We start from the raw sequence: 144179 nt of genomic DNA, 5'->3' as shown, positions 1-144179 counted from the left end.
AACAAACTATTTTCCCATAATGATTTCAAAACACTTAAGTTTGTTTTAATCAGAATGGTTTTCCGGAAAATAAGTTTAGTTGTTTTTACCTTTTGTAAACATGGGGCAAAATCATCACATTGTTTACCAAGTTCATAAATGATAGTTAACTCAAGTTCAATTTAATGACCTTGGTTTAACCACTTGTAAGATCAACTGGTTCTTATTCTGAACCAATTACAACAACCACAAACATACAATCACTTGTAAGTTTAGCAATTTAAGCTCTTCAAACCTGTTTTTCAACCAATTACCATCTGTTGGTTGAATTTTCAAGGTGCCGATTCCTACTCCTCGCTTACAAACCTGGGAGTTCCGGCAAGTCCTGCAACTTCTCAAACACAGATTTAGAAAGATGCCGATTCATGATCCACAATACCATCTTGGGATCTCCGGCAAGTCCTGCAAAAACCTCAAACACAGATTTAGAAAGATGCCGATTCATGATCCACAATACCATCTTGGGATCTCCGGCAAGTCAGGTTTTCATTCTTGAAAAAATATATCCACCCAAGCCTGACCTTCCTTGGGTGTAACCTCATCGTTCTCCTCGTTCCTTTCAACCGACTTGTAAACCCATCCTTTGGACGCATAAAAATCTTTAATGCTCTGGGCCTTACCACTGACCATTTTTCCAAAGATGCGTTTTACATTTCCGTTAAAAGTTTTTGCAACATCAATTTTCCTTTTGTCAGAATAAAACTGATTTGAAATTTCAACTTTTCCGATTTTAGATTTGTAATTTTTAGCACTTAGTGGCGGAAAATTCACATCGTCCACTTTCGGAACTTTCTTTTCAACCTTTTTCTCAACACGTGGCTCCTCTGATTTTATGGAATCAGATTCATCACCAGAACAATTACCTGAACCTTTCACAACCCATTTCTGATTTGGCACATTTTCTTTCCTTTTTGAAGCACTCTTTGAACATTCTCCTTTTTCGAAAGTCGAATTCTCAAAGCCTGTGAACTTCCGGGTTGACAATTCAGTCTTTTCAACAACTTTTTCTTTCATTTTTCTTGAGACTTCTTGTTTTGGTCGAAATGTCTTTGGACAATCTTTCGCAACATGACCCACAGCTTTACACTGAAAACAAGATCTTTTTTCAATCTTCTTCGGATCTTCCTTCTTCTTCATGTCCTCTTGCTTCTTAGAAAGGAATTCTTGATTCGTTTGATTTCTGAAAGATTTTTCTTTTTCAGCTTCTGTAGTTTTTCCTGCAACAAACATTGTTTTTGGTTTATAAACTTTTTCATTTTTATAGTTTTTCTGTGGAACAAAACCAAGACCTTTCTTTTTGTAATTACGATTATGGTTTGGTTTCTTTTGGAAACTATAACCACAATTGTAACCCATTTTCTTGTTGATTCTTTGTTGATCTCTTGAAGTGTATTGTTTAGGTTTTCCATTAAGATTAAAATCTTTTATTTCAGAAATATTAATATTTATTATTTTGAAAACCTTTTGAATCATTTCAAGTCTGACACTTCTTATTGGAAAACTTTCATCTGATATAATTTGTCAGAACCTTTCAAAGTATATGCCACTTTGACTGATTCATCATTCAAATTAGATTTTGAAAGTAAAAATTCTTTATCATAAACCCGTTTGTCCTTTTTGACTGTTGGCTTTGACGCACTGGACCCAGACTTTGACTCGGGTTTAGACTTCGGTTTTGATTCCTCATTGTCATCTGTGTCTAACACTTGATCGACCATACTTTTTATCAACTTTGACTAATGATCAGTGTCTGATGACGTATATGTGACATCAATACTTTCTGGTAAGTTATCCGACGACCCAGACTCCCATTTCAAATTGATCGCTTTATTGACTCTTTCTGAATTTGGATTTCGAGGTGAATATCCATTTTCGACCGGGGGCGGACATCTGTTATAGGATACACTCGGTTTCTTACCAGAAGTCTTCAATATTTCTTCATCTTTTGTCACGGATTTTTCTTCTTCAAATATCTTCACTTCTTCAAACGTCTTCAAATCTTTCACCACTGGATAAATCATGTCAACAACAAAAGTAGAACATGAGTAACTGTCTAATAATTTCTTAACTTTCTCAGTTTCTATCTTTTGTGTTGCCAACTCAAGCTCGAGATCTGCACATTTCTTTATGTTATAGTTTGCCGTATCAAGCTGTCTCAGATAAGCTATCTTCAAAGTATTCATCGCTTCAGCTTGTTCACCATCAGAATCAGTATATTTGTTGATTTCTCTGTTCATAGTATCATATGATTCTTTCAACTTGTGAATATTGTGCAACAACTCATTGTTCTGCTTAATCAGTGAATCACAATTCATGCACTTTTCTTGGACCAAGACCGGTTCAGCATCCACTTTAATCTCGAATTCAGGAACCTCTTTGACTGTCCTACTTGAATTTAAAAATTGAGCTCTTCTCAATTTCTCAGCTTTTGCTTCTTCCTTCAATCTCTCTTCCTCTTCTTCTTCCTCTCTGATCTTTCTTCGTCTCTCTTCAGCAGCTTCCATGACTTTCCTGCATCTTTCTGCACATTTTAGATCATAAGCATTAGCAAAGAAAGCATGAGAAGTATTTTTGGCCATAAAGTCTTGATCTGTACAGAAATCATCCCAAGTAAATCCTTCAGCCAACTTCTCGTCATTTTGTTCAGCTAAACACACTTTGCTTTCTTTCGGAAGATACTTTTCCCAGGTAAAATTATCATATTTTCCCTGACTAACAACACATGCCTTTTTATCAACCACATCTCTCCCATGCGCCGTTTGTGCCTGATGCTGCTGTGCTGGTTGAGTGATTTGATGATAGATGGCCTTCTTGTGATAATCATTGTTTCCGAAAGGATTCTGGGCACCGGTAGCTTCACGGTTTTTGCATTCTCTCTTGAAATGCCCCTTTTCCCTGCAACGAAAACATGTAACATTGGATTTATCAAAACCCAAAGCTGAAACGTTCGCATCACGAAAATCATCACGGCCGGTAATTTGTTTAAACTTCTCAGCGCGTCTCATCACACTCGCCATACACCATTTTATATCCATCAATTCCATTTCTTCAGCATCAATTTGATCGTAATCCTCTTTCGTGAGCATTGGATTTCCGATCTTACCTGCAACAAAAAAATTATAAGACTCTAAAATCATCCCTAGCAAAGACATTTGATTTTTAGCAATCTCTTCAGTGTAGTCTTGATCATTTTCAAGGCTTAATACAATGTTACACTGAAGTTTTCTACCGTTCTTTGTTACAGAGATGTTAGGATCGAAAGATGAAAATCTTGTGATGTTGCTTGATCTTTGAGATGCCGTCTTCTCAGAAGAATCTTTAACACTGTAAGCAGTTTCGATCTTAGGAGAGAACTTTGTTGAATCAGTAGCACCATGCTTGTAGTACAGACTGATATCCTGTTCTCCATCGTAGTTCTTCATCCTAGCGATCTTTCTCTGCTCCATCTCTTGGGCTTCCAAATGCTTGATAAAATCTCCCAAAGTCATAGCTCTGTAATCTTTTCTGTTAGATCTTAGCATCATCAGAAATGTTCCCCATGTTTCGTGTGGAAGCGCATCTGCAAGTTTTTCAATTAATTCGTCAGTTTCTTTCTTAATACCAAGTTTTGTCATATTTCTCACCAAGTTACAATATCTATCGATAATCTGCTTGGTGTTTTCAGACTTTAAACCACGAAACAAATCGAATTCTTTCTTCATGAGAGATTTTTTATTCTTAAGCATATCATCACTTCCAATAAACTTTGCTTCCAACTCTTTCCAAATTGAATACGCAGTTCCATCGTGTTGAAGCAGAATCAGAATATCCTCTTTTATAGCTTGTTGAAGCAGACTCACCATGAGTTTCTCATCCAGATAATTCTTTTTATCATCTGGACTCATTTCTCGAAGTGTTTGTTGCACACCATTCTTAACTGGTCTAACATATTGCTCTTCAGTGTGTTCCCACGCATCAAGATGATAAGCTTCAACCCAATTTCCGAAACGTTCCGACCACACGTTATAATCGTCTATATCCATGAGTTTTGGTGGTTTCTGAGACGTTCCGGTTTCGTTTTCAATCAAAGCATTCTGAGTAATTGAGACCGGGGTTGCAAAAGCGTTATAAAATTCAGAATCCATTGTTCAAATTGTTCACAAATTCTCAACAATTTCCTAGCTTTAGCAATCAAATAAGCGGATCAGACACTGTCCGTTCGAGCGATCTAGACAAATTTCACTAAGAGCGGTCCAAAATTCTGTCAAATGAGCTCTCCAAAGATAGTCGTTCGGGCGGACCAACAGATGTTCATTCGGGCGGTTCACAAGTGTTAGTTCGAGCGGTTCACAAGTGTTAGTTCGTTCGAGCGGTTCAACCGAGTACGAATGAGCGGTCCAAACTAAGATTTCAAGCGATCCAAACCCAAAATTTGATCCTTGGAGCGGTCCAGACACGTAATTTGGAGCGGTCCAGATGCTGATGTCACTTTTTGCGCGAATCTGTATGAGCGAACCACCTAAAATCTTGGTTTCTACGTCGATTTTAGATCTGAAAACTTCAAGGGTTTGTTAATTCAAGATTCCGAGTGCACTGTGTGATTTTGAGTCGTTTTTACCGTGAAAAATTTTGAAAAAATGAAGAAAGTGTAGAAAATCAGAAGAATTGCAGCTAAAAAGGCAAGAACTCCTCCTCCTGAGCTCTGATACCACTTGTAGGATCGTTCGTTGACCTGTTTGAGTCGTTCAGAGAAGTTCGTATCCGAATTAAGAGGCGGAAACTAATAATTCGGTGCTATTCAAGCTGTATTCACTTTAATCCTGCTGTTTTATTGATATCGAACAGTATTACACGATCAGACAGCACTTCGGCAGAGTACCGGAACAAAACACCATCAACTTCTTGTTATGGATCGCCCCTAAGACCTATATATAGACTTTCTGGTCCGCTCATACGACATGTACGTATGAGCGGTCCACCATCATGACATAAAAGCGGTCCAACCACATGTCTCTATAAGCGATCCAGATCACTACTGACACATAAGCGGTCCTAGACTAGTAACATATAAGCGATCCTATACAAATCATCTAGTTCTAGATTTCCGTGCCATTTCCGATCAGTTTCAACTTCAAGACTCGATGTAAGACGTAGTCAGCAGACGTAGATGCACTAACAATGATAGTACATCAGTAGACAATCATAGTACGCTAAAGAAATGGAATGTTTTATTGTGATAAATGGTCTCACTGATGATATGCCAGTAGATTTTTACACGCTTAGTAGATTGTTTCCGAGATATAAACCTAAATATCAAATACTTTACTTATTTCGTGGGGAACATCTCTCGGATATATAGGTAACCCCTGAAATCTTGTTTGAAGGGCTTTCTATTTCTGATATACTAGGTCTTTGTGCGTGGTGATATCTGGGGTATTATATCAGGACTTCTGATTTTGCGGAAGCAATAGCCTAGTCCTCGTATAATGCTTTGCAAAAGCTTTAATCTTTAAAGCCAGCCCTCTGCTAAAAAATTGAGAAATATCGAAAGATATGTATCAATGGCAGTTGAAGAAAAGATCCCCAAACGGGACACACCTGAAATTCGATCCGTCATCTCTTTGCTGAACGGAAGTTCTGACCTGAGCTCCCACGGTTTCGCATTACCCGTTTACAGATATCATTAGTGTACATTCACCTGTAAGACTGAATATAGAAGTCTGGATACGGGAGTATATTCTGAGGTGGGACATGCGAATAAGTTTAAGTCCTTAATACACTAAATCCGTATCTCGAAACAGTTGAACTTTGTGTGAAAATTTAAGTGGATCAGTATACTGACAATCTAAGTGAATCGTTTAGAACTAAAAGTGTTTAAAGCTCAACGGTACGAGTGATTTGTTATAAACTGATATGATCCTCTGACACGAACTCAAACAAAAATATAGTCTGTAAATATGTTTGTAAATATTTCTTTACTGCTTTATGTTTCAGAAAATCCAAGAAGATTTTGATTTCTGCATTATTTTCGACAACAGATGTCTGAGTGCTGAGTTTCAAAATCTGAGTATGTTGATTGTGTTTCTGAAAATAAAACACGTTCATTAATTTGAAACTTGAGGTTTAAAAAAAAAATCAAAAATAAAAAAAAGTTTGTAATTTCTCCAAGGTCATTAAATTGGACTTGGATGATTAACTGTGAGGGTTTTGAATGTTTAGATTGTTAAAATCTTTTGTAATAGAGCCAGTGTTTGATCTTGGTTGCTAAAACTGACAAATCCATATAGTTTGCTGATAGGGGAATGGTTTAGAGTGTTTGATTTGAAAACATTGTATTTATAGATGTTTGAGGATTGCAGGTATTCCAGATTACGATCCCAACAGCCGAGTCTAAGGGGGAGTCTGAAGACAAGCTCAAAGTAAGGGGGGAGCTTGTAGACCGGAAAGCTAGGTGTCGAACCCTAAAAGCACGGAAGCTTGACGAAAGGGGGAGCCCGAAGAATTGAAGAAAGATTGATAGGATGCTTACAGTGTTAGACAATTTGGAAAGAGCCAAAAGACTGATCAAGACTCAAGATGTGCCATGCAAAAGATTAGACACTGAAGACTTCGTCAACATCCAAGGGGGAGTCTGTTAGTGCACTATGTCTGTTGACTTCGTTTTGTATCATGTCATGTAATAGAATAGATAGATCAGGGCTCGTAGAACGAGAAAACAGGATGTCACACCCCGATTTCCACGTGTATCACCGGCGGGCCCGGTGGGGGATTACCGTGACGTAGTTGGCAACAATATAGTCAAACCACACAATTATATAAATGCACAGCGGAAGCTTAAAGATAAATATATACTTCAACCTCTGGTTGTAGTATCAAAAGTATTACAGAAGTCGAATGTATCCACAACGGATCAAAATAATAATAAAATATTGTTCAATCAGATACGGCATCGAGTTTGCGAGACTATTCGTGATGCTTAGGAAGCTATTACCAGCCAATTTCGTATAGTACCTGCACTCAATCTTTTGGGGAAAAATACGTCAGTTTACACTGGTAAATACGTTCAACTGACACATTTAAAAATGTTTATTAAAATTGATTTGAATGCACAAGGCACAAATTCTTTTATAACTTGGGAAAATTATTAAAATCTTGTGAACGTATTACATGTTCTTTTATGCGTTCAGTAGCCCGGATCGTGCCGGGTTAGAGTTTACTAGACACACCACATTGCGTAAAACCGTAGTATAAAAACCAATGGCTACGTCTTTTAATTAAGTGTCGACAATATATACCGGGTGTACGCCTACACCGGGATGTCGAGGTCGTGGCCATTTCGTAAAATGATGCCAAGGATATCCGGGACAACGGTCATTAACCCCCCAAAGTCTTTTAAGAAACAAAACTGTTTAAATGAGCCGATCACATTACACAAATTAACCACCTCAGCGATGGAAGATATGATGCTCAATCAAGCGGTATTATTATACCGTATCCCAAGCCCGTATAGGGGAAATAAGTTAAAAGTATTTACATTTGCAAGTATATTCCTTAATTTGATTAAATCACCGATAGCTTTTACTGGGGCTCCTAATCTGGAACGAAGGTTTTAATTAACCTCTTAGAATCCTAACGGGTCTTATATTGGCCGTAGCCTAGACCGGTTGGTTCCGAAATGTGAATACGGTTTAATCGCACGAAAAGGCGAAAACCGAGAACGGAGTGTGACTATGACCCAACAAGTTCAGAGACTCGTTTTATATGGGTTTAAGGTTCACACTCTGGATTTTGGGGTTCAAATAATATAATTTGACCCGTATCGGCTAATTTATGAAAACTAGTTCCACAAGCCGAACCGTGCGCGCAATAGGCGAAACGGTTAACCATGAGAGTCCTACGCTTATTTCCTAAGTCAATATGCCTTAAAGAGGTTGTGGTATCAGTAGGATACCTTCCGTGATGCCCGTAACGAGTTTTAGTTAACATATCGCCCCGAAGGGGTCTTTCGGTCATTTTAAAGACTTTTAAAGAGCTTTTCGAGTTCTACAGGAAATCTGAGTTTCCCGAACAGTTCATAAAGTCTAAAATACTTTATTTATTATTTAAAATTAGTAGCAACTGAAATCGGGTCAAAAGACCTTCTAGAACTCAAGTTTTGGTCGAAAGGGCATATTCGGTATTTACCGAACCGTAGCCATAACCGCAGGTTATGAGCAAGGTAAAAATTATTAAAAATCTTTAAAATTCCAAAAATATTATTTTATAACAGTGGGTAAAAGTTTTGGTGACGAAATCTTGGTTTAGATAGGCGTTATGCTAATTGCGCCGTTTATTACAAAAGTTTCTTATAAATGCGCTATTTAGCATAACTATCATTCTAGACCTCGGATTGACGTGAAACTTTAAGGACATGCTTATAATTTAGTAAGCAAGGTTATGGTCCGTTCACGTGTCCGAAATACTCGTTTTATTTTAAAAAGGGCGTTACGGTCAACTTTTAGGCGATTAACGGAAACGCGTAAAGGACTCGGACAAACAATGAACCGGTCACAGAGGGTTATACTATCATGTAACCTGGTCCTAAGAGAGTCCTAAGGCATATCTATACCTCACTAAAACGGGTCAGAACTGAAGTCAAAACAAAAGTCAAACTTTTGCGACATTCGGCTCCGAACCGGGTTAATATAGCAAATGGTCGATTCAAACGAGCGTAAACAAGTTTATATACTTAATATCATGTTTTATGAGTGCCAAAACAGGTTTCATAGCATATACATTACAGATCATGTACAAAATGGCAAAATAGCTTTCTGTTGACTTTTTAAGTGCACGTTTGACTCGACATTTAACATAGTTAGAGTGGTGATCAGAGGGAACCCTTTTAGGGGTTTATTACCCACATAAATACCAACTCATAACTACTTTTGATCCGACAATTCACTGGACCATTTGTGAATTATCGCTATGACAACCGTTAGTTACGACGGTTTGGTTTATAAGCTAAATCTAGTGAAAAACAAGACCACAATGGATTTGAACGACTTACAGAAGTTGAGTCTTGCTTAGAGAACAGAGAAGAATGCTTGAGAGCTTTAGAAGTGATCAGTTGAGTGTGTTTGAGTTGTGTGATAGTTATGAAGCAAACATGACTATTTATAGTGAAACAAGGCACCCAAGATCATCCCACAACACCCTACAACTGATCATGGATGATGGGCAGGTGTCCCATAGAGCTATGGGTCGAGTAGGGGGCGCCCATGCTTCATTAATTGATGGTTTGATCGTTCACAAGCTCAAAAGGCATAAGAATCCAAGTTTTCTGCATCTGGGCGTCCCACGCGGCCCGCATGGGAGTTTCCATGCATTTGTACGCGGGTCGCCTGAGATTCAAACTTCAGGCGCGTAAAGGAGGTGGCTCGCGGCCCGCCTCAACTTAGGCCAAAACATCACGCGGGTCGCGAGAGGCCTGTTTTTCAGGTTTTTAAAATCTTTTGTAATGATGAACAGAATCTGGTAATTAATAACGAAATCTTTCGTAATTATTAACCTGACCTTTCGGGTTTGAAGGGGTAACCTTGCGGTTTGGCCCTCGGTTAATTACAACTAAGGACCTCGTGTTATTTACCCGCGTTGTTAAGTCCCCGGTTAGTTTATTAATTATTCAGAAAGCCTTAGCTTTCATTGTTGACGCTTTTAACCCTTCTCATACGAATTTGATCATAACTTTCTCGTTTTAAAACGGAACTTCACGGGATTTATACAGTATGTTCTAGTGAGCGTATAATACTGTTACAAAGCCTCGGGAGCGTTAGAGGGTCACTCAGAGGTATAATTAAACATGTTGACACAGTTAACCCCTGTAGCTTGTAATCTCTCACTTTCTTCCGCGTTTCGCTTCCGTACGATCCATGATTTATTCGTTTGAAGGTACAAGCACCACTTAGGGTTACCATACAGTATATTTACCCTTGCTTGACATCTATAACCCTCGAATTTACATACATTCAAGGTTTGTCAAAATTAGTCCTTTATTTAATATCAATGCCACGTGTAATCAAATGACACGTGTTAACACATCATTGGACAAAAATTCGAGGTGTTACATCCTCACCCCCTTAAAATAAATCTCGACCCGAGATTTACTCAAATAAATAGGGGTACTTTTCTTTCATTGTGGCTTCGACTTCCCACGTATATTCGGGACCTCTACGAGCATCCCATTTGACCTTTACAATCGGTACGTGCTTTCTTCGAAGCTTCTTCACCTGTCGATCTTCAATCGACAAAGGTTTTTCTACAAACTTTAAGCTCTCATCTATATGCACATCTGTGTGTGGAATCACCAATGATTCATCGGCGAAGCACTTTTTGAGATTGCAGATGTGGAACACATTGTGAATTCCATTGAGCTCTTCAGGCAAGTTCAACTTATAGGCAACTGACCCGACACGTTCAATGACCTCAAAAGGTCCTATGTACCTCGGACTCAGCTTGCCCTTCTTGCCGAAACGCATCACCCCCTTCCAGGGTGACACTTTAAGCAACACCTTTTCACCTACTTCGAAGTGAAAATCCTTACGCTTCGGATCAGCGTAACTTTTCTGCCTGTCTCTGGCAGCCTTGAGACGTTCCTGAATCTGGACAATCTTGTCCGTTGTCTGGAAAACTATCTCCGGCCCTGATAATTGGACCTCTCCCACTTCCGCCCAACAAACAGGCGATCTACATTTCCTACCGTATAATGCCTCGAAAGGCGCAGCCTTTATGCTGGTATGGTAGCTATTATTGTAGGAGAATTCAATTAGGGGTAGGTTGTTATCCCAGTTACCACCTAAATCTATAGCACACGTGCGTAGCATGTCCTCTAACGTTTGAATGGTACGCTCACTCTGACCGTCCGTCTGTGGATGGTAAGCCGTACTGAAGTTCAAACGCGTGCCCAAAGATTGCTGGAAACTCTTCCAGAAATGAGACGTGTATCTAGTATCCCTGTCGGAGATAATAGACACAGGTATGCCGTGTAAGGCTACAATCTTATCAACATAAAGTTGGGCTAACATATCGGAGCTATACGTCTCCTTGATGGGTAAGAAATGAGCCGATTTAGTCAGCCTATCGACTATGACCCATATTGTATCGTTTCCTTTCCTGGTTTTCGGTAACTTGGTTATGAAGTCCATAGTTACGCATTCCCACTTCCACTCGGGAAGTTCAGGCTGTTGTAGCAAGCCAGACGGCTTTTGGTGCTCGGCTTTGACTTGAGCACAAGTCAAGCACTTTGCTACATGGGCGGCTACAGACTTTTTCAAGCCTATCCACCAATAGTTTGCCTTTAAGTCTTGATACATTTTATCCGCTCCAGGATGGACAGAATATTTGGAATTATGGGCTTCCTGGAGGATAACATCTCGTAGTCCTCCATAAATCGGAACCCATATACGTCCGTTCAATCTAAGGATTCCATCCTTGCTAAGTGTTAACTGCTCCTCAGTCACTCCTAACTTTTCATTAGGATAATTAGCTTCCAACACAGCCTCTCACTGTGCAGCTAATATCCTTTCAATCAAATTGTTCTTGACTTCAATGCTCTTGGCATTGATTCGAATAGGTTTTACCCTTTCTTTCCTGCTCAAGGCATCAGCGACTACATTCGCTTTGCCGGGATGGTACCTGATCTCACAATCATAATCATTCAATGTTTCCATCCAACGGCGTTGCCTCATGTTCAACTCTTTCTGGTTGAACAGATGTTGAAGGCTTTTGTGATCAGAATAAATCACAAATTTAATACCATAGAGGTAACGCCTCCATAATTTCAGTGCAAATACAACGGCACCCAACTCCAAGTCATGGGTGGTGTAATTCTTTTCGTGCACCTTTAATTGTCGCGAAGCGTAGGCAATAACCTTGCCCTTCTGCATAAGCACACACCCCATGCCTGTGTGTGATGCATCGCAGTAAACTACGAATTCTTCTGTACCCTCAGGTAAGGTTAACACAGGTGCGTTGCTCAGCTTTTGCTTCAGGATTTCGAAGGATTCTTGCTGCTTTGGGCCCTAAATGAACTTTTCTTTCTTCTTGGTTAGGGAAGTCAAGGGCGCAGCAATCCTTGAAAAATTCTCAATAAATCTCCTGTAGTATCCTGCTAACCCCAGGAAACTACGAATTTCGGTAGGCGTCCTTGGCTCTTGCCAGTTCATGACTGCCTCCACCTTAGCGGGATCCACCTGGATACCACGCTCACTTACAACGTGACCCAAAAATTGAACCTCTCGTAGCCAAAATTCGCATTTAGAGAATTTGGCATAGAGTTTCTCACGCTGTAGCAATTCGAGAATACAACGGAGGTGTTTCTCGTGGTCAGCTTGGTTCTTTGAATATATGAGGATATCGTCGATGAAGACTATGACAAATTTGTCCAAGTACGGCTTACAGACGCGATTCATGAGATCCATGAACGCAGCCGGTGCATTTGTGAGCCCAAAAGGCATCACTAGGAACTCATAATGGCCGTAGCGAGTCCTAAATGCTGTCTTATGCACATCTTCATCTCTGACCTTTAGCTGATGATAGCCCGACCTTAAGTCGATCTTCGAGAAGTAGCTCGCTCCTTGCAGCTGATCGAACAGATCGTCGATCCTTGGTAAAGGATATCTATTCTTGATGGTAACTTTATTCAGCTCACGGTAATCGATGCACAACCGCATCGATCCGTCCTTTTTCTTTACAAATAGGACAGGTGCTCCCCAGGGAGACGAACTAGGTCTAATAAAACCTTTTGCCAACAGTTCATCCAACTGGGTCCTTAGTTCCTTCATTTCAGTAGGAGCTAGCCTGTAAGGTGCTCTAGCTATAGGAGCTGCTCCTGGTATGATATCTATTCTGAATTCCACTTGTCTATCTGGTGGTAAACCAGGTAGTTCTTCGGGGAAAACCTCAGAATATTCAGAAATAACGGGAAGATCCTCTATCTTTGGCTTGGGCTCTTCAATTATCACTTGAGCCATGTAAATGACACAGCCTCTCTTCAAACATCTAGAAGCTTTGAGCATAGATACGTCCTCGGGTAATCCATACTGCGTGTCTCCTCGAATGGTAAGCGATTCACCACTCGGAGTCTTTAGCACAATATTCCTTCTGTTGCAAATGATTTGGGCCTGATTACGGGATAACCAGTCCATGCCTAGAACAATGTCGAAACCCGCTAGTTTGAAGGGAAGTAGAGATAGAGGAAAAGAATGGTTCTTAATGGACATTTCACATCCCTCTAGAATAGTGGAGACGGTTTCTATCGTGCCATCTGCTAACTCTACCTCGTATTTCACATCTAGGGTTTTGATAGGCATATTTAATAATTGGCAAAACTTTTGGTCTACAAAGGATTTATCGGCGCCTGAATCGAAAAGTACTCTTGCAAATATATTATTTACGAGAAAAGTACCTGTAAGCACATTGTCGTTCAGCACAGCCTCCTTTGCATCCATGCGGAAGACTCTCGCATTTGTCTTTTTGGTCTCCTCCGCCTTCCTGGCATTCTTAGGGCAGTTGCTCTTGATATGCCCCTTTTCATTGCAACCGTAGCAGGTTGCGTCCTTGATTTTCTTACAATCTACAGTCTTATGATCCTTGGATTTGCATAGTCCACATGAAAAAGTCTTTGGCTGAGACTGTGAATTCGACCCAAACCTACATTTCCCAGAGTGGGGTTTTTTGCAGATTTTGCAATTGGGTCTTTCACCAGTTTGCCCATCTTTCTTCGTCTCCGACCCTCTTTTGCCATCACCGTTTCCACGGTGCTTCTTTCCTGACCTTCGTGAGGTATCATCCTCACGTTTCCTCTTCTCAGCCTCCTTGCTCCTTAGCGTCCTCAGACGGACAGCATCTAAAGTGAGAGACAAGGAGAGGTCAGTAACTGACCTGAAGGTCGTCGGCCGAGAGGCCTTCACGCTAGCCTTTATCGCAGGCTCCAAGCCCCCAATGAAACGGGCGATTCTTCTAGACTCTGGTGTCACAAGGTACGGAACCAGGCGAGACATCGTATTGAAGCTCGTCAAATAAGCCTGGCAGTCCAGGTTCGTCATCACCAGTGACACAAAGTCAGCCTCGATCTTCTCAACCTCATGCTGAGGGCAGTAGTTTTCCTTAATGAGAGCAATAAATTCCTCCCATGTCATCTTGTATAAAGCAGACTTACCTGATGCCTGCACCAACGCTCTCCACCATGCCAGGGCCTCGCCCTTAAATGACTGGGACACAAACTTCACCACATCCTTCTCCGCACACCCACTGATGTCCACAATAGTGTCCATCTCATCCAGCCAGGTGATACAATCAACAGCACCCTTCTCCCCTGTGAATTCCCGGGGCTTACAAGACACGAAGTACTTGTAGGTGCAACCCTTGGCACCGGACGCATCAGTATATTCTCGTTCACGACGAATACTATTCTCAGCGGACGAGTGGTTATCATCATCTTTCTTGGGTTTGGAGAGTGGTTTGGATTGTGACTTTGGTTTGGAGGGTGGTTTTGATACGGTTCTGCCTTGGGACTCAGTATATTGACGATCCAGAGCTGCCTGAACAGCGTTGTCAATCAGAGCCTTTAACTGTGCGCCTGTCAAATGCACTGGCGCATTGTCGTAGTCATCTTCATTTGTATGGCTATTCTCTCCATTGGGATCCGCCATTGTAACTTGAATCTGTTACAGAAGATAACAAAATTTTATTTAGAAGCTTATTATGGAATTGTCTTTTATGACAATTCGTTAACCATGGTAACAGAGACCATATTTGGTTAACTCATTACTCACTTAGTTTTAGGATTTGAATACATCCTATTTTAGCTATAACAATAATATTGGCGGTATAAAGCCTAATCACGAGGATGTTTTATAATATTAGCCGAGATTTCAGAGAATCAAAGGCATAGAGGTTTGAACCGTAGTTCTCTTACCCCTTTTTGGCAGGGAGTCATAGACCACCACTGTCTTTTGTCTTTATAAGACAATTATTACGGCCCATAGGCACTACACCACTAATGGGTGTTTTAATAAGGTTGGCCCGTAGGCACTACATCACTTAATGGATGTTTTAATAAGATTTGGCCCGTAGGCACTACATCACTAATGGATGTTTTAATAAGATTTGGCCCGTAGGCACTACATCACTAATGGATGTTTTAATAAGATTGGCCCGTAGGCACTACATCACCAATGGATGCTTTAATAAGTGATCATCTCTATTGATGATTTAACCCATGATTTATAAATCATTTAGTTGGGTCTTTTTAAAATCCTTTAAAGGATTATTGTATAAGAATGACGTGTGTGATTTTAACGAATCACATCTGCCATGAATGTCAACATGCTTGCAGTGGTTAATAGGGAATCTGAATCTTTTAATTTGGTCGTACCATTTTGGCCGGATCTTAAAAGACACCAGGCTAGGTTTCACTCGTAAGATTCTTTATTTAGGCAGATCAATTTAAAAGGAATGGTTTTGATTTATTTCATACATATTAAAACCAAATTCATAACATACATTCCATAATCTCAAATACAATTCACATATTGCCCTAAATGGGTCTTTCAAATAGTACATACCTCCATAGAGGTTTAAAATAAGTGACAAGTCCACGCAGGGACTAACATAAAATGAGTGTCCATGCAAGGACTAAAAGATAAGTCCACGTAGGGACTGAAATACGATAAGTGTCCACGCAGGGACTTATTTCAAAGTAGAGATTACATTAGTACAACTGTTTAAGGGCTAGTGGTCACGTTTCTTCTTTTTGCCCTTTAGTAGGTTCGCCAAGCCTTTGAGAAATCCTCGGTGGCTCTTCTTCTCTTCCTCGAACTCTCTCTCCACATGATCTAGTCGATGGAGTATCTCTTCCTGTTCAGGAGGAGAGAAACGTGGTTGTGGCGCTTGTTGCGGAACTGGAGGTCTGGGAGGTATTGGATACCCATGAGCTGAGTAGTCCGGTGCTCCCATGTTCCCATGAGCTCCGTCAGGGTAGCGTGCATTATATCTAGCCGACACCACATATGGGTCGCGCTCATAATTGTAGTTGTAATGTGCTTGTGACGGTTCGAACGGGTTGTAAGCCGTTGGACCCGTGTAAGCAGGTATGGGTTGGCCGTACCCAAATGGTGGCGAATTTGGTGCAGCTGGTGCGGAGTTCGCCTCCTGTATAGGACTTGAAGGTCCTTCTTCTTGTAGTGGCGGATAGTGGCTACTACTAGAGTGTCGAGGGGTGCTGAAGTGGATACCCCCTCCTCCTCGTGTGGACATACGAGCATTTGTCCTCCTACGCCTTGGCGGATCAGGCATTACTGGTTGCGCCGGTGGCGGAGGTGGTGGCGTAACTGCCACAAAGCGTGAATCCTCAGAGGGATCCTGTGGATGTCGCGGTTGTTGTGATGTCTGTTGAGGTGGTGTGTAGTACCACTCATGTCGGTCGAACAACGCTTGGAAACTATCTGGTCCCTGATAGGGTGTGCCATGGAAGGATGACCCATCAGAGACTTCTATCGGATGCGTGGGCGTACCACGAGCAGGTTCTGTTGGATCAGTATCTTCATCCATATGGTCTTCGGAGAAGTGATCTTGTGGCCCTAATGGAACAAAGCCTGAAGGTTCCTGTATGTAGTCAGCTGGATTAAACTGACCTATGAAGTATGGAGTAGGGTCGTCATAATTTCGGTGCGATACCGAACGTTGTAGAGGTATGAAGGAGGGTTGCGGGTTGTTGGGATCATTCTCTGAATTTGGCCCGAATGAGTGCCGGTATGATGGCGTCGAGCTGTGCAAGGTGGAATGCCTCGCAGGTTCGTAAAGGTCTCTTCGCCTCTGCGGTTCTTCACTCCTTGTAGTCGAAGGAGCTCGCGTACCAGAAGGTCCGGCTTCGTGATCGTGATGAGTAACGATCTCTCCTCTGCCTCTTCTTCCCCTTCCTCTTCCTCGGAATATCACTGGCGGCATGTTTCCTGCTTTATAAAACTTTAAATACCAATAATAAAAGAAAAAGACAAAATTGGAATAACAATTCGAATTTGTCCTAAGTTCTTGTCTAGACTCAAGTATGTGCAATTGTGTCACTGAGATTAAACACGTTAGGATAGTGTTTAATTCACTCAATGTTGGCTCTGATACCAACCTGTCACACCCCGATTTCCACGTGTATCACCGGCGGGCCCGGTGGGGGATTACCGTGACGTAGTTGGCAACAATATAGTCAAACCACACAATTATATAAATGCACAGCGGAAGCTTAAAGATAAATATATACTTCAACCTCTGGTTGTAATATCAAAAGTATTACAGAAGTCGAATGTATCCATAGCGGATCAAAATAATAATAAAATATTGTTCAATCAGATACGGCATCGAGTTTGCGAGACTATTCGTGATGCTTAGGAAGCTATTACCAGCCAATTTCGTATAGTACCTGCACTCAATCTTTTGGGGAAAAATACGTCAGTTTACACTGGTAAATACGTTCAACTGACACATTTAAAAATGTTTATTAAAATTGATTTGAATGCACAAGGCACAAATTCTTTTATAACTTGGGAAAATTATTAAAATCTTGTGAACGTATTACATGTTCTTTTATGCGTTCAGTAGCCCGGATCGTGCCGGGTTAGAGTTTAATAGACACACCACATTGCGTAAAACCGTAGTATAAAAACCAACGGCTACGTCTTTTAATTAAGTGTCGACAATATATACCGGGTGTACGCCTACACCGGGATGTCGAGGTCGTGGCCATTTCGTAAAATGATGCCAAGGATATCCGGGACAACGGTCATTAACCCCCCAAAGGCTTTTAAGAAACAAAACTGTTTAAATGAGCCGAACACATTACACAAATTAACCACCTCAGCGATGGAAGATATGATGCTCAATCAAGCGGTATTATTATACCGTATCCCAAGCCCGTATAGGGGAAATAAGTTAAAAGTATTTACCTTTGCAAGTATATTCCTTAATTTGATTAAATCACCGATAGCTTTTACTGGGGCTCCTAATCTGGAACGAAGGTTTTAATTAACCTCTTAGAATCCTAACGGGTCTTATATTGGTCGTAGCCTAGACCGGTTGGTTCCGAAATGTGAATACGGTTTAATCGCACGAAAAGGCGAAAACCGAGAACGGAGTGTGACTATGACCCAACAAGTTCAGAGACTCGTTTTATATGGGTTTAAGGTTCACACTCTGGATTTTGGGGTTCAAATAATATAATTTGACCCGTATCGGCTAATTTATGAAAACTAGTTCCACAAGCCGAACCGTGCGCGCAATAGGCGAAACGGTTAACCATGAGAGTCCTACGCTTATTTCCTAAGTCAATATGCCTTAAAGAGGTTGTGGTATCAGTAGGATACCTTCCATGATGCCCGTAACGAGTTTTAGTTAACATATCGCCCCGAAGGGGTCTTTCGGTCATTTTAAAGACTTTTAAAGAGCTTTTCGAGTTCTACAGGAAATCTGAGTTTCCCGAATAGTTTATAAAGTCTAAAATACTTTATTTATTATTTAAAATTAGTAGCAACTGTAATCGGGTCAAAAGACCTTGTAGAACTCAAGTTTTGGTCGAAAAGGGCATATTCGGTATTTACCGAACCGTAGCCATAACCGCAGGTTATGAGCAAGGTAAAAATTATTAAAAATCTTTAAAATTCCAAAAATATTATTTTATAACAGTGGGTAAAAGTTTTGGTGACGAAATCTTGGTTTAGATAGGCGTTATGCTAATTGCGCCGTTTATTACAAAAGTTTCTTATAAATGCGCTATTTAGCATAACTATCATTCTAGACCTCGGATTGACGTGAAACTTTAAGGACATGCTTATAATTTAGTAAGCAAGGTTATGGTCCGTTCACGTGTCCGAAATACTCGTTTTATTTTAAAAAGGGCGTTACGGTCAACTTTTAGGCGATTAACGGAAACGCGTAAAGGACTCGGACAAACAATGAACCGGTCACAGAGGGTTATACTATCATGTAACCTGGTCCTAAGAGAGTCCTAAGGCATATCTATACCTCACTAAAACGGGTCAGAACTGAAGTCAAAACAAAAGTCAAACTTTTGCGACATTCGGCTCCGAACCGGGTTAATATAGCAAATGGTCGATTCAAACGAGCGTAAACAAGTTTATATACTTAATATCATGTTTTATGAGTGCCAAAACAGGTTTCATAGCATATACATTACAGATCATGTACAAAATGGCAAAATAGCTTTCTGTTGACTTTTTAAGTGCACGTTTGACTCGACATTTAACATAGTTAGAGTGGTGATCAGAGGGAACCCTTTTAGGGGTTTATTACCCACATAAATACCAACTCATAACTACTTTTGATCCGACAATTCACTGGACCATTTGTGAATTATCGCTATGACAACCGTTAGTTACGACGGTTTGGTTTATAAGCTAAATCTAGTGAAAAACAAGACCACAATGGATTTGAACGACTTACAGAAGTTGAGTCTTGCTTAGAGAACAGAGAAGAATGCTTGAGAGCTTTAGAAGTGATCAGTTGAGTGTGTTTGAGTTGTGTGATAGTTATGAAGCAAACATGGCTATTTATAGTGAAACAAGGCACCCAAGATCATCCCACAACACCCTACAACTGATCATGGATGATGGGCAGGTGTCCCATAGAGCTATGGGTCGAGTAGGGGGCGCCCATGCTTCATTAATTGATGGTTTGATCGTTCACAAGCTCAAAAGGCATAAGAATCCAAGTTTTCTGCATCTGGGCGTCCCACGCGGCCCGCATGGGAGTTTCCATGCATTTGTACGCGGGTCGCCTGAGATTCAAACTTCAGGCGCGTAAAGGAGGTGGCTCGCGGCCCGCCTCAACTTAGGCCAAAACATCACGCGGGTCGCGAGAGGCCTGTTTTTCAGGTTTTTAAAATCTTTTGTAATGATGAACAGAATCTGGTAATTAATAACGAAATCTTTCGTAATTATTAACCTGACCTTTCGGGTTTGAAGGGGTAACCTTGCGGTTTGGCCCTCGGTTAATTACAACAAAGGACCTCGTGTTATTTACCCGCGTTGTTAAGTCCCCGGTTAGTTTATTAATTATTCAGAAAGCCTTAGCTTTCATTGTTGACGCTTTTAACCCTTCTCATACGAATTTGATCATAACTTTCTCGTTTTAAAACGGAACTTCACGGGATTTATACAGTATGTTCTAGTGAGCGTATAATACTGTTACAAAGCCTCGGGAGCGTTAGAGGGTCACTCAGAGGTATAATTAAACATGTTGACACAGTTAACCCTTGTAGCTTGTAATCTCTCACTTTCTTCCGCGTTTCGCTTCCGTACGATCCATGATTTATTCGTTTGAAGGTACAAGCACCATTTAGGGTTACCATACAGTATATTTACCCTTGCTTGACATCTATAACCCTCGAATTTACATACATTCAAGGTTTGTCAAAATTAGTCCTTTATTTAATATCAATGCCACGTGTAATCAAATGACACGTGTTAACACATCATTGGACAAAAATTCGAGGTGTTACACAGGATTTAGGAGATTAAGGGTAATTCCGCACGAAATTACCAGGATGGTAATTCCGCACGGAATAGGGTAATACCGTTTGAAGGGTAATTCCGCATGAAAGTCAACAAGTTAATTTCGTACGGAATTAGCTTTAGCTAATTCCGCATGAACCAAATTGTTAATTCCACACGGAATTACTTGCCTATATATACCCTTAATATCGTTTCATTTGGCACGGAATTAGGTTTTGTGTAACGAAGTGCTGCCAAATTGTGTCCAGGTGCTGTAAGACTATTAAATCAATAATAGTGACATATTAAAGAGTATCAAGCTGTTTCCACGTCTGTTTCACTGATTCCGCCTTTGATTCGGATCCAAAACTCTTCTGATTGGCTGTTTCGGGTCATATAACGATCCTACAAAAGCGCTACTTTAAATCATCGAAGTCTGCAGAAGTGTATGCATCGTATATGTATACATTCTATACATCAAAATTCCAAACTTTATGTATCTTTTAATACAAAAAAGGCAGGAAAAAACAAATTGAAGCTACTTATATATCTTATTAAGTAAAATCTTATCTTACAGCAGAAGCAGAGAGTTTCTTACGTTTAGTAGGAACAACTGTAGAACAATCATCATCATCTGCCCAAATCATTCATAATCATCATTTAGTCATAACCCAGATTAATTTCACTGTACATTTAATAATCTAGGAGGGAAAAATGTTTACATTTTATATAAACAAACATAACTTCATATAAAGTATAGATGTTCTTTATATTTAATTTAATACTATCAATATCCATATTAACATATTCTAAAACCATTCTGGCTCCACAAATGCTTCTACACTAGTCGCTCGAAGAAAACAGAGCTGAAATATATCAATAGTTTAAAATACAAATTATCAACATTATCAACAGTTTAAAAAAATCCACAAACCTAAAATAACCCGCAGATGATTGTATGAATTTCAAACAACTGTGATTAGGATGAAATATAAAGCGAGAATTAGAGTAGATCAGTTCAAATTTTAATATTCAAAATTACCAAAAAAAAACATACTTTCAACGATGTTGGAACAATGATGCTGGAACAATTATGTGAAGCACAAAGATCTGTAATCGGAGATTAACCGACTGAATATGAAAATCTTAAATAAAATATTAAATAAAATTTTATCTTACAGCGATCGCAGAGAGTTTCTTGCATTTAGTAGGAACAATTGTAGAACAATCATCATCATCATCTGCTCAAATCATTCACAATCATCATTTAGTCATAACTCAGATAAAAAAGCAATTACGAAAAATCAAAACCAAAAACAAACATAATTATATATTATATTACCATCATCAAGGCAAATGACATATCCCCAAAATTCGTTCTGAAAGTGGGTCAGAAAGAGCTTCAGTTTTATCTTTTCCTTTATGAACAAATGTCGAGTATTCAGAAGAGGGGATTTGAGGGAGAGACACATTGAAAGTGTGGTTTGAAAATACAAAAGCAGTGTGATATCCCACATCGGTTGTGAAGGGGAACAAAGACTTCCTTATAAGGGGTTGGATACCTTTACCTTCATGATGCGTTTTAAAAACTGTGAGGGGCGGGCGCTGAGGGCGTGCTGGCTGCCAAAGCGGACAATATCATGATGCGGTTACGCTGGGTTGTTACAGATGGTATCAGAGCCAGGGCCGGATCAGTGGTGCCAGGTCCCGCGAGGACGCTGGACCCCTTGGGGGGGGGTGGATTGTGATATCCCACATCGGTTGTGAAGGGGAACAAAGGTTTCCTTATAAGGGGCTGGATACCTTCACCATCATGACGCGTTTTAAAAATCGGGAGGGGCGGGCACTGAGGGAGTGCTGGCTGCCAAAGTGGACAATATCATGATGCGGTTACGCTGGGCTGTTACAAGCAGAGAACACGAGAGTGTAAATATGAAGAGGGAAATGAGAAAAAAAACCTTTATATAAGAAATGATTGACAGAAGTGAGTGAGTGACATGCATTAATTGCAAATTACGTATTACCAGGCATTTTGAATTTGAAATTACCGTCAACAAAACATCTGTTGATATATACGCATCCCTTGAACCTTCAACCTCTGCTGTCTTTAAAGTATAGATATGGGCAGAGATTTTGGATGCCAGAGTTTTATAGATTTTAAAGTGATTTTATGTATTAGGCTTTATGATGCAGTAATGACATAAGAAAAGCATTGTTGAACAGCCTCTCTGGCTGTCACATCAGCTTTTCTTAAGTCATCGGAATTTTTCCTTTTATAGAAAGTATAGATGGTGTCCACCTAATTATATTTATGTGGTACTTATAAATTTAATATACCGGATCTTCTAACTTTTTAAAAAAACATTGGGGTCCAGGGACCCCGACCCGTTCAACATGGGTCCCCCCCTGCTGGCCTCCATGCTTCTCTCAATCCCTCTCTTTTTACGGTTCTACCTCTCCCTCATTAATCGTGGATTTAGGTGTAATAGTAAGAGAAAAACTAAAATTGGGGTTTATGTATTATGAGAAAGTATAATGTACATTACAGCTTAACCTACAAAACGTACGCGACCAAATTACGCAAGTGCATTTGAAAATCACGCAAGTTATAAATGGAAACCTAATCACGCATGGAAGCAGTTTTTGTGCATTATTACGCATACATGTAGGTAATCACGCATGGTAATTTGTTCAATATATAATAACGCACGTTATAAACTTAATCACGCATGTTGTTAAGCCGTCGCGTATGTTATGTACGTTAAGCAGTTTTGTACGTTAAGCAGTTTTGTACGTTAACCTTTCTCTATGTATTATATCTCAACTGTGTTGCATAAGTTAGTTTTGTGGGTAAAGTGTAAAACGTCGGTGAATCTAGGCGTAATAGTTGGAGAGAAACAAAAATTGGGGTTTATGTATTATATCTCAAGTGTGTTGCATAAGTTGATTTGTGGGTAAAGTGTAAAACAAAATTCGTTTTGTGAGATAATGCGAAAATGAGAAACATCAATGGCGTTTTGAAGTTGTAATTACTAATTAGTATATAATCTAATTTGGTGTCAAAACAAAAGATAACAACTAATCTAAGCTAACCTCTAACAAAAGATTCTAATTTATGTTACGAGACATATTCTCTTTCAACCTCACAATTTTTACTATATTTTATTTTAATATATTAACATATATATTATTTAATCATTTATAATAGATATCACTTATTATAAATATAGAAATAATGTTTTCCTGATTTATATTAATGAATACCGAGATTTTTTATAAGTCAATTATTCAATATCGTATTTTACTTTTACGGTAATTGATATAATGTTAAATTCATATCTATAATGTTAATTCTAAGATTTAAAAGTCTCCTACGTAATCCTCCTCTAATAACTAGTTTACTACTAAATTTAATATGGTGCTTTGATTGTCTAAAAATGTATAACTTAAGAAAAACTCATTTAAAAAAAAGATAATTTGAATGGATGAGGCAAAGATCAAAGAATGTCCGGGTGTCTTGGAGCGATTAAAGAAGATTTAATATCTAAATGTAAAACTTGATTTGTTTTAGCATGAACCGTCCAATAATTTGACATTGTGTATTTTTCTTGGTGTAGTGGAGATCTTGGATGTAATCATGTCTCCGTAGCATCTTGCTATGCTGACTTGCTGGTGGAATGAATGAAAATAATGTTTTGTTGTTCAAAAAAAAAAAAGATAATTTGAAAACGACAATTATCTCTTGCTTTATCTTTCACAATGACAATAAATAAAATTCAACGTCAATCACTATCCAGAGTTGGTTTGTTTTTTATATAACCAGCTAGTATTTTGACTCGTCGCGCGTTGCAGCGCCGCCGAAAGTTAAAGTAACTCGAATTTATCTACTCGTTTCTGAACAAAATTTATGTCACAACACAGACTAACTGAAAACACACATAAAACTAAGCATGAAACGTATTATATTTGACCTGGCTCAAAAAAATTACGTCGAACATAAATCAACTTAGATTTGTACGCATGTAAAAAAATAGTATTTTTAAGTTAAAAAATGGTACCACGCGTTGCAACGACGTCAAAACGTAAACTAACTCGAATTTATATTTCCTACTCGTTTCCGTACAAATTTTTGTCAAAAAGTAAACCAACCGAAATTGAACATAAAAATAAGCACGTAAAACTCGAGAGGATTAAAATGACATTTTACAAAGTTTAATAATGTCGATGGGGTGGAAGTGTCAACGCTGAAAGCGGATGTACATAAAAAGAAAAAAAACACTGTATATAAAAATAAGCAAATCACTAAGGGACATTTTATGCGACGATAAAAGACCATGCTATGGCGATATACTCGAACGTTATGGAAAAAATATTGGTTTAGTTCCTTACAGCATCGACACTATACTACTGTACATATGGAAGGAAACATTATTTAAGTTAAGATGCTAAATATATCATTACCAAAGTTGATGGACCGTATGATAAATTTATTAAATATTAGCGGGTGTAAATGAAAATATATCCTAAAAAAAGAAAAAAAAAAAGATAACTTAGATTATGCTAATCGAAATTTTAAATTATGAAACTATAAGTTAATCAAAATTTTAAATTATGATTGTATAGATAAACGTGACCTTTTAAATTTTGAATATAAAAAAGAAACAAAAATATAAAACTTAATAAAAAAATTGGATTGTAGGAGGTATTGTCATGTGACATTAATTGAAGTTCTTTATTAGAATTTAGCTTAGATTAAATTAGATATTTTTTACATCTCTATACATTGATATAAATGGTAATCTTCGAGGAGCAAACCAAACTTATTTACAAAGAAGTTTTTAGTAAGAGTAAATTACAAGTTTTGTCCTTTATGTTTATATCAAATTTCAGGCGCTGTTCTTTAGGCCAAAACTTGACAGGCGGTGTCCTTTACGTTTCAAAATCTTGCACGTTTTGTCCTTTAGGCCAAACCCAGTTAGATTTTTTGGTTAAATCTGGTCATGTGCATTGCACATGAGGGCATTTTTGTCGTTTCACATTTCAATGGACTATTTTGTAAAAAAAAATTTATTCAGGGACTAACTTGTACAAAACTTAAAAATAAAAAATATATAAACTTCCTTTTTTCTCATTCAGATCTCAAACTTCTCTCTCCCCCCTCTCTCTCTCTCTCTCTCTCTCTCTCTCTCTCTCTCTCTCTCTCTCTCTCTAACAACAGTGGTGGAGGTGCTTGATGGTTGTTGTGGTGCTATTGCAGGTAGTGGTGGGTTAGGGGTAGTTGTGATGGCGGGTTAGGTGCGGTGGGTGAAGGGGTGGTTTTGTTGGTGGGTTAGGTGCGACGATGGGTGAAGGGGTGGTTTGTGGTGGTGGGGTAGGTTCGGCGATGGAGGTGATGTTATAGGCGATTGCAGGTGGTGGTGGTCGGAGACTCGATGCCGGAATTGTCTTTTTAGGGTTTTTGATATTTTTGTTTTTGGGGATGTTTGGGGGTTTTTGATTTGGTATTTGGGTTTGTTGAGAATGGTCAGGGGGTGAATATGATACAACTAGTAGTGAATGTTTGGTGATGGTGGTGGCGTCGTGGTTAGTTAAGGCAGAGGTGGCGCCGGAAATGTATAGGGGTAGTTGTGGTGTTGGGTAAGGTGCGACAATGGGTGAAGGTGTGGTTGATGGTGGTGGCTCAGGTTAGCCTGCTTATTTCTGTTTGCAATTCAGGTTCGTGTTAGCTCTCTTTTCCGTTATATGATTTGGTTCTTCATCTTTTGATGATACTTAATAATTCCGATTTGGTTCTTCATCTTTTGATAATACTTAATAATTCCGATTTGGTTCTTCATCTTTTGGGTGTCATGATTGTTATGTTGGGCGGTTTAAGGTGTGTTTGATGGTGGCGGTAGTGGTGGTGGTGGCGGTGGTGGTGGCGGTGGTGGAGGGTGGTGGTGATGGTGATGAAGGGTGGTGGTGATGGTGGTTAGTAATTTACTGTATATATAAATAATAATAATAATAATAATATTTTAAATTTTTTTGTTTTATTTTTAAATAATATTAAATAAATGGGGTAGAAAGACTAAAATGCCCCTGGGTGACCAGATTTAACTAAAAAATCTAACTGGGTTTGGCATAAAGGACAAAACGTGCAAGATTTTGAAACGTAAAGGACACCGCCTGTCAAGTTTTGGCCTAAAGGATAGCGTCTGAAATTTGATGTAAACATAAATGACAAAACTTGTAATTTACTCTTTTAGTAATTTGTATTTGTATTAGAAAACGAGTTGACGCAGCACGCGCGTTGCAGCGGATGTTGATTATGAATGTCTTTATTATCATTATATGAGATATTGATTAGAATGCTTTTAGTACATGTTGATACACACTTTTCTTCAATTTTGACATTGATACCGGTATGGTACCTATCTCATCCTTAATTACACATATGAATATATATCTGAAATTTGAATGCCAGCCAACGACATACCCCAGCCAAGCCCTGGTTAATTGAAGATAAGGGGGATATTTAAATGGAATTCCTTTATAAGATGTATGCCCATTCTTGTTTTCCAATAATATTGTTCACTGAGCAGAAAAAAAAAGATCCATGTTTATACGCAATTGTTAGCATGGGGAGGTTAGGTATTTGGAGAACAAATTATATATACTATAAAGGAATTCCATTATGTATACGGATTGAAAAAAAAATGTAATCACACATCAAGTTAATCGGCAAAGCAAAAAACAATAGACGGTGCACCATTATCAGGGTGTAGGGAGTGGTTAGACACTTGAAAGTGGTAAACTTCAAAATCAACCAATGAGAATGTGTCATGTCATTCAATGAAAAGTGTTTAAACTATGCACAAAAGTGAAGGCAATGGTTAGACACTTCATGAATTGGTAAACTATTTAAAAGAAAAAGGTATGATTGGTTGAGATGACATGGACCCCACCCCACACACCCCTTCTCTCTCCTACCCTCCCTCTCCCCGCATCGGCAACCCATCACCGCTTCTCCATCTTCACCGAGCGGCAAAGGAGGTTGGCGGCAGTGTGCCCTGAGCGGCAAAGTCACTTTGCCAAATCCCTTTGCCGCCCACTCTGTATGCCCTCATGTATCAAAATCTACCCTCTATTTATGATCTGAAGGATTTGCGAAACATGGATCTGATGGAAGATAATTCTTGAAACATACATATGTAATATTCATCTCCCGTGAAGCAAAATGTACAATCAAATCCGAATAGAACAATTCTAAATGCAGATATCTACTAATTAACAAAACCTAAGCGAAATTACACTAACTGAAAAGACAAAAGGATTTAAGAAGCCTTTTTTATACAAAAAAGACCTCAAAACGGATTTTAAGTTTCGAGTAAAAAATATAATTCTAATTTTGACTGAACGTGATTGTGTTTGAATACTATTTAAACACCTTTCTTTAGTTTTGAATTTTGGTCAAACTTTTGATTCACAAACGCATCATTCTATTTCTTCCTTGCCGGTTCTCTCCTCCAATCACTTTGTGATTTTTCTGCCGCCGGCCTCAAGCGAATGCTCAAACCTTTTGCAATCGGCGGTTCAAATTCTTCTTCATTCTTATTTCTTGTCGCTGGTCCCCTCTGCGATGTTTCCTATGCTTCTTCTCCGTTTGATTAACACCCGTTCGAATTCCGTTTCGCCTGTCTTCTTCATATTCGCAATTTATGCAATTCTTTAAATACAACAGAAAACACATGCCGATTTCAATAATAAATCATAGTCTGGTTCTTTTCCTTTTTCCGATTTGATCAGTAATCGAAATCACTCACTTCCTAATCATGTTATCCTTCTTGATTCGTTCTTGGTGGGTGACCTTTGCTCTAATACCAAATTGATGGCCCTTAAAAGGATCAATGAACACATAATAACCAAATCAAGAACAACATATAATCAATTGACACAAACTAATACGTAATATAATTTCTATATGAACGAAAATACAAATGATCCTACCGGCGTGTTTATACCTGCCTGAACCCAACCGATGAACCGTCATGTCTTCACCAAAGAACACGACGTGACATAAGTCTCAAGAACTTCAAATTCCGCAAGTTATCTCGGTAACGGTAGCCGTAATTGCTAATTTCGTCTGTCACGATCTAATTGTACAATCTTCCTCACTTTCGTCATCGGAATTCTGAGATTTTGTTTGTATATGTGGTTTTGAGATTTTATTTATATATTATTATTGGTTTAAGAAAGATGTTGGGTAATAGATGGGTATAGTTTGTTTGATCGGTAAGGGGTGCATGCCTTTTAATTTTTTAACCAAGGTGGCTTTTCATGCATATCTGATTTCCAATGCTTGGTAATAAATACCTGATGTGATGCGATGGTTCATGCATATGTGAATTCATGTGGCGGTTACAGGATTAAATGTGAGATGTATTACTTTTATAGTTGTTATATAAAACGTGGTATACCAACCGACGCAAGTACGCAATCATAAACAAATATGTACTACGACGTTTCGGAATGTAAGATTATTCGTAATTTGTTAGATAAATAAAATCAAACGGAAGCTTTTCAATGAAACATTGCGATGGTAGGTTAATAGGAAACCAATATGAAAAAGTATGTGTATACCATGTCACCCTAAGTTACTAATTGTATAAGAGGATAATTTGTAAATTGGAAATTTAACATTGATTTTATTTTTTATTAGGGAATATGTCACAGAATAGTAACCAAGTTTGAAAAGTGTTCTAATTAGGTCACTCGGATCGTTTTTGTCCCAATTAGATAATTTAACATTCAAATCAAGTCATGTCCTTTTTTCTATGTGTCAAGAAAAAAATGAAGAATAAGATGTTGGGATCGGATTCTTCTAATATATGAAATTATATTTATTAAAAATAAAAACATTTTAATTACATTAAAAATTAAAAAAACAAGTTACAATTCACGTCATCACTCAAAGTTAGCATCAAATAAAAGGGAAAAAAGAAACAAAAATCCACATCACCATGTTTACTTATGAAATGGATGAAAAGACCCTTAATTTTAATGAAAAATGAATATTGAGTGACCTGATTGGAACACTTTTGAAACTTGAGTGACCTAATTGGAACACTTTTAAAACTTTGTTACTATTCTACAAAGTTACCCCTTTTTATTATTACATGTAACGTAATATGTTTTATTTATTATAAATGTTTTTTTATTGCATCATATTTTTTTATCCAACCCTGTGTAGTATACGAATTTATAACCTAGTCTAAATAATCTAATCTAACTTATAATAAAAGACTCCAAATAATGATACATGTCATTCTCTCCTTCAACCTCATAAATTTATTTATAATTATTTAATAAATTTTTTTAATATTAATATTAATAACTAATATATAGATATCATTTATTTTTATCCTTATCTTTATCTACAATTAATAAATAACTTCAATTTTTCAATTTAGACCCTTTGTTTTTTTTTTTTTTACTTTTAATCTAAAGTTTTTCATCTTTTACAATTTAATCCCAACTCTTTTTATTTTCAATTTTGGTCCACCATACTTATCATCTTTCCCAAGTTTTTAGTTTACTTCTAAATTTTGTGAGTTAATGAATCGCAACGTGCGTGTGGGGTTCAACATTTTTTTCGTTTATTTTTTCCTGTTCGACTGGCCCGTCGCAGCACATCTATTTTTCTCCGTTTAACAAGTTCGACCAACGTGCGGGTCCTGGATTAACTTAGTTATTTTTTTCTATGTTTTACGTTTTGGTTTAATTTCTCTACAACTATCGTTCGTGATTCAAAGATTTCATGTCTGTTTTTCGCTCGGCGTTATTTTTTTCTTTTTTATTTAATTTGTTTTTACGAGCTTTTCCGATGTTGATGGTCGCTTACACTACTTGACACAATTTTACAACAACTGATACAACGCAAGGGCTTAATACTAGTAAATATAAAAGCTAAGGCTGGACGGTATGGTACCCGTCCTCAGCCCGTCTCCAGCCGGCGACGTTCGTCTCTCCACGCCCCCCCCCCCGTTCCGTCGATATCGTCGAGTTTCAGACGGTGGCGACGATCCTCCAGGTGAGCCCCCTTTGTTTCTTTGTTTGTTTGTTTGTGTTATTTGACTTGTACATTAGGCTTCGATACTTGTACATAGGGCATAGAAATTAAAAAAAAATAAAAAAAGTGGTGGGGTAGAACCATCCTCCCATACCCTCTAGTGACCATCTTTGGGAGGACTATGACGTGGCGCCTAAGTGACGGATGGTCCTCCAAAAATAGGATGTCACCATACCCAATAGCCTAACATACACACGACAGTAAATTGGAAATATTTATTAAAACCCACAATTAGGGGCTCTTTATTTTGTGAAGATAAAAATAGGTTAAGCGTAAAATAAGTTTTGGTTAACATGAGACTAAATGTCAAAGTATTTTTATATTTTCGTTCTTAATATATATATATATATATATATATATATATATATATATATTAATTCAATTCAAAACACGCTAATAGTACTTTTTCTTTTGTGATTTTTTTAATTTCTTCCTTTTTCGTGGTAGATTTTATGATTTTCAATTTTTGTAACAAACCTTGATTTTTTATAATTTACTACATATGATTTTCAATTTTTGTAACAAACTTTGATTTTTTATAATTTGCTACAAAGGTTAAACGAGTTTAGTTTTTTATTAGTTTTTCTTTTATGCTTTTTTTGGAATTGATCGTCGTTGAGTAAATACTTAGCATGTTGTTTGGTGGTCGCATTTGTTCCCTTGGGTTTTTTTACCTCTCGACTTTCTAATACGTGTCAGTATAAATTCGACTTCGTCTACGTTTTACGTCATGTAAGTCACTTGATGTTAGAAATTCGTGTTTTTATTTTAGGTTTTTTTTCGATTGGCCGTTATTCGGTTGCAACTTAGCACGGTTTTGCGCTCCATGTCTTGCAACAACACGATTTTACGCCCTCACTGTAATCCTGGCTTACATATAAAAAAGACCTATAAACCAATTTATTTTATGATATATAATCGTTAAGCAATTACAAACTACGAAGCTTTGATATCGATGATTACTTTCATACCCTTTGAACAATGGTATTTGCAAACGTAATAGTGAGTTTTAACATCCACAAGGTATTCAATGAGTTGACCCGTTACATCAACTGTGGTAGAAGCGGTGGTGTTGCATGCGTCCCACGCCTCCTTTGATGGTACTTCTGCGACGAAATGTTGTCCTTCTTTAAACACCCAAAAGAATGCATCGCCTTTGATGAATCTCTTTCCTTTTGTCCAATTCTCATAATGGTTGGGTTTTTGAGGCATAGACCACCCATTGGCACCACCGACTACGTAGCCGGTTGCAGCCAACGTTGTGGGAAAATGCATACATGCGACCACAATGGTCGTAACCACAGCAAAAGTTAGTCTCAAAGATGCCATATATGATCCTTGAGTTAAAGGTTTGTATGGTTGATTTGTACTTATAGATCGAGGGTAATAAGAAAGAAGTTTTGGTTTTCCAACTAGAATTTGTACCTAACTATTAGGAATCCTTCAACATTGAATCTAACTTTTCTGGCAGTGTGATGGAACCTCAAACTATGTATGTATACATACATATAATATAGGGAAAAGATATAAAGAAAACACACTTGAGTTGAGAAAACTTAGAAAATCTTTGTAAAACCCATATATAACAAACTTGAGAGATGTAGGTTCAACTCCCACTTGGTGCAGAGTGAGGCACACTGGTGGGCAATGATAGGAGACCCAGGGAAACCTTGGTTCGATCCTTGAGCCAAACGGGTTTTACCGGTAATTTGACCGTCGTGCCTATGGGCGGGTGAGTTACTGGGTTTTCCCCGAAATTGATGGTGGACTCAAGTTACTCTCAGAGTACTTCGTTTGGTTCAGTGAGTGTCCCGAAAATGCTCGAGATTGATTCTGTTGCCGTTAAAAAAATAAACTTCTTTTTTCTAAAAAATTTAGAGAATGTAACATACATTTTTTGTTACGTTTTGAGCCAAAAAAAAAAGCGCCGACTACTTTTAAAAAAAAACAAAATTCAATATTTGTATGTTATATGTAATTTTTTACCGATGTTACTTGTTACATAAAAATTTATACTTTGTTAAAAAAAAATAACTACTTGGCCTTTTTTTTAATTTTTTGGGCTCAAAATGTTCAAAAATATGTATCTTACATCCTCTAATTTTTTTAGAAAAATAAAAGTTTGTTACATAAGGTTTTTCGAAGATTTTTCAACTCAAGTGGGTTTTCTCTCTATACATACATACATACATACATACATACATACATACATACATACATACATACATACATACATACATACATACATACATACATACATACATACATACATACATACAATACATACATACATACATACATACATACATACATACATACATACATACATACATACATACATACATACATACATACATACATCCATACATACATCCATACATACATACATACATACATACAGTGACGGACCCAGGATTTTATTTCATTGGGGTCCATTTTCGGGTCGGTCCTCGTTCGGGTCGAGTTAAAGTGAGGTTTGAACTAGATTTAAAAAAAAATAAGAAAAATGGGCTTATCAAGGATTAAACCCATGACCTTTTGGTGGAAAATAGGAAGATTTACCACTACACCAGCTTTCTTTTTATTTTTATGGTTTCCACCTAATTGTATTTATCGGGTCCATATACAATTTAATATACCGAATCTACTATTTTTTTAAAAAAGATTGGGGTCCGGAGACCCTGGTGGCACCAATGTGGGTCCGCCCCTGCATACATACATACGTGTATGTATGTGTATACGCCAGTATGATAGAGCCGGGGCTAAAAAGATCATCATGTCTAAAAAGCCTAAGAAGACATCTAGGTTGTTGGATAACTTTGGATAAATGAGATTAATATAGTGGATTTTTGTAATATATGTTATATATTAAATAGAGGATATATATATTATTATTATTAGGTGTACAATTTGGAATAAGCCTTTCTTTTTAGCGCGTTATTAACTTTCATTTGTGAATAGTAAATTACATCATAAAGTCAAGTATTTACTATCTTTAATTTTAGCATACAGAGTATACTTATATATAAAATAGAAAAATGTTTTTTTAAGTTTGTTGAATTAATGAGTACGTTTTGCATTTGGTGTTTAACATTCCAATATGGTGTATAGGCATTATACCTAGTGGAGATGGATATGATCAGGTGGTTTCACTGGTGGCAGGATGATACTCTAGTGGTCCATCAGTGATCCAAATTTTTGCCGTTCAAAAAAAAATACATTCCAATATGGTGTTTTCTCTCTTCCTATATGTTTTAATTTATTAAAATACTAGGTTAGTTACCCGTAGGATACACATGTTGAACTAATATACTTTATAAATATACTTTTTAAGTGAAACTACATAGAACATTGAATTAAAAAATACAAATTTGTAATTAGAATTAATACTTACAAACTAAAAATGTCAAAGTAATTAGCATTTGCTGTTTTATTTGTCACACCATCAACTCTAACTTTGTTTCTGCTTTTAACTATTGATAACACCGCATACAATTGTCCATGTGTAAAAACTGAATCATTTAAAAACAAATAAACTCTTGATAACGATTGGTCGTGGCTTTTATTAATAGTCATTGCAAAGCAGGTCGTGCCTTTTATTAATAGTCATCGCAAAGCCTAAGGGTGTAAGGGGTGCTCACCTAAGAGGTGAGTCCCCTCTTTTACGCCCAACCAATCCTCGTGTGCCACGTCAACTCCCCTCTTAAACTCCCCTAACACCCTAAATTGATGGCGGCACTCCCCTCTTAGGTGACTTGGTTTTTTATTAAAAAAAAAAGAAAGAAAGAAAACTTCTCATTGGTCCACTCATCCTCTCTCCTCCCTCTCTCCTCCCCCTCTCTTCGGTGAATCCCCACCCATTTCACTCCCTCTCTCTACCTCACCTAAGTGATGGCGGTGCCATCCCCGCTCGGCAAGAGGGGTCCCCGCGTGGGTTTCGATGGGTACCCCGCCCACCCTAAAGCAAATAGAAATTATGTTCTTTTAAAAGTTCTTCAGCTTCCACTCCTTATATCATCTGAAAGAGATGAACTATTGAACAAGTTACTTTGACAATACAAGACTAGTGCCTCCACATAGTTCACTCCTAAAGTTTAAAATATTTATAGGTTAAAATATTTCAAATTTTATTTTTATTCTTTATGTAGTTAAAACGTCTACAAACATTTTATTATATGGTATTCCATGTTAAGAAATTGAGAACTACCACTCTTCTTTTGACTCTTTGACGTCGATCATTATTTTGTGGCCTTTTGAACAATGATGTGAGCAAATGAGATATTTAATGCCAGCGGTCATGAACACGACACCTCTAGTCCTCGTTTCAGTGATATACGTGGCGTTGGTGTCCTTGTTGGGGTCACATGCGTCGAACGCCTCCTTATTTACATCTATGACGTTATGCGATCTGTTTTTAAAGACAAACCAATATTCGTCGGAATTGAAAAATTCCTTTCCTTTCTTCCATGATTCATAATAATCGGGATTCGGAGGCACAATCCACCCGCGAGGACCACCTACAATCCAGTTATTACTAGCCATTGTTGTGGGAAAATGCAAATATGCGACCACGATGGTCGTGACCACCACAAGATTCAACTTCAAAGATGTCATTTTTTGATCCTTGAGTAAATATTTGTAGGATTTTATTTGTATTTATTGTGTATGTAATAAGAGACACGTTTTGGTTTCTATCTTGAACTTACACCTAAAATAAAAGATGTCAAGTCTAATTTTGGTAAAAGTAATGATATACTTTCTAAATTGATGGACCCTCACACTAAACTTCATACCTTTTTATGCTTTTTGAAGTTTGATTATTAAGCTTTTCTTTGTAACTTTAACATATTTTACCGAATTTTACACAAATACCGGTACTGGGACTTATATTTGACAAGTTTTGGCACTGGTATTTTCTGAGCTCATCCCTAATTTAATTCCAGTTTGTTTTACTTTCAACTTTAGTTCCCTATACTATTCATCTTTTACATATTTCGTTTCGGTCTGATCTAAATTTTGCAAGTTAACACGCCACAACGTGTATGTGTGGTTCAACGTTTCTACGCCTTTTTTCCGTTCAATGACCTCGCCGCAGCACACTGGTCCTAGATCGACATAGTTATTGTTTTCTATGTTTTACGTTTCGCTTTCGTGGTTCAACGTTTTTACGTCTAATTTTAGTTCGGTTTATTTTTCATTTTTTATGTCTATTTTAATATAAGTTTTTTCGGTGTTGGTAGTCGATGGTGGTGCTATGCCATTCGTGCTACGTAGTATGATTTTATGCCCCCACAACAACGTGAGAGAGTTAACACTAGTATGGTATTGGATTTAAATTATGGTCATTTCACGTTGCAGAATAGTCATTTGACTTAATTATGGTCAAACAATATGCTAATTTGACTTTGCAGGGTCAAACCAGAATGGCATTTGACTTAATTATGGTCATTTGACTTTGCAAGGTCAAAAAAATGCTAATTTGACTTGATTATGCTCAAATGACTTTGTAGGGTCAAACATAATGCTAATTTAACTTGAATAAGGTCAATTGACTTTGCAGGGTCAAACAGAATGGTCATTTTGACTTAATTATGGTTAGTTGACTTTGTAGTATGGTCAAAACAGAATGAACATTTAACTTAAGGATTCAAACGTACTGGTTTATTAATCTAATTCTAGTCTTGAATTGGCCATTTGACTTTGCAGTGTCAAACTTAATGGTTCGTTAATGTAATTCTAGTCTTTCATTGGTCATTTGACTTTGCAGGGTCAAACTGTAATGGTACATTTTGTGACTTTTAAGGTTATAATGGATGGTTTGACTTTACATGGTCAAACTGTAATGGTACATTGTGTAATTCTAGTATTGAATTGGTCATATGACCTTAAAATGTACCAAACTTAATGGTACAGTGTGTCATTCTAGTCTTCAATTGGCCATTTGGTGGGAATCATTAAACTTGTCCAGGGACTTAAATTGTCGGTTATTAGAAACCATAAAGATGTAAACAGAAAGGGTATAACTGTCATTTCATATTCAAACTAATATAAATATGATTTCATTAGGTAGCAGGGGGTACATTGATGCATTTTGGAAATGTCGGGGTATAAAAAGAGGAATTTTGAAAATAGGGTTGTAAGGTGTCAGTTGGCGTAAACCACAAGGACTAAAACTGCAGTTTACTCTAGAATTCATAATTGTCACATCAAAATTCAAAATTTAAAGACATATTTTGATGACTGTATGTATTAACTAATTATATTACCTTTTATTCCACGGGTGCAATACAAGAGTTTAATCGATTCATACAATACACATGTTTTTTTTAACACGTGCAATACCCAAGACACTAAGACTACTTGGAGTCGTTGGTGTGGAGGGTGGCGTAGGGATTCAAGAACGCCGACACACCGCTCCGCTTCATGACGTGGGGCACCAATATTGAGAACTTAACTGGCATGGGGCGATGGTTTGTGGTAACGCGGAGGTTGGTGGTTGGTTGTGGAGTTTGGGTTATGGTTTGATTGGTTAGTTAGAAAAAAAAAAAAAAAAAAAAAAAAAAAAAAAAAAAAAAAAAAACCGCCCCCATTCAAGCCCTTCCACCCCATGCATTTTTGGGCTTGCCCCCCTCTCTTGACATAGCAGCCACGTGTAGCTCCACACCCTCTCTTTAAACCCCTCCACTATAGGTAGTTTAACCTAATACTATATATAAATAAGATTTTGTAAAAGTATTACAATTTCTCGTTTTCATTTAGAAGTTTAAGATTTAGGATTTTTTTTTTTAGCTTTTAACATTTTGTGCATATTGGATGATAAATTTTATAAATTCTAATGAATTAAAATCCCCCTAAACCCTTATCACGTTTCTTGTGTTCATTATCTAAATTTTGATATTTAAAGCTCAAATTAACAACCATCTGATAATTAGCCTTTTGATATTTAAAGCTCAAATAAACAACCTTTCTCATAACTAGCCATACGTCCATAACTAATCTATATATATATATATATAGGCATGGGATCAAATACAAACTCTTGTTTTTGTAAGAACCATAAGAACCAATACATAAATGACAAGTGTTATTCAATTAAAAATTAGTTTAGGGGTAATTTAGACATTTTGACCCTATTTATTTATAATTAATTAAAATTAATTATCAAAATATCCCTAAATCCATGCATATTAATTCAAACCAAAATTTGAAATTTTGTAACATATTCAGATAAACAAACCTTCAGGAACCACCAATACAAAAAACATAAGCACACCCACATAAACGACATTAAAACAATCAAAAAAGGAACTTCCATTATTAGCACTCCCGTTTCAATAAAAAAAAAGGAACTTCCATTATCAACGACTTTAGCACAATCAAAAAACGACATTAGCATAACGTAAGACCATCCACATTATCATCATTCTCGTTTCAATCAAAAAAGGAACTTCCATTATCAACGGCATTAGCACAATCAAAAAACGACACTAGCACAATCAAATAACGACATTAGCACAATCAAAAAACGACATTAGCACAATCAAATAACAATATTAGCACAATCAAAAACGACATTAGCACAATCAAATAACGACATTAGCACTCTCTTAACACCACCGTCTGGGCATCCGACTGTAACACCAACAAAACAACATTAGCACAATAAAAATACGACATTCCAACGAATTTATTTCTAAATAGGCTCCCAATAACAACATAAAAGGAAAAAAATAACAACAGATACTATAACTAGCACAATTTCAATTTTTTTTAATTTTATAAACAACACATATTGTTCTATACTAGCACAATTTCATTTTTTTATTTTATAAACAACACATACTGTTACATACTAGCACATTTTTTTATTTTTAATTTTATAAACACATACTAGCACAATTTCATAATTATTACATAATTAGCACAATTTCATTTTTTTAATTTTATAAACAACACATACTGTTACATACTAGCACAATTTCATATTTTTGTTTTAATTTTGTAAATAACACATACTATTACGTAACTAGTAGAAAACAAATTTATTTATAAATATGCTCCCAATAACAACACAAAAGGAAAAAAAAATAACAACACATAAGAATTACATAATAAAATAAGAACATACGTATAGATTTAAAATTAGCACAATACATTTTCATATTAGCACATTCCAACTACGTAACTAGCACAATTATAAAACACCTTTTTGTAACTTTTTAAAAAGTCATTTTTATAAATAAAAAAAAGTATATCAATATGGTACTCATATTAAAGATAAAAAAATACTTGATTTTATGGTATACTTTTTTTCCAAAATTAATGAAATATATAAAAGTTATTTTAGTTTAAAAAACTTGGTGGAATTAGTATTTTTTAGGAAATGACTAAATGACTAAAATACCCTAACTTGATAATATTAATTATTAATTATTGGGGTTTTATTTGTAATCAATATCAACCCTTAATTTAAACTATCAATGGCTCAGATCTGTTCTTACGGTTCTTACGGTTAGCATTGTTTGTACAGGATCTCAACCCTATATATATAAACATGATAAATAAGGGCTGATGTGTCATGATATAAGGGCTTGGAAAATGATGTGGTATCACCATAGTCACTCTAGAATTTGGTTTTGGCTCCAAAATTTCGGGTCTTTTTTCCTTTATATGGGCAGACAAGGGATCCGGATTTTGACCCGGGTATATATTGTTTCTAAACTCACGGCTTCTTCCCCACCACACAAACCCTAATTTCATTTTCAATTAGATTCCTCTCTGTCGTTTCTTCTCTACCTCTCTATTACGTTTGTGAATCAGTGGTAATGGTACTTCCCTTACAAACCCTAATTTTTATCTCATCGTTCTTCTGTCGTTCATTCCTATTCGCAAGGAATCAAGACTTCAAAATCACCAAGAACCGCATCAACAATCAACATAATATGGTATCTTCAGTGATTCTTGCTTCCAATTTCTTATTCTCCGTATGTTTCTTAACTACTACAGTTTTTTTTTCAAAGTTGTTTAGAATTTTGTTGTTTTTTTGAACGGTGGGTTTTGACAAGAAGAGAGAGAGAGAGACAGAGGCGGTGTCGGAGGCACGGCGCCGGCGTTTCTCCTCAACTTGCTAGGGTTTTGGCACTGTCTACAAATTTGTCACATTGTTCTGATAATCCGAAGACAAGTAATTGCTAGGGTTGGGTTCCGGCACTGTGTTCAGATCCTCAACTATCTAGGGTTTTGGCGAACTGTAAGTTTTTTGTGCTTCCTGTGTTGTTTTAATAGAATGTTGGTGTTAGTTAGTTTTAGATCCTCAAATCTGTTTAGAAAATAGGGTTTGTATCTATGTTGATTTTAGTTTTTGATAACCAATTTTGATTTCAAGAAATCGAGTTATAATGGCAAGCCTTGAAGTAAAATTGGAGGTGGGCTTCGATGGTGTTGTTGTAATCCCCATCTCCAATTTACCTGTTAATCTTTTCAAGTAAGCTTTGATTCAATAATCTTTCGTTTAATTTTGGTTTTTTTAATTTTAACCTTAACTAAAATGATTGATTCTTTATTATTAGTTTGTTATTGTGTGTAATTTTCATCTTACTGGGTGTTTCTAGCACACTCTTCACATCTTAATATTGTTTATTTGTTTTTTTAAGGGTTTGATTTTTGTTTTTGCAATGAATTGAACATCACCTAGATGATGATAAAGAAAAGAGCCTAAGTTAGCTTTTAATTTTTTCTGAATTAAGGGTTTATTAAGTGTGTCAGAATTTTTTTGTTTCAGGTCACCAGATTGAGAAGAAGAGAGATGAGGGATGAGGGTAAGTTTCAGCACATTTAAAGATGAGTTCTTTCCAGACAACACGATTTCTTACTATATGAAGTTTTCAATTTCATCAGTTGAGATGTTTATTTTCAACTTTAGTTCCCTATACTATTCATCTTTTACATATTTCGTTTCGTTCTGATCTAAATTTTGCAAGTTAACACGCCACAACGTGTATGTGTGGTTCAACGTTTCTACGCCTTTTTTCCGTTCAATGACCTCGCCGCAGCACACTGGTCCTAGATCGACATAGTTATTGTTTTCTATGTTTTACGTTTCGCTTTCGTGGTTCAACGTTTTTACGTCTAATTTTAGTTCGGTTTATTTTTCATTTTTTATGTCTATTTTAATATAAGTTTTTTCGGTGTTGGTAGTCGATGGTGGTGCTATGCCATTCGTGCTACGTAGTATGATTTTATGCCCCCACAACAACGTGAGAGAGTTAACACTAGTATGGTATTGGATTTAAATTATGGTCATTTCACGTTGCAGAATAGTCATTTGACTTAATTATTGTCAAACAATATGCTAATTTGACTTTGCAGGGTCAAACCAGAATGGCATTTGACTTAATTATGGTCATTTGACTTTGCAAGGTCAAAAAAATGCTAATTTGACTTGATTATGCTCAAATGACTTTGTAGGGTCAAACATAATGCTAATTTAACTTGAATAAGGTCAATTGACTTTGCAGGGTCAAACAGAATGGTCATTTTGACTTAATTATGGTTAGTTGACTTTGTAGTATGGTCAAAACAGAATGAACATTTAACTTAAGGATTCAAAACAGAATTGGCCATTTGACTTTGCAGTGTCAAACTTAATGGTTCGTTAATGTAATTCTAGTCTTTCATTGGTCATTTGACTTTGCAGGGTCAAACTGTAATGGTACATTTTGTGACTTTTAAGGTTATAATGGATGGTTTGACTTTACATGGTCAAACTGTAATGGTACATTGTGTAATTCTAGTATTGAATTGGTCATATGACCTTAAAATGTACCAAACTTAATGGTACAGTGTGTCATTCTAGTCTTCAATTGGCCATTTGGTGGGAATCATTAAACTTGTCCAGGGACTTAAATTGTCGGTTATTAGAAACCATAAAGATGTAAACAGAAAGGGTATAACTGTCATTTCATATTCAAACTAATATAAATATGATTTCATTAGGTAGCAGGGGGTACATTGATGCATTTTGGAAATGTCGGGGTATAAAAAGAGGAATTTTGAAAATAGGGTTGTAAGGTGTCAGTTGGCGTAAACCACAAGGACTAAAACTGCAGTTTACTCTAGAATTCATAATTGTCACATCAAAATTCAAAATTTAAAGACATATTTTGATGACTGTATGTATTAACTAATTATATTACCTTTTATTCCACGGGTGCAATACAAGAGTTTAATCGATTCATACAATACACATGTTTTTTTTAACACGTGCAATACCCAAGACACTAAGACTACTTGGAGTCGTTGGTGTGGAGGGTGGCGTAGGGATTCAAGAACGCCGACACACCGCTCCGCTTCATGACGTGGGGCACCAATATTGAGAACTTAACTGGCATGGGGCGATGGTTTGTGGTAACGCGGAGGTTGGTGGTTGGTTGTGGAGTTTGGGTTATGGTTTGATTGGTTAGTTAGAAAAAAAAAAAAAAAAACCCGCCCCCATTCAAGCCCTTCCACCCCATGCATTTTTGGGCTTGCCCCCCTCTCTTGACATAGCAGCCACGTGTAGCTCCACACCCTCTCTTTAAACCCCTCCACTCTAGGTAGTTTAACCTAATACTATATATAAATAAGATTTTGTAAAAGTATTACAATTTCTCGTTTTCATTTAGAAGTTTAAGATTTAGGATTTTTTTTAGCTTTTAACATTTTGTGCATATTGGATGATAAATTTTATAAATTCTAATGAATTAAAATCCCCCTAAACCCTTATCACGTTTCTTGTGTTCATTATCTAAATTTTGATATTTAAAGCTCAAATTAACAACCATCTGATAATTAGCCTTTTGATATTTAAAGCTCAAATAAACAACCTTTCTCATAACTAGCCATACGTCCATAACTAATCTATATATATATATATATAAACATGATAAATAAGGGCTGATGTGTCATGATATAAGGGCTTGGAAAATGATGTGGTATCACCATAGTCACTCTAGAATTTGGTTTTGGCTCCAAAATTTCGGGTCTTTTTTTCTTTATATGGGCAGACAAGGGATCCGGATTTTGACCCGGGTATATATTGTTTCTAAACTCACGGCTTCTTCCCCACCACACAAACCCTAATTTCATTTTCAATTAGATTCCTCTCTGCCGTTTCTTCTCTACCTCTCTATTACGTTTGTGAATCAGTGGTAATGGTACTTCCCTTACAAACCCTAATTTTTATCTCATCGTTCTTCTGTCGTTCATTCCTATTCGCAAGGAATCAAGACTTCAAAATCACCAAGAATCGCATCAACAATCAACATAATATGGTATCTTCAGTGATTCTTGCTTCCAATTTCTTATTCTCCGTATGTTTCTTAACTACTACAGTTTTTTTTTTTCAAAGTTGTTTAGAATTTTGTTGTTTTTTTGAACGGTGGGTTTTGACAAGAAGAGAGAGACAGAGACAGAGGCGGTGTCGGAGGCACGGCGCCGGCGTTTCTCCTCAACTTGCTAGGGTTTTGGCACTGTCTACAAATTTGTCACATTGTTCTGATAATCCGAAGACAAGTAATTGCTAGGGTTGGGTTCCGGCACTGTGTTCAGATCCTCAACTATCTAGGGTTTTGGCGAACTGTAAGTTTTTTGTGCTTCCTGTGTTGTTTTAATAGAATGTTGGTGTTAGTTAGTTTTAGATCCTCAAATCTGTTTAGAAAATAGGGTTTGTATCTATGTTGATTTTAGTTTTTGATAACCAATTTTGATTTCAAGAAATCGAGTTATAATGGCAAGCCTTGAAGTAAAATTGGAGGTGGGCTTCGATGGTGTTGTTGTAATCCCCATCTCCAATTTACCTGTTAATCTTTTCAAGTAAGCTTTGATTCAATAATCTTTCGTTCAATTTTGGTTTTTTTAATTTTAACCTTAACTAAAATGATTGATTCTTTATTATTAGTTTGTTATTGTGTGTAATTTTCATCTTACTGGGTGTTTCTAGCACACTCTTCACATCTTAATATTGTTTATTTGTTTTTTTAAGGGTTTGATTTTTGTTTTTGCAATGAATTGAACATCACCTAGATGATGATAAAGAAAAGAGCCTAAGTTAGCTTTTAATTTTTTCTGAATTAAGGGTTTATTAAGTTTGTCAGAATTTTTTTGTTTCAGGTCACCAGATTGAGAAGAAGAGAGATGAGGGATGAGGGTAAGTTTCAGCTCATTTAAAGATGAGTTCTTTCCAGACAACACGATTTCTTACTATATGAAGTTTTAAATTTCATCAGTTGAGATGTTTAAACATCTGATTATTTTGTTTCTTTTGTTGTTTGATTTCAATGTCTCATTTTTTTCTTTATTTGTTAGGTGCCAAAATTAATGAATCATTTTGAATTTGGACTTCATCTCAGATTAGGGTATTGTTTTTTATTTTCAAGGTTAGTTTTGTTTTCTTGCTTCATCAAAGGTGTACGAATCTTCTCTCTGTTTCTGTTACGGATACATTTTTTTTAAAGTATACATGCCTAAGCGAGAACATTACCATTTTCACAAGTATTATGATATCGAAATTTGATTATAAGTTCACTACTACAAGTTATTCTGTTGAGATTACCTTAGTTTTATTTTGTTTTCTCAAGGGTTATCTTTCATGTCTCATGGACAATAGAGGAGGTTTCTTCCAGTTGCGATGTTGTTCGATTATTTCAATTATATGTAAGCAATTTTTATACCTCCGTTCTTTTTTTCTTTCCTTTGGGTGACCATGAGAACCCGTTAAAGAAAAGTCATGCCCCACACATGTACTCCATTGTTGCATCAAGCAACTTTTTAATTTCAATGTGAAATATTATATTGTTTTGCATTTGTTTTTAGGTTTACAAGAGACGTGGAATGTATGCTCTGATGGTGAAAAGTTCTGAAACAATGGATTCAAAGGTATTATTCTTACTACTGACACTCCTAAACTTGGCCATAGGGAAGCCGACATAAAAAACAAGTCAAAATTATCCCAAAATCAGTGATCTTTCCCCTATTTTTTTTTTAGTTTTATTATATTGTTTTCTAGGAATATATATAATTTCATTTATTATGCGACTCTGTAACATTTTTACATAGAATGATTGCGCCCTAGCTGAAGAATTTTGAAGGTCTTATGTTAACTACAGTTCATGATGTAAGTGAATTATATGAGTAAAATTTCTTCTAATTTATATGGAATTATTTAATATATCGATGCATCTAAAGAAATGAAAGCCACAAATTGAAAGCGCTAAAATCAACACTAAAAATGGCTACATTATAGTGTTCGAAGAGTAATAGTTTTCTTGAAATGGTAACTTTAATATTACTCGATGATTAAAATTGTCCTTTTACCGTTTGATAAGTCAGACAAAGGTTTTAGGTATCGGACGATGATCATGCCAATGGAGCGGGTAAAAGTCAAGAGGTGAATCCTTCAATGGTAGATTTTACATTCTTTAGTAAATGGTCTGGTGCAATGCAGATTGCATTAAGACGGGCAGCGATGTCATATATGAAAACTGTGGACGATTCTTACATTGGGAGCTCTGATGAGGTTTGCGAAAAATTGGGAGCTCTGATGAGGTTTGCGAAAAATTTAATTGTTTTCTTTATATGCTGGTTAGAAAATGTGTGGGACATATATGTATAATGTTATTTTGTTCCACTTTTTTAGGATTCTTTTCTGGTTGCTCAATATCACTACCGATTGTTATCATATTACTTATACAAGCAAGGAAAGTAACTACTTGAAAGGAGCATTCCATGTATATAGATAATGTTTCCCTATTTCCCTCTTGGCCAGCAAAGAGAAGAGCTTCTCCTGCTGTTGCCGGTTGTAGCCAGGGGAATGAAGTTCGGGTGATCTTCATTCTCCGGGCGGCTATGTTCTATGCTTTTATGCAGCTAACAAGTCCAGCCGAGTCCGCAATTCATCCGATGAATTGAGTAAGGACTCGACCTTAACAGAGGGGGAGGGGTCCGGGGAGGGGGAGATTTATCTCACCTTCCTACCGGGCTGGCCGTCCGAAAAAAATAAAAAAATTTTTTACTTTTTTCTTTGCTCCTCAGAGAAAAACAAAAGAAAAACAGCTCTATATACTAAACTAGGGGTATGGAGCCGCGTCGGTCGATTGGCGTGGCTGTGTCTTGGGGGCACTACTCCCCAAGGAGCCGAGAACGGTCGGGAAAAGTCTTAAACCACTTACCCAGCGCTGAGTCTTCTTCTTTTTGTTCTTCAAAAAGAATGTTTTTGAGACGCTTCCGTTAACTCAATCGTGGCCTTCTTGTCTGCGCATTGTAGAGTTTCGAGAGCGCTGCTAGGGGGCGAATTGGGGCAACGTCCGGAATGGGTTGGAGAGGTGACTACCCAACTCGCCTGAAAGACTCGCAACCCCGTCTTACACTCTCTACTCCTTTACAAAGCTCCACAGTTTCCACGATCACTTAAGATATTTCTCATTTGAACCTTTTTAGGTGCTCTCTCTCTTCTGTCATGTTATTTTGGAATTGAAACTAAAAGTAAAAACTGGTCGATGTGCTATCTCTCTTCTGTAAGGTGCTCTCTCTCTTCTGTAATAAGTAAAAAACGGTCGATGTGCTATCTCTCTTCTGTAAGGTGCTCTCTCTCTTCTGTAATAAGTAAAAAGCGGTCGATCTTTTTTTAGGGAAGGGAGACGTACCCTCGACTGCAGTCGAGGCTCATGATGGAAACGAGGGGTGGCGGAGCACCCCGATAATGATAGCTGCAGTTTTGAGTTCTCAAAACAACAAGATCGACCTTTTGAGATTAAAAAGCAATGGTTTAGCATTTATTTTTTATGTCTCAAAACCGCCTTTCTTTGTCTTTTGTGTTTTCTTTCCTTGTGATTAGTTGCTTGTTGAGGGAACAAAAGAATTCTATGACCATCTTGACTTAAGACAAAATGATTTCTTTCAAGATCAATATAGGGTACCATTTGAGACCAGTGAACAACTGTTTTAAAAGGCCGTAAATCATCAATAAGAAAGGAGTTACATCATAATTCAATACCGAACCCGGACCACAAAACAATGCTCTCGTTGAGCGAGGGCCTGCACTCACTCCGCTCTCCTCCCCTAGTATATAGAGCTGTTGTTTTTTGTTTTTCTCGGTGTTAAGTCGGGGAGAGCGGACTTGTCAGCTAACATAGGCAGTAAAAGAGCAGCAACAAAGCAAGCGTTTATGGGAGCGACTCTCTGTTCCCATTCTCCACCGGGTCATCAAGTGATTAGCCAGCTCAATCCATTTTTCCATTCGACTTGCACTTGCATTTGAGAAGTATATCCTTAGCTTTCTCTCGTCTGAGCCAGGATCACGAATTCCGGGCAGCAATCAACTTACAGAAAACTAAGAACAATGACTACGCCCCCTACGATGAAATCTGCTCCACCGGGAGCCTGACCCCTTCTTCTAACTGGCTATTCCTTATCGGCATTTCAAGACAAAATCTTTCCACCTATCCTACACATTCGATCAAGGTTGTCACTGCCCGCGAAGCTTTTGAAGATCCGGGAACTTATGCGGGATCTCCAAAGCAGACCGGTTAATTATATCACTCGCGTCGGTGTTATATCGCTCAACAACAAGCACCTTCCCCGTTGGTGGGACTTCTATTGCTGAAATACTTGGAATAATTCTACCACTTCTACTAGGAGTAGCCTTTTTAGTGCTAGTTGAACGTAAAGTAATGGCTTTTGTGCAACGTCGAAAGGGTCCCAAGTTGTTCAAGAATAGCGTCGTTGAGTTTCTCGACCCTTTGTCTTAGGATTAGTCAGTTCTATTTTTTTATGTACAGTTTGTATGCGTATATAATCCTATATATGCTTATGTATGCCGCAAATATATACTTCTGGAAGCACTGCAGAATCAACTACTCCTTCATATTTGGTGTTAATCAAGGAACTGAATTAAGCTACTAGGATGTATTCCTCTTTAGCACGGGTCTTGCAGTATATGCCCATATACCACCAACAATCCACTACCAATTCGGGTTCCAGGTTTGTTACTTTCTTTAAAATTATTTGTTCTAGACCAAATATACAACATATTATTCTTTTATTATTATTGTTATATGTATTCTCCTATTTTTTAGATGGTGACATATATAAATGTAGGTAATAAAGTTGCTACAAATCAAGACCATAATATGAAGATGCATATAAAAGACTTATAAGAAAGTCGAACATCGTCAAGAAGAATTTGCATATGATGAAGAAGGTTTGGAACCTGTTCGAAATAATGAATCATAAGTTAAAGAGTTTGTTAGGGTCAAAATGATGTGTCAAACTAAAAAATAGAAATTTGAACATGAATTCGAATTCTGATTCGAACTCGAATTCTGATTCGAACTCGAATTCTGATTCGAACTTGAATTCTGATTCAAACTCGAAATACCACAAAATCGAAGAGCAAAAGGCGAACGCCAGCATGGTAATCAGCTTTTTTTCTACTTTTTACGGGTCGCAACGGATGTCCCAAAATTTTATATATCAAATGTTTGCTTTCTAGCCATAATTCTTATTTGACCCGTTAAAGATAAAACATAAACCATTGATTGAGAATCTAAAATTGCAGGTGTGACAGAATACTGTGGTATGGGGAGGGGATCCATCAGAAGTCATATACTCGGTGGGAGTCACGGTTCTCTGACCACCGGCCCGTTTGTGCAATGTTTTTAATATTTTTACATAACCAAAGGTGTGTAATCGGTAATACCATAAGTTTCAGTCAACATTAGTTTAACCTGAATCGGCATGATCTAAATCAAGTCCAAAACAAGTTCTTTTTGTGAAGGAGTTGAGAAGACCGATTGTGGCTGCTTGCGAGTTTTGACCAGTCAATTTTGTGGGTGAGTCATGTGGCTTTTTGGCATTTTTTATGTACATATTATTTAAATAGTTTACAACATCTTTTGGTCTCTTAATATACAGATGAAATGCCTTACATTTTAAAAGACTACAAATATGAGACAAAGTACAAGACTGACTTAAAAGGTACAGTACCTAGGCAATACTACTTAGGCAAGCTTAGTATCGACACCAAAGTTTATATTATATAGTATCGACACTAAAGTTTATATTATATACTTAAACACTTATAATTTGGTTCTTTTTTTTCTAGAGGGAACTCAATTTACTAAGGGAAAGGTTTTGGTAACTCGAAGGATATGCATCTTCAAAGGGACTCGACTATCTTTAAATTGTGTATCCACTGTATCACTAATTTATGTAACATGAGACTTTGTATTTTATTTTATTTGTACACTTGATATTTATCTTAATAGTTTTCTCCAACCCGGGTAGCACCCGGATGATAACCTAGTAATGAATAAACATATAAACCAATAGGATGGTAGTTTATTGGCAAAAGCAAAAACATTACACGTTAATTTAGAAGGAAGATATTTTAAATTCAAATCTTGAGACTATAATAAGGATTAAAAGAAATTCGTCTAAATATTAAAAACTAAATATTATTATTGATGACGAGGTATGACTCGGAACGGATAACCCGACCCGGTCATTACCTATTATTTTATTATAAATATATAATTACACATGTTTATTCTAGAATATTCTATTCTGCATGGATAAACCACGTAACCGAATCCCTAATCTTTTGGGAAGATCATGCAAAACCCTAACTTATCGGAGCCCATCCTAAGTTAGAAAAACCCTAATGGTAAACTATAAATAGAGGTAAACATCAAAGGTATGCATCTTCTGCTCTCATTTACTCTCTCTCTTTACACATATTCTTTTACTCCCAAACCGAGACTTATTCTCACGCCGGAGGGTGGTTACAGGAATAACCCCATTCCTGTAACAAGTCCTAACGGTGTTCTATTTTGCAGTCAGTTGTTCGGATCGCCAAGAGTTGAAGTCCTAGACAGAGCCTACCGTTCAGGTAGTGTTTTTTCAATTGACAATGGTATTTTTATAAAGCAACATACATCATAAAAACAACAAAATTTATTACAATTACCAACAACATGTTATGAATAAAACTCAAGCATCAGCCTTTGTTGCTTTGACGTCTTCACCTGAGCTCTCTTGTCCGATAATGTCAATAATCTTGGACTGTTTCTTCACCTGAGCCAACTTCGGTACCTTGATCTTCAACACGCCATCTTCAAGGTGCGCCGTTATGTTCTCTATGTCAGCATTCGCCGGTAACCTGTGTCAGGGCGAAAATCTCAACACTCAATTCGGTAGAGACTGAATATATTATATAGTAACCCCTCAGGGGCGAGGCTTTGTTTTTAGTAGATTAGGGTTTTCTATTCAGAAAGGGATGGCGCAGTTTGTTGCTCGTCTACCTGCTATCCTTATGTAATTTGCCCTGATGATTGGAATGGTTATATAGTTAAAAAGTAACAAAAATTACAGAACAAAATTTTATGTAAAAAGTGTATGAACTATGTTATCTTACTGAATTAACTCTAAAAGCATCCACAGTAACCTATTTTTAAGAGATGTTTTTGCCACATCAAATCCATTTTTATTATTAGGGGACTAGGGGTGGTTCACTAGTGATAGAATTTATCACTCACAAGCACCAATCAAGTTTCGCCATGTCATTGACCATTTTTCCATCACTCACAACCATTTTTAGTGGGGGTGGTCATCACTCATCACCACACCCAACAATTTCCCTCCAACCAACAATTCCACTCACAAACCCAAACCATCACGCCGTTAATTTTTCCACGCGTTAAACAATTCCAACAAGTCATCACTCGTTATACAAAGTGTGGCGGTGGGAAGTGCTTATCCCATAACGCGTTATACAAAGTTTAACGGTGGTGCCCCGAGTCCTCTTATGGCTGTTTTTACAACAAAAAAAAAAAAAAAAAAAAAAAAAATCCAAAAACAAGCTTTGATAGACCCTCTGTGTACTTTTAGTTGAAAAAACATATAGAGAAAAGAATGATGGTATAAATGAGTGGTTAAAAATAAAAATTGTGGTGATGATGTGGCTATGATATGTTAGATGTTTTTAGGTTTTCTGATTGGATGAATTTTGATGTCTTTGAAAAATAAGTGTTTCTTAATGGATGTTTTTGCCACATTATATCCATTTTTATTATGGTGGGTGTTGTTTTACAAAGGAAAAAAAAGGAAAAAAAAAAAACGCTTAAAAACAAGCTTTTATGGACCTTTATATACGACACGTTTACAGATGATGTGTATATGAGTAGGCTCTTAGACCACCCGTAGTGGGGCATTATGTGGGCATTATGCTAAAAAAAAACGCCCCCCACTCCCATTACATAGGGCATTATGGGGCATTATGCTCAAAAAAAAATTGCATTGGCGTGATATATAAAACGCCCAAAGGGGAATGTGGGAGAGTTGATGACCAATGAGATTTTTTAGAGGTTTTTTCTTTATTTTTATTTAATGCCCCAATAATGCCCAATAATGCCCCATCCCCATTACACCCCATTTTAGAAAACGCCCAATAATGCTCCTTTGCTGACTGGACCGCCACATGGCGTAAAATGCCCTAGGGTGGGGGCATTATATTCTCCTCCCACTACACATGGTCTTAGAAGGTAAAAGTGAAGTTACACTAATTTTTACATTATTTTACTAATTTCGTGAAAATAATGTTAAAAGTGAGGGATGTTTAATCATGCATCATGTAGTATGTAGTGGCGTTGATAGCAGAAAGAGAAGGGGGTACATACACTAATCGGCCTTTTTTGCCGAGAGTTACGCGCCTTATGTCCAAGGCTTGATGCAAAACTACTATTGAGTCGAGGGTCTCACCAAAAGCAGTCTCTCTATTCATTCGGGGTAAAGGTAATATTATCTACATCTTACCGTTCTCAGATTCTACCTTAGCTTTGCTATAATGGTTACGATGATATGTACTTTTAATTATAAAATTAATAAAAGAATGTGTGGTATAAATGGATGGATAAAAATCGAAAATGCGGTGAAAATGTGGGCCATGTGGCAAAGGTTTTGAGAGTTTTTAGATTTTATCAGGTAAATTTTAGTGTTTTTTTTAAAATCAGTCTTTTTTATAATGTGACAGTTTATTAGACACGTTTTTTAAAATGTTTTTTTTTTTAATTTAAAGTTCTTTATTGTGGATGGTCTAACCTGAACCGTCTCCAAAACTTTTTTTCTTAATTTAAAGTTCCTTATTGTGGATGGTCTAACCTGAACCGTCTCCAAAACTTTCCACTTGTCCTCTCCGCCCGGTGCCACTTGTCGCCATCCGCTTCCTCCTCCGCCTTCCTCTCCCCGCTAACTTTGAGCACCCGGCTCTCTTCCACCTCGATCTTTATCTCCGGGCTCTTCATTCCGGGGACATCAAGGGAGATCACGTGGTGACCCGAAGTTTCTTTCCAGTCGGCACGTGCCAGGTTGATAGTGTCGATATCTTTAGCGATATTGAGCGGGTTTTGTTCGAGGATCCTGAATGGATCCTCAGAAGGAACCATCATGTCCCATAGAGGTCGGTTGTAAGGGATTAAAGCGTTTGTGTTCATGAACAACATTGTTGTTAACATTAAGAAAGTGAAAGTGAGTGTTTGTGGCTTCCACATTGCCATTTTTTGTGGTTTTCACTTTTCAGATGCTAGTGAGTCAAGTAAATTGGCAAATAAGAGAATGTGTTTATGTAGGTGATTGTGAGACTGTGAATTCAGTTTGGTGGTTTATAATGAGGAGATTGTTGGGTGTATATATATAGATATATAGATATATACACGTGAGTTGTTTTGTTTTGGTGGAAGAGATTTCTGGAGAATTTCATGATGAAGGATCGGTGAGGTTCGAGAGATTGCAGGAAAATGCGATCTGGAAGCTTCGAGGTTTGTCATGATAAAGAGCTACAAAACACAAGGTTACTTAGTTTATGTCTTTTTAAAAAAATATTATTATGATTAGTTTTAAAAGTATTTTTTTTTTCGTTTATAATTTAAGATATGTTTTATGAAATTTTGAGAATGTTGTTGTAACGTGTACTTATTTAATTTTATATACGTTTAGATATATATAAGTTATAAGTAAACTTTTGTTTTGTTTGTTTTAATGGTTTTGCCCAATTCTTTAAAAATAGCCATTTTACTCCAATAGTTTACTAATATTTTTCCATTTTGCTCTATGGCCTTAATACCATCCATAATGTCTATTAACCATGGTTGTAAAAGTCGCTAGGCGCTCCCTAGTCGGATTCGGGAGTACTCGGGAGGTACTCGGGAGTATTCGGGAGTACTCGGGGAGTAATTGGCCTGGGAGAAGAGTACTCGTGCCTCGGCAACCTACCTTGTAGCGAGTACTCGGGGAGTACTCGGAGCCTAGTCGGGACTTTTACAACCATGCTATTAACTAGAAGGGCATTTTAGTAATTTTAAGAATAAAAGTATGGGCATTTTAGTAATTCCCTTACAAAGATATTTATATGATATATACACACTCTCTCCTCACTCTTCTCTCTCTCTCTCTCAACATCATATTCATCTATCTCTTCTCTTCACTTGTAAAGATATTTAGATGAATCTGATTTTGAGAGAGAGAGAGAGAGGAGAGAGTGTGTATATATCATATAAATATCTTTACAAGTGAATTATCAAAATGTCCTTCTTTTATTCTTAAAATTACCAAAATGCCCTGCTAGTTAGTTGACATTATTGATGGAGTTAAGGGCATGGAGAAAAATAGAAAAAATAGTAAATTATTGGAGTAAAATGACTATTTTTGAATGATTGGGGCAAAACTGTTAAAACGAACAAACCACGGGGAGCAAAAAGGAAGTTTACTCTAAGTTATACTTAAAACCGAGTTGTGAATAGTAATGTAAGGGGCTGTTTGGTAGCGTCTTAATGACCATTCAGATTCTACCTCTTAATGGTTTAAAACCTCTTAATGAATAAGAGGTAACCTCAAGTCTGAATGGTTAAGAGGTAACCTTTGAATGGTAAATCATCACATTTCACATTCTTCTACCTTCTCATTGGTAAAATTCTTAATGTATCCGCCTCTTAATGACAATTCAGAGGCTACCAAACAGCCCCTAAAATTGATCGAAACACAAGTGTATATGTCATCAAAGTTACGCCAGAGCTTATTAGTCATTTATTTTTGTAAAGTTGGGCGTTTACCATTTTCGTTATTTGTTTTTGTAAAGTGGGGCACTACAACGTGCTTGTTTTTATTTATGATTCGATAAAAGTTTTTTTTTTTTTTTTTTTTTTGTGAAAGATGATCAAAGTTTTATTTCAACGAGTCTAAGTATAGTTATTTTTTGTTTTTTTCCGTGAAAAGTGAACTGATACCGTTCAAACAATATTGGTACTAGTACCGTATGCATTTATGATGGTTATCTCGACGTGCCAAACGGCCCAAACAACATTGGTACGGTAACAATGCCTTAATGTTATCGTAGCGAATCGAACCGATACCGACTAAACAACAGTGGTACCAGTATCAACATTCATTGTTATGGTTTTCCATTCGATGTAAAACACTTGTCGATATCCCCCTAGACATATTATATGCGTATACATATAGTTTTGTAATAATAATTTTAGTTTATGGGTATTGTTGTCTTTTCACGGTGATTTAAAAGAGTAAACAAATGGTGTAGAGTTGCCTAGTTAAACTGAAACCAAAAATACAGATAAATGCAAAAAATATATATATTAGATTAATAGTGTTATTTTGGACAAACTACAAAGATGAAAATTGAAGTTTACTCTTGTTTCTATAACAAAGAACAACAAAACATATTATCGTATGATATTAGTCATTATGAAATTGCGAACTATGACTCTTTCATGTCGATCATTACACGAAAATGACCATAACTTAGGCTACGGGTCTCCGTTTTAGGCGTTCTACCAGTCAAATCGAAGCTTGAAGCGAGGAGCACATCGTGACAAGGCCCAAATGGCCTAGCCCAAGTTTGAGTCCAAAAAAACGCATTCTATGGGGAGTTACAATCACTTTTATGTTTTTCCTCATGTTATGCATTTTGTTTTTGGGTTTGTGTTTGGCCCATGGACTTTTTATGGCACGTTTAGAATTTATGTCCCTATTTAAGGGGCTATTTGTTTAGCTCTTAATGGTTAGACCTTTTACTGGTTCAGCACTTAATGGTTCAGACTGTTTGTTTCACGAGCAGATAGATGGTTAAAACCTCTAATCTGAATTGGTCATTTCACGAGCAGATAGATGGTTAAAACCTCTAATCTGAATTGGTCATTTCACGAGCAGATAGATGGTTAAAACCTCTAATCTGAATTGGTCAGACATTTGTCTTTAAACGATTAAGCATTATACAGACTCTTAATGGTTCAGATCTCTTACTAGTTTAGCACTTAATGGTTCAGACCTCTTCTTACTGGTTAACCAAATTTCTAACCCAGTTAGAATTAAACAAATTTCTCCATCAAATCCTCTGTTTTAAACGGGTTTGATGGAGAATTATAAGAAAATATATAAAAATATTAAGTTGATTCGTACAGAATTGGGACCTTTGATTTTGTTGAAAAGTATGGAACTTGGTGGATATAAGAGAGAATAAACAGAAAACGAAGAATGATTGAAGATTTAAGAACAAGAAGTGAAAGGATTTTAGTGGATTCTAGGTTTATATATTATGTATTTTATTTTTATGTTTTTTTAAATGTCAGAGGTATTTTAGTCTTTTCAAGAAAAACTAACAGAATATCCTAACAGTGTTAAAAAATTGGACTCAAATGGTTAAGAAAAGTGGCTATAGGGACTCAGGTTATTAAACATTTTGATTTTAGACTCAAGTGGTTAAAACCTTTAAAACACAGGGACTCAAAAAGTAATTTACCCTAGTATTAGCCATCGTCGTTGGAAAATGCACATATGCCACCGATCGTAACCACCACTTGATTCAACTTCTTATGTGCCATATTAGTGAAGGGTTGTAGGGTTTGATTTGTATTTATAGAGGGTAGTAATAAAGAAGTTTGGTTTTAGAATTTGAATTCACAGCTAATTATTAAGAATCCTACAATAAGAGATGTGAACTCTTTTTCTTTGTAAACTAACAATATACTTTCTAGATTGATGTAACCTCACACTATACTCAATATTTTTTTAACTCTTTTGATTATTATCCTTTATTATGGTAAATCATTGTCTACATTGAAACAAGATGAAACATGGAATCGGTTTATTAGTGGAAAATGTTTTTTACTAATAATTTCATAGTCAATGGAAGAGGTGGGAAACTCCAAAGGGCCTGTATGTTTTTCAATTGAAACGGTCAGGCGAGGTTCAACCATCACATAGGCCCCTTGGATCAAGAAGTCGCAACTGTTTGGTTCAAGTTGGTTCAAGCCAACTTTCGCAAAGTTGCTACTGTTTGGTTCAAGCTGGTTCAAGCCAACTTTCGGAAAGTAGAAACAGTTCAAATGATGGTTCTCGAAGGGTTCAATTAAGGGCCGCATATGTTGGTCCTTCAGAAATGGATACTGATGTAGACTAGAAAATGGGATAGGAAATAACGATTCTTCCAAAATTCGTTGATTCACGAAGAATGCCGAAAATTGGGATTTTCACACAAAACACACACTAGTGAAAAGAAAAATGACTGTTCATATATTCCAAAACTGATTTGTTTTCTCCCATTACATCCATATAAATAACAAGGTAAATCGAAAACGGGCCTCAAAAAACACTTGGGACAAAAGCTAGAACGAAATAAAAGTCCACCAAAAGCAATAAAAAACATAAAACGATAAATAACTCATAGAAATAAGCATTTTTGGGCCCGAACGATGACCCCCGTAGCCCAAGTTCGAGTCATTTTAGTTAAGCTCCTTTTGTCACACGATCTTAGGCCTCCAAATATAAGATGGCCTGATCCTCCACACTTGGGCCCGCATCAGATACCGACACAAGGGTTCAATTGTTCCTTAACCAACTATCGATCCAAGTCTGTAGAAACCGAGAATTTGTTCGAGTACAACGACGGTTACGAGTCTCACATACGTCATTTGTTGAAAGTAAAGTGTGTGCGTGATGTCAAAAAACAACCATAGTATATTCAAACCTTTGATATTTAAAATTCTAGTTTCATGCAACATATTTTAAGAGCCAATGTGACCACAAATAAAACATGATTACATGATACAAAGTCTTTTAAACATTTTGATGTACTATTGTATCGAAGTCGCAACATGCTAATACCGACAGCCTCATCTGATTCCCACGCCTTCTGTAGTTACATGAACCCAACAATACCAACTACAACTATGGTAATTGTCGTTGTGGGAATTCTCGTGGTACAACCAAAGACTCGAAATGCTTTTGTCAAACATCATCGCCATGATGTCGAAATAAGTCTCACTCGCCTTTTCTCTAGTATTAACATTGTTAATTGTAAGCGGGCTGGATTTGTGATTAAATTGTGTCGGGCAACAATTGGGGTGGATTATGTTATCGACTGAATCTATTGCAAGGTATGAGACTTGTTCCACATTGGTTGTATGGGCAACTAACGTATGATTTATATAACCCAAATGGCACCCTCTCCCGCTGGGCTACTCTTTTGGGACCAGTTCTACCATCTGGGTTGTAACAGATCATTGAACTTTCAGCCCGATTGCTCGCCATTAGGGTTGTTCTCTCTTACTTAAATTAGCCACTCGAATGATTAGATGTTAATAATGCTTTTCTCCGTAGAGATCTTAAGGAAAGCAACCTCTTATTATTATAATTAGCTCTAACAAAAATGATTGTAGCCAGCAATTTTTTACATAATTGTTATAATCTGTTTATCTTAGCTCTAAAGAGTCATAATCACATGTATAAAACACTGCAAACTAAAACACATCATAAAGCATCAAAGAAATCATATAATTACTTGTAACAAAACACATAGTAAGGGGTTGTTTGTTTACCTCTTAATGAAGCTCTTAATGATTAAGAACTCTTACCGGTTCAACACTTAATGGTTCAGACTGTTTGTTTCACAAGCAGATGTCTGAATGGTTCAGACATTTGCCTCTGAATGATTAAGATTTATACATAGTCTGAATGGTGAAGACCTCTAATCTGAATTGGTCAGACATTTGCCTCTATGCCTCTGAACGGGTAAACATTATACAGACTCTTAATGGTTCAGACCTCTTACTGGTTCAGCACTTAATAGTTCAAATTTCTTACTTCTTACTAGTTCAGCACTTAATAGTTCAAACCTCTTTACTAGTTCAGCACTTAACATTCAGATATTGCCAAACAGCCCCTAAGTCTAATTATCTTTGCTACAATAGAAATAAGAATATTATTTTATCAAACACGTAGCACATCCAATGAACTAAATCATTACAATCAAAAAAGAGTATCATATTATTGTGTTTCTTACCAATTAGCATACATCTCAACTCTCAAAAGAACAATAACAGAAAGGCAAACCCAAACTTTCCCACTTGAAAATAGTCCATAAACATGCATAAGTGTACGTATGCTGCTAGACGCCTAACGCTAACAAAACCCGTTCATGTCTTTCAATAATTCCTACAAGAAAACGAGATTTAACGATTGAGGGATACCCGTTCATTTGATGTTTACTCCATCACAACTTTGGCACCAACGGCTTTCATTTTCTCGATGATTTGTTCGGCTTCTTCTTTCGTCACTCCTTTCTTGAACACAATGGGCGCTTTTTCAACTAAATCTTTCGCTTCTTTAAGCCCGAGATCAGTAACACTTCTCACTTCTTTAATAATCTTGATCTTCGAAGCTGCTTCAAACGAGTCAAGTTTCAACTCAAAGACGGACTTTTCGGGCTTTGCCTCTTCCTTTGCTGCAGTTTGACCTTTTGCCGCCACACCCGATACCCCGGCGGCACCTGGCTTCATCACCGCCACAACCGGCGGCTCTTTCATACCCATCTTTTTCATCATTATCGACGAAAGTTCAGCTACTTCAACTAATGTGAGTGATGACATTTCGTCTACGAGTCTCCATACGCGTTCGGTTGGTGGGCTGCGGTGTTCGGTTGGGTCGAATGTTGCGGGGTCGTAATCTGTTGGGAGTCGCTTTTGGTCGATCTCTACTTCTTCTTCCACTTGTTTTGCAGGTTGACTGAACATTCGGGTCAAACCTGTTGACTTTACGTAATTGAGTGCAATAACGGGAGAATGCATAGAATTTGAACGGAATCCATAAGGTAAATGATGCCTAAGCCTTAAAAACAAACTCATTTTTTTTTCACTTTTATGATCGCCCGTTTAGTTTTCAACTGGCCTATAGAAAACCCATTTGCTAGCTCTTGTATAGGAATGATTTTTCTGCAAAAAAAAAAAAAAAAAATTGTAAAATTACGGGTTGGATGCTGTTGCGGAATTTTAAAATAGCATTTAACAAGGAGGCTTTACATCAATTCAGAGATTAACTATTTAGATAAAATTACTTTATACAAAAACATGATACAAAACTAGATTCTTGCCATAAGCCGCGCGTTGCGGCGGCAACGACTTAGTTGTTTATAGCTAATGACACGTTATGTGATGCGTTAATCATATGAAAACGTGTGTTTCGACGTATCCGATCTAACTCAGTGTAACCTATATAAGCATTGTAGTTATAAAAGAAACAGAACTGAACACGGGTTGGTTCGTTTAGTGAGGGTTCCACATAACCACTACATTATCCTTATATTTGAATCAAAACCTAGCAGCATCAACAATCAGTGACTCGAATTTATACTGTCGAATGACCAGAGTCCAGACTTGTTTCCAAACATAATTTACGTCAAAACATAGACCAACCAAAATCGTATGCAATAATAAGCATGAAAACGTATTATACTTAACCAGACTTGTTTCCGAAAAAAATTATGTCGAAACGTGAATTTATATCGTTTACACTGAAACATGAATTTATAGCCACCCATAAAAATAAACATGAAACGCATTATATTGACCCGACTTGTTTTCGAAAAAAAATACGTGAGAAAAGTTACGTGAAACGTGAACTTATACGACACGTACTTAAAAATAACCATGTGAAAATATAGATTTTTTTCTTTTAAGCTAAATAATGAAAACACGGATTAGAAAGTGGATAGTCATACACGAAAAACAAACATCTACATACATACCTATATATATTCATCTATATTCATTCATAGGTAGAGATATATTTATTATGGAAAAGAAAGATAAATAAACAAATGTATACAGGAAAAGAAAAAAAAATCATCCAACTGTCACTTTGTTACCAACTTTCAGGTCACTATAATATATATAAAAGAAAGGGTCGATAGCTTTGATGTGACAGCCACCGACCTTTCTCTTTAAGATTATATAAACTAGATATAGTAATAGCAGTATCTCAAGATTATTAACAAAATGAGACTCGTACCTCAAACAAGAATCCTGTAAAATCAAATAAATTACTATAATTGTGAAAATATTTCAAAGTTTCAGGATATGTTTGGCAAGGAGCTTTAAGAGATTTAGCTTTTTTTAAAACAATAAGTTCACTAAAAACATGTTAGCTTTGATCTAAAAAAATAAGCTTAAAAAATGCTAACTTTCAAAAAATACAAAAGAAGAAACTGGACCTTGAAATTAAGGGCGTGAATTTCTGACACGACCCGAAAACCCGACACGAACCTAACACGAAATTTGTGGGTTTAGGTTTAGTCTAAACGGGTTCGGGTCAGTTTCAGGTTGAACCCGCGAACCCGTTTAGGTTAACAGGTCGGGTTCGGGTCAACCTGGTCGGGTTGGCGGGTTGACCCGTTTAACACATTTATACTATATTATATTTTTTTTACAATATATTTTATGTCATAAATTAAATGGGGTGTGTATTTTATGCAATGATTATAACTTAAAAAGAGAAATTAACATAGATTTTATAATTTAAATATTATATTATTATATACATTTGTGTTTTTTAAGTAAATTTTAATTTTAATATATTAATTTCAGAAAAAAATAAAAAAATTCGGGTTGAACGGGTCGTGTTCGGGTCAACCCACGAAATTTCGGGTCGTGTTCGGGTTCTTATGTATGATACGATTTTCGGGTTCGGGTCGGGTTCGGGTTTGTGTAAAATTTTCGGGTTCTTATGTATGATACGATTTAAAGTGTGTGCTCTTTTTCTGTCATTTTACGCTTTTCAGCTCATAGTTGTGAATGGCGAATAGCGACAAAAAGCGATAAGGTACCTATATGCTACATAACGAATAGCGATAAATAGCGAGCGGCTATTTTATAAATAGCGATACATTAGAAAAAAAAGTAAATAAATTGTATATGTATGTTATATCAAAATACCCTGGTATATATGCTATTTTACATGTATATCTAAAAAACCTAAATTCCAGCTATTTTATAGCTATATTTAATTGCTATTTACATTAAAAAAACAAAAAATAAATTAAAATGTCTCTATCATCGCTATCTATCGCTACAACCATAATAGCGAGCCTAGACCTATACGCTACGTAACGCGCTATAGCGATCGCTACGCTCGCTATTGACAACTATGTTTCAGCTACAACTACAACTTTTTTTGCTAAAGTTCCAAACACTTTTATATAACCAACAGTTACAGCTTACAGCTACCAACGAATGTTCCGAACATACTCTACTCTCAGTACTTCATTAGGTAGAACAATAAAATAGAAAGCGGAAACGCTAATTTCAGATTGAGCAGCAACATTGACATAGAAAGTAAAAAAGAATAAGAATGAGAAGTCAAGGACCAAACCCGGATGACTAAACTCGTTAAAGAATTCAAACTTTTAACAAGATTTTTCAACACGCATCTAACACTTAATATGACCAAAAGAAACCATCTCAAATACCTCCTCGGGTAAAAGCTGACACTAACTAATGCTAACTTAATTTTACCAAATAATGATTAGATATCCATGTTACATACATGAAACTTAAACCTCTATAACGTTTAGAAGATTAATTCAAATTATGAACTGCCGAGAAAAGAAATCAGAACTAGATATATAGTAGCTTATAGCAAACAATTCCTAAGCTTATCATTCTTTCCCCTTTGTTAAAACCATGGTTGCAAAAATCGTGACTAGCCGGCGATTAATCGCTGACTAGTAGCTAGTCGCCCATCAACTGAGTAATTTTCTGCTAATCAGTAAAAAAATCGCTAGTCGGCCTAGTCGGCCCTAATCGGCCCTAGTCGGCCCTAATCGTGACTAGTCGGTCGAGAAAAATCGGAAAAAATCGGGAAAAAACAAAAAGAGTCGGAAAAAATCAGAAAAAATTGGAAAAAATCAGAAAAATCAGAAAAAATCGGGAAAAAAAACACATATTCCGGCCAAAACCTCCCAGATTCTGGTCAAAACTTGTCCACTTAAAAAAATTACATATAAAAATATATGTATATATGTATAAAAACTTAAAATTATACATAAAAAGTCCGATCCAATTATTCCCGATTAATCCCGAGTAGTCACTAGTCCCTACCTCACCGACCCGCTAGCGACTAGTGAGTTCTCCAACCTTGGTTAAAACCCGCGCTAAAATAAATAAAAAAATATATCCATACCCATAACTTGGCTACTTGGCTCATCCTTGTTCTATACGAGGAACACTAAACAAGATTTATAACAAACCCCCAACTTAAGACCATTTTTCTAACAGGACAGTTAAATCTGATTCTACAACCAGAATACAACAACAACAACTCTACCCAATAAATCCCACAAATAACAAAGCCATCAGTAGGGTCTGGGTTTGGGGCATAGTTGTCAATAGTGGCTATAGTGCTTGCTATAGCGAGCTACGTAGCGTTGCGCTTATATGGCGCTATAGGGTTTATAGTGACAAGTAGTGACCTTTTTGTAAAAAATATAGAACTCTAAAGAGCAATGCCCTTTAGGCTTTTTTTGTTTCACAATTGAAAAATGAAGCGCATTTAGAGGAAGACACATGTAAAAATAGTATATGTTGATAAAAATATACATGTAAAACATTTCTTTAATTTTATACTCCCTCCGTCCCATTAAAAGTGTCCTGTTTTGAATTTTCAAAGTCTTTATTTATAAACTTTGACCTTAAATAATTTTGTTTGTGTTAGATAATACTTGATGAAAGTTATATGATTTGAGTGTGTTTTACAAATGTTTTTATCGGGTTAATTTTCATCAAATTTTATATAACACAAAAATATATAATTAAAGTCAAAGTTTATAAATAAAGACTTTGAAAATTCAAAACAAGACACTTTTAATGGGACGGAGGTAGGTCATGTACTGCCCCACGCGGGCCCGGGTTTTTCGGAGCTGCATTCGTGTCCGCAGGTGCGGGCACGCATGAGTTCAACCAAATTTCAGCTCAGAAACTCATTTTTGCACACCCCCCCCCCCTGCGCGCGGGTAGGACTTGTGGTAAAACATGTCATAAAGCTACAATAGAGTAGTAAAGTCTTTACCTTATAAACAACCACTCACTTTGTCCCCACACCAATGTGGGACAAAGTATTTACCACCTTTTGAGACTTTTATTCACACACCCAAAACTTACAACATATAAGTCCTAAATTTTTGCTACTAACTATTAGCTCCATGATCTTAAATGGCATATATAATAGTTTTTTTTTTTTTAATTTTATATGTGGAATCTTATTTATTTTCAAAACATAACATATTTTTTATATTTTTTTTCTCTATGTGTGCTTTTCTTAAATAGCTTTTTTATGTCAAGTATTTGATGAAATTTGAATCTTTTTTATGTTTTTAACTACTGAATTTGATGAAATTTGATGAGAAAACTCTTTTTTTGATGTTTAGTAATTATTATTTTATGATATATATAATTTTAATATTTATTTATTAATACCGTCTCGGCTTTACGCCTCGTTCCGCCTCAATACTTACGCCTCGTGAGGCGAAGTGAAAACACCTCGAAACTCATTTCCGGTTTTTTAAACCTTGAGGTAGGTATTACTTTACCGCAATTTTGCAAAACATAAAATAGGCAGGGCGCTATTTCGCCGCTATCGCTACATAGCATATAGGTAGCTTGTCGCAACTGTCCGCAATTCGCTATTGACACCCTCTAGGGAGGGTGGGATGTACACAATTTTTTTACCTATGTCCCTAGGTTTGTTATCCTACAACCTGAATAACAAACACTCATCAATTCCACATTAAACATACCTCATCACAAAAGTTACAATTACAACCACATTATCAATAACTTTGTTCATGTTACACTATCATTGGCTATACAAAATATACACAAAGTAAAGTAATTTCATAAGTCATAACTTTCTGCACACAATCACACAAGAATATGAATCCTATCAACCATCTATAATATGGATTACAAAACCCTTAACTTAACAAATTAGACCTAGAAATTGAACCAACAAACCCTAAATAATCTAACTAAAGTTCTAAATTGACTAATTTGATTTTACCCAATCAACATCAGACGTTAATAAAAACCCTAACGAAACGGAAGAGTGACTCAATAAAAATGAAATTGTGTGAGATCAAATCACAAAATGTTGCAGATGATAAATGGCAAACAGTTATTTCGTGAAGCACGTGATATGAAGATCGAGTGCGCTAAAGCACGTGCCGCCATAAACGAAAGAAAATGAGAGAGAGAAGTACCTGGTTTCTTTGAAATGACGGAGCTCCAAACTGATGCTACGACAGGGAAGAGGTTTTGGGTTTTACACTATATTCGTTTATGGGCCATTGGGCCCAAACCATATATCATTCCGAATTAGAGGTCCACAAACCGGATTTTGAGCCCAAACCGGTTCGGCTTTGGTCAACGGAAGTCAAAACGGATTTTTCCCAAACCAATGTTTTAAAAACAGATTTTTAAATCATTTCGGAGTGAGAAATGGTTCAATCGGATGAATCGGGTTGTATCGGGCGGTTCAACCAGGTCACTAGCTAACCCAAATACAAATTCATCTTAAATAGGATTTATAATTCATCATGCTTTTATCTAAAAAAACAACTATTTTCTTGTAAAATATTAGTTTTTTGTTGCAAAATTAGGTATTAACGTTCTAATTTATCACAATATTGACAACTAAGACCAAACCTTGTCCCAATGTTGAGTACTAAGGTTAAACCTTGTTAACTTTTTTGTTAAGTTTTACTAAAATTACTAAAATATCCTTTAATAACTAGAGAGTCTATTTTTTTTAATTAATTATATTTGACTAAAATAATTTAAAGTAATGTTTTTTTTGTTTTATTTATATTTTTTTTTTATAAAATTGAATGGATTTAAAGTTCATTATTTATAAACTTTGAGTTTATAAATAATATGCTAGTAAGATAAATTTTTTAACTTAATCTAAATAATAAAACAAGTTAAGATTTATAAAAATAAATAAAACAAATTTCTGATCTAGGAATATAACAGTTTTGTAAGTTGAAATAAATATGGGGTTTTGGTTCTGGATAAAACGAACAAATAGCATGTAATATTCGTACCAGTTTGCGATGTTATGTACAAGAATAGTATCGTCGGAGTTCCGATATGCCGGCACGGCTCCAATCAGTTGTAGAGATGAAATTGGCAGTGAAATTGTGTGGGAATGAGGTCGCATCAGGTCAAGAGACGTATATTTATACTCGAATTTAAGATATAACGGATAGAGAGGATAATGGGAATTTCGGAGTTAAATGGGTTAGCGGATAAGCACAATTTGCAATTTGATGGATTGGCGGGAAGAATTATTCAAACCAAACACAACCTATATTTTTTCGTGTTAAAAAATTAACTATAATATAACGAGAACACAACTCATTTAACCCGCACACACTTTATGGTGTATTGGCCTACAATAAAAGCAACCTGACATGGTGTATCGACCTACACTAAAAGCAACCTGATATGTCTGTTTTGCCATCTCAACTTGTTAAAGAGTATCATTGCATTATAGTTCCTTTCTGCAAAATCCAATTCCGACTCTAATTCCTTCAAATTATCATTCCTTCGACAAATTTCAACTCCTTCAAAAAAAAAAAAAAAAAAAAAAAAAGCGATTCATTACGCGAACCATACGCAACCTTAGCTAAACCTAGACCAAGTGACTAGCTATGAAGAGGAACATTTATAGACAGCATTGGATTTCTTTAAATTATATTTCAACTTAACTTTGGTGACAAAACATGATAAGACTGAAAAAAAAAATAGTCTCTTTGTATAGCACATCACTAATAATTAGAACATCAGAGAATTTTTTTTTTTTTTTTTAAAAAGGAAAAAGAAAAGTGTTTTGTGATGTAAGGGGACAATTGTCAAATGACAACTCATCAATCATGTTGTAATGCCCCATTTGCCATGTGAAATATTATATAAGTTATAAGTATAACCACTAGGTTACAAAATAACCAAACCAATTGACACAAACACTATTAATATACAACACCATTGTTGAAATGAGAGTAACAACACTCTCAAACTACAAATACACAACACCAAACATTAGCAAGAGACGACACACGTGGAGGTGGCGGTGGTGGGTCCCTCTAAAACCGAAGCATTAGCGGCTGCGGTTTCAAGGTGTTCCCATGTCAACTGCCGCCTCTCAGCCACCATAACGGTGGCTGATTTTTCCTCCTCGAACTTGCATTGGCATGAAAGCACTAATTGTTCGTCAACCTCGTTAAACATTTTTAACACGTTTTGTGCTAGGTTGAGCACCGTGCGGTTCCAATGGTTCTTTGAGTTGTGTTGTAATGATGAGAAGACGATAGGCATGATTACTTGGCGGTTGCACATTATAAGATGGTGTATGTGCTCGTTGTTCCATAAGAAGTGCGCTCGTTCCGCCACCTGAACGTTATTACCAAAAATTAGCTCGTTATAACAACATTAGCAGTTTTGATACGGCGATATTAACTATTATGTCTAAAGTTTTGAATTTATATGAACATAGTAACATGTATTATAAACACTCTATAGAGTATAGACAAGTTTGACCAATTAGAGATAGAACATAGCATGAACCGACCCGTTAAGTTAACGGGTCAAAAATGCCACGTGATTAAACCGAGTTTTAATGAGTGATCATGCTAAATCACCAATAGAATTCTAAAAAATGGGCAAGTTGGTTAGATCGAGCAACATTCCAAAAATAAGTTTGGATCAAACACAAAATTTTAGGATAATCAGGCCAAGTTGACCCATTTACTTATGAGCATGGGCGGACCTAGCCTTTGGCCAGGGTGGGCGGCCGCACCACTTGAAAAAAAAAATTAGTGTATATTTCATGCAAAAAAACCTGACGTACCCCTCGAAAATATGGTTGAACACCTCATCCGCACCCCCAGCAAAAAATTTATGGGTCCGCACTGCTTTTGAGTGGGTCGATTCGGCCTTCCAATGGGTCAAATTAAGAAAAGGGAGAGTAAAATGCCATTTTTGTCCTTGGGGTTTGGCCAGTTTTGCGACTTCCGTCCAACAGTTTGTTTTTCTGCATCTGGATCCAAAAGGTTTGAAATATTGTCATTTTCATCCGGCTCGTTAACTCCATCCATTTTTCTCCGTTAAGTCAGGGGTATTTCCATCTTTTTTGTTAATTTAAAGAGCAATTCGCTCTAAAGATTCAGTCAAGGGTATTTTAAATGCTTGTACGTAAAGTGAAAAAGACCGAATTGCCCCTTAAGTTAACAAAAAAGAGAAAAATACTCCTTACTTAACCGAGAAAAAATGGATGGAGTTAACGAGCCGGATGAAAATGGCAAGATTTGAAACCAGATGCGGAAAAACAAACCTTTGGACGAAAGTCACAAAACGGGCCAAACCTTAGGGACGAAAATGGCAGTTTACTCTAAAAAATAGCTTATAGAAACCTCCTAAATCATTTCATTCCAAAAATAAGATTATAATTATTATAAATTTATAATCATATTTGCTAAAAAAAATTCTTCAAACATTAGACATGAAGCATTTCAGATATTACCTATTATGCATCTATTGTGAACTCAAACATGTACTATGTAACAAAAAGAGTTAATTACTGTTTTCGTCCCTGTGGTTTGTCAAAAATCACTATTTCAGTCCATTAGTTTAAAAATTGCGATTTCAGTCCCTTTGGTTTCACTTTCGTAACAATTTCAGTCCCTGTGGTTTCATTTTCGTAACCATTTCAATCCATTATTCTGTTAAGTACAGGGACTGAAATGGTTACGAGGTGGACTGAAATGATTACGGAAGTGAAACCACAGGGACTGAAATCGCAATTTTTAAACTAATGGACTGAAATAGTGATATTTGACAAACCACAGGGACGAAAACAGTAATTAACTCTAACAAAAAAAACAGTTATTGGATAACTGAAGCATTTTACAAAAACTCAGAAAATTACCTGAAAATGGTAGCTATCAAGACAACTTCTTATACGCCGAAACAACGGAACCATAATCTTTTCAAATTCATCGGTCCGGATCAACTCAAGCAACTCTTCCAACTCGCTCAAGAACATCAACTGCTTCTGACTACTCATCACGGGCCAATATTTCAGCAGCCCGTTTATGACAACACTCGTAAGTTTCGGTTCCTTTTCTATAAACTGAACAACACAATACGTTAGTTGATGATGATAACCACCAACGGATTTCGGTTTATGCAGCGGAATTAAAACCCGTGACAAAAACATCTTGTGTTCTTTCTTTAACGGTAACGCAAATCCACTGATAACGCTCCCGAATATCTCCAGTAGTTCCGCAATCCCGTTGTGCTTTTCGGTTTCGAACACAAACCGGTAGATAACGTTGCTGACGGCCATCCGAATAAACGGTCGATGAACCATGAATTTGCCGTAAATCCTGTGTAAAACCGACTTCAAACAATCGCGTTCTCGTGGGTCCTCGGAGTCAAATAGATTGAGTAATCTTAACAAGAATGGATGGTCGATATACTGCTTAGCGATTTTCGGATCGAGAGAACTTAAACTAACGAATCTAAGGAGGATTTCGTAAACAAGTTGTAGATGTGACCAAGCGGGATCAAACCACGGATCGTCATCTTCCGTTTCGCCACGTGGCGAGTTCGAGTACTTCGGTGGGAACTCACGGAAAAGATTGTCGCCACATGTTTTACATATCGCTGACATGGCGGGTTCGGTGAGTTTTACGGAATCCGAAACGAGAAAATCGAGAATCTCGACTAAAACTTGGCGTTTTTGATCTTTTTCCGCGTCGTCTTTATCTTGATCGTTGAAATCGTATGTAACGGAGCAGAGATTCAACTTACTGATCAAAAGTCTCGGTTTTTCGGAGTTTTGGACGTCTTTAAACGGTATATGAGGCTGGATCATATCGCCATTCGATGTCGGGAATATAGATGATGACATTTTCTTCACAACGTTTAATCGAGTCGAAATAACGTTACAGGTGTTGGTGAAACCGCCATTGTTGGTTAAATCGGTGGCTGCATTGCTACCGTCTGAACAGTTTTGATTCGGTTTTGATGATTTACGGGGGAGTTTTGCGAGAATCTGTTTAAGCATAGTAGAAAAAGTCGAATTTGCAGCCAATAATAAGCCTGAAATATGAAGAATTTAGTCATCTTTAGCAAAATTTCTCAAGAAATTCATGTTTAAGGATATGACCAAAGCTATGATCTGATTGATCTCATCTTTATTAAAAAAAAAAAAAAAAAAAAAAAAAAAAAAAAAAAAAAAAAACTTTTCAAGAAAACCTAGTAATACCCATTGGTATGATCTCATCTCACATAAGAAATTTTCAATTTTTCAAGAAAATCAATATGAAAGAGAACTAATTTTAAATTAAAAATTTTGAAAATAAAAAAACTGATTGCTGTCATCTTGTTTTATATGATAAATTTACAACTAATAATACCCAAAGCTATGATCTGATTGATCTCATCTTTAAAAAAAAAAAAAAAAAAAAAAAAAAAAAAAAAAACTTTTCAAGAAAACCTTTTAATACCCATTGGTAAGATCTCATCTCACATAAGAAATTTTCAAATTTTCAAGAAAATCAATATGAAAAATAAATCATTTTAAATTAAAAATTGTGAAAATCAAAATACTGATTGCTGTCATCTTATTTTATATGATAAATTATGATAAATTCACAACTTTTAAAACAAATATTTCAAGATAATCTAACACACTAACACTACTTGTTCATACACATATCAGAAACATATAAATAGATCTAAAACAAGCTAAAAAAATTAAAAAAAAAAATAAAAAAAAAAGTGAAAAAAAAATAGTAGTACTGGAATTTGTAGATCTGAAACTGAGATCAGGATCTAGTAACATACCTAAAAGAAATGTGAAATACAAATTGGTAAGAAATCCCAGATCAAAAAAAAGCCCCAAAATTTGAATAAAAGGATACAACTTTTTTAAAAATTATATGTGAGCAAACTGAAACAGAATATATATAAAAATTTGATAATGCCAGTAGGGTTTTGTCAAATAGCAACATGTGTTTACATTAAAAGATTGTTGAAGACAGCAATAATATAATCTAAAAGTCAGAGCACTGAGAATCAGGTGGTGTTTGCAGAAGATCTTTACATACACAAATATATATATATTCATATATTTTATTTTATATATAGTATACATATAGAGAGAGAGGATATATATATAATATATACCTGGGCTTTCAGGGACAAAAATGGACATGGGTTTGGGGAGAGAAGCAGAGAGAAGAAGGCATGCAAGTAGTGAGAGAGAAAGGTGGAGGAGAGAGAATTTTCAGGTTAAAAAGCTTGAGATTGAAGACATAATAATAATAATGGTGAAAATGGAGCCCATTTATCTGTATTTTGTTTTTCTTCTTTATGTGTGAGGATCCAAGAAATGGTTTTTAGTTTGAACTTAAAGGACCGTTATTGTAACAATCAGAAATTCAAATTATTAAAGTAAATTAAAGAGTAAATTACTTTTTTTTGAGTACTTATATTTAATGGTTTTAACCATTTGAGTTTAAAATCAAAAATTTTAACGATCTGAGTTTCTAATCGCTCATTTTTTGACGTTTTGAGTCCAATTTTTTTCATTTTATAACGTTTTAAGTCCAATTTTGTTCATTTTATAACGTTTTGGGTCCGATTTTATTTAAAAAAATGGACTCGAAAGGTTAAAAGTTGAACTTAAAAAGTTATAAAAAAAGCATAGTTTTATAAAAGAACATAACAACATTATAATGGAATCACGTCTCTGATGAAGTGGTAACTTCTTGACATAACAAAAACTTTTTGACCGAGAAGGGCGTGAAAGGTTTATCTGTGAACTGCATCGCGCTTGTGAGAGATGGAAGAATGACGGGCCTATGAAAATCAACCAATCACATATTTTGTTTCTTTTTTTAATTTATTAGATTCAAATATATTATTTATAATGGGTGGTGGATAGTGAATACTTGTAAAACCATTACACACTAAAAGTGAAAAAGAGTGAGTAAAAGCTCATGCCTACATTACATGATAGTGATGTAGCACTCGTTTTACGATGTGATAGTGAAAATGGATGAAACGTTTATCCTTTACACATAGCCTAATACCTGTATCAAAATCACAAAATAAGTACCAAGCTACATAGCAAGTTACGCGCAAACAAACTAAATGTAAACAAACTAGGACTTTTAATACGTTAAATCATAAAGACAGCTTTGAAATTTGTATTTAAAAAGTAGAACATCAACGATTAGCTAAAGATATAGAATACATATGATCTATGAGATTGTATTAAAAAGTGGATTTCTGTTATATTCTTTTTTCATTCGCTTTATGAGATTGTATGTGTGCAATTCTTAATTAGTTATTGTAGTTGATTGGGTTTGTGTCACTTTCACTCAAATCTGCCTCATTACCATGTGTGTCGTTGCAGGGCCGGCTCTAGAGGCTTGGCAACCTAGGCACGGGCCTAGGGCCACCAAAAAATAAGGGCCTCCAAGTTTTTAAAATTTTTTTATATATACTATATGTTTTTATTAGGCCCAAATTAATACGTTTATTTCAAAACTAAACTGATTTTTCATTCAAAGAGTCCAAAATAATATTGTTTAGCAAACAAAGGTCAAGTTTCAAAACCCATTTCGCCTTGATTTCCAACTATTACAACACAACAACCATCGACCTAATCATCAATATTTAGCGGCCTAAAGCCCCTAAATACAGCCGCAATCATCGTTCCCACTTCCCATTGCAACCTGCTTTCAATTTCTAGGATAGCGGCTATCATGAAACGAGAAAAGTAAGGGCAATCACCCATTGCGTCGAGATTGGAGGAGAGGTTATCGGCGAATTAGGGCCCTTACTTCATAGTTCGCTTAGGGTTTCCAAAAACCTAGGAACGGCCCTGTGTCGTTGTAACTAGAATCCATGGGTTCTATGTAAAGATCAAGTCAAAAGAGGACACAAGGTCTTAAAACAATGCTGACAGAATTTAAAACCGACTTTAAGAGGTCATATCTCGGTCATTTTAAAACATTTTTGAGCAGTTCTTGAGCCTAAAATGTACTACTTTGTGCTAGCCATTCACCCACAAAATTTTGTAATTTTTCAATATCCTTTGAACCCCCAAAAGCTGTTCGCAAAACTGGTTAGAGCACCCGTTTTGTAAATTAAAAAGGGAACACAAGGAGGAATCACATATTGCTTTCATAGCTCAGTTGGTTAGAGCACCCGTTTAGTAAGCGGGAGGTCTTGAGTTCGACTCTCAATGAAAGCAATTGTTTTTATGATTCTTTATTTTAAATTGGGGTGGCTGAAAGCTTGATACTTTTGGTATATAAGAAAGGAGTTTTATCATGTACAAATGGAGTCACTATTTCATAGGGAATGAATGCAGATTCAAGTTTTTTTGCACAAGCATGTGCAAAACAACCATACCAATCTCCATGGCTGGTATTTTCCTCATTTGATAGGATATAATTTTATTATCTTTAATAGGATTTCCTATGTGGATCTTGATGATCTTGATCACTATGTAGTAGTTATATGTTGTGCTTGATTTTTATACTTAACTTTGGACGATTTTAACGGTTTATGAACACGCATACGAGTTATTAGTATAATATCAAAACAAAATAAAGAATCGTTTTGGTTGATACAAATTGGTTCCAATAAATAAATCCCATAGGTTTTGGGTTAAATAAAAACAAATCCTTGTATTTTTTTTAGAAGAAAGAGTAAACATGATTTCGATTAAAATTGTACGCAAAGTATTAATTTTTATTTGGATTTTAGTATTTTTTTCATGGATTTCGTATTTTTTTTTTATAATTATTAATCTCATTTAGAACTCTAACCAAACAGATTCATTTCATTTTAATACATAATAGTTCAGATGGGTAAAATAGTTATACGACACAATCATTCAGAGGTCCAACCAAACGGTGCTTACTGGCTCAGCACTTACTGACTCAAAGTCTCTTTACCCATTCAAAAATCTTACTGGTTCAGCACTTACCCGGTCAGAGGTTGCCAAACAGCCCCTAAGTTTTTCAAACCGAATATAGTATATTGTTGGGTTGATTTTAAATTGAGTTTGCTTTATGAATATAGTTTTACATGGTCTACCATAATTTTGGTATAAGAAAATAAACTTACTTCAAAATTTAATATAATATTAAAAAGCTTTTGACGAACAATCTAAAGAATTGACACTTTTTAGTTATTTACCTATTATCGTTTGGAGTTTTTTCTTTTTTCTTTTTTATTTGGGATTTCGAACAAAGGAGAAAAAAACTATAAAACAACTACTTTATTTGATAATTTGTTGAAATTTACAAATGCAAATGTTTGTAAAAATTACTGTTAAATACCATTTTTTGGTTGCACGTATGAACACTTGTGGTTGTGGTATAAAGTAAAATCCATGGTTGATTACATAATGCTAAATACACATCTTTATTGTCGGCGCAAAATAACATAATGTTTCATGACATACTTTTTGTATTTTATATATTATCAGATAAAACTAGTTTTTAATTGATTTCGTCATTGTTAAATGGCTTATATCTTTTGCTTGTAATCATCTATATAAAAAAATATGACTTTTACATGTCACATTTAATATATAACTAATTTTCTTTATGTCACTTTATATATAACTAAATTTAGAAAAATTTGTTCAAGTGGGTTGTCCTTTGACACAAGCATTCGCTGTCTTCTTGACCCTATTGTTTGTCAAAGCCGAAAATCAAATTAGTTTCGAATGAGTGTACGCTTCGCATCTCATAACTCGTAACGAAACTTATTCAGTTTCTATTTGATAGTAAGTAAATCTGAGTTACCTAAAATGCTATTATGACACTAAAATCACCACACGTCTACGCCATGATATTGTAAAATTTAAAATTCATCTAAAAGAATCGACACGCAACTTTTTATAGATTGTGATGTTTTCTTCTCATTTAGAATGATTATTTGTCGATAAAAAGGAATCGCTAGGACCCGTTTTCTAATAATATAATTAACAAAATATATAATGGTGCTATTTTGGTTGAATTCCTTTTAAATGTATCACATCACATGTGTTGGGCTAATAATGCAATGTCTCTTCGCTACTTATTATCATGCCCATGTGAACATGATTGTTCATCAAGGAAAAGAAACTTTGATTCATAACTTATATGATAATATAAAAAATAAAAAAATAAAGTAATAAAATAACATTACACTTAAGTTGGTAATTCGTTGGGTAATTATTCTCAATAATGTTTAACTTTGGTAAAAAAAATTTACATGAGTTAGTTACTTAGTTTGTCAATTCAAATAAGCAAATCAGTGATTATAAAAAAGAAAACCCACCTTGGATGTGACAAGGCATCATAAAAAAAATAGAAGTGTTGCATTAGTTTGGAAACTTTGTAAAACAAACTAGTTTAATAATCTAAGGACAAGTCATATCAATTAAAGAATGTCATAAAATTAGCAAATTACCAAATTAATTTATTTCAAAAGAGCTACTAAATCGATACACTATCGAGCATAATTATGAAAACAAACCTTGGGTAAGGTCACTATCACATACATTTAGATTAAATGACTTTTGGTTGTACCCTTGAAACATTAATTAATCATATAATTTTTCGTGTGGTTGTATATCTTTTTTACATGAACAGTAAGCTGTATATAGTCACCTTACCGTCCTCACCCAACAAACCATATACGACTTGTGTACAAATATACGAGTTGTATATCCTTTTTTTACATGAAAAATATACAGCTGTATATAGTCACCTCACCCAACAAAGCATATACGACTCGTGTGCAAATATACGAGTTGTATATCATTTTTTTACATGAAAAATATACAAGTTGTATATAGATACCTTACCCAACAAAGCATATACGACTCGTATACAATATACGAGCCGTATATACAGGGGCGCAACTTTCAATGGGCCGGGGGCGCCCGACCCCCGGAACTTTTCGCTCAGTAGTGTTATGTATGTACGTTTCGTATAGAATTTTTTAGGTGTATACATTTTCGACCCCCCAAATATTAGGTCCGGTGACTTCCGACCCCCCGTGGAAATTTTCAAGCGTCGCCACTGTGTATATAGACACCTCACCTGAAGACCATGCAAAAGACAGTTCCCCATTGCTAGTTGAAACTCAAGAAAATGAGCATGAAAATGGATCCAGTAATTCTTATGACCCACCCCCGGCGGCTTTGTTGAGATGGTTAAATGCACTTGGGATAAAAGAGGACATGCAGTATCGGTGGACTCCATTCGACACTTTGTGGATTTCAATCGAGCTAGGATTCACTTTGGCTGTGAAGAGGTATGATACCAATTCTTTGCCTACATGGCAAGGATCACACCAGTTTTTCATCTAACATGGCGCTTACATCAGCAAAAACATCCAGAAGCTTCTGGAAGACGTCAAGGTGGCACCAAAAGATGCTCCTCTCGACATTAAGGACAACACGTGCCACCAGTCACCAAGCGCCATGTGGGCCTGCAGCAAATCTAAGGAGCAGACCGACAGCAGCGGTACGACGTCTCCAGTACGGGCAAATGTAAGTACGCCACGTGTACCACCACTCTGACCACAACAGAGGAGACCAAGAGGATATTCCCCTTGGTCGGACAGCTGGCGCCCTATACCAGCTGGCAAGGTTGCTCCTCCCTCCTTCACCCTCCGGCTATAAATAGGACCATTCATCATTCAGGTTAACCCCATTCCAATCTCTATACTCTCACACAAAACACACACTGTTTTATTACTCAGAACAGTACTTATTCTCACGCCGGAGCCTGGTTAAGAGGGAAACCCCCATATTCCCCTCTTAACGAGCTAACGGTGTTGCTGTTTTGCAGGACCATAGCCATTCGACGAGCAGAGAAGGAGATTGAACCCATAGAAGAGACAACCCAGCAGATTAACCTTAGTGTTAACCTGTGTTTCATCAGGCCGAAATCATTGCATCGGTCGTTGTTTTATATATTTCAAGAGATGAAACCCCTCAGACTCCTTCGTTTACGTGGATCATGGGTTATGCTGCTGGGTGTGTTGCAACTCTTCCTTTTTTGTACCACCGTTATCTTCATAAAAATCAGGCGACTGAAAACGGGTCAAATTCTGCCGTAACAACAATTACAGTAGGACCATTTCATCGACCTTCAGAAGAGGAAAATCTGCCCACCATTGCAGATGACCTTAGGAATGGTCGAAATGCGGGTCCAAATCCTCCTAGGTAATTTTTTTGAATATTTTTTCGGGTTAACATTTCACTTGGTTGCCTTTTTATATTTTAGTAACGTTATTTAATTATACGCTGGCAGGCAAACTACGTGTGTGGACCATTTTAAAATGGCTTTGGATTGCTTTTTCGCTGTATGGTTCGTGGTTGGCGTTGTTTGGTGGCCGCTCGTCATATGCTAATGCTCCCAATCTGTACAGGTAGCCCTAATATGTTTGAAAAGAGACTTCCTCTCTTTTTATCTAGAGGTGGCAATTTCAAACCGGTTATATTTGATTGGGTCGTTTTGGGTAATGTTTATATTCTGTGTTGTTTGGTTGATACCTGTTAATGGGGCGGACCAACCCGACTTTAAAATACTCATTTGAACCCACACACATTACCCAACCTACCCGACCCGTCCATTTTGCCACCAATAACTTTTACCTGATAAGAAAGCTAATGATCTTTTTGTTTCTTGATGTGCTAATAGGACCCAAATAATATTTATACATATTATTTGTCATCATAATGGTTTATGATATTTTATGGTTTCATGTTAATATGCTTTATTTTATGTTAAAAACTGATGTGGTGTTTTATGTAGTCATGTTAAGACAATGGTTTGTTATGTTGTGATGTTAGGACAATGTATGACTTTGTATGGGTTGACTTATCTAACCTTTATGTTATGATGTTCAGTGGTGGACTCGGGAATTTTCTTCATCGGGTGCAAAAAGTCTTAGAGGTTGTTTGTCTATCGCTATATAATAAATCTTTTTCCAGTCCATTACAAGTAGGTCGCGTCATATAAAGAACGATAGTCAACCTAATTCTATGTTATCAACAAAAGTATATCAAACGTCATTACAAATACATAATGAAAATCTAATATATCAAAATAAATATGGTGGATTGGGGGGATATATGAAGTGCGAACTTGGCACTTCATGTAAAATGTAAAATGGTGGTGGAAGTACAAAGAACAATCATCGATGATGTGGGCAAATGTCGTTAAAGCAATACAGTCAACGAAGAGATCGTATCAATCTATCCCGTGCAACAACGTAAATGTAGGTATTTTAAGTTGAGACTGTTAACGGTCAAGTTAGGATTATTAAAATCCAGTACTCCTTTGGAAATATGTAATGTTAATTGAGAAGGATTTTGATGAAACTAAATTTATCTTTTTAAGTCAAATTTGGTGACTATAGTTGGCAATGGGGAAAACCCGATCCTTGAAAGCGGATGGTTCCATCAGTCAAATCGTTGGTTCAAGCGATTACTGGTTAAACTTAGTTTATTGGAACCACCGTTGGCCATCATTGACAGCCTCACCGGACACCACCACCATCAAGCACTCGGTCAGTCACCAGTAGTTCACCACTAAAGTCTCCTCTACCATCAAACAACCACTTTCCAACACAAGCTATTATTACCACCACACAAATTTCTCCAAATAAATAACATCAAGTACACAAAAAGTTGACCAAAAAAATGTAAAAAAAAAATCAGGATTTAGTAAAACATCCACAAGAGTTTTTAAGTTCACTCTACACAGAAAAAGTTTAAACTTTAAACTACCAACAAAGTACGACGAAAACTCTAAAAACATCTAGTAACTTTCGATGTAAATCCGAAATACTGCTATGCAAAAACCAACTCAAAGATTCAGAGTGTTTATTATGCACTCGACAGTCGACAAATAAACAGATAGTTCATCTATGTGCACCTACCGCACTGGCTGCTGGTTATAATGATTCTTCTCCTTTTTCTTCGCAGCCGCAAGCCTAGCACTCCTTGCCGCCGCCTCACTAGCGGCAGCTCTGGCGGCAGCATCCATTTCCTTGTTGGATTTCTTCTTTTTAGCAGCAGCCACCTTCTTTATCTTCTCTTTCACATCGATTCCAGTAACCTTCTCCGATCCGGTAGCTTCTGACGCTGAATTCGCAGTCTCGGGCTCAGGCACGACCTGTTGTTGATCTTTGGTATTATCCTTGGTAGACTTTTCTTTTTTCTTTTTCTTTTTGGCGTTTTTGCTCTCGCCACCTGGCACGTTTTTGTCTTTCTTTTCAGTTTCCCCGTTTCTGTTCTCGGTTTTCTCTTGGGTACCACCTAGAAAAAGAATGCATGAAATCGGAATATTTAACAGGTTCTGTAGAGATTTTTTACCCAAACTTGAAAAGACGTTATTTTAGATTTATACATGGTATAAACTACACAATAAATATTGGTTGCTAAAACTAGAAAAAAGGTGTAAAGTGTGTTTTCAGAGTAAAATGCCATTTTTGTCCTTGAGGTTTGGCGACTTTCGTTCAAAGGTTTGTTTTTTCGTATCTGGGTCCAAAAGGTTTGAAATCTTGACATTTTCATCTGGCTCATTAACTCCATCCATTTTTCTCCGTTAAGTCAGGGCTATTTCTGTCTTTTTATTTGGCAATTCGGTCTTTTTCAGGGCAATCAGGGGTATTCAGTCTTTTTACATAGTGAAAAAGACCTTTTTACATAGTGAAAAAGACCGAATTCCCTTTAAGTTAGCGGAACAGACGGAAATACCTCTGACTTAACGAAGAAAAACGGATGGAGTTAACAAGCCGGATGCAAATAACAAGACTTCAAACCTTTTGGATCCAGATGCGAAAAAACAAACCTTTGGACGAAAGTGCAAAACTGGCCAAACCTCAAGGACAAAAATGGCATTTTACTCTTATTTTTATTTCTTGGAGTTTGACTTTGACCAATCGAACTTAATCAAAAGTGTGTGCCTCCAAAGTGCAATTTACCTTATAAAACAAATACAAAATATCGAATTACATATGAAATAACATTTGTTAGCTTACCACAAGAATCATCTTGGCCCGTATTTTCAGCTAACCCTAATTCTGCAAGCACTGCTTCAAGTTCGGCAAGTTCTTTCTTTTTGATTTCCTTCTTTGACAGCTGTCGGTCATTGTCTTTTGGCACAACGGTTTCTTTTTCAGCGGGTATTTTAACGGGTTCTTTTTCTGGTTCATGATCACTTTCTTCTTCGTTATCATCGTCGATTTCATCTTCTTCTTCACTTTCACTTTCCTGTAAAAAAATAACCATTTACCAAAATTACAAGATAATGTTTCACGTTTACAGAATTAAAAACAAATTGATGATTCCAGAAACTTTAAACCTAAATAAGTAAATAACTGTATGTGTTCTAACACGATAATCATTTCGGATTGCAATAAATTGATTATACAACATCAACATGATCCTAACACCTCAAAGTATGTGTTCCATTCAAAAACGGCCATTGAACATAAACGAACTCAAATCACATAATATCAACATCCTTTAAAACTTTGATAGATTTTTATTTTTGTTGTTAAAAATATCTTCTTGAGTATCTATTTCTAATATAGATCATAAAATTTTAAATTCATCAGCATCTAAGGGGCTGTTTGTATCTAAGGGGCTGTTTGTTTACCTCTTAATGAGGCTCTTAGTGGTTCAGACCTCTTACTAGTTCAGCACTTAATGGTTCAGACTATTTGTTTCACGAGCAGATGTCTGAATGGTTCAGACATTTGCCTCTGAATGGTTAAGATTTATACAGAGTCTGAATGGTTAAGACCTCTAATCTGAATTGGTCAGACATTTGCCTCTGAACGGTTAAGCATTATATAGGCTCTTAATGGTTCAAACCTCTTACTGGTTCAGCACTTAACCATTCAGATGTTGCCAAACAGCCCCCAAGTAAAAAATGCCTTCTTTAGCTCTAATGCTGACTGTACACCCTTCGGTATACTTTATCATAGCTTCTATCAATATATATAATACAATATAAGAGATAACCTCGTGATCTTAGACCTCAAAAATATATATTTATAAGAGATCTTTTAGGGCTATTACCGCAACACCATTAACCTATGTGTTAAATAATAACTGAATTTTTTTATAGATTCGTAACTGCATTTCAACAGACTATTGCCTTTGTTACTCTTGTTACTTATATATTTTTTCAGCCAGTGATTTTTTATACCTATTAAAAATCCATAAACTTGTCGAGTGCGAATATAACATCTAACATTGACATCGTTATAACAATTGCATATGTAACACCATTGATAATTCGATGTGATATGGTTTTATGAACCACTGATCTTACTCAAAACATAAAAAAACTCATAACAATAACAAACAAATATCCATTGCCTACATAAATCCTGAGTGCTTTTTATCAAGCATTTGAGATAGGTTCAACTTACATTCGCATTATTAGTTTATGATACTTAACTTAATCCATATTCACCTAGATTAGCATTCGCTTTTACTAATTTCGTGAAAGGATGGTTAATCATGCATCATGTGGTGGCGTTGATAGCCGAAAGACAAGGGAGTACATGCACTAATCGGCCTTTGTCTTAATTGCTGAGTGTCATGTGCCCTTATGTCCAAGGCTTGATTCAAAACTACTATCAAGTCAGGGGTCTCACTGGAAGCAGCCTCTCTATTCCTATGGGGTAGAGGTAAAGCCGTCTACATCTTACCCTCCTCACACCCTACGTTAGCTTTGCTATTGGTGGGATTTACTGAGTATGATGATGATGATGATGATGATGATGATGATGATGATGATGGCCTAGATTAGCATTCGCATAGAACTCATCAACGACCCTTTATCAACAAAGTTACAATTGATCAAGCATTCATGCCTTTGTTTATTTCTTATAATCACTATTTGAATTCAATCATGAATCAAGTCCTTTCACATTTTAAGATAGACTGATATACCCTATTTCATCACCATATTGTTTGTATTGATTATCATCTAGTTTTGGTTTATGTGACTACGTCATCTAAACATATAACATATTGCAACCCATTTTTTCCATCAAATTAAATCAAATCTTCATAATTTTCTAATTTAATACTTACCTCATTTAAACATCTTTGAACATATTTTAATCAGATTACAACCGATCGAATATTCTACGATATGAGGGTATAAGTTGCCCTTTTACATGATCATCCTCTATATTTTTACTTTATCGTTTCATTGTAATATACATTCAACTAATACCCCAAATACATCTCTACGTATGAATCTAATGGATACGATAAAAATCACTCATTACTACTTAAGATAAAAGGATATTGCATACTTCAATTATATTCTTATTTCTTAAATCTTTGTGTGATCGAACATTGTTTCACACTTCCACTGTTAAATACAATTTAACATAAGTAAGCAATAATGATCACCTAAAAAATGAAAAGCCTAAGTTCAACTATCATCAGGCTTTAGAACCATGCAATGATTTAGATACCATATAACCAAAACCCTAATTAAAACTTCATCCGAATAAACTAACTAAATATCATTGAAAAAAATCCCTGATGCTACTAGGGGATTTAAGTCATTGGATAAGATAACCACCCGTTCACTAGTCGCTACACACTTAAAAGTATTTTTACATTTAAGAACGACCAAAAGACAAGATATTCCAAATCGTTAAAACCGAAGGAAATAACAATTTAACATGGAAGAGTAATTTAACAAAAACAAAATCCTATCCCATAGTCTACCCAAAAATCACATGTCAAGCCTATGGCATACCAATTCCCTAATGCTACCAGCCTACCAGGGGACTTAAGAGTTAAGACAATGGATAAGATAATCACACATTCGCTAGTCACTACACAAGTACTTTTAAACTTAAGAACGACAAAAAGACAAGCTATACCATATAGTTAAACTGAAGAAAATAATATGGGAGGGTATTTTAAGTTTTTTTTTTTTTTAACTCCTATCGCATAGTCTACCTAAAACTCACGTGTCAAGCATATGGCAGTGTTGCAGAAATCGGCCTAGGCGGCCGATTAATCGGCGCCTAGGCGCTAGGCGGTCACTTACTGCCTAATTTTGAGCTAGTCGGTCAATTAATCGGCCATGGTCAAAGTCGGTCAAAGGCGGTACCTAGGCGGTCAAAAATCGGATTAATCGGACTATATTAATCGGTCAAAATCGGTCCTAGGCTGTCCTAGGCGGTCCTAGGCGGTCAAAATCGGTCAAAATCGAACCATACTATCTGAAACTTGAAGTATTTATGTGAATTTTGAAGTATTATTTTTATATTATCGGGTATATATATATAATTTTGAAAAAATACATATAAAAATCCCATTCCGATTAATCCCGATTAATCCCTAGGCGGTACCTCACCGCCCGACTAGCGCCTAGCACCTTCTACAACATTGGCATATGGCATACCATAACGATCACACCCCACCTGAAAACCGGATAACATCACGCAAATGTTAAAAATGGATACTAAAATTTACTTTAAACTTAAATACCTATCCTAAATGTTTCATCTTTTAAAATTCTGACTTCCGAGTTCACACAATTAATCTCATTGTAACTATTTAAAAAACACACAATTCACTCTCGGGAAACAATATTAGCATATAGTATAGGTCTGGCAAATTGTGTCTTATCGTGTTTAAGAGGCGTGTGACAACGCAAATAACACAAGTATTTATATCTCATGACTGTAACACATATGTACGATTTATGTAGTGTCCTTTTCAGTAAACAGGTCTAATCGTGTCTTATACAGGTGACCTATTGCCAGCCCTTAATATCATGATATCATCACACAATTCTCATGAATGGTCACTGCAATATCCTATATCCAAAATAAACATCATAAAACTAACAAACAACAATTATCCCATGATTTCTCACCTCAACCGGAGTCTCATTCCCTTTCACTTTCTCTTGCTGCATTCCCGCACCACCCCAAACCGGGGGCGGAGCCGTAGTCGCATAATAATCATCATCATCCTCATCATCCACATCCGCCCACGACTTCACCATTAACGGCGCCGGAGCCCAAAAAACCTGCTCCTTCTCCACCTTACTCTCCTTATCCTTCTTCTTCGAACCACCTCCGCCCTTTTTCGATGTACCCTGATCTTTATCAGACTTCTTTTTCTTCTTTAAGCTTCCTAAAGCAGCAAACACATTTGTGCTGTTTATCGCTATCGAATCATCCTTTCGGTTTCCACCTCCCACCATTTTTGTTCAAAAACTCAATCCCAAACTTCACCAAATCAAAAATTTTCAAATTTCTCAAAAAAAAAAAAAAAAAAAGAAATTAAACTTTTAGGGTTTTGTTTTGTTTTGCTTTTATAAAAACTTGTGTGTTTGTGTGTGTGAAATATACACACAATTATTTAGTTTATTTAAAATGTTTTGCTATGGAGAATTGAAGATTGTTAAATTTAAACCTAATTTGATGAAATTAGGGCTCGAATAAAATGATGACAAAACGACGACGTTTACCGATACAACGAATAACGAAACGACGACGTTTACCGATGTAACGAGCAATAAAATGACGACGTTTACCGATATAACGAGTTATAAAACGACGACGTTTACGGATGTAACTTGCAATAAAACGACGACGACGTTTACTGATACAACGAATGACAAAACGACGACGTTTTACCGATAAAACGAGTTATAAAACGACGACGTTTACCGATGTAAGGAGTAATAAAACGAATAGAAAACTCCGATACCGTAAAATTTGGATCGGAAAACGAAGAGTAAGAGAGAAACTGAACAGAAGTGAGAATGATCTGGAAAAACAATAATAATAATGATGATTGATGACGACTGATTTCAACTGGCAACCCTAAATCGAGGAAGATTGAGTTCTGTTTTGTGAAGATTGTAACCGGAGATTGAACGGATCTAGATGAAGATGAAATGTAACGGTGTTGAATTAGGGTTCAGATGAAGATCAACTGGTTTTTTCTGTGAAAATTTTGATGATTTATTTGTTAGGTGTGTGACAGAGAGAGAGAGAGAGAGAGAGAGAGAGAGAGAGAGAGTATTTAAGGTGTAGCTTTTGCATTTTTTTATTTTTTTCGAAGATCTTCATGGGTAATCTTGACCGTTAATTGTTAGATGGATGGTCCAGATAAGATGAAGATTAAATTCAGATAACCCAACCGATATCTTTTTATTATAAACTAGCGGGCGATACACGAATAATTCTCAATCAATTAAAAAAACATTATTATAGTTTTGTTAGGAAAAAAAACTAAACTGATGACAAGACCGTAGATCTGAGCTCAGGGCAAAGCTGTAGTTTGTCAGGATTAATGAGCGAGTGTTAGGCAGCTCCTTGACATGGAAAAAAATTAAATCCAGTCAACCAATTAAAAAAACACTTTTATAGTTTTGCTAAAATACTAACACGATATCAATAGTGTAATTTGAACTTAGGGCAAAGTTGTATTTGTTGATTTGGGTAAAATCGTAATTTGCCAAAAGTTAAAGTGATGACAATACTATAAATTTGAACCAGAGACAAATCGTAATATAACTTTGCACTAAGTACAAAATCGTAATTTTAAGCTGGGGACAAAACTATATTTTTAAAAGCAAACTTTTATTATGAACCGAGCAAAAGCATAATTTTTGACACGTGGCGAAAATGCAAAATCGTCATTTATAGTTTGGGGCAAAAGCAAAAATTTATTTTGAACTGGGCAAAAATTGTAATTGTAATACGGGGATAAAATCATAATTTTGAACCGAGTGCAAAATCGTAATTTTATTTTGAAGTAGGGGTAAAAACGTAACTTCATTTTAAATTAAGGACGAAACCGTAATTTTAAACGAATATAAATTAAAAAAATGTTGGTCCAATAGCAAAGTGCCACGCAGCTGCGTGGCACTATTCCCCTAAGTTGGTTTTGTATATGTAGGAAGTACTATCAACTTTCAACTTATTGATCGATAGCACTCCTATACTAATTAAACTTTAACTCAGTTAGGTTTTTTTTTCTGATATAGCACTTGTGTGTTGACGTGACATCTGACATGGAATTTTTTGATGACATGAGAGCTAAAATGGCATTTGTCGGCTTTTTGATTACGTGGCAACTCACATTGCATCTCACTTGGTTTTTTATGATGTGGCGCTTGTTTGGTGACGTGACAGCTGATGTTATGGATGAGCAAATGATACCGGGTACTAAATTTCCCGAGCCGAGTTGATTTTCGGTACCGACATTTAGCGTTTTCAATACCGGTAGTTACCAAATTCTACCTCAAATACCGGTACGTACCAATACCGAACCGAACCGTACCGTACAAGGGTATTTTCGGTACCGAGCTCATCCCTAGCTAATGTCAGTAAACTGGGTTAGTTTAGTAGTGTTATCGACCAATAAGTTAAAAGTTTGGAATGGTATTAGCCAAATGATGAAAGTTGAAGTTATTTAAATCTAATATTTCTTGAAAATGACGAAAATGACTCGAAATTTGATAATTGACATCTTATATTGTTATTATGCAAATAGGGTGAGGTTCTTGTAAACATGACATTTTTCGTGAGAAGTGGGAGAACGCGTAAAAATTCACATGTAGGCATCATGTTTGAACTTAGCCATTATGTTTTGGGTTGTTTTGCCAAGAAAAATATAACAATTTAAACACAACACAACGTACTATGGGCGTGAAATTTAAAACACACTAATTAACACTTAAAACACACTACTTAACGTTCTTGGCATTCGTAGCATGGTGTTTTAAGTTTTAAGCCTAGAATTCACTGCACTGTGTTTAAAATTGTTATGTTTGGTGTTTTTATTGACAAAACAACCCAAAACATTATGTATAAGTCGAAAACATGATGAATAGTTGGATACATATCAATTCTTATATATTCTCACACTTCTCAATGAAAAATGTCTAGATATCCGTATATAGTTAGAATTTACGTGGAATCATGTTCGTGTGATAAATGGGACTTGGGTATAGCACTGTTTGCATGATCGTCAAAAAGAAATCATGTCGTGCACGAATAAGCTTTTGCGTATTATCTTTTGTTGCTATCAAGAAGACGTGTGCTTTGGTAATAAAGTTAGTTTAATAAAACGCTATGTCTATTTAAACCGTTAAATTATTTCATAATTATTTTAAGTATGTATAATAATACATAAAAGAGAGATCGTTAAGAATTGATTGTTTTTGTTTATGATGGTAATCTAAATATAAAAAATAATATGTCTTTAGCTAAGGTGTTATTATGTAATGTTATGAACTTATTAAAGGCGGATAACACAACTGATCATATACACTTAAGATCATGGGGTATGGTGGGGCGTGGGTTGGGGATGATGCGACACGTGAAGTATGGGGCACCCAAGACCAAAAGCCGATTTCAAAGGAGTATGGTGGGGCGTGGAAAAAAAGCCAATTTCAAAGGGCTAGTGTTCTTGGCCAATGAGGTTCCACCATGTCATGTGGGTAGCCCCGCTAAACGCCCGGGCTGAAACTCCCGCCCAAGGGGCCACGCCGAACCCCAAGCCCACCCGGGGTGGTGACGTGGGCGTTTGTACCCAACCCCCGCCCCATACCCCATAGTCTAACAACAAAAGGGTGGGTGTTGAATAGAGGTGTAAACAAGCCCAGATGCTCGAAAGCTACTCGTGATTGGTTCGGTTAAAACTTCGAACGAGCTGACCTTAACGAGCCCGAGCTCAAGTCTGAAATAATAGTAATAATAATAATAATAATAATAATAATAATAATAATAATAATAATAATAATAATAATAATAATAATAATAAAGGATTGATAACATCATTGGCGAGTCGAGCTTTGGCTCGTTTAAGCGATATTGAAGCAAGTTCGAGCTAGCTCAAGCTTTGAGTTTACTTGCGAGCGGAGCTCGAGTTCAAATAAGTGGGCTCGAGCCGAGCTCGAGCTTCGTAAACAAATAACGAGCTGAGCTCGAGCCTAGTCAGGCCGGAATTGGGCTCGACCCGGCTTGTTTACATCCCTAGTGTTAGAAATAGTTAAGTGCCCATATAGAATGGTTTATATCTGCATAACGACGTGTGGCCAATGTTATCAAAATCTCCAAAAGTGAGAGCTTAATTGTTGTGTAGTAGTATGAAAAAGTGAAGTATTATTGAAAATTACATCTTCAATCAAAAAAAGAAAGTACCGAGTTAAGTATTCTTCCCTTTACATTTGACACTTTCATCCTACGCAAATGCAAATTAACAACACACTAATTTAACCACCGTATATTCGTAGAGGATAGAGTATAAAGCTCACTATTTCGTTTAATCATCTGACTATTTCGTTTTTATTTTTTATGGTTTTCTAGCTAACAAAATTATATAAAATTGGAATATCAAGCAATGTACTTGAAAATCCAAGAGATAATTTGTAACTAGTATACCCCAAAACTAACTCATCAATATGGCCTCTTTAACTTCACCATTTACCAACATAGCATTTGACTTCACCATGTTGTAATGTACATTAACATATAACCCATCATGAAATTTAAGTACATTCAGATTAATTCGAACCTTAAATGAGAGTTAACGATACATTTTAACTGGGTTAAAAGAAAGTTATTTTGGATGAAAGTGTCAAAAATTTCCAAACCTCATGGTCATCCGGCGCTAACATTTTCCCCTCCATCCTGACCGCATGGTGGAATTCCTTCTATGTCGCATTAATCGATTGGGATACGTATCTCCACGCCAAAATCGCTTCTCATCCCACATTTACACGTCAAGAACACCACCCCAGTTTAAATTCCGTGTACCCTAACCATGCTACTTATTAAAGTCTGATAAGTTTTAAGAACATTTGTTGTATATCTAACATTCTAACAACACATAGGCCCATTAGAAAACATTTTTGTTTCAGTAAAGAAATGAATATATTTAAAAAATAAAAATCACGTGTTGTATTACTAATTTGTTTCAACCAAAAGTTGATCAGTTATAATACAATCTACAACCCTATTAAAAAAAAAAAAAAAAAAAAAAAAAACTACAACCAAAATCCAAAACACTAAGAAACAAGAAGCAAGAACACAATACAACCTTCAAGCAAACCCAACAACACCTTCAAAATTTTCCTGTGAACCACCACGGAAGTACCATAAGCGATCATCACCGGAAACCGACACTCCCCGACCGACGGATCCTCCCACGTCACAGCCGCCAACCCGTTAAACTCGCAATCCCAATCACTCTGCCCTTGAAGTTGATAATACATATTAAACACATACGACGCATTCCCCACTGAAGGGGTATGGTCCCAGATCTCGCGTCAGCATTGACCGCGAGTGACCATTACCCTTATCAAAACCCCCACTAGCTAACAACCTACTTGTGCCTAGGCGGGAACGCGTCGGCACAAGGGTTGAATCCAATCTATCTAGTAACGAAGGAGGACTTACATGGAACATGAGAACGGTAGAGTGATGCGACATAGCATCACATCTGGTGTATGAAAACGGAAGTATTCACAGCGATGCGGCATCGCACCGCATCCAGTGAACACTTCTATCAATACAAGAAAGCCTTACCTTAGGCATAGAAGAAGATGAACGTAACGGTGCGGCTGACACCGCACCATACGGGCATTTTCGTCACGACAAGGGATGCAGGCAAGACGACGATGCGGCTAGCACCGCATCTCGCGTATTCCTTGATCACAAGTAGGAGACGCGGTAACTTCAGATGTTACCGCACGTAGCGATGCGGCTTGCACCGCATCCTATGCACTCAAACAAGTGGGACTGACACCACAGTGCAAGTGGCACCAATGACAGTTACCTGTCAGAGCTACGTAAGCAATGGACTGACGTGGCGTAACCTCCATAACCGACAAGCCTGACACACCTGCAAAGGTGCAGCACGTCGTCAGTCCATCCATCATCATCCTCCTTCACTCCTCGGCTATAAAAACCAACCCCAAACCAGGTTTGAGGTATCTCTTCACAACTCTCTCACTACTACTACTATCTTACTTTGCTTCCCAAGCAAACTACTGATTCTCACGCCGGAGAGTGGTAACAAGGAGCACCCCCCACCCCATCCTCCTTGTTACGAGTCACGGCTTGTTCCCTTGTGCAGGAGATCAACCACCGGTGATCCAGCCAGCGATCCTCGAGAGGAAGGGATTAACCCTTCTTGACGAGACCAGTGTGTTAACCCTGCCCGGTTAACTATTGTTTCATCACCCACCAAACTCAAATGGTTACACGACGACCCATACCCTAACGAGGTGCAATCCGATAAGCTACACGCGTAATCTATCTCCTTTGCCAACCCGTCTAGATCTTTAACACGCGGGTTCAACACACACCACCGTCGTTTCATGTATTGCACCCCGACGACGGGTGCCATCCCTTTGTCCCTCTTCAACCCGGTCAAATCGAGTTCGTATTTCGGTTTACCATCATACTCGAATATACCCCAATGTGTCTCGAATGACCCTGGAGCTATACTTTTTTTATTCTCGTCTAAAAGACTAAAAAGGTAAATCTCCAACCGGCCCGGTCGGGCTGGGGTCCCTTTGGACCCCAACACGTGTTTAACCACACCCTGGTTAAACCGCTTCGCGTTTTTCACATTCGCGTTTACATCCCCGTCCGTAGGCCACCCGATCTCGCCCACGACTATTTTCATATCCGGGTAACCCGCTTTCGTCAACGAAGCAACCAACGTGTCGTAATTCGCATCAAACACGTTCGTATAAACTCGATTCCCATCTCTAACCGGGTGATTCGACCCGTCAAAGAACGCAAAATCCATCGGGAAATACGGGTTACCGTATAAACTCAAAAACGGGTAAATGTTAACGGTAAATGGAGCATCATTTAAGTACAAAAACCGAACGATTTCAATCGTTGCGTCTTTGAGAATCAGTAGTCTGCTTGGGAAGCAAAGTATGATAGTAGTAGTAGTAGTAGTAGTAGTGAGAGAGTTGTGAAGAGATACCTCAAACCTGGTTTGGGGTTAGTATTTATAGCCGAGGAGTGAAGGAGGGGGTGGATGGATAGACTGACGACATGCTGCACCTTTCCAGGTGTGTCAGGCATGTCGGTTGTGGAGGTGAAGCCACGTCAGTCTGTCGCTTACGTAGACCTGACAGGCGGCTGCCATTGGTGCTACTTGCTCTGTGGTGTCAGTCTCACTTGTTGAGTGCACAGGATGCGGTGCGAGCCGCATCGCTGCTTGCGGTACCTGTAGACGTCCCGCGCCTCACTCTTTGATTAAGAAATACGCGAGATGCGGTGCCAAGCCGCATCGTCGTCCGTGGTGACTGTTGCTGTTATCCAGCTCCCTTGTATTGATAGAAGTGTTCACTGGATGCGGTGCTAGGCCGCATCGCTGTGAACGCTTCCGTTTTCATACACCAGATGCGGTGCCATGCCGCATCACTATACCGTTCTCATATTCCAGGTAAGTCCTCCTCCATCATTGGGCAGATTGGATTCAACCACTGTGTCTGCGCGTTCCCGCACGGACACAGGTAGGTTGTTAGCTAGTGGGGGTTTTGATAAGGGTAATGGTCACTCGCGGTCGATGCTGACGCGAGATCTGGGACCATACCCCTTCAGCATCATTAGAGTTGGTGGAAAAATCTAAAGCTGGCTAGAACATACGAAACATCTTGGATGACTAATAGAGAATTGAGTATAAAGCTCATAGAGTATAAAGCTAGATATGAGATTAGTAAAAACATCTGTGGGTTGATCAGTAGATGTATGATACAAGATGATATCCGCCTCGGTTACTTGAAAATAAATACACGTTTACTTGAGTCAAAACCAAAAAACATTTTATTTTACATTTTTATATTCCTTTGTCGTTGGTGGTAGATCTACTAATCGTCTGACTATTTCGTTTTTATTTTTGTCCCAAACTATCTACACACTTGGTGTGTAGATAGTCACCTAAAAAGGTGGTTTTTGTCCTTATATACACACCCTGCAGTGTTGAATTGTGGCCAAAACGTGACGTTTTGGTTCGGTTAACCAGATAAAGACTGACGGGTCTGTTGACCGGACCAAAACGCCGAGCTTTGGCCGCGTTTTGGTCCTGCAACCAGACCGGGTGTCAGTCTTTTGTCTGGTTGACAGGACCAAAACGCGGCCAAAGCTCGACGTTTTGGTCTGGTGAACAAACCCGTCAGTTTTTTCTGGTTAACCGGACCAAAACGCCGTTTTGGTCACAGTTCGACACTGCAGGGTGTGCATATAAGAACAAAAAACATCTTTTAAGGTGTGTAGATAGGCAAATGGGTGTGCCAATAGGTACACCCTTATTTTTTATGATTTTCTTAGCTAATAAAATTATATAAAATTGGAATATCAAGCAATGTACTTGAAAATCCAAGAGATAATTTTTAACTAGTATACCCCAAAACTAACTCATCAATATGGCTTCTTAACTTCACCATTTACCAATATAGCATTTGACTTTACCATGTTGTAATGTACATCAACATAAAACAACCCATCATGAAATTTAAGTTTAATTCGACCCTTAAATGACAGTTAACAATACATTTTAACTGAGTTAACGATACATTTTAACTGAGTTAGTAATTTGGATGAAAATGACAACAAAGATAATCGATGGGGGCCCGTTACAAAATTATTATTTTGGATGAAAGTGTCAAAAATGCCCAAACCTCAAAGACGATTTTGGCATTTAACTCGTTTTAGTGTGTACCGAAAACACAAGGGTGCACGGAATGAATCTTTCTCTCCCGCTTCCTACAATCCCAATGTAGCGCATAGGTGCTCATGGTCATCCCGGGCTAACATTTCCCCCTCCATCTGGACCGCATGGTGGAATTCCTTCTATGTCGCATTAATCGATTGGGATACGTATCTCCACGCCAAAATCGTTTCTCATCCCGCATCTACACGTCAAGAACACCACCCCGGTTTAAATTCCGTGCACCCTAACCATGCTACTTATTAAAGTCTGATACGTTTTAAGAACATTTGTTGTGTATCTTACATTCTAACAACACATAGGCCCAATAGAAAACATTTTTGTTTCAGTAAAGAAATTAATATATTTAAAAAATAAAAATCACGTGTTGTATTACTATTTTGTTTCAACCAAAAGTTGATCAGTTATAATACAATCTACAACCCTATTAAAAAAAAAAAAAAAAACCCAACCAAAATCCAAAACACTAAGAAACAAGAAGCAAGAACACAATACAACCTTCAAGCAAACCCAACAACACCTTCAAAATTTTCCGGTGAACCACCACGGAAGTACCATAAGCGATCATCACCGGAAACCGACACTCCCCGACCGACGGATCCTCCCACGTCACAGCCGCCAACCCGTTAAACTCGCAATCCCAATCACTCTGCCCTTGAAGTTGATAATACATATTAAACGCATACGACGCATTCCCCACCAAACTCAAACGGTTACACGACGACCCATACCCTAACGACGTGCAATCCGATAAGCTACACGCGTAATCTATCTCCTTAGCCAACCCGTCTAGATCTTTAACACGCGGGTTCAACACACACCACCGCCGTTTCATGTATTGCACCCCGACGACGGGTGCCAACCCTTTGTCCCTCTTCGACCCGGTCAAATCGAGTTCGTATTTCGGTTTACCATCATACTCGAATATACCCCAGTGTGTCTCGAATGACCCCGGAGCTATACTTTTTTTATTCTCGTCTAAAAGACTAAAAAGGTAAATCTCCAACCGGCCCGGTCGGGCTGGGGTCCCTTTGGACCCCAACACGTGTTTAACCACACCCTGGTTAAACCGCTTCGCGTTTTTCACATTCGCGTTTACATCCCCGTCCGTGGGCCACCCGATCTCGCCCACGACTATTTTCATATCCGGGTAACCCGCTTTCGTCAACGAAGCAACCAACGTGTCGTAATTCGCATCAAACACGTTCGTATAAACCCGATTCCCATCTCTAACCGGGTGATTCGACCCGTCAAAGAACGCAAAATCCATCGGGAAATACGGGTTACCGTATAAACTCAAAAACGGGTAAATGTTAACGGTAAATGGAGCATCATTTAAGTACAAAAACCGAACGATTTCAATCGTTGCGTCTTTGATTTCTAACCGGAAGTCTCCGGCTGACGGTACCGGGTTTGATTCGGGTGACTCGTAGATGTCCGCGTTTAACGGAACTGTTGCTTTGATCTCGGACCCTAACCCGGCCCGGTTAAGGGCATTTTGGACATTTTTTAGAGCTGGTAACGTGATTTGCAAGTAAGTTGCGTTATATGCTTTTAGAAACGGTTCATTTCCAACTGCAACGTACCTGAAATATCAAATTGGGGAAAATTAGAAACTCCAGAATTACAAAAACCCTAAAATATGAACAAGTTACGAAATATTATGATCAGATTATGAAAAATTTCGAACTATTTACGAACAATTACGATCAAATTGTGAATAAATTACGATCAAATTGTTCCAAACTTCGTCCATTACGATCAAATTACGAACAATTACGAAAAAATTACGAACAAATTAAGATCAAATTAAGATCAAATTATGAACAAATTACTATTACTAATTACGAACAATTACGAAAAATTACGATCAAATTACGATCAAATTACGTACAAATTACGAAAAATTACGTACAAATTACGAAAAACTACGAACAAGTTACGAACAAATTACGAAAAAGCCAAAAAATCCAAAAAAAAAAAAAACAAAAAATTACGAAAAAACACTGAAAAATAACGAACAATTACGATAAAAAAACGAAAAATTATAAACAAGTTACGAACAAACTACGAACAATTACGAACAATGGCGAACAAATTACGAAAAATTATGAACAAATTACGAAGAATTACTTGATATTGACGCCACCGGGATAAGAATAAGTGGTAACATTAGCATCAACCCAATAATCAGCGTAAACCGGATCTCTACTCATATCATAGAGCATGAAATTAGGTATGGCAACCATAACTTCAATTTCGGATCCAATTAGGGCTTCCATGATCCGTTTCTCGGCTTCGAACAGTTTGACTTTTTTGAATCCGTTTTCGGTCATCATCTCCACCACTTTCTCCGGCGGTAACTGGTGGCTGGTCATGGTGCCCCAGTTGACCCCCACGGCGATGTTGTTAGGGTTTGAATTGGAGCATGTGACCGTTGATATTATTATTGTTGAGAAGTAGAGGAGGATTAGGGTGATGAGTTGGCGGTGTGCATTTGTGAACATTTTTGGCGGGAATTTGTTAGGGTTTTGTTGAAGAAATTGGAAATGGGGGAAGATTTGGTTGTTTTGAGTCTGTTAGTTGGTTAGTTACTTGGGGAAGAAGAAGAAGAAGGATGACATGCAAACTGTGTGTGCTGTCACACTCCACAAGGTGTCTTTCATTCATCTTTATAATTTGTTATACTTTTTGCCTTTTTGGTCACCAAAATGGTTTTATTTTTAGTTGTTTTAATGAATAATTATAAGAGCATTTTCATCCACTCTATCATATGTAGTGTGGGGTTTTTAAAATGCAAAGAGTATAAAAAGTGGTTGTAAGTGGAGGAGAGAAAAAATATTACTGTTCATCTGTATATTTGGGGGGACATTATTCACCCACTATAACTTTTTAATATATATTGAAAGTGGTTGTGAGTGAAAGAGAGAGAAAAATGTAATATATATTGAAAAGGAGAGAGAAAAAATATTTGTTTTTAGTGGAAATATATTGATATAGGAGTTGTTTTTTAGTAAAATGTATGTATATTTTTAGTGGTTTGGATGTGAATGCTCTAAGTAAGTTCTGGATAAGTTTTTCATATAAATTCATTTACAGTTTATTTTGGATAGTTTCATGTCTATTTTAAATAAATAAAAGAGTTAACTGTCATTTTTGTTGCTGTTGTTTGTTCAGTTTTGCTATTTCAGACCAATTTGTAAAAATGCATTAGTTTAGTGGCGGATCCAGGGGTGTTTTGAGAGTTCCCGGAACCCCCTCGGTTTGGAAAAAATGAAAGAAAATAGTGGAAATTTTATATGATTTAAAAAATATAGTAAGAATTAGTGAAAACCTACAAAAAGGAACCCGTGAAAAAAAATTCTTGAATCCGCTACTACACCAGTTTCCTACTTGACATACTAGAAACGTGTTACTTCAGTTCAAAAATTAAAACCTAGTTAAGTCAGACAGGTTAAATGAAGGGTCTTATTGTCAATTCATATATCTTTTATTTTCGCCTTATTTTATGAATTGACAATAATACCTTTTATTTAACCTATCTTACTTAACTGTGTTTTAATTTTTGGACTAAAGTGACATGTTTCCAGTATGTCACGGAGGAAACTGGTGTAGTTTGAAAATTGGTCTGAAAGGGCAAAAGTGAACAAATCACAGGGACGAAAAGGGCAGTCAACTCCAAATACAATTTTTGAGCATGGAACGGTTGTTAGCTGTAATTGAAGTCTCATATCTGATTATAAAGTTGTCTGGTACCTAGTTATATACCCGTTAGTCATTACCCATGGGCGTGCACGTGGTTAGCAAACATGGTGCAAAAATTCCAACTAGCATTTGATTAGTCGGTAGTCGGAGGTTCACCAAGTAATTTTCCTCTAATCGGCCAATTTATCACTAGACCATTGATAGCGGCCTAGACAGTCCTAATTGATTAAAATATCAAACGCTCAAATACATTAATAATAATTCTATAACTTTTTAATAAATTTAAGGGTTATTAGATTTTATAATCCCAACTTTCATCTATTGCCCAATATTAATCCCAAAAGACATGTTTAAACTTTAAAGCGGTCAAGACAACAAAGTTCTAAAATGATGATAAAGGTCAATTTTCAAACAAAGAATTTTAGAAGTGATTCGGGTTCAATCCTTGTATACTACTCGACTAGCTTTGTTGGACTAACGATGAGTTCGATTTACCTCTCACGTGATGAGTTTAGTTTAGAACCCAAAAGGATGTTAACCGACCTTTTCGACAGGGAGCAAAAAAGAAAGATTACCCATTTTACCCCCCCCCCCCCCCCCTTGAGCATGTCTTGATTAAACTTTCCAGTCTGAATCTACGTGTTATATATATGCATTGCTTTGCAGTCCTCTGATTTGCTTTCTTTCAACTTTTTTCAATATTATTTTCTCACCAATCAAATTTGAGATCTTTGTTTTTGTACCCACATGAACAAAAAGTTGAAAGATATACTACGTATATACTATGACCATATATGATGCAATTCCAGTGTCCATAAAGATATGATTCAATCTTTCAATGGTGGGATTCTAGTGTTCCTTTTCTTGTTTGTCATCGTGATAATTAGACCCGTCTTTTGTCTTAAAGACGGTCTTTTGTCTAATAGTATATTCAAAACGCGTACCTTGAAATACTTGTAAATTTACAAGTAAAAGATAAGATTAGCACTTGATGGCTGTTCTTATACATCAAGATCTTGATAATGATGTAAAAAAGTTGCAATATCCAAATAGAGAAACATGAATGACATGATATTTCTTGAATTCAAGGGCTTCCATGCCAAAAGCCTAAATGTTTTTTTAAACTTTTTTTGTTTATGATAACGATAATCCTACCTGTCTTTAGTTTTTAAGATCCCTAAAACGTTCCTAAGATCCATATAACACCCTCAAAAGTATAGTAACATGATCAAAAGTTAGTGATCAGTTAACGACGTGGTGACAGAACACACTAAGTGTTAAGTTGGGGGTGACGGGCGTCAAAGTGATAGTTGGGGTGGCAACGACAAATAGCCAATAGTTGGAGGTGATAAAATTCAATACCCCTTTGTTTACTTATAAAGGAGGACGCGAATTAGTAAAATTAAAACGTGTATCTTAAAGTAGTCGTGAATTAACAAGTTAAGTAAGAGATTAGCACTTGATGGCCATTCTTATAAAATCATGATCTTGATAATGATGAATATTACAATATTCAAATCAAAAAACATTAATGACATCATATTTTCTTGGATTCAAGGTTTTCCATGGCAAAAGCCTAAACCTTTTATTTTGTTTATGATAGCGATAATCAAGCCCGCTTGGCCGTATTTAGTTTTAAAGATGGTCTTTAGTCCGATTAAAAATAAAAGAACGAAAAATAGTGTACATTGAAAACATGCATATTAAAATGCCTGTAAATTAACAAGTATGAGATTAGATTAGCACTTAATGGCCATTCTTATAAATCAAAATCTTGATAATGATGTATAAAATGTTACGGAAACATGAATAACAAGATATTTTCTTGAATTGAAAATTTTCCATGCAAAAAGCCTATCATTTTATAGTTTGTTTACCATTTGTTAAGGATTGATGCATGCTTCTTCGGGTAATCGAAAGCTCAAGCAATACATTGCCTGCAAAACAGATTAAGAGTGTGGTAAGCGGGTGTTTGGATGTTCGTTTTAAAATAAGAAAAAGACAACCAGCTGTACTAATAATGGTTATTATTATTATTATTATTATTATTATTATTATTTTTTTCATTCCAATAATGGTTATTTTGACACTTCGAAAGCATATGAATCAAATAAATTAACATCTTTAATCTCTAATTACTAGAATAGAAAGTATAAATCTTTTGCAAAAATGAAATCATTTTAGAAAATTTAATAAGAGTTAATTACTGTTCTCGTCCCTGTGGTTTGTCAAAAATCACTATTTCAGTCCATTAGTTTATAAATTTGCGATTTCAGTCCCTGTGGTTTCACTTTCGTAACCATTTTAGTCCATGTGGTTTCACTTTCGTAACCATTTCAGTCCATTTATTCTGTTAGTACAGGGACTGAAATGGTTACGAAAGTGAAACCACAGGGACTGAAATCGCAATTTTAAAACTAATGGACTGAAATAGTGATTGTTGACAAACCACAGGGACGAAAACAGTAATTAACTCATTTAATAATATTGAATTGAGTTAATTACTGTTTTCGTCCCTGTGGTTTGTCAAAAATCACTATTTCAGTCCATTAGTTTAAAAGTTGCGATTTCAGTCCCTGTAGTTTCACTTTCGTAACCATTTCAGTCCCTGTGGTTTCACTTCCGTAACCATTTCAATCCATTTATTCTGTTAGTACAGGGACTGAAATGGTTACGAAAGTGAAACCACAGAGACTGAAATCGCAAGTTTTAAACTAATGGATTGAAATAGTAATTTTTGACAAACCACAGGGACGAAAACAGTAATTAACTCTATCGAATTTTACCTTGTTTGGAGCAACATCTCTAACTCGATGAAAGACTGGCCCATGTATCTTAGCATTCAAGAGTGATTCTGCCTCCTGCAGAACGTTTATCATTTTATTAATTTCTAATAATAACTTTTATTTTGTGTGTGTGTAGGGGGGGGGGGTGTATAGTGCTTACTGAAACCACTAAATCTCGAGACTCGTTTGATCGAATGAAGCAGTAGCAATGTATCCATGGTAGAGACCCTTTCCAATGTTTCCTCTGTATAAGGCCTTTGAATACATCTGACATATAAAAAATTTGCGATCGTTTTCATTTTAATTTATTTTTGCAAAAGTTAATCCGCGAGAGTTATGGTCGACACCGTATTTACCAAGAAACTGTAGAGCAGAAGCAGGCAGATTCATGATCACGTGATCAATATGTTCCCAAGATTTGTTCGTAAATGGAACACGAGTTTTTATTCTTTTGCTTTCGCTTCCTTTTAAATCATCAGTTTCTGTTCCAAAGAATAAAAATGCATTAATTTAGTTAACTAAAATGCAATAACTAAAAGAACCCATTCAATATAACCATTTTGCTCATTGCAATTGCTGCTACTCATTTCCTTGTTTTTTCACCGCAAAAGGGTACTAAGACGCTCAACTAATGGTCAAACATGTTACATAGACTTAGTTACACGAAAACGTAACTTACTTGCACCTTTTTGTCATTGTATATAAGAGAAATGTTTTTTCCTCATTGTATAGTAAAATGGTAGCGTATATAATACCTATTCATATATATATATATATATATATATATATATATATATATATATATAGGGGAAGGTTCAAATGAAAACCACTTTTATTGTGAAAACTCGAAAACTAACTAAAAAAAAGCCTAAAAAACACACCAATTTTTATTTTTACAATTTTTTTATTAAAAATCGCTATTTTTTATATATATTAAAAAAACTTTTTTTCAAAAAAAAAAAAAAAATTGTAGTACACGTGTAGTACACATACACATGTGTAGTATTACACATGTGCACTACAAATTTTTTTTTTTTTTTTTTGAAATTTTTTTTATATATAAAAAATTGGTATGGAAAAAAAATTGGTATGTTTTTTTGGCTTTTTTAATTAGTTTTCGAGTTTTCACAATAACTAGTGGTTTTTATTGAACCTTCCCCTATATATATATAGGGGAAGGATGTATAGAAAACCCACTTTAATTTAGAAAACCCGGCTCCCGATGTTTTTTTTTTTTTGAAAAATTTATACATGTTATATACATGTTTTTAAGGGTTTTGGGCAAAAAAAAATCAAAAAAGCGCCGAGTAGATATTTAAAAAAAAATAAACAAGTTTTGGTGTAACACATGTTACATTCATCTGACATATTTGTAACATGTGTTCCACCAAAACTTGTTTATTTTTTTTTTTTTAAATATCTACTCGGCGCTTTTTTGATTTTTTTTGCCCAAAACCCTTAAAAACATGTATATAACATGTGTAAATTTTTTTTAAAAAAAAAAAAAAAAACATCGGGAGCTTTGAGTTTCCCGGGTTTTCTAAATTAAAGTGGGTTTTCTATAGATACTTACATTATATTATATATATATATATATATATATATATATATATATATATATATATTACATATATACACACTTTGTGGTACTAGGCAATGGTATTCAGTCTCAAAAATAATTTCATCATTTTTAAAATTTTTGTTTATGTTTTTCATGATTTATAAAGATTAAACATTTATATCGCCTATGAGAACTTTGTATTGAAGAGTTACATATTCAAGTTTTGATAAATGGTTTATACTATTAGTTGTAATTTAACCTAAATAAAAATATTTGGTTGATTTGGACAGCTTTTATTCATGATTTTACAAGTAACTAAACATATTTTACTGTGTTATAACCATATATTCCAGAATAAAAGATGTTAAGATTCTTCATCAAAAATGAAAATTAAGCATTACAAATTTACAGGTAAACAATACAAAAAAGTAAGAAACCGTACCAGAATTCCGTTCTATGAAGTTTTCTTTCATATTTTCTTGAATATCGCATTGTGCAGACGAAATTAAACTCGAATCTCCAACTTTAGATTCACCAACGGGCACCGCCAACAGTTGAGATACGAACTTTCTTGCATCCATATTATAAGCACGGAGATTACCATTAACTTTATTAACATCCGCATTAATTTTCAGATAACGAACGCTGTCTGGATTAAGATCATTAGCATACACTAAACATCGTTTTTGTGCAGCCGGAATAGCAAAAGGACCAATCCCGGCAAACATGTCGCATATTATCTCTCCTTGGTCAAACTTGTTGACCAGCCTTATGTGTTCATGCTCCAATCTTGAATTCCAATAAACCAACCCGTAATCCAGCTTAAATGTTGCACCGTATTGCTTCACCTCTGTAGCCATGTCGGGTTTTCCCGCCAATACTTCGAATTTTGGTACGCGAAACTCGTTTGCAATGGAACCAACTTTATTGACAACCGTCAGGATTCTCGGATAGTTTTTCTGAAAAATAAATAAAAAAATTAAAGATGATTAAACGATAGAAGAGACTATAGGTGGCGATTTCAACCCCGTTATAACCAGTGTTGTAAAAATCGGGACTAGTCGCATTTCGACGATTAATCGCTAGTCGCTGGTCACTGAGTAATTTTTCAATCGGTAGTCGGCCCGAGTTGGACCTAGCGGGCCGGCCAAAAATCGGTGATTCCGGCAAGATTCCGGCCAAAACCTGTAACTTTCGGCCAGTTTTCAACCAAACCATGTAGATTCCGGCGATAATCATGTATACTTAAAAAATGGGTCGAGATGGTTTAAAACATGTTTACTTAAAACATTTACCGATAAAAATGTGTGTGTGTGTGTAGGGGAAGGTTAACGTACAATAGCTCCTTAACGTGCAACGGTACGCGACTTAATCACGCATGTTCATTTGTAAATTACGCACGTTATAAATTTCAAATCCTAATTACGCATGAAGAAGAAAATCGCGCATGGTCAAAACAAAAATCACGCAAAGGTTGTTTTTACCCTAATTACGCATGTTATATCCTAATTACGCACGATATTTTGTTGGTCGCGTACCGTCGCACGTTAAGGGACTTTTGTATTTTAAACTTTATCTCTCTCTCTCTCACTCTCTCTCTCTCTCTCTCTCTCTATATATATATATATAGGGGACCGCTAAAATGAAAACCACCTCCAGTTGTAAGAACCATGAGAACTACACCGTATGTGGCGAGTTGGACCAAAATTTTTTCATAAACGTAGATGCGTGTATTATAAACACATTTGTAAAAAAAAATGTTGTGTGTGTAGTTTTGAGCACCACAAGTTTGTGTTTACGGGTACCGTAAAATTTAAATAAAATTTACGGTATCCGTAAAAACAAACTTGTGGTGCTCAAAACTACACTCACGACATTTTTTTTTTGAATTTTTTTTTACAAATGTGTTTATAATACACGCATCTACGTCTACGAAAAAAAAATTTGGTCCAACTCGCCCCGGATCAAAAAGTTCTCATGGTTCTTACAACTGGAGGTGGTTTTCATTTTAGCGGTCCCCTATGTGTATATATATATATATACACATAAATTACATATAAAGATCCTAATCCAATTCGGTACCTCCCGGTCGACTAGCGCCTAACGATTTTTACAACCATGGTTACAACACTAATAATAGTAAAGTTGATGTTTTGAAACCCTAAACATGTGTTTAGGGCATTGAATCGAAGATTGACACATACATCATAGATGACTTTTGCAATTACATCCTTGTACGGAAGAAGTACATCCGGTATATTCAGATGAGCAACGTGACCTGAAAAAATAAATTAACGTCCATTCATAACGAAAGAATACCATCTTGCAGAAATCCTCTACTTGCAATCTAAATATATTTAACAATTAACACGCGTACAAAATTAAATTACTTAACTATTGTTTCGAAAGATGACGGGACCTCAAGTCCAGATGGTAGAACCTTCTTCAGTACATCATCTGTAATAGAATAACGAGTTAATTACTGTTTTCGTCCTTGTGGTTTGTCAAAAATCACTATTTCAGTCCATTAGTTTAAAAATTACGATTTCAGTCCCTGTGGTTTCACTTTTGTAACCATTTCAGTCCCTGTGGTTTAACTTTCGTAACTATTTCAATCCATTATTTTGTTAAGTACAGGGACTGAAATGCTTACGAGGTGGACTGAAATGGTTACGAAAGTGAAACCACAGGGACTAAAATCGCAATTTTTAAACTAATGGACTGAAATAGTGATTTTTGACAAACCATGGGGACGAAAACAGTAATTAAGTCTAGAATAACGGTCACTTAATATGTATCCAACCAAATAAATAACATGTTTTATTACAAATAAAATAATGAACTTAAAAATATCAAAATTCACCTGCACCCCAGTATGAATATCCAAGTGTCATCGAGTACGGAACTGTTTCGATCTTGCATAACTTCTTTAATTCGTCGAGTATATGCGCAGGAATATCTGAAAGATCTGCTCCAGAAAGTGATGATTGTAACATCATTTAAAACAATATTTAAAAGAGTAAATTGCCATTTTAGTCCCTGTGGTTTGGGCCATTTTGCCAGTTTAGTCCAAAGGTTTCATTTTTAACATCTGGATCCAAAAAGGTTTCATCGTTGCCATTTTGGTCCAACTGACTTAACTCCATCCATATTTGTTAAAGCTGCCAAGGGCATTTTTGTCATTTCATTTTGGTCCAACTGACTTAACTCCATCCATATCTAGCAAAAATGCCCTTGGCAGCTTTAACAGATATGGATGGAGTTAAGTCAGTTGGACCAAAATGGCAACGATGAAACCTTTTTGGATCCAGATGTTAAAAATGAAACCTTTGGACTAAACTGGCAAAATGACCCAAACCACAGGGACTAAAATGGCAATTAACTCTATTTAAAATAACAAGAACTAAGTACGCAAACTCGCAAAGATTATTTTTAAACTTGAAAAATTAGAATATAAACTAAAAAATGGTATCGAATGGACATCTTGAAATCCTGATTCGTGAATAAATAAAAATAAAGGAGACAAGGAGGATGAATGAAAAATGGTTCTTACCGGGATTTTGTACCTTTTCGGATAATATCACATAACGGGTTTTTTCACTGGTCGGGTCTTCTACAACGGGCTTGATTCTGGGTTTGTCGAGCATATGTCTACAAGTAAAACAAAAATAGATTGATAATATCATGTCAAAATCTACAGAATAATAAATAGTCAAAAATCAATGTTTAACATTTTTTAGGAGAACGGAGAAGGTCTTTTCGCGTAACCAGACCACAAGCTCTAGAATAAATATAACCAAATTCTTCAGAAGAAAATTTTGACAGTATATTTTGGACAACTGTCGGTTGAAACTAGGGATGTCAAACGAATTGAATTTCGAGTTCATCAAATTTTGAAGCTGAATTCGAATTAGATTTGAAAAAACTGATTTGAGTTCGAAATTCGATTAAAATATTCGAAAACCGAATTCGAATTTGATCTCAACAGTAGAAACTCTTTTAAGTCAATATTGAATACACTGCCATTTTCATCCCTGAGGTTTGGCCAGTTTTGCGATTTTCGTCCAAAGGTTTGTTTTTCCAAGGGTTTGTTTTTCCGCATCTGGATCCAAAAGGTTTGAAATCTTACCGTTTTCATCCAGCTTGTGAACTCCATCTATTTTTCTCCGTTAAGTCAAGGGTATTTCTGTCTTTTTTGTTAACTTAAGGGGCAATTCGGTCTTGTTCACGTTATGTACAAGTATTCAAAATACCCTTACTAAATAAAGCATGTAGATAAAAAGATGAAAATACCCCTGACTTAACAGAGAAAAATAAATGGAGTTCACGATCCAGATGAAAATGACAAAATTTTAAACCTTTTAAATCTAGATGCGGAAACCTAAACCCCCACCCCCCCCCCCTAAAAACCTACAAAAAAAACTAAACCATCGCCCCCACTCCCCCCCCCCAAAAAAAAAAAAAAAAAAAAAAACCACCACCACCCAAAAACCTAAATCCCCCGCCCCCATCACCCTCCTTGAAAAAAAAAAAAAAAAAAAAAAACGGTTTTTTTTTTTTTTTTTTTTTTGTAGTGGGTTTATTTTTAGGAGGCCTTTGTATTTGATCCTAAACCGTATAATTATATATAAAAAAAAACCTGGTGTGGCTACTCAAATTCATGATTTGAGAGCACTAGTGGAATTAAAAAGCATGTAAAAAAAAACTAGGGCACCTAAGGATGAGCAAGATGTATAAGTAAATAAATATTAAAGAAATGGAGAAAAAGATCATACCCATCAAGTAATTTAGACGCAACCTTACAAAACTCTCTAGGGATTCGAAGTGCCCACAACTTCAAATGCACATCAAACATGCTTTCATCCAACATTACAGTGTTCTTCAAGATCCCCAATAAACGCTTCTTAAATTAAATTAAATTACTACTACAAGTAGATGTTTAAAATTGAGCTTACGAAGTTAAGTAATCTACTCTAACAGCAACTAATAGAAATGCTTGTTTACCTGATGATATTTGCAGCATCAATGGCGGACACCATGAAATCAAATAGTTACAGACCCGGCAGCCGAAAATTAGTCTATAGCTAATGGGCTTTTATTGGGCTTTACATCATGGGCCTTATTGAGCATAATAAGAGGTAGCAATGTTTTAAAAACCGGTAAATACCGGCCGGTTATACCGGTATTACCGTTTCCAGATGTAAATCCGGTACGAAACACCCCGGTAAATAAGTGAAACGACATAAGGTTTGTACCGGCGGTAAAATCCGGTATACCGGTTTGAAACGTAATACCGGTACCTACCCACGGTTATTTTAGTTTGGGTTGTTACTTATTTTTATTATATATGTTACTTATCTTACGTAATTTTTATATATTATGATTATTCATAACTAAAAGTTCTTATTTAATATTGTATGAAACGAAAATAGTTATCCTCTAGTTGACGAGGATGGCGATAATAGTGAATTTCATATTTTATAAGATCGTGAACTTGATGTATTCAACACCCAAATGGCTTAAACATATCGTACACTTTCATTTAAAAGAGCTTGTTGGAAATTGAATGTTTTTCGATTGTATTTTGGATTATTTTTTATTATGGATTTACTTTTGGATCATCTTTTAACATGTAATCATGCATTTTTGGATTAACTTTTGAATTGATGTTGTAATTTATGAAATTATAGAGTTAGCTAGTCAACCCGGTTGAACCGCTCGGTACAACCTGGTTCAACCGGTTGAACCATTTTTTAGCCTAATCCGGTTTGATTTGAAAACCGGTTTTTAAAACATTGAGAGGTAGTGTACAAATCGTTTTTTAAACCGGTCCGGTTTTTTGTTAAACAGGTTTTTTTTTTTGGGAAAAAAAAATTGGTTTAGTTTTTTAACCGGTTTTACATGGTGGGAACCCGAACTGGTACTAATCGATTTGGTTTGGTTAAAAACTGATTTGGGCCAAAAAACCAGTTTAAACCGGTTCCAAAGATCAAGAACACTAACCAGTCTACAAAGCGGCAGTGTGTTTCAGGTTGAAGCCTTTTTTTAAAAAAACCGGGTTAGGTTTTTTTCCGGTTTCGGTCCTACAAACGGTTTTTTGTACCCCTCTAATAAGAGGTGCATAATTTGGGGATCGGTTTCGGGTCGGGTCAACAAACGTCAAAAGCGGTTTTTGTTGGAACTGGCTTGAAGAAAGTCAAATGATCGGGTTTGACTGGTTTGAAAACAAGTCGCTTTGACTGGGTTCAAGCTAACTTCAAAGTATAGGGTTACAAGTTACAAGACAATGTCGACCCAACTCTTCGGTCAATCTAACCGGTTCTTGTCAAGCCGTACAATTTTGACAAGGAATGTCATGTCATGTCATATCTTGTATAAATTTTGTTAAAAATATGTATTTTATATAAAAACTCATTTTCATTGAGTATTCATTTGTTTTTAAAAAAAAATAAACTGAGTTTTATTATATAAATTTGTTTAATATTTAGCATTGTCATCATTTTTTATTACTTATGTTTCATAAGCTTTTTAGTTAGATTCTTAAGTCCTTAGAGCATCGTCAAAGGAGACTAACCCTCTCCACGCTTCTCTTATGTTACTCGACTACTACCCCTACAGACTATCTTGATTTTACTCCTACCTCGTAGATCGCTGCCTATTTCTCTTTCTCCCTCGAACAAACCTATCTCTACTCGCTACAAATAGTATGTAGCCACGGAACCCCCCCCCCCCCCCCGCTCCTTTCACAGTTGTGTTTGTCTCTTTCAGAAACCACCTATTGGAGATGGTCTTTTGTTACTTATTGATAATCGATGCTCCTAAACCACCACCATCGATCAACACCGAAATTAAAAAGACCACCTTCAAACACAAATCTTTTAAACCAAATATTTTTGGACGACTATCCTCTTGTCACCAAGGAAAAAATAAATTCAATCTGAATTTATAAATCTAATAACCAACAACCCCATATAAATAATGGTGTGTTTAGATGATCTTGATGTTGAAGAAACAAAAACCACTTCCATTAAAATAACCCTTATTTTATATAAAGATAGAAGAGATCAACATCTAACTGGATTTTTTAATGTTGCAAATTGGATTTTTTTTAAATCCTTAGAAGGAAACAACAATATATATGACAAATTTTGCTTTCTGAGTTGCATTTTTTACAACAATGCCATTAAAGTATATAGAAGTTCTGATTTTTTGTAAGCTTACATGGGGCTATGTCTAAGGTCGACTCCTCGACTATGCAACCGTGCCCCCTGATGCGCGGGAACCAGATAGAATCCGTAAACCCTCGCCCCCGTTAGGTTCAAACCCGAGATTAAAACCTGATTCATCCCTTAACCCAGATGTCCCTTGAAAATGGCCCAAACGGGAATCGAACATGCGTCTTCACCAGAGAGGGCATGCCTTTTAACCACTTAGACCAACATCTCGAGACAGTAAACTTACATAAAAGGGTGGTACATGAGTAAAGCCTTTCATCTTGGAAACTCGTGCCGTCCTTCGCTTCTCTCATCCACGTTGGTCATCCATCGCTAGGGGTGTTCAAAAAACTCGTGGCTCGCAGCTCGCTCGAAGAAAGCTCGGCTCGAAATTGGCTCGATTGTAAACGAGCCAGCTCGGCTCGTCTCGGTTTGTAAACGAGGCGAGCTCGAGCTTAGCCTGGCTCGGCTCGTGAGCTCGTGAGCTGGCTCGATAAGGTTTACACCCTTCATTTTTTGTCCCACTTCGCTTAAAAAACAAAAACTAAGGAAGCATCTCCTCTGTAAAAAAGGTAAAGACAATGTACAAAGTGAATTGACTATTTATGCTTGCATATTTAGCCATATGGTTAATTTGAATGACAATTATGGCCCTTAGTCTATAAAGAAATTCATTTTTAAGGTCTTTTTAAGTAGTAAATTTTGCGGTTCTTTGTTATTTCGAGGTAGATCGAGCCGAGCTGAGCCGAGCTAGCTTGAATTCTTATCGAGTCGAGCTCGAGCCTCAAATCTCAACTCGATTTAAAATTCGAGCTCAAGCTGGGTCTAGCTCGGCTCGACTCAGCTCGTTTACAGCCCTATCCTTCGCTTCCACCTCAGCACACTACGTCTGAGTAACTCATGTCTCATAACTCGTCAAGAACCAGCTTTGTAGAAACTCGAGCTAATTTGACTCGTATAAAAGGGTAAATAAAAATTGGACCACACTATTATTGTGATACCTTTTATCTAAAAAAAATTAATTGCTCATATAAACACATCATCATTTTCTAATTCATATCCTTCTCTTCAAAAATCATATATACAACAAAAACGACAAAGACAACTACTTCTTACAAAGTTACATATCTTCTATAGGTGACTCCCAAGATAAACCCGAAAATCGCAAAACATAGATCTCTTTCAAATTTCGATCAAACTTATCGACCGACGTAAACACATCACATAACAAACACATCCAACTTTAATCGTACTTATCGTTCCAACACATAAGCATAGCTACACAACGCCGGAGTATGTAAAATCTAGTCTTCTGATGCTTCGCTATCGTCCTACAACGTCTCTGGGGCCTGGCTTTTCGTCGCCTGTATTGCGAAGATGACCTCATTAGGTACGAATAAGTATTCATTCTTCTGGTTATTCCGGTGATCAACGATGACAAAATGTATAAGTTGTAACTTGTAACAGGAGCACAATATGAGTTCAAAACACACTTTAGAATGCTGTATTTAAATAGGTCGTTATATGGTCCTCCCACATTTTTTGACTTTCATAATTATTTATAATTGTTTTGACTCGTTCCTTGATTAAATTATGTGAATTATTGTCTAACATGGGCCCTTGTGCATGTCGTCGTCGTCATCATCATCATACCCAGTAAATCCCACAAATAGCAAAGCTACTTACTTATAGGGTCTGGGAAGGGTGGGATGTAGACAGACCTTGCCTCTATACCTAGGGATAGAGAGGCTGCTTCCAGAGAGACCCTCGGCTCCAAAACGAACAGCGTACCAATACACCAAATCAAGAATATAGAAAAAAGAAGTCACCAATACCAAGAAAGTGATCACAATGACACAATATAATGTAAATCATGTATGATAGCATGCAATATCATCTGGGCATAAACACAAAAAGACAATCACCGGTAAAGTCACTTAAAAGATAAGAAAACCTACATCCCTTGTGCATGTCAGATATTCTCAAATTTATTTTTAAAAAAAATATTTTTTAATATAACACATATTTTTCATATGTTAACTCATTGAATATCCACAATTGTTTATATTAAAATGCATAAATATCTCATGGTACATAAATATAACGCTCATTTTTTACCCTCTTAGGCCAGGGGTCTGGTATACCGTCCCTGGCTACATCATCAATTTTAGCGCCCCTTAGTGCCCCCTACCCATCCCCTGCTCGCCAAAGGGGGGCGCCATCGATCCTCCGCCAGCCTAGTAACGAGCGCTAATGACAACTGTAGGTGGGATCCATTGTTTTCAACCAATCAATTTTTTTCTCTTTATTTTTTTTGTATTTTGTTTAATAGGGGGGCTTTAAACCATACCGAGCAAGTTAACGATATAAGCTCCTCACTTATGTGGTGCATACATGGCTCTGACGTGGCACTATAAAGCCCCTAGAGGCTTTAAACCACATCCCCAACCTTAGTATAATACACTACATAAAAGTTACGTAAAAGTGACTATACACTTATCCTGATTATCTACTTAAAATCGGTTCATAGATGAATATGCCCCATGTAAATTACTAGACTTGTAAAAAAGTTTATTATTATGACATAGGGGGTGTTTGGCATTCTTTTTTAACTTATAACTTATTAACTTTTTATAAGTCATAAAACTCCTTCTCAACCCTTATCCAAACACTATCAACATAACTTATTAACTTTTTATAGTCAGTAAGTTAGAAGTAGCTCCAAAATAAGCTAACCCAAACACCCACATAATACATAACTTTTAATTTTTGTATTTTAGGTAACTTATTATTTTAGACGATCATACGAGATCTAATAAACTATTATTAGACTATATTTTTGTATTCGTTTAACGTCTTATTATGTTTCTCTTCTAAAAGCTTTGCGTAAAACGACTAGGTTGTACCGTTATCAGTTATGTATGTGTTGGTAACTTGGTATGGTAGGCCGGCCATCTTTCAATCATTCAATCGATCATATACTTCTTTATTATTGTTTAATTGTTTATTCTTGATGTAGTAATAAACAGTTTATTACTACAATAATAAACTGACCCGAAACCGTTCCGACCCGAACCCGTTCCGACCCGAACCCGTTCCAACCCGAACCAAAACAACCCATTTTTTAACTGACCCGTTTTGACCCTGACCCGTTTTGACCCGAACCCGTTTTGACCCATGACCCGACCCGTTTGCCAGGTCTATTAAATAAACATATAATAAATTGTATTTTGTGTATATTATATAAAAATGTTGACATAGAACAAGTCGCTTAGGACTAACATTTGACAAGATTTTGGTGAGTCGTTCAAGAAAGATTTTGTGTCAAAAGGTTCTAGAAGTTGAAGTTCCAACGGCCTTCATTTGTTTCCCTCTAGATACAACCTTCTTGCTTAGGAAACTTCACATGAAAAAATAATAATTAGGAACTAGGGGAGAAATGGATGTTGAATAAAAACAAACAAACTTGATTTGAGTGGATTTGTTAATCTTTGTGATATGTAATACATTATGGACTTGTTTTTTAAGAATAAAAAACTATATCAATGTTAATATTTTGTTTTAATGCAATCGGTCGTCTGTCTTGCAAGTTGCAACCCCTCTTTCTATCAACCCTGATAAATCTCTCCCTCGATAGGCCGACAACTTATGTAGAGCACCTGATGAACTCCTCCTTTCCTTCTATATCCTCTCCGGTTAGGATTAGAGCTCACATTCCTAATTAGGGACTCGTCATATTAGTGGGAGTTAAGTGTCATTTACGTTCCTGTAGTTTGTCCACTTTTGCCATTTCAGACCATATTTTAAAATTGTACCATTTTCCTCCCTAACATTCTTGAAACGTGTCATTTCAGTCCAAAAAATCTAGAATAAAATGTCATTTTCGTCCCTGAGCTAACTGAGTTTTTTTAACTGGGGTTAGTTTTTTGGACTGAAATGGCACGTTTCCAGAACGTCAGGGAGGAAAATGGTACAATTTTGAAATTTGATATGAATTGGCAAAAGTGAACAAACCATAGGGATGCAAATGACACTTAACTCTATTAGTGGATATAGAGAAGGTGTTGTGAGCATCCCTTGCAAAGGTCGAGGTTGTTGGTGGAGCAATGGATAATGAAAACACATGTGATGTGATAATTGCAAGCAAATTTGGCGCCATGTTACCATGGACGCTTTTCGTTGTGCACTCCATGATTGATTATCCATGGATTGGTTCATGTCCATCATTGTATCTTGAACTCTCTATACACGATTTCCGCTCATCGTTGTTTTGGTATGTAAAACAGTAAAAAGGATGACGTTTTTTAAATAGCCCGTGGCTCATAGCTCACTCATTAACTCTTATAAATTTGCTTGTTAAAACCTCAAGCTAACTAGCCTTGAGCTTAATGTCTAATACAAATGTCCTAGCCAAAGTTAAGCTGATGGTAGCTCACTTGTATAAAAACTCGAGCTGGTTATAGCTCATTTCCTTGTATATCGGTAGTTTGGTGCTACATTCTTCAAGACACGTGTACTTCGATAATGTTGTTGGCGTGTTATTTGAGACTTTAATTGAAAACATACACTCATCAATTTAAGAAAAAGAAACCAACTCATGAGCCACTAGTTTGCTCAAGTTGGAGCCTTGGAGAGGAGCTGAATCTATGGCTCGACTAGTATTCTCATGGGCTCAAGCCGAGTTTGTGTAGTTGGTTTGTTCAAACTCGCTCGTTGAACAGCACAAGGGGGTAGGATGGGTTAGCTTTTTCACTTAAAAACTAAGGATTTTTTCAAATTTATTTTATTAGGTTAAATAAATAGGGTTCAAACTACAAAGAGCATTTATATATAAATTTTAAAAAGTAAGATAACCCTACAGTGCCTAAATCCCTTGATAAACAACTGTATTAAGTTTGATTAAAAAGTTAAATAATTAAAAATAATAATTGTATATATACATTCAAAAAAATGTTTCAGAGGTAAAGAAAACAAACAAAAAAAATATAAGACTAGTATCTGATAATTTGGAAACTGTAACTAATCAATAAGAGTAACTTGCTATTCATTTACATAAAATTATTTGATGCCAAGTAGACCCGACCCGTTTTTTGTTGACATAAATATAGACATAGTTTTAACACAATTAAAGCCTACCCCAATGCCACTACATTTTCTGATGATAATACTTGTCAAGAAGCTTCTCTGTGTACTCCCCAAACGTAAGCGATTCATTAGCCTGTATCAACTGAATAACCGCAAATTATTGAAGTCATCGCGCCATTTACAAAACCAAAATAATCGAAGTCATAAAACCAAAAAACGAATAGAAGTTTGGTTTGACTCTGAAAAGTCGACACTGAACAAATGTTCTGAAGTTTATGATTTTGGCCCAACATTGAACTAAATCAAACCGCTTATGTGAATAACGGGTCAAAAAATGCAGCAGAAACTTAATTGACCCGACTTCAAATATCGGATAACCACGGATATCTTAGTTATTCCTGGTTTAAGGTAGAAAATAGGTGAAATAGTTTTCTAGTTACTACAGAAACTTTACTTGTATACTGTCAGCTAAGCTAAGTGCTAACAATTATTTTATTGAGTAAATTACAAAAATCGTCCTTTATGTATGTCACTTATTGCAAACTGTGTCCTTTGTCTTCAATAATTACAGAAAACCTACTTGATGTTTGCAAACCCTTGCAAATTATGTCCTTTAACCCTAACTCAGTTAATTTTTGTGGTTAAATCTGAACAAATGGACCCCACATGAGGGTATTTTGTGGTTAAATCTGACCAAATGGACCCTATGTGAGAGTAAAATGACAAAAATACCCTCATACGGGGTCCATCTGGTCAGATTTAACCGCAAAAAATTAACTGAGTTAGGGCTAAAAGACATAGTTGCAACGGTTTGCAAACATCGAGTACGTTTTTGTAATTATTGAAAATAAAGGACACAATTTGCAATAAGTGACATACATAAAGGACGATTTTTGTAATTTACTCTTATTTTATTATGTGTGCACATAGTACGTATAATATATAGCTTCAATCGTCATGTTCGAAAAGAATAATTAACTGAACTGATAACATTTAAAGGGTCACGAACGCACCTCTTGATGAACATGCCCCAGCCCCGCCTCTGGAAAAACAAGTTTTTCATCCCTGAAAATTAAATTTTCCATCGTTGTCACATTACGTAAAACGGTAAAAGGGGACTTTATATTTTTATATACGTCATCCTAATTGTTCAAATTTTCATATACATCCTTCTAAATTTTCAAGCCATATTTATCCTTTCAGAACACTAAAGTATAATATTTAACAATTTCATAGTACATAAAATATGATATTACGAAATTTTAGAAGGATATGTATGAAACTAATCTTTATACAAAAGGCGTAGACTAGGTCCTTGGGATTTTATAGGTATTTGGTTTTGTTTTGTTTTACATATATGGGGCATGTCCTGTATATGAACTAGTGTGGAACACATCCTCACTACTTGTACTTTATTGCGGTTTGGTGATTTATAAAATTTACCGGGGTAACCCTTTACCCAAAAAAAATAATCAAGTTGTTTGGGAAAGCAAACCAGTCAGGTTGCATGAACAATGCAAATGTGGAGCGTTCAAGCCCTGTTGCTTTTTCGCCTTTTGGTGCCTGCAAATAAAGGTAAACGGTTTTCAAAATCAGAGGCGAGTAAATATGACATTTTGGATTTTTTTACTGATGGATTGATTTGGTTTATATTATTTTCAAAGGGTATGATGACTTAAATAAAATATTTCAGATATTATAGGAACATTTCACGTGGGCCGAATATTGCACATGGAGTAATTTTACACTCTGTTCCAAAACTATTTTTACAATTTATTTTGTTGTAATTTGTACCAAAATAGTTGTCCAAGATTTTGTTATAATTTACTATTTTCCCCTTTAGTTACCCTTATAGTTAAATCTTGCTAGATTAACATAATAACATTTTGAGCTATGCAGTTAATCTCGGCGATATCTCGGTGATATCTCGGCGATATCTCGGTTATCGGCCCCTCACCAAAATATCGGTTTCCGATATCGGTAAACGATAATATCGGTGGTCAACGCCGAAATATCGGCCGACATCTTGCAAAACCGTATCGATTGTCTCGGCGATATCTCGGCTGGGCCAATTTTGTATAAAAAATTCTGGATTTCAGCAAAAAAAAACGAAGTTAAATATGGTGTAAAAGCTGCTGGGCCAATTTTGTATAAAAAAATTCTGGATTTCAGCAAAAAAACGAAGTTAAATATGGTGTAAAATTCTGGGACTCACCCGGTACCCCGGGTTTCGGAGCTGCATTCGTGTCCGCAGGATGCGCGGGCACGCACGAGTTCAACCAAATTTCCAGCTCAGAAACCCATTTTTTTTGCACCCCCCCCCCCCTACGCGCGCGGGTAGGACTTGTGGTAGAACATGTCATAAAGCTATAATGGAGTAGTAAATGCTTTACCTTATAAACACCCACTCACTTACCGATATCTCACCGCGATAAACGATATCTCATATATCGGTCCTTGACCGATAACCGATATTTTTCCGCATTAACTGCATAGATTTTGAGTAAAGTACACGAATGGTCCCTGTGGTTTACCAAAATTGAATTTGGTTCCTAGCTTTCCAAAGGTACACTGATGGTCGTCACTTTGTAACGCATTTAGTCCCCAGCCAACATATCTAAAAGTTTTAGCATGTCCAAGTTAGGGATTAAATCCGTTACAAAATGCAAACCACAGGGACCATCCATGTACTTTTGGAAAAAGTTGGGGATTAAATGCGTTAGAAAGTGCAAACTATAGAGACCATCTGTGTACTTTTGGAAAGCTAGGGACCAAATCCAAAATTTTGGTAAACCACAGGGACTACGACTATCCATGCACTTTAACATTTTTTAAGAAATACTAATGGACAATAAAGTATTTGCGGGTCAACCCAATCGAACCTGTTTTGACCCATTACCTACCCTCTGCCCTACCCATTTTACTACCAATAGGGACAAGCATTGAAGCCACAAGTAAAGTTATTCATTTCAATGTAAAATGAAGACAGATCTAGAAAAAAAAATCCAAATAGCATGAATAGAAAATAAATAAATTCAACATGTGGGCTTACACGGACACAATGGGGCGTTGCACAAAGACGGCCGCTTGAAAGTATTTCGGTTATGTTTCCGATTTGGTATGCAATTTCATCTTCCTTGTACACCACCTAAGATAAAATATAGCAAATCATTACAATATTTTTATTTGTTTTCTTGCATTAAACAGATAAATCCTGCAAGAGGTATATGTCAAAAGAAAGAATACATACTTTGACTATTTGACCTGTTCTTGTTTTGATATAAAGACCAGCTGTACTATCGGGACAAGGTATTTCTACACCGTCTTTGGTAAATACGGCATACGTAAGACCTACATGTTAAATTCAAGCAAAAGAATTTATTTAACCATCTTTATCAACATAAAATATTTCGAAGAATCGTCGATTATGTTTAAAGTCACATTGCAGGCTATTGGATATAAACACCAGGTAGAAACTCTTTTAAGTCAATATATAGAATAAAATGCCATTTTGGTCCCGGAGGTTTGGCCAGTTTTGCGACTTACGTCCAAAGGTTTGTTTTTCCGCCTTTGGATCCAAAAGGTTTGAAATCTTGCCGTTTTCATCCGGCTCGTTAACTCCATCCATTTTTCTCCATTAAGTCAGGAGTATTTCCGTTTTTTTTGTTAAGTTAAAGGGCAATTCGGTTTTTTTCACTTTATGTACAAGCTTTTAGCATAATGTACAATTATTCAAAGACAAAAATACCCCTGGCTTAACGGAGAAAAATGGATGGAGTTAACGAGCCGGATGAAATTGGCAAGATTTAAAACCTTTTGGATCCAGATGAGGAAAAACAAACCTTTCGACGAAAGTAGCAAAACTGGCCAAACCTCAGGGACGAAACTGGCATTTTACTCATAATTATATACAGGCGAGGTAAGAACTTTTATACCGGTGAGAGAGCCGTGATCTGTATGCCAGCCGCACCATGATGACATGGACTCGCTATCTTGAGAGTCATTACTGCAAGTAAACTTAATATGTTATGGTTGTGGGTCGAGGTTAGCCCACCAGTCTTATATTTGTATGGTATGTAATATTTTCATTTTGTAGGTTTCGTTTATATAATGCAAGGTGAAATAAAGATGGCAATGGCATTCACAATATGAAAAATAAAGAGACTTGACATTTTTGTATTGGATCATACCATATTTCTTAACTCTATATTTTGTGCAACTCATAACGTTAAATGTAAAAAAAAATAGAGTAAAGTACACAGGCGGTCCCTATGGTTTACTTAAATTTTGGATTTGGTCCCTAGCTTTTCAAAAGTACACGGATGGTCCCTGTGGTTTGCACTTTGTAACGTATTTACTATTTAGTCTCCAGCTTTTTCCAAAAGTACATGGATGGTCCCTGTGGTTTGCACTTTATAGCACATTTAGTCTCTAACTTGGACATGCTAAAACCTTTAGATTTGTTTGTTGGGGACTAAATACGTTACAAAGTGCAAACCACAGGGATCATCCGTGTAGTTTTGGTAAGCTAGGGACCAAATCCAAAATTTTCGTAAACCACAGGAACCATCCGTGTACCAAACTAAAAAAAAGTAAGTATACAGATAGTCCATAGTCCCTGTGGTTTGTCAAAATTTTGTTCCCGGTCCCTAATATGAGATAGTACACTAAAAGTTATACACGAACGTAACACAAATGGTCCATGACATGATTGTCAGTCAACTTTTTCTGTTAAGTGGGTTGAAATGACCGAAACTTGTAATAGTATCGATGTGAGACAATAACAACCTGTTTTCTGCAGGAAAGTAATACAGCAAACGACCTTTATGACACCGAGAACGATGCACAATCTGTTCAATGCCTTCGTTATGTGGCATACCTGTCTCTTTAGACACTGCTACATTTAAAAACGTAATATTATTAACAGTTAACTAACAATTAACTCCAAAATGACATATGATATATTATCTTAAATGTGTTTCAAGAAAAGTTACCGTATTTATCACAATGATATGCTACAAGTAAACCGACATCGAGAATAAGCTTTCCAAGGGATTTGAAAGCTGCATGCATATAAAAAATATGAATTATTTTTAATAAAAGCCTTTGACTATTAATTTATACTGACATTTTACAATGCTTACCTCCAGTTTACTAAAACTAATCTAAATTTACCAATTTTCGCCTGCGCTTTAACAATTTAAATCTATATTTACCAATTATAAGCATTAATATACTATCAATATGCTATTTTGTCAACATCAAACAGCTTAAGCCCCTCAACTTTAATAGTAAACAACTTTAGCTCCTCAACTTTAATAATGACATGTTTTGCCCCTTAACTAAAACAACTTTAGCCCCTCACTTTTAATTAATAAACAACATTTCCCCTCAACTTTAATAATAAACAACTATAGCCCTCAACTTTAATAATGATATGTTTAGTCCCTTAACTAAAACATCAAACAACTTTAGCTCTCGCGATTTGCTTATTTTTATCTACGTTTCGAACCTGTTGCGGAGTGCGGGTGGTAACCCACTAGTTTTAATCTAAATTTACCAACTTGCTCCTCTGTAATCCAAAATTACCAACATCCTAATCTTTTCTAAAACGCTTATGGATGGGCAAATAGGTAATTTCAAATTAAAAACTACAAGATCCTGGTAAATGGTTATTAAACTTCCAACTTCATGTTATTAAAATTGGACTTCATCTATAAGTCCTGTTTTTGTGACTTCTCAAAAGTCAAATCAAAAGTCAAAGAAGATAAAAATGAGATATACCAATTTCAAGTTCAGGCATAGTACTTTGAGGCCAAATATTTGATCCACAGTATGCAGGGTACCTATACAGCAAAAGTTTGGTATAATTTAAGCCGTTCAAAAAAAAAAGAGTAATTTTCTTGAAAACTAAAACTGAAGTTATCAATATTTTTGTAACGATTACTAGCGGGCACAAGGATAATATATCATTGGAACTTTTCCAGAAAGAGACATTGCATTTTCTTTGAGAAACAGAAAAAAAATAATTGTTTTAGGAAGATGTATAGTATAGCATGAACATACTGAACAACAAAACTAGGGTTTCTAGAATTTTACCTTTGAATTAAAGCAGCGTCAGTAGTAGGTTTGTCTAATATTGGATTTGCATAGAAAGAGCCTTTTAATAGATCTGCACAAATAAAACATAACCATCAGATACATTATACAAGAGTATAACAGGTTGTCTATGTCCAATCTCGACCTTTTGCCTATCATTTCACACGTAGACCGCATCTGATTTCACATTTAATGGATTTATAACGTGATTCACGAATCAAAATCTAAGAAGTAAATTTACCTGGTTTCCCAGACTCAAGCTTCTCTTTCCCATGGCTCCATCCAAAATTATACCTACATGATAACAGTTTATTTCAAGGGTAAATGTTGAATTACCTAAGAATTTAGGCAAATTGGAAAATAATAATCCCATCTTTCTGAAATTGGCGGATAATAATCCCAAGTCAGTTATTAGCCAATAATAATCCGACCTCGTCCAATTTTTTTGTAAAATAATCTGCCGTTAAAATAAGCTTAACGGAGTTAAGTGTTTTTCCGAATTACAAACCGATGTTTTAGGGCTTTTGATCAGAACGAGGATACAAGTCGATTGATGTAAAACTTACCTCGAAATGTGTTCGAAATGGCTTGAATTTTGTTAATTGGAAGTTAAACACCAGAATTGAAGCACCGTTTTCGTGGGTTGGGGGCAGTATTTTGAGGTAAGTTTTACATCAATCAACTCGTATCCTCGTTCTGATCAAAAGCCCTAAAACATCGGTTTGTAATTCGGAAAAACACTTAACTCCGTTAAGTTATTTTAACGGCGGGCTATTTTACAAAAAAATTGGACGAGGTCGGATTATTATTGGCTAATAACTGACTTGGGATTATTATCGGCCAATTTCAGAAAGATGGGATTATTATTTTCCAATTTGCCAAGAATTTATTATAGTATTTTTAGAATCTGCTTATTAAAGTGGCAATAATCAATTCGAATTACCTGCTTTGAGGATCTTCTAGTTCATTCTTCACCTTTTCAGGAAGATTAGCTAGCCTAGTACAAAACAGTTAATTTTTCAGCTGCTTTTAGTGATGCAGATAGACATAAAATAACATCAAATTAAAGCACTTTCGAAATGTTTTACCTAGGAGCAAGGTTCAGAAGGTTTTGTCTTAACAAAGTGTATCCAGGAACCTAGACCAGATGATACAAGTTACACACCCTTTAAATGCAACATCACTAATCAATAAGCAAATGATTTCACGCAACTCATGATGAGGGTGTAGGACTGTAGGGAGTGGTTAGACACTTGAAAGTGGTAAACTTCAAAATCAACCAATGAGAGTGTGCCATGCATTCAACCTTAATTGTTTAAACTATGCTCAAAAGTGTTGGCAATGGTTAGACGCTTCATGAATTGGTAAACTATTTAAAAAAAAAAGAAAAAATGTGTGATTGGTTGAGATGGCATGGACCCCACCACACACACCCCCTCTCTCTCCCCTTCCCTCCCTTCACCGATTCGGTATCAGGTCACCGATGAGAAAGATCACCGCGCGGCAAAGGGGGTTGGCGGCGGTGTTACCGCGCGGCAAACCCACTTTACCGCACCCCTTTGCCGCCCACACCGTATACCCTGATGGCATGATGCACAATCTATTACATGGTTAGCAAGCTAATTGATAAATTCAAGAGTTAATTACACCAAAATGAAACTTACTTTCATCTTTTTACCATTATACGTAATAACCTTTGATAGCAGGTTAAATAGTGATGTGGCAGTATGCCACATCACCATATCTTACATACAATGGTGAAAACTTAGAAAGTAAATTGCAATTTGGTGCAATAAACCAATGTTTTCCAATCCGAGCATTGAACTGATCCAGTTAATCCTCTTTGACTGTTCCCCATTTGAACCGGTCTAATCGGTGAACTGGGTGGTTGGACCGGATTTCCAATTTTTTTTATATTTTTTCCTTCAAAATCATTATCTTATTTATTAGTACTCGAGACTGTACTCCGTACTAGGGCTGTAAACGAACCGAACGTTCAGCGGGAAGTTCGTTTATGTTCGTTCGTTTAGTTAATGAACGAACACGTACAAGTTATCCCATTCGAGTAACTAAATGAACAAACACGAACAAAGGTTCCGTTCGTTAGTCTGTGTCCGTGAACCTTCGATAATATGTTCGTTACTTCATTCGTATTCGTTTGTTTATGTTAAATTGTTAAAAGTTTTTAGTGTTTTCTTGATATTTTAATTTCCCTCTAAGTTTTACTACCCCCTAAACATTAGTTAATAATTATATTAAAAAACAGTAATATGTAAACCCTTATCTACATATATATGAAGGAGTTGGACACTAAAGACATTTTTTGGGATATGTCCAAGTAACTTAAGATAATTATGTCTTAAGTTAGCTGATGAAACAATGGTTAACCGGCGGGGTTAACACACTGGTCTCGTCAAGAAGGGTTAATCCCTTCCTCTCGAGGATCGCTGGCTGGATCACCGGTGGTTGATCTCCTGCACAAGGAAACAAGCTGTGACTCGTAACAAGGAGGATGGGGTGGGGGGTGCTCCTTGTTACCACTCTCCGGCGTGAGAATCAGTAGGTTTGCTTGGGAAGCAAAGTAAGATAGTAGTAGTAGTGAGAGAGTTGTGAAGAGATACCTCAAACCTGGTTTGGGGTTGGTATTTATAGCCGAGGAGTGAAGGAGGAGGATGATGGATGGACTGACGACGTGCTGCACCTTTGCAGGTGTGTCAGGCTTGTCGGTTGTGGAGGTTACGCCACGTCAGTCCATTGCTTACGTAGCTCTGACAGGTAACTGCCATTGGTGCCACTTGCACTGTGGTGTCAGTCCCACTTGTTGAGTGCGTAGGATGCGGATGCGGTGCAAGCCGCATCGCTGCATGCGGTAACGTCTAAGGTTACCGCGTCTCCTACTTGTGATCAAGAAATACGCGAGATGCGGTGCTGGCCGCATCGTCGTCCGCGGAGACTATTTGCCTGCATCCCTTGTCGTGACGAAAATGCCCATATGGTGCGGTGCCAGCCGCACTGTTATGTTCATCTTCTTCTATGCCTAAGGTAAGGCTTTCTTGTATTGATAAAAGTGTTTACTGGACGCGGTGCGAGGCCGCATCGCTGTGAATACTTCCGTTTTCATACACCAGATGTGATGCTATGTCGCATCACTCTACCGTTCTCATGTCCCACCCCATCCTCCTTGTTACGAGTCACGGCTTGTTTCCTTGTGCAGGAGATCAACCACCGGTGATCCAGCCAGCGATCCTCGAGAGGAAGGGATTAACCCTTCTTGACGAGACCAGTGTGTTAACCCCGCCGGTTAACCATTGTTTCATCATTAGCTAAACTTGATTTGTCATATGGTGCTTGTAGTAGAATTCTTGTGTTTCAAATTCTTGATTTATCATTTAATGGTTGTATTCGACTACTTGTGTCAGATGTTTAAGGTTAACTGTGTTTTTTTTTAATTTAAAGTTAGTGTTCAATTGTGTTCGTCAGTTCGTGACTAGTGTTCACGAACTGTTCGCGAACAACTAAAATTCCTTAACAAACGAACACGAACATAAACTTCTGTCCGACATGTGTTCGCGAACAGTTCACGAACATCTGCATTTCCTTAACAAACGAACACGAGCATGGCCTCGTTCGGTTCGTCTACAGCCCTACTCAATACTTCATGTGTTAATTGTTCAAGTCTTCATATTACTATATATTACTTTACTATATATTAATAAAGGAAATGAAATGAATAGTGATTTTAATATTATAATAATATATAGTTTTTTAATATTTTTATTATTTTAGTTTTATAATAATAGTTATTTACTTTACTTTATAACTTTAATCTTTTTTTTTCATATCAGGGGTTGGGATAAGCTTGGTGTCAACCGGTATCGAACCAGTATTGGTATCGAAAATACCGGGACGGTTCTGTTCGGTATCAGTACATGAAGGTAAAATCCGGCACTAATACAAAAAACGTCAAAAGTCGGTGCCCAATTGATATTGGAAATCTTTTGGTTCGGGAAATTCAGTGTTGCTACCCGGTACCATTTGCTCATCTCTAATCACGGTTACCGTACGGACAACGGTATCGTACAACTTTTTTTGTTGATTTTCTTCAACTTTTAATTTTTTCTTTTTTTGTTTCAGGGGTAGGGATGAGCTCGGTGCCAACCGATACAGAATCGGTACTGATACCGAGAATACCGGTTACGGTACCGGTATATGAAGGTAAAAAATGGTAGTGAACCGGTACCAGGAATGCCAAAAGTCGGTACCGAATTGGTACTTAAGATCTTTCGGTTCGGCAAATTTGGTACCGGTACCCAGAACAATTTGCTCATCTCTGACCACGGGTTTCATACGAACAACATCGTTACCATACAACTTTTTTGGTTGATTTTCTTTCGGTTATCTTTTAGTGTTTTTTTCTACATTTTCTTTTTATTCTTGTCGGCAGTTCCGTTCGCAACACACTCGTAGTGATTTCAAACACATGTAAACAGAGACTAAATAACAAAAGAAATTCGCCGCAATGCGGCGAACTTGTTTAAACCTAGTTTTATTAAATTTGCATATTCAGATCAAAACATAAAGTGTTTTCATATTATGTTTTGTATTAAAAAAAAGCAGAGGTAAAGTTTCATACGCCAGAAACTGATAAAATCCCCAATCCATCTGGTCCTAATCCTTCTTCAATCTTCATGGACAGATCAGCATCTTTATCCTAATCAATCACATAATATACACACAAAACAGGATTCATTGCAACGGAATAACAAAAATGATCTTCGATTTTGAAGGATAAAACTTACTTGAAGGTGCGTAAAAGGAATGACAACTGTTGGAAGAGTTGGCGTCATCTAATGGATCGAATTACGGCAACGGAAAGAATGAATTGAGGAGAGAATAATGGTTGAACGACTAGGGTTTGTGAAGGAAGAGTTAGCGTTGATTTGGTTATATGAATCATTATTTGTACGAACACGAAACCCTGAGAGAGAGACTGATTCTTGTTTGGATTGGATTCCAGTGCCGTAACCGTTGCGTATTTGCGCTTGACTGACTGACTGCAGCCACCCTATGGAATATACTAATCTCTACAACTTCACTATCTTCTTATATTTGGCTTTATTGTGTTTTACATGTATTTGGCTATATCATGCTGAGCATGTGGAAGTAGCTCCGCATGCGGTATGCACATATAATATATATATATATATGTGTGTGTGTGTGTGTGTGTGGACGCTCGGGGGCAAAAGTGAAAGTACACTAATTTTAACGTTATTTTACTAATTTCGTGAAAATAACGTCAAAAGACGGGGATGGTTAATCATGCATCATGTGGTGGCGCTGATAGCCGAAAGACAAAAGGGTACATGCGTTAATTGGCCTTTGTCCCGATTGTTGAGTGTCATGTGCCTTATGTCCAAGGCTTGATGCAAAGCTACTATCGAGTCGGGGGTCTCATTGGAAGCAGCCTCTCTATTCCTTCGGGGTAGAGGTAAGGTTGTCTACATCTTACCCTCCTCAGACCCTACCTTGTTTTGCTATTGGTGTTATTTACTGATGATGATGATGATGATGATGATGATGATGATGATGATGATGATGATGATGATGATGTGGACTGCTTGCTTGTTGCTGGGCTGGCTGGATGGGCTTACTTGGTTATAACAACTAACCATAAGTAGTTATAACAAACCGGTTGATTTGGGTGTGGGTCTAGTAACTGGGTTTAGTATATAAAGTTATGGTCCAGTTATTTCACAGTTATCTGAGATATTTGTTTCTCCCTCGTTTGTTCTCTCTTTTTGGACGATCTAGGATTTCATACTGTGAATCTTTCCAATTCACAGTTCGTTTTGATTTTTGTGTCCGTTTGTGTTGCTCATCGTGTTGATGATCATCTAAGAGTTTGAGAGTTTGTTTCTTAGTTCATCTTTGTATTGTATTTCTAGATATTCAATTTCTAGGGTTTTATAAATTTCTGGATTGGGTATCTTGGTGTTTGTACAGTTGATACCATCGTTTTGACAGTTAATTCGTAAAATTTAGTCTAAAACGTAAAACGAAAAAATATGTAAAAGATGAAAGGGACCAAAGTTTAAAGTGGAAAAATGTTAGGGAAAAAATGAAAAATGCTTTGTAACATATTTGTAAGAGATAAAAAGTATAAGGGTTAAAAGTTGGGAAAAAACATAAAACGAGAAAATGGTAGGTCCACGGGATGCGACGGAAACATAACAATTATATTGGTTTGATTTTTGAAGAGGTATGTTCCCAATTCTCTGCCTACATGGCAGGGACCACACATCCTTTTCAATCACACATGACGCCTACATCAGCAAAATAACCCAAAAGCTTCTAGAAAGCTTCTGGAAAATAACAAGGTGGCAACAAAGATGCTCCATCTGACAAGAAGGACAACACGTGTCACCAATCGCAGAGTGCCACATAGGCCTACGATAAATCAGGGGGCAGAGCTAACAACAAAGGTACGAGGTTTCCAGCATGGACGAATGTAAGCGCGCCACGTGTACCACTACACCGGCTGTGGCAGAGGAGACCAAAAGGATATTCCCCTTGGTCGGACAGCTAGCGCGCAACCACAGCTGGCACAGCTGCTCCTCCCTTCTTCACCCTCCGGCTATAAATAGGACCCTTCATCATTCAGGTTAAAGATCTGACTCTCTTCACTCACTCTCTACACACACTGTTTTATTCTCTCAGAATAGTACTTATTCTCACGCGGGAGCCTGGTTAAGAGGGAAAACCCCCATCTCCCCCTCTTAACGAGACTAACGGTGTTACTGTTTTGCAGGATCCGAGCTATTGTTGCGAGTAGGAAAAGAGATTGAACCCACAGAAGAAATAACCCCCGTCGGTTAACCTTGGTGTTAATCGGTGTTTCATCAATTTTTTAGAAGTTTCATTTCATAATTTGCTAACATTTGGTTTTATATTCGTCAACAAATCTTGAGTTTGAGGTTTTGAATAATAATGGTTCTTACAATCGAATTAAAATCCGGATTTCTTACCTTAAATTCAAAATGAAGCAAAATCGGTGGTAAGGAGTGGTGATGGTGCGCAATATTAAACTGGCTCAGCCATCGTTGTCTGCAAGGGCGTGGATTGCAGATGGCTAATTGTCCATACTCAATAAAAATGTAATATATATAAGTTGGTTTTCAACCATGGTCCATGGCACTAAATTGGTTAAATAAAGTTTATTTATTTATTTATATTTATAAAATAGCAGTATTTGTTGTAGTTCATGTTTTTTATACATCTATATCTATATTCATACTATTAAATAAAAAAATTTGAACATGGCAACATTGTTTTTTTTTCAAAAAATTAAGACGCCTAAGACAAACTTTTTTGCATAGGGTACAATCTAATGGATAAAATGTATATCCTTCCCATTTAACCCACCACTTACTCTTTAATTCACTCAATCAAAGAAAGCTTTAAAAACCTAATGCATTTGCCATGATCACTCTAAAAGTGAAAATTTATTATAAGAATCATTAGTGTTTCTAAAAAGTTATAAAATTGTTACAATATTTAGTAATAAAGGTGTTAGATTTGTTGTTTCAATATAACTAATTTTAAAAGCGATAACCATACAAAAATACATAAGTTGAACAAAGAAGCTAGTCATACGTTAATTATAAAATTGTTCAAAGACAACTAGCTGAACTGTAACAAAAGATGTTACCCCGTCGCGTTGCGAAGGTGTACCTAGTTAGAATAAGAAGAGATGCATTATTTTACCATTTTTGGAATGTGTTTATTTTTCAATTTATTTGTTCAGCATCAGATACCCTCCACTGCAAACCTTTCTTCTCCGCATTAAATCTCTCCCTCTCCTCAGTAACCAACTTCTTAGACTCCTCAAACTCGAGTGTCTCCTCCCCCATCGATCGCCATTCACGAAGAATTTTCTGAGAAGTGGCAAAGAAATTAACCCCGGCACGAACATGGTCGTCCAACAAGGCAAATCGATTGCGGTTTTTCTGGAACATCCTCTCAGCAGGGGGAAGAGACATAGCAAAAAATTCATGGCAGTTGTTCACATCATCCATACTGGAACCCTGAGTAAGGTTCCAATGAGGGGCGTGTGGTAAGTCGTCGCAAGCAGGATTACCCCAAGAATCAGCAGGGTTATGCTCAAATTGCGGGCTGCGCACCACACCAGAAGTAGCCCCACCTCCACCAGAAGGACGCTTAATGTAAATGGTTTGGTGTGGAGTAGTTTCACTAGATTCCACCTCCATTTCCACACCCTTACCTTTATCAGCTCCACCATCACCACCAACAACTCCAGCATCACCACCACCTTCACCCACATCTTCAGTAGCCCCCTTTCCACCCCTTTTGTCCGCCTCAACATCATCACGAGGAGGGGTCAGACCAACCGTCCTCGATGGTGGGGAAGTGGGCGGCGTGATCTGAGAAATATCCACCACACGAGGTTTCCTGCCAATCTTGACCGCTGTCATGAAACAAGAATTAAAAACAACTCGAAGAAAACGAAAGAAATATACAACGAAAGGCCAATTACCAGCAGGAGGAGCAGACGCAACAAATATCTCCTCCAAAAGATTTCCACGACCTCCATTAAAAACACCAAGATCAACCTCAGATTCAGAAGGCGCTGGGGGGCCTCCTTATGAAGCTTAGCTTTTTTAGCAGCAAGAAGAGCAGCAGATTGCTCATCAAGCTTGCGCTTGTGATCCTCGAGGGCTTTCTTCCTCATGTGCAGTCAAGGTAGCACTATCATCAGGATCCGACCCTCGACTTCTCTCATCAACCCCTAGGCCAGACAACGTGTCAGAAACTACCACATAATCTAGACAAGGAAGAGTATAAGGTTGCTTACGAGAAGAACCAGCAGCTTTACCCTCAGCCTTCCCCTCTTTCCTCCCAGACTTATTAGTTCTTGTTTTCTTCCTTGACTCTAAATGGGAAGAAGGATCAACAGGCACTTCTGCATCATCATCATCATCGCCAGCAACCTCATGCACGGGTTTGACAGCATCACCCTGCGCGCTACCTGCACGCGCGCAACGAGAGGTTAGCCCTTCAAGGTTTTGGTCAGAACTTCCACTTGAAAGGACAATGACTTCCTCTCGACCCGGGTCGACAGGGTCATTCCAAACATCTTCACCTAGAACTTCGCTGGCATATCTACTCAAACTCTCATCAGTTGGATGCAAAAAACGACCCCGGATTTGGTCTAGCCACGTCGGGTTCCCATCTGCTTGAATAGCTTCAACCATGGCACCCGCCGCCTTAGGGTCCAAGACATTTAACAAGCTGTAACCAACTGCAAAAAGGAAAGAAGATAAGAAAACCTAACAAACATAAGGGAGAATAACTCAGCGGTAACTTACGAAAGAAACATACATTTCCCTGATAGCTATATACAGGTTGACCCAATGGATTCTTGGGCATCCATAATAAACTCATCCCAGCACCAACCAAAGCCATCTCCTCCAGTTGAGAAATGGCAGTCGCCTTTTGGGTTATCTTCTTGTACCAGTCCTGGGCAGCATAATCCTCCATAACGTCTACCTTTGGAATTCCTTGGCTCACCTGTCGATAGGGCATATCTATCGGAATTACACCACGACGGATATAGAAGAACTTCTGTTTCCGGTCATGAAGGCTCTTCAAAGGCACAGAGCACACCGGAGCAACACCCGTTCGTGCTTGAAACGAATAGAAACCGCTAGCATACGTAACACTATAAAAAACATTAAACATCTCAAACGTAGGCTCCACACGGTAAGCCCTACAGACATACTCAAAATGAGTAATGCGTGGAAGCCCAATAGCATTAATTTGTGAGATATGAAGCCCATAACCCCTCAACACGGCAGCAGTAAACTTTGTAATAGGTAATCTGAAACTACCTTCCTGAAAAAACGCAGCATACAAAATGATATGGCCCGGAGGGGCGTCCAAGGCAGTAGAACCAACAGGGGGATACTGGGCTCCCCACTCAGGACGGAAACCCATACCCCTAACCAGATTAGTGAACTCCTCCTCCTTCCACCCAATGACTGCCTGGTCAGGACCAGGAGGAGCCCTCCCCTTATATTTTCTCTTCCGCTGAGAAGGATTCGTACCAGACATGGTGTAAATACGAAGACGTAAGAAAAAAGAATTCAAGAAAACTAGTGAAACAACGGAGAACAAAGAGAGAAGATAAAAGGAAAACACACTTGAAATTTGATAAAGTGAAGAGGAATGAGGAACCGCCTCCTATTTATACCCATCGCATTTAATGCGATGGGTAGTGGACCGTCAGAGTACAGAAAAAGGAACCAATAAAGGAGTAACACGTCAGAAGAGAGAGAAGACGTCGGCTCTTTTTTCGGGAAACATGGGCAAGAGAACCGGCTGACGTGACAGAAAGTAACTGCAAAAGCAACTTTTCACCTCCGATAAGACAAGGATGTCAGATAGTCACACCAAACACTTCCCCATGCCCACCAAGCTTCCATCAGAAGGAAACAACAAAGGAGCCAAAACCCATGCGTCGTGCGTCCATTTGGCTCACTTTTTACAAAGGGCCAAAACCCACGCGCCATGCGTCCATTTGGCTCACTTTTTACAAAGGGCCAAAACCCACGCGCCATGCGTCCATTTAGCTCACTTTAATAAAGGGCCAAAACCCATGCGCCATGCGTCCATTTGGCTCATTTTTTATAAAGGGCCAAAACCCATGCGCCATACGTCCATTTGGCTCATTTTATTATAAAAGGACCAAAACCCATGCGCCATGCGTCCATTTGGCTCATTTTTTATAAAGGGCCAAAACTCATGCGCCATGTGTCCGTTTGGCTCACTTTTTACAAAGGGCCAAAACCCATGCGCCATGCGTCCATTTGGCTCATTTTTTATAAAGTACCAAGACCCGCGCGTGGCGCGTCATTTGGTTCAACTCTTTCTTTCATATCACCAAAATCCACGCACCGCAAAAACCACTATTCTCATAAGTCCAGAATTCCCCCTAGACGATCAACTCAACTAGAATGCACACTGGACTGGGGGGACTTGAAGAGGTATGGTCCCAATTCCCTGCCTACATGGCAGGGACCACACCACTTTTTGAGCATACTTGGCGACCACACCAGCAAAACAATCCAGAAGCTTCTAGAAACTTCTGGAAGATCCGCAGGTGGCACCAAAGATGCTCTACCAAACATAAAGGACAACACGTGTCACCACTAGCAGGGCGCCATGTAGGCCTGCGACAAATCAGGGGGCAGAACTGACGACATCAGTACAAGGTTTCCAGCATGAGTGTCACACCCCGATTTCCACGTGTTTCACCGGTGGGCCCGGTGGGGGATTACCGTGACGATGTTGGCAACAATATAGTCAAACCACACAATTATATAAATGCACAGCGGAAGCTTTAAAGATAAATATATATTTCAACCTCTGGTTGTAATATCAATTGTATTACAGAAGTCGAATATCCACAGCGGATCAAATATTAAAATATTGTTCATTCAGACACTGCATCGAGTTTGCGAGACTATTTACGATGCTTAGGAAGCCAATACCAGCCCATTTCGTATAGTACCTGCATTTAATCTTTTTGGGGAAAATACGTCAGTTTACGCTGGTAAATACGTTCAACTGACACATTTGAAAATGTTTATTTAAAATTGATTTGAATGCACAAGGCACAAATTCTTTTATAACTTGGGAAAATCATAATAATCTTGTGAACGTTTTACATGTTCTTTTATGCGTTTAGTAGCCCAGGTCGTGTCGGGTTAAAGATTAATTGACACACCACATTGCGTAAAACCGTAGTATAAAAACCAACGGCTACGTCTTTTAAATTTATATATCGACAATATATACCGGGTGTACGCCTACACCGGGATGTCGATGGTCGTGGTCATTTCGTGAAATGATGCCAAGGATATACGGGACAACGGTCAATAACCCCCCAAAGGCTTTTAAGAAACAAAACTGTTTAAATGAGCCGATCATATTTAATCAATTAACCACCTAAGCGATGGAATTATATAATGCTCAATCAAGCGGTATTAATATACCGTAACCCAAGCCCATATAGGGGAAATAAGTCAAAAGTATTTACCTTTGCAAGTATATATCCTTAATTCGATTAAATTGCCGATAGCTTTTACCGGGGCTCCTAATCTGGAACGAAGGTTTTAATTAACCTCTTAGAATCCTAACGGGTCTTTATATTAGTCGTAGCCTAGACCGGTTGGTTCCGATATATATAGATATGGTTTAATCGCGCGAAAAGGCGAAAACCGAGAATGGAATGTGATTCTGCCCAAACAAGTTCATAGACTTGTTTTATATGGGTTCAATGTTCACACTCTGGATTTTGGGGTCCAAATAATATATTTTGACCTGTATCGGCTATTTTATGAAAAGTAGTTTCATAAGCCGAACTGTGCGCGCAATAGGCGAAACGGTTAACCATGAGAGTCTTACGCTTATTTCATAAGTCAATATGCCTTAAAGAAGTTGTGGTATCAGTAGGATACCTTCCGTAGTGTCCGTAACGAGTTTTAGTTAAAATATCGCCCCGTAGGGGTTTATCGGTCATTTTAAAGACTTTTAAAGAGCTTTTCGAGTTCTACAGGAAATCTGAGTTTCCCGAATAGTTTATAAAGGCTAAAATACTTTATTTATTATTTAAAATACGTAGCAACTGGAATCGGGTCGAAAGACCTTGTAGAACTCATGTTTTGGCCGAAAAGGGCATATTCGGTATTTACCGAACCGTAGCCATAACCGCAGGTTATGAGCAAGGTAAAAATTATTAAAAATCTTTAAAATTCTCAAAATATTATTTTACCACAGTGGGTAAAAGTTTTGGTGACGAAATCTTGGTTTAGATGGGTGTTAGGCTAATTGCGCCGTTTATTACAAAAGTTTATTTTAATTGCGCTAATTAGCATAACTCTCATTCCACACCTCGGATTGACGTGAAACTTTAAGGACATGCTTATAATTTAATAAGCAAGGTTCTGGTCCGTTCACGTGTCCGAAATACTCGTTTTATTTTCAAAAGACTCGGATAACTCATGAACCGATCACAGAGGTTTATACCAACATGTGACCTGGTCCTAAGAGAGTCCTAAGGCATATCTATACCTCACTAAAACGGGTCAGAACTGAAGTCAAAGCAAAAGTCAAACTTTTGCGACATTCGGCTCCGAACCGGTTCAATATAGCAAATGGTCGATTCAAACGAGCACAAACAAGTTTATATACCTATTATCATGTTTTATGATTATCAAAACAGGTTCCATAACATGTACATTACAGATTATGTGCAAAATGGCAAAACGACTTTCTGTTGACTTTTTAAGTGCGCGTTTGACTCGATATTTGACATAGTTAGAGCGGTGATCAGGGGGAACCCTTTTAGGGGTTTATTACCCACATAAATACCAACTCAAAACTACTTTTGATTCGTCATAAGACTGAACCATCACTGATTTATTTTATAGTCAAACCGTATTTACGACGGTTTGGTTTTTAGCTATTTACTAAGGAAATGTGAAACCACAAAGGGTTAGATCACTTACAGAAGCTTGAGAGAAGACTTAAGAACACAGAGGAATGCTAGAGAGCTCTTGGAATGATCAGATGAATGTGTTTTGAGTTGTGTGATTGTTATGAACCAAATGTGCTTATTTATAGTGTTCAAATGGCCATGAGATCATTACAACTCAGTCTACTTTTGATCATGGATGATGGGCAGGTGCCCCTAAGTGATATGGGTCGAGCAAAGGGTGCCCATGCCTCATTAATTGGTTGTTGGTCGTTCAAAGGCTCCAAAAGGCAAGTAGTTACAAGTTTTCTGCATCTGGGCGTCCCACGCGGCCCGCATGGGAGTTCCCATGCATTTTTACGCGGGCCGCCTGAGTTTCAAAAACCAGGCGAGTAATGAGGCGGCTCGCGGCCCGCCTCAACTTATGCCTAAACCTCACGCGGGCCGCGAGAGGTTATATTTTCAGAAATTTTAAATCTTTTGTCATGATTACGAAATCTTGGTAATTAATAACGAAATCTTTCGTAATGATTTACCTGACCTTTTGGGTTTGAAGGGGTAACTTTGCGGTTTGGCCCTCGGTTAATTACAACTAAGGACCTCGTGTTATTTACCCGCGCTATTAAGTCCCCGGTTAGTTTATTAATTATTCAGAAAGCCTTAACTTTCATTATTGACGCTTTTAACCCTTCTCCTACGAATTCGATCGTAAATTTCTCGTTTCATAACGAAACTTCGCGAAATTTGTATATTATATTTTTGTGAGTGTATAATACTGTTACAAAGCTTTGGGAACGTTAAAGGGCCACTCAGAGGTATAATTAAACATGTTGACACAGTTAACCCCTGTAGCTTGTAATCTCTCACTTTCTTTCGTGTTTCGCTTCTGTACGATCTATGATTCATTCGTTTGAAGGTTCAAGCATTTATTTAGGGTTACTATTCAGTATATTTACCCTTGTTTGACATTTATAACCCTCGAATTTGCATACTTTCTAGGTTTGTCAAAAGTAGTCCTTTATTTATTATAGATGCCACGTGTAATCAAATGACACGTGTTAACACATCATTGGACACAAAAATTCGAGGTGTTACATCCTCACCCCCTTAAAATAAATCACGACCCAAGATTTACTCAAATAAATAGGGGTACTTTTCTTTCATTGTAGCTTCGACTTCCCACGTATATTCAGGACCTCTACGAGCATCCCATTTGACTTTCACAATCGGTACGTGCTTTCTGCGAAGCTTCTTCACCTGTCGATCTTCAATCGACAAAGGTTTTTCTATGAACTTTAAGCTCTCATCTATATGCACATCTGTATGCGGGATCACCAATGATTCATCGGCGAAACACTTTTTGAGATTGCAGATGTGGAACACGTTATGAATTCCATTGAGCTCTTCTGGCAAGTTCAATTTATAGGCGACTGATCCGACTCGTTCAATGACCTCAAAAGGTCCTATGTACCTCGGACTCAGTTTACCTTTCTTGCCGAAACGCATCACCCCCTTCCAGGGTGATACCTTAAGCAACACCTTTTCACCTACCTCAAATTGAAGATCCTTACGTTTTGGATCGGCGTAGCTTTTCTGCCTGTCACGGGCAGCCTTGAGACGTTCCCGTATCTGGACAATCTTGTCCGTTGTTTGGAACACTATCTCTGGTCCCGATAATTGGACCTCTCCCACTTCCGCCCAACAAACAGGCGATCTGCATTTCCTACCGTATAATGCCTCGAAAGGCGCAGCCTTTATGCTGGTATGGTAGCTGTTATTGTAGGAGAATTCGATTAGGGGTAGATTCTTATCCCAGTTACCACCTAAATCGATCGCACATGCACGAAGCATGTCTTCTAGCGTTTGAATAGTACGCTCACTTTGACCGTCCGTCTGTGGATGGTAAGCCGTACTGAAGTTTAAGCGCGTGCCCAAAGATTGCTGAAAACTCTTCCAGAAATGAGATGTGTACCTGGTATCTCGGTCGGAGATAATAGTCACAGGTATGCCGTGTAAGGCTACAATCTTATCAACATACAGTTGGGCTAACATATCGGAGCTATACGTCTCCTTGATGGGTAAGAAATGAGTTGATTTAGTCAGCCTATCGACTATAACCCATATCGTATCGTTCCCTTTCCTGGTTTTTGGTAACTTGGTAATAAAATCCATAGTTACACATTCCCACTTCCACTCGGGAAGCTCAGGCTGTTGTAGCAAGCCAGACGGCTTTTGGTGCTCGGCTTTGACTTGAGCACAAGTCAAGCACTTTGCTACGTGGGCGGCTACAGACTTTTTCAAGCCTATCCACCAATAATTTGCCTTTAAATCTTGGTACATTTTGTCTGCACCAGGATGGACTGAGTATTTGGAACTATGGGCTTCCTGGAGGATAACATCTCGCAGTCCTCCATAAATCGGAACCCATATCCGTCCATTCAGTCTCAAGATTCCATCCTTGCTGAGAGTCAACTGCTCCTCAGTCACTCCTAATTTTTCATTAGGATAATTAGCTTCCAACACAGCCTCTCGCTGCGCAGCTAATATCCTTTCAATTAGATTGTTCTTGACCTTAATGCTCTTGGCATTGATTCGAATGGGTTTTACCCTTTCCTTTCTGCTCAAGGCATCAGCGACTACATTCGCCTTGCCGGGATGGTACCTGATCTCACAGTCATAATCATTCAGGGTCTCTATCCAACGGCGTTGCCTCATGTTCAATTCTTTCTGGTTGAACAGGTGCTGGAGGCTTTTGTGATCAGAATAAATCACAAATTTAATGCCATAAAGGTAATGCCTCCACAATTTTAGTGCAAATACAACGGCACCCAACTCCAAGTCATGGGTGGTGTAATTCTTTTCGTGCACCTTTAACTGCCTTGAAACATAGGCAATTACATTGCCCTTCTGCATATGCACACACCCCATGCCTGTGTGTGATGCGTCGCAGTAAACCACGAACTCATCAGTACCTTCCGGTAATGTCAACACAGGAGCGTTGCTTAGCTTCTGCTTCAGGATTTCGAAGGACTTTTGCTGCTTTGGGCCCCAAATGAATTTTTCTTTCTTCTTGGTCAAAGAAGTCAAGGGCGCAGCAATCCTTGAAAAATTCTCTATAAACCTCCTGTAGTATCCTGCCAATCCCAGGAAACTACGAATTTCGGTAGGCGTCTTTGGCTCTTGCCAGTTCATGACCGCCTCTACCTTAGCGGGATCCACCTGGATTCCACGCTCACTCACAACGTGACCCAAAAACTGAACCTCTCGTAGCCAGAATTCACATTTCGAGAATTTGGCGTAGAGTTTCTCACGCTGTAGTAATTCAAAAATGAAACGGAGGTGCTTCTCGTGGTCATCTTGGCTTTTAGAATATATCAGGATATCGTCGATGAAGACGATGACAAATTTGTCCAAGTACGGCTTGCAAACGCGATTCATGAGATCCATGAACGCAGCCGGTGCATTTGTGAGCCCAAAAGGCATCACTAGGAACTCGTAATGACCATAGCGAGTCCTAAATGCAGTCTTACGTACATCTTCATCTCTGACCCTTAGCTGATGATAGCCCGACCTCAAGTCGATCTTCGAGAAATAGCTTGCTCCTTGCAGCTGGTCAAATAGATCATCTATCCTTGGTAAAGGATATCTATTCTTTATAGTAACTTTGTTTAGCTCTCGATAATCGATGCACAACCGCATCGACCCGTCCTTCTTCTTTACAAATAGGACCGGTGCTCCCCAGGGAGACGAACTAGGTCGGATAAAACCCTTCGCCAGCAGTTCATCCAACTGGGTCCTCAGTTCTTTCATTTCCGTCGGAGCTAGTCTGTAAGGTGCTCTTGCTATAGGAGCTGCTCCAGGAATAATGTCTATTCTGAAATCCACTTGTCTATCTGGTGGCAAGCCAAGTAGTTCTTCGGGAAAAACTTCGGGATATTCAGAAATGACTGGAAGATCCTCGATCTTCGGCTTAGGTTCTTCAATTATCACTTGAGCCATGTAAATTACACAGCCTCTGTTCAAACACCTTGAAGCTTTGAGCATAGATACGTCCTCGGGTAACCCGTACTGCGTATCTCCTCGAATGGTAAGAGATTCACCACTCGGAGTCTTTAAAACTATCTGCCTCTTGCCGCAAATGATTTGGGCCTGATTATGGGATAACCAGTCCATGCCTAGCACAATGTCAAAACCTGCTAGCTTGAAGGGAAGTAGAGATAGAGGAAAAGAGTGGTTCCTAATGGACATCTCGCATCCCTCTAAAATAGTGGAGACGGCTTCTATCGTGCCGTCTGCCAGTTCTACTTCGTATTTTATATCTAAGGTTTTGATCGGCATTTTTAACAGTTGGCAAAATTTTTGGTCTACAAAGGATTTATCGGCGCCAGAATCGAATAGTACTCTTGCAAATATATTATTTACGAGAAAAGTACCTGTAAGCACGTTGTCGTTCTGGACCGCTTCCTTTGCAACCATGCGAAAAACTCTCGCATTTGACTTCTTTGTCTCTTCCGCCTTCTTGGCATACTTAGGGCAGTTACTCTTGATGTGCCCCTTTTCATTACAACCATCGCAGGTTGCATCCTTGATCTTTTTGCACTCCACAGTCTTATGATCCTTGGACTTGCATAGTCCACAGGAAGGAGTCTTTGATTGTGACTGTGAGTTTGATGCAAACCTGCACTTCCCAGAGTGGGGTTTCTTGCAGACCTTGCAGTGGGGTCTCTCCCCAGCTTGCCCCTCCTTCTTCGCCTCCGACCCTCTTTTGCCTTCACCGTTTCCACGGTGCTTCTTCCCAGATCTTCGTGAGGTATCATCCTCACGTTTCCGCTTCTCAGCCTCCTTGCTCCTTTGTGCCCTCAGACGGACAGCATCTAATGTAAGAGACAAGGAGAGGTCAGTAACTGACCTGAAGGTCGTCGGTCTAGAGGCCTTCACACTGGTCTTTATCGCAGGCTCCAAGCCCCCAATGAAACGGGCAATCCTTCGAGGCTCCGGTGTCACAAGATATGGTACCAGGCGTGACATTGTGTTGAAGCTCGTCAGATATGCCTGGCAATCCAGGTTCGTCATCACCAGTGAGACAAAATCAGCCTCTATCTTCTCAACCTCATGTTGAGGGCGGTAGTTTTCCTTTATGAGGGCAATAAACTCCCCCCATGTCATTTTGTACAAAGCAGACTTACCTGAAGCCTGCACCAAAGCTCTCCACCACGCCAGGGCCTCGCCCTTAAATGACTGGGACACAAACTTCACCACGTCCTTCTTTGCGCACCCGCTGATGTCCACGATAGTGTCCATCTCATCTAGCCAGGTGATACAGTCAACAGCACCCTTCTCCCCTGTAAATTCCCGGGGCTTACAAGATACAAAGTATTTGTAGGTGCAACCCTTGGCACCAGACGCATCAGTGTACTCGCGATCGCGATGAACACTGTTCTCAGCTGACGAGTGCTTGTCGTCATCTTTCTTGGGTTGAGAAGGTGGTTTGGGTTGTGACTTTGGTTTGGAGAGTGGTTTTGTTACAGACCTGTTGTGGGACTCAGTGTATTGACGATCCAGAGCTGCCTGAACAGCTTCGTCAATTAGAGCCTTTAATTGTGCGCCGGTCAGATGCACCTGCGCATTATCGTAATCGTCTTCGTTTGTGTGGCTGTTTACTCCGTTAGGATCCGCCATTGTGACTGGAATCTGTTACAGAAGATAACAAAAATTTATTTAGAGATTATTATGGAATTGTCTTTTATGACAATTCGTTAACCATGGTAACAGAGACCATATCTGGTTAACTTATTACACATTTAATGTTAGGATTTGAATATATCCTATTGTAGCTATAACAATAATATTGGCGGCATAAAGCCTAATCATGAGGATGTTTTATAATATTAGCCGAGATTTCAGAGAATCAAAGGCATAGAGATTTGAACCGTAGTTCTATTACCCCTTTTTCTGGCAGGGAGTCATAGACCACCACTGTCTTTTGCCTGTATAAGACAATCATTACGGCCCATAGGCACTACATCACTAATGGATGTTTTAATAAGGTTGGCCCGTAGGCACTACATCACTAATGGATGTTTTGAATATGTTTGGCCCGTAGGCACTACACCACTAATGGATGTTTTAATATGATTGGCCCGTAGGCACTACATCACTAATGGATGTTTTAATATGATTGGCCCGTAGGCACTACACCACTAATGGATGTTTTAATATGGTTGGCCCGTAGGCACTACATCACTAATGGATGTTTTTAATATTTTGATCACCTTTATTGTGATCTAGCCCATGATTTACAAAAATCATTCAGTTGGGTCTTGAAATCCTTAAAAGGATTATTGTATAAGAATGACGTGTGTGATTTTAACGAATCACATCTGCCATGAGAGTTAACATGCTTACAGAGGTTAACAGGGAATCTGAATCTTTTAATTAGGTCTTACCATCTTGACCGGATCTTAAAAGACACCAGGCTAGGTTTCACCTTTTAAGATTCTTTATTTAGGTAGATTGTAACACCTCGAAATTTTGTGTCCATTGATGTGTTAACACGTGTCATTTGTTTACACGTGGCATCTATAATAAATAAAGGACTAATTTTGACAAACCTTGAAAGTATATAAATTCGAGGGTTATAAATGTCAACAAGGGTAAATATACTGTATAGTATCCCTAAATAATGCTTAAACCTTCAAACGAATAAATTATAGATCGTACAAAAACAAAACGCGGAAGAAAGTGAGAGATTACAAACTACAGGGGTTAACTGTGTCAACATGTTTAATAATACCTCTGAGTGACCCTTTAACGTCCCAAAGACTTTGTAACGGTATTATACCCTCACTAAAATAATATATATGAATTTCGCGAAGTTTCGATATGAAACGAGAAAGTTACGATCGAATTCGTAGAAGAAGGGTTAAAAGCGTCAACAGTGAAAGTTAAGGCTTTCCAATATAATTAATAAATAAACCGGGGACTTAATAATGCGGGTAATTAACACGAGGCCCCTATCGGTAAATAACCGAGGGCCAAACCGCAAAGTTACCCCTTCAAAACCGAAAGGTCAGGCGAATCATTACGAAAGATTTCGTTATTAATGGCCAGATTCTGTAATAATTACAAAAAGATTTAAAAATCCTGAAATCTTAACCTTAGGCGACCCGCGTGAAGTTTAAGGGTAAGTTGAGGCGGGCCGCGAGCCTCCTCTATTTCGCGTCTGATTTCTTAACCTTTAGGCGACCCGCATTAAAAAGCATGGGAACTCCCATGCGGGCCGCGTAAAGTGCCCAGATGCAGAAACCTTGTAGTTTCTTGACTTTTGGAGCTTGTGAACGATCATGCACATAATTATGGGGCATGGGCACCCTATGCTCGACCCATAACACTTAGGGGACACCTACCATCACCTCTGGTCTGATTGTAAGAGTTGTAATGATCAAAGATACTTGGCATTGGCTATAAATAGCCACCTTAAGCTCATATCATTCACACAACTCAAACAACTTCCATCTGATTATCCTAAGTGCTCCCAAGTGTTCTTCCCTGCTCCATATTCAAGTCCTAACTTCTGTAAGTTGCCTTGATCATTCATACTTCAGTTTATGCTTAGTATTTAGCTAAAAACCAAACCGTCGTAAGTACGGTTTGACTTTAAAATAACTCAGTGATGGTTCAGTCTTATGACGAATCAAAAATGGTTATGAGTTGGTATTTATGTGGGTAATAAACCTCTAAAATGGTTCCCCCTGATCACCACTCTAACTATGTCAAATATCGAGTCAAACGCGCGATTAAAAAGTCAACAGAAAGCTATTTTGGCGATTTATGCATAATCTGTAATATATACGTTATGGAACCTGTTTTGATAATCATAAAACATGATAATAAGTATATAAACTTGTTTGCGCTCGTTTGAATCGATCATTTGCTATATTGAACCGGTTCGGAGCCGAAAGTCGCAAAAGTTTGACTTTTGTTTTGACTTCAGTTCTGACCCGTTTTAGTGAGGTATAAATATACCTTAGGACTCTCTTAGGACCAGGTAACATGTTGGTATACGCCTCTGTGGTCGGTTCATGAGTTATCCGAGTCTTTAGCGCATTACCGTCATTCGCCTAAAAGTTGACCGTAACGGCCTTTTAAAATTAAAACAAGTATTTCGGACACGTGAACGGACCAAAACCTTGCTTGTTAAATTATAAGCATGTCCCTAAAGTTTCACGTCAATCCGAGGTCTAGAATGAGAGTTATGCTAAAAGGCGCACTTTTAAGAAAGTTTTGTAATTAACGGCGCAATTAGCGTAACGCCCATCTAACCCAAGTTTTCGTCACCAAAACTTTTACCCACTGTGGTAAAATAATATTTTGGGAATTTTAAAGATTTTTAATAATTTTTACCTTGCTCATAACCTGCGGTTATGGCTACGGTTCGGTAAATACCGAATATGCCCTTTTTGGCCAAAACGAGAGTTCTACAAGGTCTTTTGACCCGATTCCAGTTGCCACTGGTTTTAAATAATAAATAAAGTATTTTAAGCTTTTTAAGCTGTTCGGGAAACTCAGATTTCCTGTAGAACTCGAAAATCCCTTTTAAAGTCTTTAAAATGACCGAAAAGCCTCTACGGGGCATAATATTGACTCAAACTCGTTACGGGCATTACGGAAGGTATCCTACTGATACCAAAATACTTTTAAGGCATATTGACTTAGGAAATAAGCGTAGGACTCTTATGGTTAACCGTTTCGCCTATTTGCGCACACGGTACGGCCCACGGAACTAGTTTTCGTGCAATAGCCGATATGGGTCAAAGTATACTATTTGAACCCCAAAATCCAGAGTATGAACTATAAACCCATATAAAACAAGTCTCTGAACTTGTTGGGTCCAAATCATACTCCATTCTCGGTTTTCGCCTTTTCGTGCGAATTAACCATATCTATGTATCGGAATCAACCGGTTTAAGCTACGGCTAATATAAGGACCGTTAGGATTCTAAGAGGTTAATTAAAACCTTCGTTCCAGATTAGGAGCCCCAGTAAAAGCTATCGGTGACTTGATCTAAATTAAGGAATTATACTTGCAAAGGTAAATACTTTTGACTTATTTCCCCTATATGGGCTTGGGTTACGGTATACTAATACCGCTTGATTGAGCATTATATACTTCCATCGCTTAGGTGGTTAATTGATTAAATATGATTGGCTCATTTAAACAGTTTTGTTGCTTATAAGCCTTTGGGGGGTTTAATGACCGTTGTCCCGGATATCCTCGGCATCATTTTACGAAATGGCCACGACCATCGACATCCCGGTGTAGGCGTACACCCGGTATAAAGTGTCGACATTAAAACTAAAAGACGTAGCCGTTGGTTTCTGTACTACGGTTTTACGCAAACGTGGTGTGTCTATAAATCTTTAACCCGGCACGACCCGGGCTACTGAACGCATAAAAGAACATGTAAAACGTTCACAAGATCATTATGAATTTTCCCAAGTTAAAAAGAGTTTGTGCCTTGTGCATTCAAATCAATTTTAATAAACATTTTCAAATGTGTCAGTTGAATGTATTTACCAGTGTAAACTGACGTATTTTCCCCAAAAAGATTAAGTGCAGGTACCTAAACGTAATTGGCTGGTATTAGCTCCCTAGCGTCGGGATAAGCCTCGCAAGCTTGATTGCAGTATCTGATGGAACAATACTTTATCTGTATTTACGATCCACTGTGGATATTCAACTTCTGTAATACATTTTGATATTACAATCAGAGGTTGAAATTTATATATTTATCTTATGCTTCCGCTGTGCATTATATAATTGTGTGGTTTGACTATATTGTTGCCAACATCGTCACAGTAATCCCCCACCGGGCCCACCGGTGAGACACGTGGAAATCGGGGTGTGACAGGTTGGTATCAGAGCCAACATTGAGTGAATTAAACACTATCCTATTGTGTTTAATCTCAATGACACAATTGCACATACTTGAGTCTAGACAAGAACTTAGGACAAATTCGGATTAATACTCCTTTTTGTCTTTATTTTTCGATTGATTTTTAATAAGTTTTGGAGCAGGAAAATGCCACCCGTTATATTCCGAGGAAGAGGAAGGGGACGTAGAGGCCGAGGAGAAATCGTGACACATCACGACCAAGAAGCTGGACCATCTGGTACAAGACATCCTTCGATGACAAGAAGCGAAGAGCCACAGAGACGAAGAGATCTTTACGAACCAGCGAGGCATTCCACTTCGCACAGCTCGACGCCATCCTACCGGCACTCCTTTGGGCCAGATTCAGAAAATAATCCCAACAACCCACAACCTTCCTTCATACCTCTGCAACGTTCGGTTTCGCACCGGAACTACGACGACCCTAGTCCATACTACGTAGCTCAGTTTAATCCGGCTGACTACATACAGGAACCTTCAGGTTTTGTTCCACTAGGGCCACAAGACCATTTTTCTGAAGATCCCATGGAGGAAGATGAGGATCCAACTGAACCAGCTCGTGGTACGCCCACGCATCCGATAGAAGTATCTGATGGATCTTCATATCATGGTCCGCAGTATCAAGGCCCAGATAGCTTTATGGCCTTGTTTGACCGACATGAGTGGTACAACACACCATCTCATCAGACACAACAACCGAGACATCCACAGGATCCCTCTGAGGATTCACGCTTTGAGGCAGTTACGCCACCACCTCCGCCACCGGCACAACCAGTAATACCTGATCCGCCGAGGCGTAGGAGGACCAATGCTCGTATGTCTACACGAGGAGGAGGGGGTAACCACTTCAGCACTCCTCGACATTCTAGTAGTAGCCACTATCCGCCACTACAAGAAGAAGGACCTTCAAGTCCTATACAGGAGGCGAACTCCGCACCTACTGCACGAAATTCGCCACCATTTGGGTATGACCAACCCATACCAGCTTACACAGGTCCAACGGCTTACAACCCGTTTGAACCATCACAAGCACAATACAACTACGGCTATGAGCGCGACCCCTATGTGGTGTCGGCAAGATATAATGCACGCTACCCTGACGGAGCACATGGAAACATGGGACCACCGGACTACTCAGCTCATGGGTATCCAATACCTCCCAGACCTCCAGTTCCACATCAAGCGCCACAACCACGATTTTCTCCTCCTGAACAGGAAGAAATACTCCATCGACTAGATCGTGTGGAGAGAGAGTTCGAGGAAGAAAAGAAAAGCCACCGAGGATTTCTCAAAGGCTTGGCGAACCTACTAAAGGGCAAGAAGAAGAAACGTGACCACTAGCCCTTAATAGTAGTATGAATGTAATTTCTACTTTAAAATAAGTCCCTGCGTGGACAACTTATCGTATATCAGTCCCTACGTGGACTTATCTTTAGTCCTTGCATGGACACCTATCTTATATTAGTCCCTGCGTGGACTTGTCACTTATTTTAAAAAACCTCTATGGAGGTATGTATTATTTGAAAGACCCGTTTAGGGCAATATGTAATTGTATTTGAGATTTTGGAATGTATGTTATGAGTTTTGTTTTAATAGATATAAAAAATAAATCAAAACCATTCCTTTTATATTGATCTGCCTAATAAGGAATCTTAAGGGGGTGAAACCTAGCTTGGGGTCTTTTAAGATCAGTCAAGATGGTACGACCTAGCTGAAAAGATTCTGATTCCCTGATAACCTCTGTACTCATGTTAACATTCATGGCAGATGTGATTCGTTATAATCACGCACGTCATTCTTATACAACAATCCTTTGAGGATTTCAAAACCCAACTAAATGATATATAGATCGTGGGTTAAATCACCAATGAAGGTGATCAATATTATAAAGACATCCATTTAGTGATGCAATGCCTACGGGCCAGTACTATAAAGACATCCATTTAGTGGTGCAATGCCTACGGGCCAGTACTATAAAGACATCCATTTAGTGATGCAATGCCTACGGGCCAGTACTATAAAGACATCCATTTAGTGATGCAGTGCCTACGGGCCAGAACTATTAAAACATCCATTAGTGATGTAGTGCCTACGGGCCAGTATTATAAAGACATCCATTAGTGATGCATTGCCTACGGGCCAACATATTAAAACATCCATTAGTGATGCAGTGCCTACGGGCCAGAATTATTAAAGACATCCATTAGTGATGCGTTGCCTACGGGCCAATATTATTAAAAACATCCATTAGAGATGTAGTGCCTACGGGCCAACCATATTAAAAACATCCATTTGAGATGTAGTGCCTACGGGCCGACCATATTAAGACAT

General features: G+C 37.2%; 10 protein-coding genes, 2 long non-coding RNA genes and 1 other non-coding gene across 20 annotated transcripts; 2 read left to right on the top strand and 11 right to left on the bottom strand.

Annotated features, from left to right (window-relative positions):
- Positions 1 to 27792: 27792 nt before the first annotated feature.
- Positions 27793 to 28886, bottom strand: LOC110896287. Its single transcript, XR_002567807.2, has 2 exons — positions 28556 to 28886; positions 27793 to 28428 (listed from the first exon to the last, which is right to left on the bottom strand). It is a non-coding gene; the product is annotated as an uncharacterized LOC110896287 (long non-coding RNA).
- A 2713-nt stretch (positions 28887 to 31599) lies between these two features.
- On the bottom strand, positions 31600 to 31992 carry LOC110896244 (cucumber peeling cupredoxin). The gene has a single exon (XM_022143708.1). It carries the CDS (start codon positions 31990 to 31992, stop codon positions 31600 to 31602), a length of 393 nt encoding a protein of 130 aa, XP_021999400.1.
- A 2478-nt stretch (positions 31993 to 34470) lies between these two features.
- On the bottom strand, positions 34471 to 35205 carry LOC110896243 (umecyanin). Its single transcript, XM_022143706.1, has 3 exons — positions 34871 to 35205; positions 34712 to 34750; positions 34471 to 34621 (listed from the first exon to the last, which is right to left on the bottom strand). Exons 1-3 carry the CDS (start codon positions 35203 to 35205, stop codon positions 34471 to 34473), a joined length of 525 nt encoding a protein of 174 aa, XP_021999398.1.
- Positions 35206 to 48071: 12866 nt separating this feature from the next.
- On the top strand, positions 48072 to 48975 carry LOC110896286. The gene is made up of 5 exons (XR_002567806.1): positions 48072 to 48112; positions 48257 to 48379; positions 48476 to 48530; positions 48613 to 48675; positions 48803 to 48975. It is a non-coding gene; the product is annotated as an uncharacterized LOC110896286 (long non-coding RNA).
- Positions 48976 to 49567: 592 nt separating this feature from the next.
- LOC110893823 (17.8 kDa class I heat shock protein) lies at positions 49568 to 52352 on the bottom strand. Its single transcript, XM_022140968.2, has 2 exons — positions 51856 to 52352; positions 49568 to 49858 (listed from the first exon to the last, which is right to left on the bottom strand). Exons 1-2 carry the CDS (start codon positions 52248 to 52250, stop codon positions 49690 to 49692), a joined length of 564 nt encoding a protein of 187 aa, XP_021996660.1. The 5' UTR covers positions 52251 to 52352; the 3' UTR covers positions 49568 to 49689.
- Positions 52353 to 57988: 5636 nt separating this feature from the next.
- Positions 57989 to 64390, bottom strand: LOC110893822 (50S ribosomal protein L7/L12). Its single transcript, XM_022140967.2, has 2 exons — positions 64292 to 64390; positions 57989 to 58973 (listed from the first exon to the last, which is right to left on the bottom strand). Exon 2 carries the CDS (start codon positions 58884 to 58886, stop codon positions 58248 to 58250), a length of 639 nt encoding a protein of 212 aa, XP_021996659.1. The 5' UTR covers positions 58887 to 58973; positions 64292 to 64390; the 3' UTR covers positions 57989 to 58247.
- A 1573-nt stretch (positions 64391 to 65963) lies between these two features.
- LOC110893821 (serine/threonine protein phosphatase 2A 57 kDa regulatory subunit B' kappa isoform) lies at positions 65964 to 70475 on the bottom strand. Its single transcript, XM_022140964.2, has 3 exons — positions 70284 to 70475; positions 68017 to 69194; positions 65964 to 66482 (listed from the first exon to the last, which is right to left on the bottom strand). The coding sequence occupies exons 1-3, from the start codon at positions 70309 to 70311 to the stop codon at positions 66132 to 66134; spliced, it is 1557 nt and encodes a 518-aa protein (XP_021996656.1). The 5' UTR covers positions 70312 to 70475; the 3' UTR covers positions 65964 to 66131.
- A 1811-nt stretch (positions 70476 to 72286) lies between these two features.
- Positions 72287 to 72360, top strand: TRNAT-AGU. Its single transcript has one exon. It is a non-coding gene; the product is annotated as a tRNA-Thr (tRNA).
- Positions 72361 to 77811: 5451 nt separating this feature from the next.
- On the bottom strand, positions 77812 to 84187 carry LOC110893820 (nucleolin). Its single transcript, XM_022140962.2, has 3 exons — positions 83051 to 84187; positions 79167 to 79398; positions 77812 to 78441 (listed from the first exon to the last, which is right to left on the bottom strand). The coding sequence occupies exons 1-3, from the start codon at positions 83381 to 83383 to the stop codon at positions 78059 to 78061; spliced, it is 948 nt and encodes a 315-aa protein (XP_021996654.1). The 5' UTR covers positions 83384 to 84187; the 3' UTR covers positions 77812 to 78058.
- Positions 84188 to 88144: 3957 nt separating this feature from the next.
- On the bottom strand, positions 88145 to 89955 carry LOC110896242 (glucan endo-1,3-beta-glucosidase 6). The gene is made up of 3 exons (XM_022143705.1): positions 89403 to 89955; positions 88237 to 88392; positions 88145 to 88152 (listed from the first exon to the last, which is right to left on the bottom strand). The coding sequence occupies exons 1-3, from the start codon at positions 89953 to 89955 to the stop codon at positions 88145 to 88147; spliced, it is 717 nt and encodes a 238-aa protein (XP_021999397.1).
- A 2278-nt stretch (positions 89956 to 92233) lies between these two features.
- On the bottom strand, positions 92234 to 94581 carry LOC110893817 (glucan endo-1,3-beta-glucosidase 8). The gene is made up of 2 exons (XM_022140954.2): positions 94024 to 94581; positions 92234 to 93476 (listed from the first exon to the last, which is right to left on the bottom strand). Exons 1-2 carry the CDS (start codon positions 94395 to 94397, stop codon positions 92357 to 92359), a joined length of 1494 nt encoding a protein of 497 aa, XP_021996646.1. The 5' UTR covers positions 94398 to 94581; the 3' UTR covers positions 92234 to 92356.
- A 2753-nt stretch (positions 94582 to 97334) lies between these two features.
- LOC110893818 (tRNA (guanine(37)-N1)-methyltransferase 2) lies at positions 97335 to 105035 on the bottom strand. 6 transcript variants are annotated; one of them, XM_022140956.2, is made up of 11 exons: positions 104947 to 105035; positions 104718 to 104842; positions 103496 to 103593; positions 102806 to 102910; positions 102337 to 102399; positions 102147 to 102220; positions 100385 to 100901; positions 98738 to 98863; positions 98542 to 98648; positions 98382 to 98456; positions 97335 to 97532 (listed from the first exon to the last, which is right to left on the bottom strand). In XM_022140956.2, exons 2-11 carry the CDS (start codon positions 104810 to 104812, stop codon positions 97479 to 97481), a joined length of 1314 nt encoding a protein of 437 aa, XP_021996648.1. In that variant the 5' UTR covers positions 104813 to 104842; positions 104947 to 105035; the 3' UTR covers positions 97335 to 97478. The 6 variants fall into 6 exon arrangements, with proteins under 6 accessions (XP_021996648.1, XP_021996650.1, XP_021996649.1 ...); XM_022140958.2 differs by having other exon boundaries at positions 104718 to 104821; XM_022140957.2 differs by having other exon boundaries at positions 104718 to 104845; positions 104947 to 105009.
- Positions 105036 to 112153: 7118 nt separating this feature from the next.
- Positions 112154 to 123427, bottom strand: LOC110893816. Of its 3 annotated transcripts, none has more exons than XM_022140952.2 (15): positions 123140 to 123427; positions 122974 to 123051; positions 119429 to 119478; positions 119284 to 119337; positions 118582 to 118634; positions 118341 to 118413; positions 118026 to 118087; positions 117236 to 117304; positions 117030 to 117138; positions 116177 to 116247; positions 115492 to 115592; positions 115294 to 115389; positions 113737 to 113804; positions 113255 to 113306; positions 112154 to 112374 (listed from the first exon to the last, which is right to left on the bottom strand). In XM_022140952.2, exons 1-15 carry the CDS (start codon positions 123185 to 123187, stop codon positions 112303 to 112305), a joined length of 1056 nt encoding a protein of 351 aa, XP_021996644.1. In that variant the 5' UTR covers positions 123188 to 123427; the 3' UTR covers positions 112154 to 112302. The 3 variants fall into 3 exon arrangements, with proteins under 3 accessions (XP_021996644.1, XP_021996642.1, XP_021996643.1); XM_022140950.2 differs by having other exon boundaries at positions 112154 to 112383; positions 123140 to 123426; XM_022140951.2 differs by having other exon boundaries at positions 112154 to 112383; positions 117030 to 117135; positions 123140 to 123425.
- Positions 123428 to 144179: the final 20752 nt, after the last annotated feature.

Source organism: Helianthus annuus, chromosome 12 (genome assembly GCF_002127325.2).
Source record: "Helianthus annuus cultivar XRQ/B chromosome 12, HanXRQr2.0-SUNRISE, whole genome shotgun sequence".
NCBI lineage: Eukaryota > Viridiplantae > Streptophyta > Magnoliopsida > Asterales > Asteraceae > Helianthus > Helianthus annuus.
The sequence above is the reverse complement of the archived record's forward strand: the minus strand, read 5'-3'. Positions and strand labels throughout refer to the sequence as shown.

Excerpts from the sequence above, each read along its gene's own strand:
- LOC110893821 (XM_022140964.2), bottom strand. The coding sequence starts at position 70,311 with ATGTCCATTTTTGTCCCTGAAAGCCCAG. Across the intron at positions 69,195-70,283 it reads TTTTGTCCCTGAAAGCCCAG|GCTTATTATTGGCTGCAAAT; the intron begins GTATATATTATA and ends TTCATATTTCAG. Across the intron at positions 66,483-68,016 it reads TTGATAGCTACCATTTTCAG|GTGGCGGAACGAGCGCACTT; the intron begins GTAATTTTCTGA and ends AATAACGTTCAG.
- LOC110893817 (XM_022140954.2), bottom strand. The coding sequence starts at position 94,397 with ATGTTCACAAATGCACACCGCCAACTCATCACCCTAATCCTCCTCTAC. Across the intron at positions 93,477-94,023 it reads CCCGGTGGCGTCAATATCAA|GTACGTTGCAGTTGGAAATG; the intron begins GTAATTCTTCGT and ends TTGATATTTCAG.
- LOC110893820 (XM_022140962.2), bottom strand. The coding sequence starts at position 83,383 with ATGGTGGGAGGTGGAAACCGAAAGGATGATTCGATAGCGATAAACAGC. Across the intron at positions 79,399-83,050 it reads GGAATGAGACTCCGGTTGAG|GAAAGTGAAAGTGAAGAAGA; the intron begins GTGAGAAATCAT and ends ATTTTTTTACAG. Across the intron at positions 78,442-79,166 it reads GGGCCAAGATGATTCTTGTG|GTGGTACCCAAGAGAAAACC; the intron begins GTAAGCTAACAA and ends TTCTTTTTCTAG.
- LOC110893818 (XM_022140956.2), bottom strand. The coding sequence starts at position 104,812 with ATGTTGGATGAAAGCATGTTTGATGTGCATTTGAAGTTGTGGGCACTT. Across the intron at positions 102,400-102,805 it reads ATATTCATACTGGGGTGCAG|ATGATGTACTGAAGAAGGTT; the intron begins GTGAATTTTGAT and ends ATTCTATTACAG. Across the intron at positions 98,649-98,737 it reads TTCTGCTCTACAGTTTCTTG|ATGTATTCAAAGGCCTTATA; the intron begins GTAAATACGGTG and ends TTTATATGTCAG.
- LOC110896244 (XM_022143708.1), bottom strand. The coding sequence starts at position 31,992 with ATGGCATCTTTGAGACTAACTTTTGCTGTGGTTACGACCATTGTGGTC.
- LOC110893822 (XM_022140967.2), bottom strand. The coding sequence starts at position 58,886 with ATGAGTTTGTTTTTAAGGCTTAGGCATCATTTACCTTATGGATTCCGT.
- LOC110893816 (XM_022140950.2), bottom strand. The coding sequence starts at position 123,187 with ATGACGCCAACTCTTCCAACAGTTGTCATTCCTTTTACGCACCTTCAA. Across the intron at positions 118,635-119,283 it reads CTAGAAGATCCTCAAAGCAG|GTATAATTTTGGATGGAGCC; the intron begins GTAATTCGAATT and ends GTTATCATGTAG. Across the intron at positions 115,593-116,176 it reads AGATCACGGCTCTCTCACCG|GTCTTACGTATGCCGTATTT; the intron begins GTATAAAAGTTC and ends TTTAACATGTAG.
- LOC110893823 (XM_022140968.2), bottom strand. The coding sequence starts at position 52,250 with ATGGCAATGTGGAAGCCACAAACACTCACTTTCACTTTCTTAATGTTA. Across the intron at positions 49,859-51,855 it reads AAGTTTTGGAGACGGTTCAG|GTTACCGGCGAATGCTGACA; the intron begins GTTAGACCATCC and ends GCCCTGACACAG.
- LOC110896242 (XM_022143705.1), bottom strand. The coding sequence starts at position 89,955 with ATGGATTTTGCGTTCTTTGACGGGTCGAATCACCCGGTTAGAGATGGG. Across the intron at positions 88,393-89,402 it reads GTTAGGGTATGGGTCGTCGT|GGCAGAGTGATTGGGATTGC; the intron begins GTAACCATTTGA and ends ATCAACTTCAAG.
- LOC110896243 (XM_022143706.1), bottom strand. The coding sequence starts at position 35,205 with ATGGCTAGTAATAACTGGATTGTAGGTGGTCCTCGCGGGTGGATTGTG. Across the intron at positions 34,751-34,870 it reads AAAGAGTCAAAAGAAGAGTG|GAGTGAACTATGTGGAGGCA; the intron begins GTAGTTCTCAAT and ends TTTAAACTTTAG. Across the intron at positions 34,622-34,711 it reads ACTAGTCTTGTATTGTCAAA|GGTGGGCGGGGTACCCATCG; the intron begins GTAACTTGTTCA and ends TATTTGCTTTAG.